General features: G+C 40.0%; 7 protein-coding genes across 13 annotated transcripts; 3 read left to right on the top strand and 4 right to left on the bottom strand.

Moving 5' to 3' along the window:
• Positions 1-4,037: 4,037 nt before the first annotated feature.
• LOC135476593 (voltage-gated hydrogen channel 1-like) lies at positions 4,038-10,754 on the bottom strand. 2 transcript variants are annotated; one of them, XM_064756670.1, is made up of 4 exons: positions 10,715-10,754; positions 10,360-10,572; positions 8,832-9,330; positions 4,038-6,221 (listed from the first exon to the last, which is right to left on the bottom strand). In XM_064756670.1, the coding sequence occupies exons 2-4, from the start codon at positions 10,363-10,365 to the stop codon at positions 5,932-5,934; spliced, it is 795 nt and encodes a 264-aa protein (XP_064612740.1). In that variant the 5' UTR covers positions 10,366-10,572; positions 10,715-10,754; the 3' UTR covers positions 4,038-5,931. The 2 variants fall into 2 exon arrangements, with proteins under 2 accessions (XP_064612740.1, XP_064612741.1); XM_064756671.1 differs by lacking the exons at positions 10,360-10,572; positions 10,715-10,754 and adding an exon at positions 10,128-10,155.
• Positions 10,755-11,564: 810 nt separating this feature from the next.
• Positions 11,565-21,300, top strand: LOC135476558 (PRKR-interacting protein 1 homolog). The gene is made up of 6 exons (XM_064756615.1): positions 11,565-11,675; positions 13,838-13,916; positions 15,103-15,203; positions 16,745-16,830; positions 17,715-17,764; positions 19,521-21,300. The coding sequence occupies exons 1-6, from the start codon at positions 11,583-11,585 to the stop codon at positions 19,841-19,843; spliced, it is 732 nt and encodes a 243-aa protein (XP_064612685.1). The 5' UTR covers positions 11,565-11,582; the 3' UTR covers positions 19,844-21,300.
• A 441-nt stretch (positions 21,301-21,741) lies between these two features.
• Positions 21,742-51,140, bottom strand: LOC135476288 (HEAT repeat-containing protein 6-like). The gene is made up of 21 exons (XM_064756274.1): positions 51,024-51,140; positions 49,024-49,138; positions 47,611-47,706; positions 45,877-46,314; positions 44,847-44,969; positions 44,090-44,166; positions 43,483-43,612; positions 42,240-42,339; positions 41,081-41,603; positions 40,512-40,593; positions 36,613-36,696; positions 35,857-35,991; positions 34,816-34,938; positions 33,747-33,871; positions 33,451-33,608; positions 30,787-30,863; positions 29,885-29,962; positions 29,275-29,496; positions 27,155-27,296; positions 22,561-22,674; positions 21,742-22,178 (listed from the first exon to the last, which is right to left on the bottom strand). Exons 1-21 carry the CDS (start codon positions 51,026-51,028, stop codon positions 22,117-22,119), a joined length of 3,009 nt encoding a protein of 1,002 aa, XP_064612344.1. The 5' UTR covers positions 51,029-51,140; the 3' UTR covers positions 21,742-22,116.
• A 3,788-nt stretch (positions 51,141-54,928) lies between these two features.
• LOC135477147 (ubiquinone/menaquinone biosynthesis C-methyltransferase UbiE-like) lies at positions 54,929-78,167 on the top strand. The gene is made up of 7 exons (XM_064757302.1): positions 54,929-55,133; positions 56,267-56,416; positions 58,386-58,679; positions 59,021-59,133; positions 60,852-60,940; positions 63,482-63,593; positions 77,227-78,167. The coding sequence occupies exons 1-7, from the start codon at positions 54,929-54,931 to the stop codon at positions 77,326-77,328; spliced, it is 1,065 nt and encodes a 354-aa protein (XP_064613372.1). The 3' UTR covers positions 77,329-78,167.
• Positions 78,168-89,257: 11,090 nt separating this feature from the next.
• Positions 89,258-94,404, top strand: LOC135476124 (serine/arginine-rich splicing factor 1B-like). 6 transcript variants are annotated; one of them, XR_010445098.1, is made up of 5 exons: positions 89,258-89,509; positions 90,118-90,302; positions 91,334-91,606; positions 92,177-92,314; positions 92,559-94,404. XR_010445098.1 is itself a non-coding variant. In XM_064756031.1 (4 exons), exons 1-4 carry the CDS (start codon positions 89,346-89,348, stop codon positions 91,990-91,992), a joined length of 672 nt encoding a protein of 223 aa, XP_064612101.1. In that variant the 5' UTR covers positions 89,258-89,345; the 3' UTR covers positions 91,993-94,404. The 6 variants fall into 6 exon arrangements, 4 of the variants coding, with proteins under 4 accessions (XP_064612101.1, XP_064612102.1, XP_064612104.1 ...); XR_010445099.1 differs by having other exon boundaries at positions 91,334-91,506; positions 92,559-94,403; XM_064756031.1 differs by having other exon boundaries at positions 91,334-91,506; positions 91,843-94,404.
• Positions 94,405-97,635: 3,231 nt separating this feature from the next.
• LOC135476843 (glutamyl-tRNA(Gln) amidotransferase subunit C, mitochondrial-like) lies at positions 97,636-101,270 on the bottom strand. Its single transcript, XM_064756984.1, has 5 exons — positions 101,175-101,270; positions 100,821-100,871; positions 99,566-99,735; positions 98,912-99,015; positions 97,636-97,966 (listed from the first exon to the last, which is right to left on the bottom strand). The coding sequence occupies exons 1-5, from the start codon at positions 101,265-101,267 to the stop codon at positions 97,914-97,916; spliced, it is 471 nt and encodes a 156-aa protein (XP_064613054.1). The 5' UTR covers positions 101,268-101,270; the 3' UTR covers positions 97,636-97,913.
• Positions 101,271-110,682: 9,412 nt separating this feature from the next.
• Positions 110,683-111,812, bottom strand: LOC135477146 (neuromedin-U receptor 2-like). The gene has a single exon (XM_064757301.1). It carries the CDS (start codon positions 111,796-111,798, stop codon positions 110,683-110,685), a length of 1,116 nt encoding a protein of 371 aa, XP_064613371.1. The 5' UTR covers positions 111,799-111,812.
• Between the last annotated feature and the right edge of the window lie 5,609 nt (positions 111,813-117,421).

Genomic DNA, 117,421 nt, shown 5'->3' with positions numbered 1-117,421 from the left:
ACTATAGCTTTCCATGCTACAGTAGTATTCACCCCTGGCGTGGAACTTGCCCAGCTGTGCACAATCTTAAATATACTTATTTATGTCTTTGCTTGTTGATTAATGTGGAAATATTGATTCTTTTATCTATTTATTTTTGTCAGAATCATCTTGGACCTCCTGAAGTTGAATGTTGATCCAACAGCGGTCTTCCAGATGTTAAGCTCAATGAGTGGTCAGCGACGAAAAAAAGGAGAAGGGAGCGAGCAGAGCAATGATTCTACTGCCACCGTTGCCAGTGCCAAACAGAAGTATCCTGTTAAGGGGAGGCAACTCCCAGGCAGACAGAGACCTGATTACAGATGACTAGGTGTACCTCCCAAGCATTAGTGTTTCTCCAGGGTGTTTTGTGGGTGTGTGCGTGCAGTACTCAGCAGGTGTCCGTAGACAAGATTTGATCTGACAAGATGCCAAAGTTAAATGTTTCAAATAGTGGATCCTTTTGGTTGAGGAAAAGATGCCTGACTGAAGTTGTTGGTTCAAAACTGGTCCAAATGGTTTCAACCCTATTTTTCAGCCTCAGGATTTGTGCTAGATCAACTTAGGATGCAACCCTGGAGGACGCTGATACTGACACAGGTATCCAGTATGCAGTGATGGTATACAGTAACACGGGCTACATGTACGTAGGTGTTCAATCTTATGTGATTGACAGATTGCCTTTTGCGTCAACTGTTACAACTACCCTATTTCGTCAGCCTTTTCACTTTACCTGTGGGTCCAATTATACACATCTTTAAAATTGATTTTGGAGACAAAACTGCATTGATTGGATTGCCCCAATTTCAAGGCTTCATAAAAGTGTTATATTACCAAAATGCCTTTAGAATATGCTTGAGTGTACACCTTGCCAACATGCAGGAAAAGGTTGAAGAATTCCAGTATATACAGGTGAAAAATATTCGTCAGGATTGCCAAAGTACAGAGCTGTGTTGTGTAGTTGTGAGAACTATGTTTATTTTGATCTTAAATCATCGTTTGACCACCATCCAGCTGTCATCTACACAGGAATTTGGAGCAGACAGTATTGTGAACGCGTGCAGCAGCTTGTCAGACAGAACATTAAATACGATGTGATCAGGATACAGTAACTAATGTAAACAGTGAAATTAATCTTCATACAATGTTGTATCCAGCTTAAATTTCATCAGTGTAGGCAGAACGGCAAAATTAGTAACAAGTATGATTTACTCTGCTTAAGAAACTTCTTGCCTTCATTTTCACATAAATGGAAAAATTCTCGGGTATGGCTTTTTGATTGAATACTGATGAATTCTTTAGACGAGTATGGCATTAAGCAGTATTTTTGAATCAAATAGATATGTTTAAAAATCAATCAAAGTTCATCAAACTGCATGGTTGACTTAGTTTCCGGTCAGTCAACCCAAGCTGAATATGCCCATTCAGCCCTCAGTTTCTATGGGCGTCTGGGCGTCAGTGACAACCCAAAATCCATTGCCACACCTTTGATTGGTAATTATCCAAAGCCTGATGAATTTAAGATGAAGCTTACATTTATGTGCAATTTAACATGACTGTATGCTAGATCTAAATGTCCCGCGAGCCTATAAAACGGTCGCCGTGACACATATGTAAGCCACTAAGCCAGCTGTGCATGTGGCCAGCTGACTCCCAACAAACTGGCAACAAAGCCCATGACAGCTGTGTTTATGCGCTTCCACCGGACACCGGCTGCAAGTTTTGTATATCTTTCAAGTCCTTCCTTTGAAACGTCGCAATTAGTTTGAGATAAGAGGAAAACAATCTGCAAAATTAATTACCTATCACTTCTGTAAAAACCTAACGAAATCGGGATTTCTCGCAACTGTCAATCTCACTGGCTACACGAGGAGGTACTTGTGCAATGATACAGCTTTGCCTCCTTTGTGCATCTGCTGCGCGCACAAAACTAGTTTTGAGAGTTTGAACGACATTTCGGGATTCGAACAAATTCTGACACAGCTTATTCTACCCAACACAAATTCCATCAAACATGTGGCGATGTCTCAATAACGTCAAAGAGCCGGCAAAAAAGAAACAAAAGACCAATGTCAAGCAGCAAGAAAAGTTTCTAGCAAAGGTGGCTCAGTGTTTAAGCCTTGGCTTTGGTATGACAGGAAGAGAAAGATGCGCTTTGGAGGACAACCAAAAGTCTTGAGGGGCAACCTGAATCTAGGGTCATGGTTGCCCTGCGGACAACCTCAAAAAATGGCTAAAATTGAGGGCTGCCATTTAAACCTTTAGTTTCACTCGTTTTGAACACAGACGCTCAAATCCAGTCCATATGCTTTTTTATATGCTACATATTAACCTCCTTCATATATATGTATAAAGGCTAAAGAGCTAAAGGTAATAAAGCACACTTTGACTGGCAACACACAATATTTCGTAAATTCCACATAAAGCCTTTGAACTCAAACTTTCATTCCTTTCCCTACCCGGGGCTTTTATCTGCTCAAATCCAATGTTACCTGCTTCGATGACTCAGTTGGTAGAGTGTCCAATTCGAGGGCGGGAGATCCAGGGTCAATCCTGGGTCGGGTCACGCCTAAGACTTTAAAAGAGGAAGTTGTAGCTTCCTCGCTTGGCGTTCAGCATTAACGGGAAGTGCAGCAACTGGTTGTCCTGTATCAGTATAATGGCTAGGGTAGTGCAGCCAACTTGACTTCAGTAAGTGGTCTCAGTGAAGCAGCACTAGATAAAAGACAGGTTTGCACAGGTCTTTGAAAACCTGGAAAGTACTTGAATTTTTTTTCAGAAATTCCAGGCCTTGAAAGCACTTCAATTTGGCTGTTTTTTAGTAAAGGTCTTTGAAAGTGCTTGAATTTCAGGAGGCTCGGTGAGTAAATGTCAAAGTGTAAAATCTTTCACGTTTTATCGTATTTGTGCCTGGTTTACTTTCCAAACCATCTTCAGTGTCCACTCCAGGCTGCAACTAGGTTGACTCCTATCTTACAGCATATTAGCTACATACATAACACAAGTTTGTGGCCCTGGATCATGGATACTTACTGTATAGCTGCATGTGTTGCCATCATGACTGATACTTTCTCTAACTCGGCTGCGAACAATACGGGATTATCTTGACCATTGTTAAATGTAAAGTTTTTCGATTTAAAAATTGGTGGAAGTGGGACATAGATAGACACACTGCATGCACTAAAAACTAGAGGTTACCCCGTTCAATATATGTCATGGGGGGGGGGGGGGGGGTTACTCTTGACAAACAGGCCAAGTCGCCAGGGCCAAAACTGCGCGACTGCAGGTGATTTTTCATTGTGGGAAGTGAGGGGATGAAGGTGAACAACAGCCAAACTGCTAAGTTACTATTGTACACAAACTGAGTGTAGATCTGCCACTATGGAAAGGGTTTACGACCTTTGTGCGAGTGTAACATAAACCGTATATCTCTTCGATTTGAAATTCTGCTGGGTGCTTGAATTTCATCTTATATGTCCTGGCAAGTCTTGGAATTCATTTTCTTATAACCTGTACGAACCCTGAAAACAGCGGTGGAAATCCGTCCTGCAACAAGAAGGCACATTACACGTACTCTAAGGACTCTGTCGTCCTATGACTGAAAAATTGTTATGTACAATGTTAAACGTCAAGCACAAACGCCAAGTGTCGGCCTCGAAGTCGGGAGACTTGGCATCGTACCTGGTTGGGGTCATACAATGCCAAAGCCTTCAAAAATGGTACTTGTGCCACCTCGTTTGGCATTTGGCACTGGGAAGTTAGAGCATGGAAACAGGACTGGTTGGCCCGGTGCCAGTATAATGTGAATGGATGGGGTGTCAGGTGTGGTGTCCTTGGCATGATACTTAAGTGGCGGTAGCACTATGGCTGCATGGACTCGCCCTGCCACAAGAAGACAGTGTAAATCTTCATCATATGACTCTTAAAACTGTTAAGCACAATGTAAAACCCTGCTTATGTAAGTACACATACTCACTACAATGATCCACACTGATCCTTTACATGTTTCATTGTAATGATTCACATAGAAAGACTACAAGACAGTGTACATTCATGAAAATGGCAAGTTTTATGAGTATAGGCACAAAGGGTAAAAAGAATACCAGTAGATAGCATGTAAGGTACTTGTACATAAAATAAAAAGGGAAGAAAACTAAAATCTCGTATGGTTCCATGGATGCAAAAATCATTTCGTGAAGGTCAAAAAGACAACACATAAGTATTGTTACACATGTATGTGTATATTAGAAACAAATAAGTAAAGTGGAGATTAGAGTACAGGCTGAGAACATCGTTAAAAACACGCTCATTGAGCATAACCTGACTGACCCTTGAAGAAACAACCCTACTCTTATGTTTTTTTAAACTTTTTCTCAACTTTTCATTCTTTACTATCTTTTTCATCAATACTCAGGAAGAAAGTTCCCTGCCACCAGTCCAATTTTCAGATGGGGTTAGGTTATGCCCAATGAAGAATTCTTCAAGGATGGCCTGAATGTGAGTGTAAAGAAACAGTTTACATGGAGTGCTTAGTTTATAATGAGTGCACTCGACAGAGCACCATCAGTTCTTGTTTATATGTACATGTATACATACATAAAACATAACACATTTTACGTTATATATACCCATAAATAAATGTATACCTACAAAATATATAAATGTCTCCAATTGGAATCTACAAATACTACAATTACTGGTGCGAAAGGACAACCTAGTCATGCCTGCTACAACATTACAGGCTTTGGTTATAGCCCAATATTCAGCTTTTTTCTCTCCAAAACTTTATTTCAGGTAAAGATTCTAAATAAGATTCTATTGTTGTAAGATTCTATTAGTTAAATGGTGACTCAGAGATAGGATACCCAAATAATCCTCGTATTGCCGCGCCCAATATGAGGGTTACTGACACTATATATTTGCATATCCTATCTCTGAGTCACCATGTAACGAATTAACCCCGCAAAGACCCCATCAATTCAGTGCAAAAGCCCAATGTATAGGTGAATCGCTTCGGCGATGTGACCATCGTTGGACCCCAGCAAACGGAGATAATCTGCTCAGCAGACACATTTGACATCTGCAGGATTCGAGAATATAATTGTACCCTACATGACCATTGTTTTCTAATGAAAAGCAGAGTATCTTGTCTGACGCAGGATAAAATATAAAATGCACAAAATTTGTTGAATTGTGCGCATCTGAGAGTCACAATGCTTGAACATTAATACAGACCAGCTGTTTGGGTCTGTTTTGCAGCAAAATGAACCATGTCATGCAAACCTTAAGCAGCAATGTCAGAACTTCAGGGGGCCTCCATGGCCGAGGTGGTTAACATGCCAGCAATGACCCAGGGGCCTCACCAGTGCAGTCGCTGTGAGTTCAAGTCCAGCTCATGCTGGCTTACTCTCCAGCCTTACGAGGCAGATCTGCCAACAACCTGCAGATGGTTGTGGGTTTCCCAAGGGCTCTGCCCTGTTTCCTTCCACCATAATGCTGGACACTGTCTTATAAGTGAAATATTCTTGGGTACAGCGTAAAACAATAGTCAAATAAATCTCAGAACTTCACATCCTCTACTTACAAAATTCTGCCTGAAAAACTGATGCAGCTATACATGAACGTCGATCACCAGGAGTTGACAGTTATGCCAACACCAACATGATAGGACACAGAAAACATTTCTGAGTATAATGTAGCGAGGGTGAACAAAGTTTCTGCTGTATATGTATATTTAGCACAATAATGCCATCAGACTCCCAGGTGAAGGTCACTTGCCAGGTCAAGGGTGTGAGGTCAAGGCTGATATAGGCCTAGTTCCATATACATGATGAGCTGCGATGAGGTAAAGGTCAGTCAGGTGAATGACTGCATAAGGCACATGTAATAACGAGGTCCTGGGTCAAGGTCAGGTCAAGTACTGACACTGTCCCTCTTCTCTTTGATCTCTGGTGAACTGCTCTTGTCAATAATTTCATTCACCTCCGCCACCACATTAATAGTCTGCACCGGGGCGGGTTTTGGGACCCTTTCAGCGACCTCTATTCCATGTTTACGGAGGAGTCCCCGCAGATATTCAATTTCTCTCTCCTGATTAGCGCAGTAATCCCTGAACTTGCTGAGCTCCTGCTCACATGCCTCGCGCAATCGATGCTCCTTTTCCACCTTCTTTTCCGACTGCTTCTTAACAGACATGACTATACCTGAAATCAAACAGGAACATCTAATTACTACTTTGTAACGTTAACAGCAGATCACTGAACTTCACCAGCACCTGGAGTTATTCCCCTTAGATAGCTGACCAAAAAGCCTCAGGTGGCTTTTTGACTCCTCTCTTTATAATGTACTGGCGGAGTATCACAGCCACAGGAAGAAGTAAACTGTAGACTATCTCCAGTTCCACTATAATCAGCTTATTCAATAATCAGACATTACAATGATGACCGAATTACTCAGCAAGATGATGTGTGAAAACTGAAATGGCTGATTATAGTGGAACTCTCTCAACATGTATGTGTGCATACTCCTTGTACCACATGCGCCACTCTCTTCATTCACTTGATATAACTGACAATTCTTTACAGAAATCTTGAACAATAGCAATAATCTGGCCATAACCTCACTGTGTAAATGCAGGTGAGATTCTAAACTTGGCACTACTGAAACACGATGACAGATTGCAAAGAGATATGTTTAAGTTTCTTTAACAGAAACTTTGACTGTCAAAGTCAGATAATTTAATAAGAGACATACAACACCACCAGAATGTGACAGCTGACAAGTTAAAGCAAACGGCCCACTTTCACAAACCTTTGTCAACTTTTCCTTCCTTATGGCACTATATCCTGTCATTTAAGACATTTTAACAGTTTTGACAAATTTGATACAGGGAGTTTGGTGAAAGTGGCTCCTTTCCTTACAGCTTGAGACCTGGGTTCAACTGTGAGTTGTACCATATTAAAAACTTTTTAAAAAGTCGAACTTTCTTCTGAGATATGTCAAGTAAATCATCAGCCTCCTGTAACTTCATAGGGACGGTGTATATATGTGTATAAAATTTTTTTTTTTTATTTACACCATACTTAACAATCAGAGAGTGTACATGCATATATTGTGATAGAGGGAGTCCATTCTGTCAAAATGCTGATGCCACTGAAGCATCATGCCGAAGACACCAGACATGACACCTCTTCCAGTCACATTACATTGCTTCCTGGCTCTAACCTCTCAGTGCCTTGTGCCAAGTGTGGCAGCAACAAGTACCATTTTTAAAATATCTCGTAAGAATTTAACCGGGTTTGATCCCAGGTCTAAAGCTTAGATGCTCTGAACACAAGGCCACCAAAGCAGTTGGGGACAAAGCGTTGTTTTGTGTCTTGAGCATGTTATTACAGTGAAGCAGCACTGAATATACATTTTTATAATCAGTAAACCTGCTATAGACATGCCCTGAGCAGGTGCCACTGTGATAGGACTGAAATAATGCTTACAGCAATGTAAAACCCAACTGAAACAAGCACCGCTAAATCAGGGGGAATGACAAATCGTCTTATGTTTTGGCTTAGTCTCTCTAAGATTGTTTTCTCTCATACAAAGGCTCCACCACTGTACCACTGTGCGTTCATATGATATAAATGTATGGGCTTTTCTAAAATGAACACAGCCATAGCCTTTTGATTATCACTGCTGTAAATCTATACATTTTTTGACCTCTCTGCAGTGAAGTACTGCAGTGAAATTTATGCATACAACAGACATGTAGTTTCTAGGTTATGTAACGACAGTCACAAATATTTTCTGGTCAATAGAATATATAAGAAAAAAGTTTGAGACTACAAACGAAGGCAACATTTTTCAGCTCAGGTAGAATAAACATATTCACAGCAGTTTGCCGAAGCTGTATATTGTATTTACTTAGAACCAGGATTTTTAATTTATCAGAATGGATGAAAAAATACAAACTGTTTATCCTGGGTTTTCCAAAGCAAAATTGACATCTGTCTTAAAGTAAGGTCTTCAACAAGCATTCAGGACTATGTCACTTCCACCCTGAAACCTGCCAATACTCATTTACCCATCAAACCACAGCTTAATTCTAGAAAAGCACCTTTTTAACCGGAAGAGTGAAATCGAGGAAAGTAATTCAGTGCAGCCCTATTATTATGAAAATGATGCCAAAATTTTGGATTTGTTTGTAACATTAACATTGAAAGCTTTATAAAACTGTTCAAATTATTTCTCTACACCTCACAGTTCTCTTAGAATGTTTCAAAACATTGGTCGCAGTGGTGGTTGAAAAGGTTGAAGAATTGGGTATTTAACTCTGTTTATGAACCTGCAACAAGCTGCAACACGTTATTACGGTAAATGACTTTAAATTTCACCTATGACTAAGTCACACATTTTGCATCAATTTGAGTATTCTGTTGATCTTAGACAAATGTTCTGAGGTTTTCAGCAGTAGAAGAAATATTTTATGTCATTTATTTGCCTCCAAAAACACAGTTTTTGGGCAAAATTATGTGTGACTTACCATATTATTATTATTTTTTTTCATTTTTTTGACTGATGATTTAGGCCATACTCAAGAATAATTCATTTATATGACAGCAGCCAGCATAATGGTGGGAAACCCACGATAATCCGGAGGTTGCATTCCTGCACGCAGCTGGAGAGAAAACCAAGATTAGCTGGACTTGAACTCCCAATGACTGCATTGGTGAGAAGCTCCCGGGTCATTGGGCCACGCTGGCACGCTAGCCACCTCTGCCACGGAGGCCCCTCTTGTTATTATTATTATTATTATTAATTACCATTTAATATGCGTGTCACCCTCCAGAGTCGCAACACCACCAGTAATCCAACCCCGCTCTCTGGGCCTTGGCTATTGCGGAACACAATGTCCAAAATAAACGACACAACAACAACAATAGCGTCAAATACTTCCAGTTTGTGCTTCAAGAATTCCAGTCTCAGCACGTAGAGTCTTACGGCAATTTCTACCATGAAAATTGCCAAGATTGAGAGAGAGAAGTAATGAAAGACTTCTGGTGCCACATGGCCTTCCTCAAGGGTGAACACCCTCAAGTCTAACAGCAGTTCACAGATCACAAACAAGCAGTCCAGTATGACCAGTAAGATGACAGCGATCTGGAACTTGGTGGTCTGGAGGATGTAGCGCGTTTTCTCTCGACAGGTGCGTCGGGTCGTCTTCAATTCTTCTGAGTCTGTTGTCACCGAGCTGTTGGAATCATCCTTCTCAATAACCTTCTCAAGGTCCTCTTGCAGTTTCTGGAAGCCCTCCATTTTGACCTCATAAACAGATTTTAAAAAAAGGATAAATCACCAGACTGTCTATACACACCCAATTTTAAGTCCAAACTAGATTCAAGGTGTCAATGGTTGAGAAATAGTCCTTCTATTTGACAAGGATAAAATTAATGGTCACTTTGTGGCATATTCACAATTTTTCGCTTGCAGTCATTTTCACATGTGGAGTGCCTAATATAATATTTTGTCTGACTAGATATCGGCTAGAAATCGATCAAGAACAGCCAGCTACTGTAGCAGTTACAATGAAAAGTCTACCTTGTCCTTAATAAAGCAGACAGTCTTGTCAGAGGTAAAGTTTGAACCGTAAATGTCTTTAAGCAAACCAGCTGCAGACTAAGCATAAATGCTGATTGCCATTTCCAACGTTTTCTTTTTGCTTGAAAGCTTGCTTCAAAAAGTCGGGCTGTTCAAGGCCTTGTATTTTTGGGGAAGCACTCTGACCCATCAAGTGTGTATGTGAGCAGTGATTCATTCTTTTCTTTCGGCAAGAATTTTCACATTTTGAAGTGAAATTTCAGATTCAAAGTCAAAAATTAATCATTGCTGTTACACTTTGCAGAAGATGAATTCAAACTAATGATTAAACAATATACAACTGTATCAATAAAAAAGTTGTTGGCATTGTGTGGTGAAGTTGTGCATTATGTACAGTATATATACAGCCTACATAAGGCTAATCTTAATGGAAACATTCTATAATCTCTCATTAAATTATCAAAATAACAATTTGGCAGCATCTTCAAAATTTTATCTCGCATATGCCTTAAAGAACAAACCTCAACTTTGGGCTCAGCACTGCTATTATCAGTCTGATTGAACTGAGCAACGACTTTCCCCAGATCAGCCATTTCTTCTGAAGACAAGGCACCAAAGCTCTCTGTCAACTGTCACATATATACACTAAACCACATCAGCTATTAGAGCCAGTTAGCCTACATGTACGTCTGTGACAGTTCAGGTTATTTTACATATATGCAGACAGCTTGACCGAGCTACGCCCACATGTACCTTCATTATGACGGCTAGGAAGTGTCCCACTGCTCACTACACACGTAAACGGAGACGTTGTCTCTAAGCTCTCCCCAGACTTTGATCCTGTCACATCAACTCGGCCAAATCTCAGACAAAGGTCACAGACGGCTCAAGATCACAGTAGCACGAATCCACGACGCAACATCAACAACGCTCTTCGTCCTCTACTCGAGTAAAGGATTTTTTAACCTAAACAACAATGAAGAAAAGACGCCAGCAATCAATAATTTGATTTCTTCATAGTTTAGCCTCTCCGAAGAGTGGTGAGGAGTAATGGGGACATGAAGAAGGTCTTAAGTAACAAACCGTTTGATGCAAAAGCAAATATGACCTGATTTTTTTCTTCTCGAAGTCAATTGCCATTGTTTACGTTCTCCGCGCAGTGGTTCGGTAGGTGAGAGAATTAAAAAGTACAACTTAACGGTAGCTTTGAACACGGAGTATTAAAAGGAATATATACATCACAAAGCATGTACGACTCTTTCCCCATTTAGGATAAATATTGGCAAAATTCATCTCAGATGCGAGCCGAATTTGGCGAAGAGAAAGATCGGATTAGCCCGGGATTTAGATCTTAATCACAGGTTAAACAAACTGCTTAGACATGGATATACTTTGACATAATTATACAGATCTGTAGTTGCATCGACTGCATTCATTTCAAGAATGCTTGCAACATAAATTATAGACTATGTTGGATCATTTAAAAAAAGGAATGGAAACCAAACAAAAACAAGAAAATAATAATAATAAAACAACGTATTAATGTTTTCCGTACACAGAACTTGGCATAAGTATGGAGGTAAAATAGCTATATTCTAGAATAATATCTATATTCTGCCTCCATGGCATAGCTTATAAGTGTGGTACATGTAGATAATGAATGCTGTGCCTTGTGTCTTCGGTCTGATGTTTTAGTGAGGCAGCTCCATATATATTTACTTACTTGTAAATTGCATCACCTTACAAAAAATGTAACCAGCCAAAGAAGAAAACATATACATGCTTTTTGGCTTTTGATGGCTTAATAAAAAACTTAACTGACAATAAGTTCAGTCTATTTATTTATTTCATTGGCATTTTACAAGCAAGTCTTGGGATGGGTTTGGAAAATCCATTTTCGTTCTTCTACGACCAGGTTTGACATTTAGCTTGCACCAATACCTCTGAGTGGAGAAAAGAAGATAACAACAACGCAAATGGCTTCGAAGAAAGCAGAGAAAACCGTGGTCGTGCCGAAAACTACGGCAGATTTGCAGAGGATAAAGCTTGAAAAATTAATGAAAAACCCGGTATGTGTCTTTCAAATGTTACAATTTCATATTGGTTTTCATTATAACTTGGCAAATCTTATAGTACGAAAATTGATCACCCTTTAATCGCGGTTACCCATGATTGTCAAACCTGGTAAAAAGAAAAGGTAAATTATGAGATGCTAGACTGTTCGACTCTCACATACATGTATTAGTCAGGAGCATATTGGAGGTTGTGTGAAAAGTGAAACAAGGAGCCTGCTTAAAATTATTTCTGTTGTAGACGTGGATAACTGTTCCATTTTTTATTTTCGGACTACATTTGTACATGGAGGTATGTGCCTCGGGAATTTTAAACTTGATGGTGGTGTCACATTGTAAAATGACGCGAATTCGTTGAAGCAGCAGCTATTCACAATGAACACCTGAGAAGAAGCTCATTGACTAACAATAGGGTCACCTTAGTCTTTACACCTGCCTATAAATGTACCTCCATGATTTATACAAGTATTGTAGTTTTTTCAATTAAATTACGCAGTCCTGGATGACCACGCTACGATGAGGCTCGCATAGTCATGGGTTGCTCCCACTGACTTCCAAAGGAAGCACAGTAAAATTTTGGAAAGCAGTGGATTACTAACCTCCCTGGCCTGTCCAGTTAATCCTTTACAATACTTAGTGTCCCAGGGCACCTGTCTCTTAAATTCTCAAGCTGTTGTTCATCCCAAAGGTAAATATCCAGCCATGTTTCAGCAAGTTCAACTTCTCCGCTCGCTTGAACTTCACAAAGATGGCCACCCATCACATATGCCATCCGGGTTCCTGGACACACATGTCCATCATTTGCAATTGTGCAGCACGGCATACGGCTGTCGTTTTGGAAACTTGAAATTGGCAGAGAAGTTGAGCTTGCTCAAATATGGCTGGAGAATTACAGCCTTTGGGTTGTGGTCAGCAGATGAGGATTTTAACAGTCAGGTGCCCTGGGACGTTAAGCATTGTAAAGGAATAACTGGACAGGTCAGGGAGCTTGATAATAAACTGTTTTCCGAAATTTTACGATGCAACCTTTAGAAGTCAGTGGGAGCAAGCTAATGACGATGCCAGCCCCAGCGAAGTGTAGTCATCCAGGGCTAGCTATCCAGTAAACTTTATCTTCCATCTCCATGTAGGAAAATAACCAAGGATCAAAAGATTTGAATGGTCTGCTTCTCAGTTGTCTGCGGTATCTCTTTGTACCATCCTCTGTCATCATCATATGACTGAAAAATGGTTAAGTACGATGTTGTCAGGAAAAGCATCAAGCATATACCTTCCTTGGCTGACTGTTGGTTAAGTACGATGTTGTCAGGAAAAACATCAAGCATATACATTCCTTGGCTGACTGTTTGCGGGGTCATGGTGACATTAAGTGATGTACAGTGTTTGTATGAACGTCCAGCATTCCAAGACCACTTCTCTACCACAATAACTGTGTGTCACACATTAGAAAGACTGTGAGTAACTTTCCAGAGGTCATTCGTTTAAGCTGGGCACTCTGGTTCCCTCCATCCATAAGACTGATCCCCACTGTATAAATGATATATTCTTGATAGTGGTGTCAAAGAGCAATAAAATAAATTTTAAGAAAAACCAATGGGGAGGTGGCATATTTTTCAGTCCCCTGAGGTGGACCCTGTGAAGCATGACCTTTAGCAATTGTTACATCAAAAATGGATTGTAATGCAATGTCTGCAGTGTTACAGTGTATCATATTTTATTGTGACATTGTACTGTCTTTAATGTGATGTCATCATGATCAGTTGGGAATGGAACATGCTGCCCAGGATTTGACAGGTCCCCATTGACGAGGTCACGTGTTCAAATCCAGCTCCTGCAGATTTGGCTATGCTCTAATATGTCAAAAGATTTGTTGTGTCATCAGTGAGTACATCAATGTATATTGAAATAAAAAAGGGGCCCTAATATTAGTAAAGTAGTTATGTATCAATTTTCTGGCTACCACTTTGATTTTTATCTCTCTTTTCATAATGCTTCTTGTACTTGCATGCAGTTGACATAGAAAATTGATCTATACTTTTGTGTCTACTTTACAGCCCAATAATAAACGTAATGTTTTATGAACAAGTTCAACACATGTAAATGCAGATCATACTGGTTTCTATTTTTTATTTTTTTTTTTTTTTCATTTGACATTTTAGACAAAAGAGGCGATTATCCCAGAGAGGCCTAAGGATTGGCAACCCAAAGGTCCCCAGGAGTTCATACGCAATGTGTGGGGTAAGCCATCACCATAGCTTGAACACTCTGAGGCATCCATATACATATACATACTGTAGTTGTGCCATTGTCATGACAACGTAAAGAGGCATAAATCCACATTCGCTAATGCGGATGAATTTTCTGTATTAACCAAGAATAGCTGAAATAGTTGTCTTTCAGTAAACACCAGAATCATACCAATATTTTTAATGTTGAAAAAGTTGTATTTTAATACTGATATTGCATGGTAACGTACTGCTGATAATTTGTGAAAGGCAGTTATTTGGATTATTCTAAAATACAAGCAAAACTGAGATTAGATTTAGAGCTGATCAATTCTTTGCCACAAATGCCCAGTATAGTCTGTTAATTTAATTCATTCTATTATGAGCAAAAATAGCCAGTGGTGTGACTTCTCAGGCTTCATCTGGACCACTTTCCACATGTCTCTGCCAATCAGAGAGCAGGTTATATGTATTATGAACATGCTATGCAGAGAAAAATAGCCAGTGGTGTGACTTCTCAGGCTTCATCTGGACCACTTTCCACATGTCTCTGCCAATCAAAGAGCAGGTTATATGTATTATCAATATTTTCTCAAAACCAAACAGGTGAACAAAAACCATCCTGTAAGACGCCCATGTCCAGCCACTGCAGTCACAGCTGTATGTGTAGATTTATGTTAAGGAGCTTGTCACGTACACAGCCACTTGTGTTCTATTTATCTGAGAAAGGTATTTTGAGGTTTGTTTGCAAGGTAGATCCTACTGGAAATGTTTAAATGTCATCACCAAAGGTAATATTTTATGACCTCAAATGATATTTTGGGGGGCATATTTGTAAATTAAAGAATTATGCCAGCCATTATGCAAGAAGTGCATTACTGTATTGTCTCAACAAAATAGGTCTCAATGTTTCTAAGAATGTTTTCCTGTTTCTTGACAAAAAGATAAAATACACCCAAAACATATTGCTAAAAACTCAATCTGTAGTTATTATATATATATATATATATATATATATATATATATATATATATATATATATATATACATGCCCAGCTTTTGATGCTACATGTAACTTGCCATAAAGTATTGCATTTCATGTATATTTACTTGTACAATGTATATACATGTGGTAACATATCAATATGAAGACTGAATGTGATGGCAGAGGTTAACTTATGTCACTCCGTTGCATGCAGGATCCAGTGCAGGTGCAGGCAGCGGGGATTTCCATGTATACAGGGGAATTCGTAGGAGAGAATATGCCAGACAGAAATTCCTCACTGAGAAAACTTTAAAGGTCAGTAAAAATCCACCCTAAAGTTTAACCTATGGCCACCTGGTTATCGTGACACTGTTGGTAGAGCGGCTGCTTCGGGAGGCGGTAAATCCAGGGTCAATCCTGGGTCAGGTCACACCTAAGACCTTAAAAGAGGAAGTTGTAACTCCCTGGCTTTGCATTCAGCATGACGGGGATAGTGTAATGAATGCTTGACCCGTATCAATTATAACAGCTCGGGCGGGGTAGCTTACTTACCTTCAGTAAGGTGTCTCAGTAAAGCAGGATTAGATAAAAGAGCAATGGAAATCTGTCCTGCAACAAGAAGGCACATTACATGCACTCTCAGAACTCTTTTGTCGTTATATGACTGAAACGGTTGACCCGTATCAGTATAATGGCTTGGGTGGGCGACTTACTTGCCTTCGGTAAGCCGTCTCAGTGAAGCAGCACTAGATAAAAGAGTGGTGGAAATCCGTCCTGCAACAAGGAGGCACGTTACATGTACTCTAAGGACTCCTTTGTCGTCATATGACTGAAACGGTTGACCCGTATCAGTATAATGGTTCGGGTGGGCGACTCACTTGCCTTCGGTAAGTCTTCTCAGTGAAGCAGCACTAGATAAAAGAGTAGTGGAAATCTGTCCTGCAACAAGGAAGCACATTACATGCTTTCTAAGGATTCCATTGTCGTCATATGATCACACAACTTTTATAAACGAAAAATTCTAAATAACAAATGCTAAATAACAATCACAACAGAGGTCAGAATATACGACAACGTTAAACCCCAAGCACTCACTCACTCACTCACTCACGATACTGCAGCACAATGATTCAGGATCATCTCACAAACGATTTCAAGTCCAGCTCTTGCCGGCATCCTTTCTGGCTGTACATGAAAGTGGAAAGGTATGCCAGCAACCTGGTTGTGCGTTCTCTCCGGACACTGCTCGCTTTCACAGTTCCCATCATAATGCTGGCAGTAGTAAAAGTGAAATATTCTTGAGTTTTGGTATATAATTACAGCATTTAAATAGTGAAATCCAGCTTAAAGTTGTTGTTGACTAAGTCAGCTGCATATAAATGTGGGTGAGGTACAGTAATACCTTAAAGGCAAAGAAAATGCTAAAATGAAGTACATATCAGGAAACTAGTTTTTCGATGTACTTTTTAGCATTTTGCCTAGTACATTGAAAATGGTTTCTAAACCTGAAATTCTACAGTGTTCTTTAGTGATCCAGATGGTATTGTTGACGTCAAGTGTGTATTTTTTCCTTGAAATAGTTTGTAGAATCTAAAGTTTCAAATTCAGTTCATTAGGTCATTAAAAATAAAGTACATTAAAACTAGAGTTATTTAGTATATCTGTATATATCATATCCTAGCTTCCAAACAACTCTGACAGTACCTTTCTAAGGTCAACAGAACTCTCTGAATCAGGAAAAATGTGCAGTTTAATAAGGGGCAAAATTTTTGGTTATTTACCGCACCAAGCAGACAAATATGTCTTAGTTCTGTTAGTCTGATATTGTTGTGGTCATTGAGTATGTTGCTTCACAGGATGCTGCTGAGAGTGAATACGAGAAGAGGGTGGAAGAGAATCGCAAAGCTGCAGAGGAGAGAACTGCCAAGAAACGTGCCAAGAGGTAAGCAGGACTCGGCAGTGACACTTTATCTCTCAGACAACGCACAGATGTTTGTCTATTCTCATACTGACTTGGACCGCTTTGGTGGCCTAATGGTTAGAGCGTCCATCTTGAAGTGAAGAGACATGAGGTCTAACCAAAGACTTCACAAATGGTACTTGCTGTTGCCTGGCTTGGTGCTCAGCACTGAGGACTGGTTAGCTTGGCGCTCAGCACAAAGAGGCTAGAGCAAGGAAACAGGACTGGTTGACTTGGCGCTCAGCACAAAGAGGCTAGAGCAAGGAAACAGGACTGGTTGGCTTGGCGCTCAGCACAAAGAGGCTAGAGCAAGGAAACAGGACTGGTTGACTTGGCGCTCAGCACAAAGAGGCTAGAGCAAGGAAACAGGACTGGTTGGCTTGGCGCTCAGCACAAAGAGGCTAGAGCAAGGAAACAGGACTGGTTGGCCCGGTGTCAATATAATGTGACTGGGCGTGGTGTCATGTTGTGTTTTCAGCATAATACGTCAGTGGTGTCAGTACTTTGGCAGCATGGACTGGCCCTGTCATCGTCACATGGCTGAAAAATGGCTAAGTATGACGTTAAGCCCCAAGCATTCATTCATTCATTCATACTGACTTGTGTTATATGTTGTGCGACAGTCTGGTAGCTACTAGGTATGTGACCAATGGGAAAGCATTAATTATTAAACTCCAAGCAAACAGAGAAAGAAAGTAATAATAAATGTGGTACATGTGAATGGCGATAATGTCAGATAATGACAGGTTTTCAGATAAATTGACTTTTTTTTAACATAATTGTCTTGTCATGTTTTCTTTGACCAAATGCATGGTAAACCTCTAATCCCCTGGCTTATCATTTGAATTTTTGTTACCATTTTCAAGGTTGAAGAAGAAGCAGAGAATGAAACTGGCAAAGAAGCAGAAAGTCCCAGGTATTTGTACAGGCTCAGACACCTTACAGCTAATGTGCTGCTGGGACACCTGACAGCTAATGTGCTGCTGGGACACCCAACAGCTAATGTGCTGCTCAGACACCTGACAGCTAATGTGCTGCTCTACACCCGCTTTGCATCATTGCCACCACAAGAAAAAGTTTTACAGAAATTGTGAACAACACTGAGGTCACTGAGGCAGGAATTGATGTCAGAGAACACACTAACTTTGTTTCTATTAATACTTTATGCCCATGCATTCTCTTTATCTGAAAGTATGTGGGAAGGTCTGCAGCAACCTGCAGATGGTTGTGGGTTTCCCCCGGGTTTCCTCCCACTATAATGCTGGCCACCATCGTAAGAGTGAAATATTCTTGTGTATGGTATAAAACACCTTCATAAGAGTGAAATATTCTTGTGTACGGTATAAAACACCATCATAAGAGTGAAATATTCTTGTGTACGGTATAAAACACCTTCATAAGAGTGAAATATTCTTGTGTACGGTATAAAACACCATCATAAGAGTGAAATATTCTTGTGTACGGTATAAAACACCATTATAAGAGTGAAATATTCTTGTGTACGATGTAAAACACCAATCAAATAAATCAATAAAGCCTTGTCTAAAATACCAGTATGCACAAATTGATTCCAACCAACACCTGAAAACAATTTTATATCTGAATACGACAATAACGGTCGAGAAGCTAAGTCTAAAAAAGCCTGTGTACGTTTGAAAGGCTCCAAAGGTCAAACTTTTCCAGTGGTGGCAGTGAAATAAAGTGGGTGTAGAAGGTGGCGCATGCGTTGTAAGGAGTATAGTACAAGATATTCACGTGCACTCTAATTTCTAAACATTTTCACAAGTGACAGACCATCTTTCACTGGAATTTATGCGACTTTGTAATTTGACTTTGGGAGACCAAACCACATGGATGGTTTGGTCAGTTTCATGGTTTCATAAAATACATAATTTAATATGTTTACAGATGTACATGTATGCTGGGGCCTCCGTGGCTCAGTTGGTTAGCACTCTAGTGCAGCATAATGACCCAGGAGCCTCTCACCAATGCGGTCGCTGTGAGTTCAATCCAGCTCATGCTGGCTTCCTCTCCGGTCATATGTGGGAAGGTCATCAGCAACCTGCGGATGGTTGTGGGTTTCCCCCGTGCTCTGCCCGGTTTCCACCCACTATAATGCTGGCTGTCGTATAAGTGAAATATTCTCAAGTATGGTGTAAAACACCAATCAAATAAATAAATAAATACATGTATGCTTAAGTAAACATTTTAGAAATGTAAAATTTGAAGAATGGGAGACTCGAAGGTCCAAATGACAGTAGAGCGCATCGTTTTCTTCAGTGATGTTGCAGTGCGTGTGTACATCATATAGGTTTTATGAGCACACGTACACTGACAATTGTAACATAATAAAGGAAAGAACAAATGAGTTCGCAGCTTTGAACTGTCTTAAAATAGGTGGCAAGGAGTTTTACAAGTTCCCTGTTAAAGTAAGTTAAGTTTCAGAAAGAGATTGACTTAGCAGGGAAAGTGTCACAGGTATTATGGTTCAAATATATGCTTACAAGTATTAAAACCTGGATAATACTGTCCAGACTGCCATGTACATTAACTATCAGCCAGTGCATACGATTAATTTGTTAATGAAGTGAGACTTGCATAAGAAGTGCACGGATACAATTCTGGCATTTTCTGGGCTAGATGTGTAAAGCACTTGTTTGTTACTTCCACAGCTGGCAAAAAAGATGACTCGGATGAATCTGAGGAAGAGGAAAGCGATGAAGGAGAAGATGTAACAGAGAACACAGCAGAAAGTGATGTCACAGACAGAAAACCTGATCTCATGGACAACAAATCTGATGATGTCACAGATAACAAATCTGACGATGTCACAGATAACAAATCTGACGATGTCACAGATAACAAATCTGACGATGTCACAGATAACAAATCTGATGCCACCAGCATTTCACCTGAAAGTGACGATGTCGCAGAGAAACATTCTGATAATGAAACAGAACGGAAAAAAGACTTGGATGTTCAAAGTGATAGCTGATATCAGTCAAGAAATTTAGACAGATTTATTTGAGATGCTGACTTGTCATCAGACTTGTGTGAAGTATCTGGCTTCTAAACTGGACTGCTATCTTAAAAACAAGATCTGGTGTCTAAGTTGCTTACATGTACACGTATGCTGTGTGACTGACAGGGTTATTCCCCCCTGGACAGTACTAATGGCTTCATCAATTTTTAACATGTTCAACAAATATCCATGATTTTTCATCCCACAACTTGTTGATTGTTGACCCTGAAGCAGTAAGCTGTAGGCTTGAGATAGACTTGACCACCACCCAGGAGCAAACTTAAGCATTCACACCATTGATTGATCAGTTCTTGTCAATTTTCATCTTAATTTTGTCAAAGCATGTGGTCAAAGTATAGACAAACATAGGTCAAAATAGTAATTACTGCATATAACAATTTGACCTTGAGTTTTAAGTAATCAAAAACAATTTTGTGTGTGAAGACAGTTGAAGATTTTTCTCATGGGAAAGGTTTTATGGGACAAATAAGCCTATAAGCAGCTAAAGCCATTGATATTTAGACCTGTATACAATTACTTGTGGAAAATAACCATACAAGTACATATGTGATTTTTGTTTTTTTACAGGATTTATTTTCTTTTTGCTCACAAAATCATTTAGAATAAAATAAAGACTATTACAGTAGCTTTTGTAAGTTGTACAATCGGAGTAAGAAATGTTAATTTTTTGCAATTATTAACAGTAATGAACGTACTGTGATTGATTAGAGCATAGATTGAACACAAGGCCATGTACAATATTCATGTTCCCATCATATGTACAAATTTTAAACATTATGCTTGTTAGTACAACAATATAAACTCATTACACGTTCATATCAACATGTGGTATTATGTTTGACACATATTTTACATATGTAAATAGCTTGTTTGGACGGTTTGTGGACAGAGATGCTATTATGTACAAATGACATTTTATACAGGGGTTTGAATAAGAGACCATCAAAGCATGTACAAAACCTCGACATAAGAAATACATAAATATTGACTATAGGCTGACAAATTGATCATTTTTCATTATCACTTTACAACGACGAACTGAAATTGTTGTACAACCCCTGGCAAATTACTCTTCAACAGTTACCTGTACATATACTAGTACCTAACAAAGAAAACCTTTATAGCATTTGATGCTAAAATATACAATCACACAGTTGTACTTAAAAAAGTTTTTCTTTTCTCTTTTATCAAGACACGCTTCAGTGAAATGATCAGTTTGTTAGTGTACCACTGTTCTGCAAGAGACCTGGGCACACTTTCACAAAGATGTTGAACATGTATGGAAATCGCACATGTAGAGCAATGATATAGTAATAGCTGTAAAAAATATCGTACGACAAATGTACGATCAAAAATGTGAAAGTGGGCCCTGAGCACACTTTCACAACGATGTTGAACATGTATGGAAATCACACATGTAGGGCAATGATATAGTAATAGCTGTAAAAAATATCGTACGACAAATGTACGATCAAAAATGTGAAAGTGGGCCCTGAGCACACTTTCACAAAGATGTTGAACATGTATGGAAATCGCACATGCAGGGCAATGATACAGTAATAGCTGTAAAAAATATCGTACGACAAATGTACGATCAAAAATGTGAAAGTGGGCCCTGAGCGCACTTTCACAAAACTTCGTAAAGCCTTGTAATTTTATTTATTTATTTATTTCATTGGTGTTTTATGCCGTACTCAAGAATATTTCACTTATACGACAACGGCCAGCATTACGGTGGGAGGAAACCGGACAGAGCCCAGGGGATACCCATGACCATCTGCAGGTTGCTGGCAGATCTTCCCATGTACGGCGTAAAGCCTTATAAAGTTGTGGCACTACAAACCTTTTCAGCCAAAGTTTATAAAAAAGTTTTGTGAAAGCCGGCCCTATATTATAAATGTGACCATAAGTACAACAACTTTGCTTATCTAGTTTTTTCCCCTCCTCATTAAATATTCAATAGGCCAAAAGAACCTGGTTACAAAAATTGTCCAGTAAAACAACACAAATGACTTCTGAATTAGAGTTATATTGTTACCCACGCCAAAACTGTGGGTTTTATGACTGATCCCAGGGCAGGAATGGAGTATTCAATGATCGGTACAGACTCATTATGCTGGTATGGTGGTGTGCTGATCCCAACATTGTCTTGTTGAACAATACAACTAGATTACAAAGTGTTTCTGCTTGTACTAGCTCGTGTAAAAATACTCTTTCTTTCTGTGTTAATCATAGGTCTGAAGAAAAGACGATTTCTCATGTGTGCCTTCTTTTGAGTCTCTGGACTCTGTGAAAAGAAAACAGAACATTTATGACAAATGTTTTTTATTCCCCAGAAAGATACTGTATTTCGCCTAAATATTAGCATTTTTCATGTGATACATTTTGGCTGATTATAAACGCTTGAGAATTTTTTGTGAAGTTTATTTAATTTCTGATGAGAAAACTTTAAGTGTTGTATTCAAAAGAGTTATTTTAGGGCTGTTATGCACTTCTGACAGTGCATTTTTTACATATCAAACTTCAGGTGAATTTAATGTCAAGCAATATCGCCTGTGGTTTCAAAATGCTTCAGTGATAAAATAGACAGTTTTCCTGGCACAGATGTTTTAAGTTTGAATATAACTCAACAAAAACTAATCAGAGAAAAAAAGAAACATCCCACATACCTGACAATACTGATGACAGAATGTCTAGTTGTTCTACACAAGCTGACTGACTGGTTGTCAGACTGAGCATTCCCAGGGAGCCCAAGGTTGTCTGCAGGGCAGAGGTCAAATCACCTACATGGCAAATACAAATGTAACAAATAAAATTGAAGACAGGCGTGAAGACGACTTTTCATGTTAATATTTATTTTATTTGATTGGTGTTTTACGCCGTATCAAGAATATTTCACTTATACGACAGCTGCCAGCGTTATAGTGGAAAGAAACCAGGCAGAGCCCGGAGGAAACCCACAACCTGCAGTTTGCTGGCAGACCTTCCCATGTACTGCCGGAGAGGAAGCCATCACGAGCTGGACTTGAACACACAGCCACCGAATTGGGGAGAGGCTAATGGGTTTATCGCGCCATGGAGGTCCCCTTCATGTTAATATGCAATGCACATAAAATACAAGCATCTTGTATGAGCTTGCTAATAGTCAAGTTTCGTAAAAACAAAAGAGCAAGGTCATTTATCTGATTGCTGCTTAACGTGCCATCAAACACTTGGTGTCTCGAATGCCTCACAAGCAGTGATAGTGTGATCAGATATTAAAATTAAAGTCAGAAAGTGATAAATAGAACTATAACTGTGTCACATGTAGGCCTATGGCCTCTAATATTACATATAACACATTTACATCTGGTTTGTCAACTGCATGTACATGATATGACCTACCCATTCACATACTCTGTTTAATCAACTGTTACTTAGACTATTCATGTTAGCATATGCTTTTGTAGTACATCTTCTTTCTTTTCTGTAACCTACCGCAATCGGACATAAGTAACAGTAATAATATCTTTATTTATCAAAAGTAGAGCTAGTCAATTTACTATCAAACTGTTGTTCATACGTGTACAGAGTATAATATGCAGAAAACTAGATACAGTGTATTTCAATACTTGGTGTGTCATATCAAAACACATGCATACAGCAAATATAACTGAAAACTGAACACAGCATGGTGTAAACAGTGCAACAAAAGTAAGTTCCCCCCAAAACATTGTTTGATATCTCCCGTGGTATGTACCAGATGGCAATGAAATAGTGCACATACTATCCCAGTAATCAGGCAGACGCTGTACATCAAGGATTAACGGGCAGGTGCAGTTGTGCGCCAATGGGAATGCGCAAACTGATTTTTCATAAAAGGAATCAAGCAGATTTTCGACAGCAATTCTTTATTTTATCACAGAATTCAGTATATATATCTTTGTTTTCTGAAGGTGACAAATGATGAACATTTACTCTGTCAGTTACAAAAACTGTTCTTTCCAGAAAGGGTCCCAAAACAAACACGACATTTACAAGTAAATATTAACAGTAATCAGACAAATAGTTTGCACACATAACTGTATCAAAAGTAGCCATAGATGCAGTAATTAGGCTACACAAAGCAATAAGATCACAATCAGCAAGGGACAGATTACAATCAAGATATTAACATAAGCATTTACATTTAGTTTTTCAAGCATGGTCAAATGAAACTTTTTACAGAAGGCTTTTGGGGATTTTGACTCTTTTAAGTCCCTTTCTAATGAGTTCCACAGTTTGGGACCGTTGTGTGAAAGGCTTTGTTTGACGTACTTTTGAGGAGGGGAATGGCACTTGGAGATTACCATTCATGGTTGATCGGAGATGTTTTGTAGTTGCGGAGTTGACAGGTTTGAATAGTGTATTCAGGTATGTTGGGCACTTTCCCTTAAGTATCTTATACATGTAGACTCTTTGTTTGCTGGCAAATTTTGTCTTGGATACAGAGTCACTTAAGTTGCTTGAAAATGTTGGAAGTTAGTGTTAAATAAGGGGCATTTAATATTAGTCTAGCTGCTCTTTTTTGAAGTTTTGAGATTCTTTCTATCTGGTACTTGCTGGGATATCCCCAGATCATCAACATTAGTTGATATGTGGCAGAATGAAGGCATTATAATAATAATTTGTTCCTGTATAATACACCAAGTTTGACCAATGTGGGAATTCCAGTGAAGGCTTTGATTAATATGAAGACCAAGAATTTTGTCAGATTGTACATGTACGCATTTAAGATTTGAGTTGCTCGCTGTAATGTTTATACGAGTGTCTGGTTTATGTAATTCATGTTCAGTGCCTAATAATAGAGTTGTTGACTTGTCAGTATTAACAAACATTTCATTGTAGTGATGCTGCCTCTCGATTTGTTTTATGTCCTGATTCATAGCAGCCTCTAACTCTGTTAGATTTGTGCCATGGTTATATACAGTGGTGTCATCAGCATACAAATCAACTGTACTCATGGTTGGGCATAACAACAGCTCATTTACATAAATTCTAAATAGTAGGGGGCCTAGAATGGATCCCTGGGGCACACCAGATTCTACAGGCAGAGGATCAGACATGTGACCATCAAGGCAAACGAACTGTTTGTGGTCAAGAAGGTATGATTTCACGAGTTTTAGTGCAGTATTCTCAAGTTTGTAAAGTTTAAGTTCTGTAAGATGATATCATGATTAATCGTATCAAAGGCTTTTTGAAAATCAAGCTTGGCACAAGCCACAAAATGTCCTTGGTCGATTTAAGCTAGCCACGATTCCACCGTTTCTGTCAATGCATTTCGGCAGGAGTGCTGTGCTCAGAATCCTGACTGTCCATCGCAAAGTGGGTTAAAATTGGTCTGATAACTGCACAGGTGATCATGAATGTGTCTTTCGATAATTTTAGATAAGGTAGATAGGATAGAAATTGGACGATAGTTTTTGCACTGTTCGGTCTCTCCTGTTCTGTATAGGGCATCACCTTAACTACTTTCCATGCTTGAGGGAACTCCCCTGTTTCTAGACATTTATTTATTATAATTGTAACAGGTTCTGCAATTACAGCAGCACTCATCTGAAGAAAGGAAGGGCCAATCAGGTCAGGGCCTGTTCTTTTTTTTTTGACTTCAAGTTCATATGTCTATCTTTAGTAGAGTGAATTTTGTGCCCTGTGGGATTTTTCCATCTATAAACAGTTTCAATATTTCATGAGGGTCCGTAACTGGTTTAATGTTGTTTGGAATTTTTGGTTTGGTTAGTTTTGACGGAATGTTAGTAAAGAAGCTGTCCATTTCATCTGACATAAGTTTCTTGTCGGTGATGAAGTGATCATAGTTTGGATTAGAAAATATTTTAAGCTTTTCTGGGACTTGATTGTTGTTTTTAGGATCCATTTCTCTTAACACTTTCCATATATCCTCCTGATGTTTGTTGTTTTCTTTGATCAGTTCTTCTAAGACATTTTTCTTCGCTTTATCAAGCAAACAGTTGTCTTTGTTACGCCACTTGTGGGCATTCTCAAAATGTTTTTCGGCGTGATATTGATCCCGTAACTTTCTAGCACTGACCGTTTCTTAATCTTTTAACCATTTTGGCAGTTCTTTACTTTTTACTCTCTTTTTCACTTGATGACCAGTAATTATCGATATCGTGTTTAGCCGCCACGAGATTGTTTCACATTTCAACAACGCGCTCGCATTGTGTTGATGAGGCATGCGATCCGACGTTACAGGATGGCTAACCACTCTTCCTAAAGGAGGCGTCTCACATCATCAGGAGTGGACTTTATCCCAACTCGACGATAGACTGATTGTTTCAACTGATCCCAAAGATGTTCAATTTTGTGGAGATCCGGAGAACACACGAGCCAATGCTTTTTTTTTTGTGGCACACTCATACCCAATTACCTGAGGCTGTTCTGTCCCTTAGTGTGACGTTCAGGATTCGCCGATCTTGTCTTTGTGCAGTTGCCCTGGGCCTTCCATTTCTTGACACCTCCTGATGGAAGACACTTCGCCGACAATTTCCGAATGGTGTTTGGTGTCTCCCCATTCGACGTACTACCTGATTTACAGGGTTGTTAGCCTTCCAAAGGCCAATTGCAATCGCTCTGTCCGTATGGCATAATCGAGGCATGGTATACCACAGTCACAGAACGTGCAACATTGAATGTCCAAGACTCGTGGACTAATGTGGGCGATTCAGGTCCGAGAACCTTTTATAAACCATCTCAGTTCCAGATGCAGGTCATGTTTAACCGCATGAATTTCTTGTGGTGTGTGTCATGTCCTTAATGCAGGCCCGCACGAATATTTCAGGACTGGTAACATGAATTCTGTGATGAAATCAAAATTTGGCGGTGAAAAATCTGTTCAACTCTTTTATTAACTTCTTAAAATCGACCAATTTTCAGATAGCGCATGTCTATTAGCGCACTACAGCACCTGCTCGTTAATCCTTGATAATCCTGCATCCGCCTGATTACTGGGATAGTGTGTGCACAATTTCATTGCGATCTGGTACATATCACGGGAGATATCAAACAAAGTTTTGGGGGGAACTTACTTGTGTTGCACTGTTTAGTTTGAAAAGTTCCCCCAAATATACCAACCAGCAACAGGGTAGTGGGAAAATGGCATGCATTATTCACATGAACATGTAGCTGGATTTATATTTTAATTTGCATTCAAAATTACTTCACTCGTTCATCTCCAGGGTCAAACTAGACCACCACACAAAAGTTAACAGCCAACTCTTCTCTTACCTTGACTCTCATTAGCAGATGAGCTCTTCCACTGGTCCAGGTGGGGTATTAACTTCTCTAATTTCTCAGTGAGGACAGGTAAGAGAGAGTCTAGATCATCCTGACTCACCAAACTAGCAGCGTGAACAATCGTGGTACAGATCTGAAAATCACAATCAGAAATTCGGATATGACCATAACCGCTGTAAATTCACAGAAAGTAATATTTCTTTTCCATAATTTCGTAAGAAATAAATCAAAAATGGTAGACTGCTTTCATAGCACTGTAAAATCTTTTTTTGTATCGGACACTGTAGAGTGGAGAAAATCACTGCACCACAAATGTAACTTTCTGAAAAATCAATGAACATGCAATTATGCACCCATTAATTAAATACATATAGAACAAATGTTCAGCCTTATACTTCACATGTTAAAGTTCATGACAGCTAGAGGATCACATGTGCTCTTAACAAGGATTCATGTGTGAGTTCGCTATAGCTGACTCACGTTACGTAATACCATAACTCAACCAGTATCCATTCTAATGCATGTTAACTTAACCAGTATCCATTCTAGTGCATGTTAACTTAACCAGTATCCATTCTAGTGCATGTTAACTTAACCAGTATCCATTCTAATGCATGTTAACTTAACCAGTATCCATTCTAGTGCATGTTAACTTAACCAGTATCCATTCTAATGCATGTTAACTTAACCAGTATCCATTCTAGTGCATGGTAACATAACCAGTATCCATTCTAATACATGTCAACTTTACCAGTATCCATTCTAATGCATGGTAACTTAACCAGTATCCATTCTAGTGCATGGTAACTTAACCAGTATCCATTCTAATGCATGATAACTTAACCAGTATCCATTCTAATGCATGGTAACTTAACCAGTATCCATTCTAATGCATGTTAACTTAACCAGTATCCATTCTAGTGCATGGTAACATAACCAGTATCCATTCTAATACATGTCAACTTTACCAGTATCCATTCTAATGCATGGTAACTTAACCAGTATCCATTTTAGTGCATGGTAACTTAACCAGTATCCATTCTAATGCATGATAACTTAACCAGTATCCATTCTAATGCATGGTAACTTAACCAGTATCCATTCTAATGCATGATAACTTAACCAGTATCCATTCTAATGCATGGTAACTTAACCAGTATCCATTCTAATGCATGATAACTTAACCAGTATCCATTCTAATGCATGATAACTTAACCAGTATCCATTCTAATGCATGGTAACATAACCAGTATCCATTCTAATGCATGTTAACTTAACCAGTATCCATTCTAATGCATGGTAACTTAACCAGTATCCATTCTAATGCATGATAACTTAACCAGTATTCATTCTAATGCACGATAACTTAACCAGTATCCATTCAAATGCATGATAACTTAACCAGTATCCATTCTAATGCCTGATATGACTTATTTAATGCATGATAGCCTATACCTTATCTCACACAAGAAGTATGTTGCCAAAAAAAAAAAAAAAGAAAAAAGAGAACAACAAAGATTTCAACCCTTGCACGCAATGCAACCTGCTCTCCATAGTGACTTTGTGAGTTCACTGTACTATGAAGGATGCCTGACAGATTACAGCCAAAAAACATATTTTCAACTTGCCAAAATATGACAAATCTGATCACATTATTAAGTTTATTTTTTACACATGAAGACAAACGTTAACCAGAACAAAACTGACAGCACGTAGAAATACACACATGACGATTTCAGTAAAGATAATTTTCTGATTAACATTGATCTTCATGTTGTAAATCAAAGACACAGTGAGATTGGCAATTTTGACCGAGTGTGCATTTTGGCGGCTTAATACTAAGCAACCATCTCTTTTATGGCCAAATAACTTTTATAAGTGATTCAACAAAGTTTTATACTTCTTATCTGGAAATTTACTAAATTGTGATGGGATTTTGAAATTTGTACTTTCTTATCATATCTCTCTGGGGCCGATTCTCCATCTTACCGAGTTATTTTTTTCTGACGTCCTTGTTAACTCTGTTACTCTTTAATTCAACGTTTTCTCTGGAATTCTTACAGAAACTGGAAACTAATTTAATGCCCAATTGTTGCTGTCCTCCAACTCACCTGGCCATTGAGACTATCTCTGTACTTGTACTCAGCAAAGTCCATCGCTGTCTCCGCCGTCTCGAGTGCTGCCAGCAGGCTTCTCCACACCGTGCAGAACTGCCTTGTCGTCCCGTAGTGTTGGCGCTGTGAAGGCGTCCCCAGAGCCAGCGCAGCGTTGATTCGCACTTTGAAGTTCTTACACTCCTTAACCACTGTGCACAGAACTGTCACAAGCTCCTCCTGAAATGATTGATTGCTTAATGAAATACCCACAAATTTTACAGCTGGACGATGATGATCAGATTCATGGGAGGAGGAACCCAGACTACTTGGTGGAAACCATCGGTCTTTCGTAAGTTCTTTCCCACATGTGATGTACCAATGTACATATATGTCGAACAGGTTAAAGACAAAAATCGTCCTATAAGACCACTTGAACAGCGGAACGAACATCATAAATCACATATTGCCCACAAGATTCTGCACTCAACACTGGGATTGAACCCAAACCTTGTGTGCCCCTTAGTTTTTGGAAGAAAAGCATTTTAACCATGCAGTCACAACCCCCATGTACTCAACGGTATGTTCCCTTACCCGCTCCTACAGTCCTAACTATTGGCTGACTCACCGTCCAATCAGCTTGCCCGTGAGGTAACAGCGGATTCCTGAAGAGATTTCTTATGGCGTAACATGCGTTCCAGCGCACCTGAGGACAGAAAGTGACCTTTACATTAAAACACCGATATGTATGATTTGATTCATAAGCAAAGAGATCTGCACCTTTTTACATGCATATCAACTGTATCTGAATTTTTCACAAATAAAGCATAGACATAACAGATCCGATATTACACTAAACTTTACACACTGACCATCCCCAAATTACCAGCAACTACAGTTCAGCTAGGATCAAAAGTTTGCACAGAAGTCACCTTCATACTCTAACCGGTCTTTGTACACAATACACTTTCACACACCACACTCTCATATACCACCCTACATTACACACTTTCACACAATGCACAGTTTCTCACACTAGACTTGCATACACCTTCAAACATTATACACTTTACACACTTTCATACGCCTTCTCCGACTACACTTACATACACCTCTATACATTGTACACTTTGCAAATTTCATACACTACACACTTTCAAATATTACACTTTCATATGCTACAATTAAACAATACACTCTCATACACTACATATCTTAATACACTACACATTTTCATACGCCTTCTCACACTACACATACATACACTTTACACACTTTCATACACTACACACTTTCAAATATTCCACTTTCACACACTACATATCTCAATGCACTACACATTTTCATACACGTAAACTTCACACATAATTCACGTCAACACACAACATACATGTACATTGGGGATCTTCCAGCAACCTGGGGATGGCTCGGTTTCCTCCCACCATAATGCTGGCCACCTTTGTAGAAACGAAATATTCTTCAGCACAACATAAAATACCAATGCAATAAACAAATCAATACACAACTCGCCTTCATTGTTCCAGCGCTGATGTTCTTGAGAACATTTCTCACAGCTTCAGAAATTGCTGAGGTGAAAGCCCTCTTGGCTGAAACACAAATCAAAGGTGAACAAAACTATTTCTCTTTGTCAGACATCAACAAAACATAAACATCTCCACTAGGATTAAAATTAAGAAGATAAAGCTTTGTTTACACCACATTGTGGCTGTAGCCTGCCTGATATACATGTATGCTTGTGGTGAGTGCATGGTATGGCTGTGGATTGGTGGCAGAACAATACAGCTGGCTTATCCCCATATCTACAAACAGCTGGCTTATCCCCATATCTACATACAGCTGGCTTATCCCCATATCTACATACAGCTGGCTTATCTCCATATCTAAATACAGCTGGCTTATCACCATATCTACATACAGCTGGCTTATCACCATATCTACATACAGCTGGCTTATCACCATATCTAGTACAGCTGGCTTATCCCCATATCTACATACAGTTGGCTTATCACCATATCTATGTACAGCTGGCTTATCCCCATATATATTTACAGCTGGTTTATCACCATATCTACATACAGCTGGCTTATCACCATATCTAGTACAGCTGGCTTATCACCATATCTACATACAGTTGGCTTATCACCATATCTATGTACAGCTGGCTTATCCCCATATCTATTTACAGCTGGTTTATCACCATATCTACATACAGCTGGCTTATCACCACATCTACGTACGGCTTGCTTATCACCATATCTAGTACAGCTGGCTTATCCCCATATCTATGTACAGCTGGCTTATCACCATAACTACATACAGCTGGTTTATCACCACATCTATGTACGGCTAGCTTATCACCATATATACATACAGCTGGCTTATCACCATATCTACATACAGCTAGCTTATCACCATATCTATGTACGGCTGGCTTATCCCCATATCTACGTACAGCTGGATTATCACCACATCTACGTACGGCTTGCTTATCACCATATCTAGTACAGCTGGCTTATCATCATATCTAGTACAGCTGGCTTACCACCATATATACATACAGCTAGCTTATCACCATATCTATGTACGGCTGGCTTATCACCATATCTCCATACAGCTGGATTATCACCACATCTACGTACGGCTTGCTTATCACCATATCTAGTACAGCTGGCTTATCATCATATCTAGTACAGCTGGCTTACCACCATATCTACATACAGCTAGCTTATCACCATATCTATGTACGGCTGGCTTATCACCATATCTACATACAGCTGGATTATCACCACATCTACGTACGGCTTGCTTATCACCATATATACATACAGCTGGCTTATCACCATATCTAGTACAGCTGGCTTATCCCCATATCTATGTACAGCTGGCTTATCACCATATCTACACACAGCTGGATTATCACCACATCTACGTACAGCTTGCTTCTCACCATATATACATACAGCTGGCTTCTCACCATATCTATGTACAGCTGGCTTATCCCCATATCTATGTACAGCTGGTTTATCACCATATCTACATACAGCTGGCTTATCACCATATCTACATACAGCTGGCTTATCACCATATCTAGTACAGCTGGCTTATCACCATATATACATACAGCTGGCTTATCACCATATCTAGTACAGCTGGCTTATCCCCATATCTATGTACAGCTGGCTTATCACCATATCTACATACAGCTGGATTATCACCACATCTACGTACGGCTTGCTTATCACCATATCTAGTACAGCTGGCTTATCATCATATCTAGTACAGCTGGCTTATCCCCATATCTATGTACAGCTGGCTTATCACCATAACTACATACAGTTGAAGGTTACACGAATGATAAAGGAATATTACAATCCTGAAGGGTAGACAAATGACAGATCCTGAAGGTTAGAAAAATGACAGAGGAATATTACAGGCCTGAAGGTCAGACAAATGACAGAGGAATATTAAAATCCTGAAGCTCAGACAAATGACAGAGGAATATTACTATCCTGAAGGTCAGACAAATGACACAGAAATATTACATTCCTGAAGCTCAGACAAATGACAGAGGAATATTACATTCCTGAAGGTCAGACAAATGATAGAGGGATATTACATTCCTGAAGGTCAGACAAATGATAGAGGAATATTACATTCCTGAAGGTCAGACAAATGATAGAGGAATATTACATTCCTGAAGGTCAGACAAATGACAGAGGAATATTACTATCCTGAAGGTCAGACAAATGACACAGAAATATTACATTCCTGAAAGTTAGACAAATGACAGAGGAATATTACAATCCTGAAGCTCAGGCAAACGACAGGAATATTACAATCCTGAAGCTCAGACAAATGACAGGGGAATATAAAATCCTGCAACAGGTGTACCAATTACTGCAGGGACTTTCACACAGGTACACATTGTACTTCAGTTAAGCATGTAAAATACTCATAAAAACCATTAAATTATACATTTGATGCATCTAAGTTTTTTCTGATAAAAAAATTAATCAACCTCCAAAAGAAACGAAAAGCAGCCACACCATTACATGGATAAATCTATGAGGTAAAATAATAAAGTAAAATGTCTCACTTGGAAAATTCTAAACCTCAGCTGAATAACAGTATTTCATAATTATCTGACAATTCCGCTTATGTACATGGACATACCTAGGCATCGAGAGGGGAGGTAATGCAGGAGGTTGCCGACAGCCCGCACAGAGCTTGCTCGCACTTTGTCGTTGTCCTGCGTAGCTTTAGCTGCCGTCGTCAGCAGCTTGAGAAGTAACATGTCTGAGAAATCCTCCACAAAATCTTCACTCGTTTTTCTATAACAGAATTATCAACAGCAAATTAGTACATAAATGAAAGTCACAATTCCACAGCCCTTTGAATTGCATTTTTTTCTTTGAATATTCATCATTCAATTTGTAAAAAGTTGTAAAGTACATTAGATTTCTGCTTACTTGTTTAACACCAGGGCATCAGTCAAGTTTCCCAGTGACCAGGCAGCCTTGGCTCTAACATTGAGGTTACCATCTGACAAACAGTTGAGGACAGCATTGGCACTGTCTGCTATGAAAGACACATCCTGCAAAACAAAAACCAGTTATAATGATTGCTTTTGATGTTTCAGACTAACAGTTCCACTGACTAAACATTAAAGGAACAAAACACATTTCACAAGAATTGGTTTGAATGAGGAAACTTTGACTGCGATTCCAGTATTTATTGATTATTTGATTGGAATTTCAAGTCATATGCAATGATATTTCACTGATAGCATGCAGTAAGGTTTATGAATGAAGTAAGCTGTGCGGAACCCGGAGAAAACCACTGACCCTGGGTCCTTAACCTGACTTAAAATGTGCATACAGAGATTCCAAAATTAAGTTTGAATCAAATAAAAGCCAAGAACTGCATCGAGAAATAATTTAAACTACATATCTTTTTTTTTTTTACATTTTTTTTCATTGCCAAGAAATTCCACAAATGCAACCATTTTGTATTTGTGGATTTTTGAGACTCTATTTTCCAAAAGTTTTCACATTTTGAGCACCTAAAAATAAATCAAACCATAACAGATTGGTAACAAGATAGTTCATAGCTTAAACATTTGTTTTTAAAATCTTCCATGCACAGATATGGGAAAATCTTACAGAAGAATTGGATGTGACGTCACTAAGATGTGATCCAAAAAGGTTACTATATGTTATCGTAATTCAAATATTTCTGATGGTACTACAAAAAAAACAAAAAACAAATAAGTACACAAAAAGAGTTTACGGGAGTGTTTTGCCCAATCGCTTTGAATGGCAATGATTTTGTCAGACTGTTAATGTTTACTTTAAAGCTACTGATAAGTCATGCCAGATGTTCACAAGATGTTGTAAACAAATGAAAACATGTCATTTCGTATTTTTGAAATTCCTGATGACTGACAGCGCATGATTTGTGGCCAAGTATCATTTGTTAACAACCAGACTGAGTTCTTCCGCTCCACACACATATCTTTCAAGCACCATCTTGACTTACCTCCCTTAGAACGGCGTAGAGGCTGTAGACACCGAGTGACCTGACAGAAGCGGCTCTGACGTGACAGTCATCATCATTCACCAGCCCCAGGGCAAGGGTCACACACAACATGCGATTAGGGACCTGGGGGATGGGAGAAAAGGTAAAGTCAGGCACTGGGAATATACATACTTGTGAACATCACCATAAATGACTTACATGTGAGAAGGCTATATTTTAAATTTTTCAAAAATCACTGATCTGAATTCACAACAGACAACACTGAATTAACAACAGACAACACTGAATCCACAAAAGACAACACTGAATATTCTTCAATTAGAATGCATTTCAAACAACATCATTCTATTCTGACAGCTGTTATTCTACATGTACAGGTATCTTCTGTGTTGCTGTTCAAGGCATCCAAATAATAATTTAACTGGAATTTGTTTTTCACTTTTATAAGTACTTCAATTTATACTTGATAACTTATACACATGCAGGTGACTGTCACAACTTATAGGTGACTGTCACAAACTTACTGGTGAATGTCATAACTTACAGGTGACCCGTCACAACTAACAGGTAACTGTCACAACATACAGGTGACTGTGACAACTTACAGGTGTCTGTCACATGTTATAGGTAATTGTCACAATTTACAGGTGACTGTTACAAACTTCAGGTGATTTGTTACAACTTACAGGTGACTTACAAATTATTGGTGGCTGTCCCAACTTACAGGTGATGGTTACAACTTACAGGTGACTCACAACTTATAGGCGACTGTCACAACTTACAGGTGACTGTCACAACTTGCAGGTGACTATTACAATTTACAGGTGACTGTCACATGTTATAGGTAATTGTCACAACTTACAGGTGACTGTTACAACCTTCAGGTGATTTGTTACAACTTACAGGTGACTTACAAATTATCGATGACTGTCCCAACTTACTGGTGATGGTTACAACTTACAGGTAACTGCCACAACTTACAGGTAACTGCTATCACTTACAGGTAACTGTCGCAACTTACAGGTAACTGCCACAACTTACAGGTAACAATTCAAAGATGTCCGGCCCCAGGTCTGCTAGACAGTCACAGAGAGCGGCCTTGACCGGAGGGTGGGCATGGCACTGGAGTAGGGCGGGCAGTGGTCCATTCAACAGCCCTAGCCAAAAGTCCAGAGCCTGAAATAGTACACGTCAATCACATAATACAATAAAACTTCAGGAATTGCCAGTGTCTTCTTTACCAGGAAAATTTCTAAAAATCAGCATATAGCTCCATAACCTCTCTCCTCCAGACATATCTGTTCAAATTTGTGTTTTCCTAGCTCAATTATGTTCACAGTGAAGAATCAAGTGGATGTACACTGGCATGGCAAGCACGGGAATCTACATGTACACTCCCGTAATTCTTCAAACTTCTCAACTGTTTGCGAGAAGCTTATTCAAAATATTCTGAGCGCATTCATTAATTGGTGAAAATTGCCCTGAAATTGGCCAGCCAAGCAAATGTATTTTTGTCTTTAAAAATCAAATTAAACAGGATCATAAAAGCTCTTAATGTTGTACTTTCACATCCTTGGAGAAAGGTAGAATACTTAACAGAGCACATGTACCTCAATGTAACATACTCTTGCTTCTTCACTGCACATGTAAATATCATATTGACAAATATTACACACAGCATTAATAATAATAATACCAGTTTTGCTCTGGCTACATAAATTTTACCATGTTACTAGCCCTATATCTATGGTTAACAGAGTAAATAAGGGCCGTCTATTATATAATATGGTAAGTTACCTGTGGTAGTTGTAGCTGCTGGCCACTGCTAGAGTTATCTCCCTGGACGTCAATCAATATTGCCTTACCCAGTTCATTCAGTAACTAAAACAAAAGAAGTTGAATTTACACTTGAGCTCCACATGTACATGTATATATCTGTCAGTAAGTGCATCTAGAATCAGTCTCAGGTAAGTCATTTAGATTATGCACCACTTTGAAAACATGTATATATACTGCTGATAATTTTTGCACAAACTGTATTGCATGTACTTTATTAGTGAGAAAGAATTTTCGCATCAAAGTTAACATGCCTTGCCTTGTTTTGCAAATATCTTTCCTTTTTGGTTTACAAAATTTATTGCATTTCTAGAAACATGTAAGATGGGCTGATATGCACAGTCAAACCCAAGAGTGTGGACCCACATCAAGATAAACTGATGTACATTTCAAACAATATATGTAATAACCACTATTGTGATCAATATCTGATGACACTTGGCATTATCAGATTTTTAAGTGTACAAGATGTAGAAAAACTAGGACAACATTTGGACACTCATGGTTCCACAAGGAAATCATGGGATCCATTGTTTTTCTTCAATATTGGAACCTTCACCATGCAGAAAAAATCATTTCATAAATCATGCATAAAACTCTTTGGACCATCAGCAAACTCTGTTATAAAATATTCCTCCTCCTGAAATGCCGTGACCAGGACAGTCAAAGTCAGTCTTCATCATAAATGTATCCAAACCATGATGTTCAACATTTGGTAGAATGTTAGACGGTACAGGCAGTGGTATGGACCTATTTACACACCACAGGTTTTTCAACATTTGGCAGAATGTTAGACGGTACAGACAGTGGTATGGACCTATTTACACACCACAGGTTTTTCAACATTTGGCAGAATGTTAAGACGGTACAGGCAGTGGTATGGACCTATTTACACACCACAGGTTTTTCAACATTTGGCAGAATGTTAGACGGTACAGACAGTGGTATGGACCTATTTACACACCACAGGTTTTTCAACATTTGGCAGAATGTTAGACGGTACAGACAGTGGTATGGACCTATTTACACACCACAGTTTTTTCAACATTTGGCAGAATGTTAGACGGTACAGACAGTGATATGGACCTATTTACACACCACAGGTTTTTCAACATTTGGCAGAATGTTAGACGGTACAGGCAGTGGTATGGACCTATTTACACACCACAGGTTTTTCAACATTTGGCAGAATGTTAGGCGGTACAGGCAGTGGTATAGGCCTATTTACACACCACAGGCTTTTCAACATTTGGCAGAATGTTAGATGGTACAGGCAGTGGTATGGACCTATTTACACACCACAGGTTTTTCAACATTTGGCAGAATGTTAGATGGTACAGGCAGTGGTATGGACCTATTTACACACCACAGGTTTTTCCACATTTGGCAGAATGTTAGGCGGTACAGGCAGTGGTATAGGCCTATTTACACACCACAGGTTTTTCAACATTTGGCAGAATGTTAGACGGTACAGACAGTGGTATGGACCTATTTACACACCACGGTTTTTTCAACATTTGGCAGAATGTTAGGCGGTACAGGCAGTGGTATAGGCCTATTTACACACCACAGGTTTTTCAACATTTGGCAGAATGTTAGACGGTACAGACAGTGGTATGGACCTTTTTACACACCACAGGTTTTTCAACATTTGGCAGAATGTTAGACGGTACAGGCAGTGGTATGGACCTATTTACACACCACAGGTTTTTCAACATTTGGCAGAATGTTAGACGGTACAGACAGTGGTATGGACCTATTTACACACCACAGGTTTTTCAACATTTGGCAGAATGTTAGACGGTACAGGCAGTGGTATGGACCCATTTACACACCACAGGTTTTTCAACATTTGGCAGAATGTTAGACGGTACAGGCAGTGGTATGGACCCATTTACACACCACAGGTTTTTCAACATTTGGCAGAATGTTAGACGGTACAGACAGTGGTATGGACCTATTTACACACCACAGGTTTTTCAACATTTGGCAGAATGTTAGACGGTACAGGCAGTGGTATGGACCTATTTACACACCACAGGTTTTTCAACATTTGGCAGAATGTTAGACGGTACAGACAGTGGTATGGACCTATTTACACACCACAGGTTTTTCAACATTTGGCAGAATGTTAGACGGTACAGGCAGTGGTATGGACCTATTTACACACCACAGGTTTTTCAACATTTGGCAGAAGGTTAGACGGTACAGGCAGTGGTATGGACCTATTTACACACCACAGGTTTTTCAACATTTGGCAGAATGTTAGACGGTACAGGCAGTGGTATGGACCTATTTACACACCACAGGTTTTTCAACATTTGGCAGAATGTTAGACGGTACAGGCAGTGGTATGGACCCATTTACACACCACAGGTTTTTCAACATTTGGCAGAATGTTAGACGGTACAGGCAGTGGTATGGACCCATTTACACACCACAGGTTTTTCAACATTTGGCAGAATGTTAGACGGTACAGACAGTGGTATGGACCTATTTACACACCACAGGTTTTTCAACATTTGGCAGAATGTGAGACGGTACAGGCAGTGGTATGGACCTATTTACACACCACAGGTTTTTCAACATTTGGCAGAATGTTAGACGGTACAGGCAGTGGTATGGACCTATTTACACACCACAGGTTTTTCAACATTTGGCAGAATGTTAGACGGTACAGGCAGTGGTATGGACCTATTTACACACCACAGGTTTTTCAACATTTGGCAGAATGTTAGACGGTACAGACAGTGGTATGGACCTATTTACACACCACAGGTTTTTCAACATTTGGCAGAATGTTAGACGGTACAGACAGTGGTATGGACCTATTTACACACCACAGGTTTTTCAACATTTGGCAGAATGTTAGACGGTACAGACAGTGGTATGGACCTATTTACACACCACAGTTTTTTCAACATTTGGCAGAATGTTAGGCGGTACAGGCAGTGGTATAGGCCTATTTACACACCACAGGCTTTTCAACATTTGGCAGAATGTTAGATGGTACAGGCAGTGGTATAGGCCTATTTACACACCACAGGTTTTTCAACATTTGGCAGAATGTTAGACGGTACAGACAGTGGTATGGACCTATTTACACACCACAGGTTTTTCAACATTTGGCAGAATGTTAGACGGTCCAGACAGTGGTATGGACCTATTTACACACCACAGGTTTTTCAACATTTGGCAGAATGTTAGACGGTACAGGCAGTGGTATGGACCTATTTACACACCACAGGTTTTTCAACATTTGGCAGAATGTTAGACGGTACAGGCAGTGGTATGGACCTATTTACACACCACAGGTTTTTCAACATTTGGCAGAATGTTAGACGGTACAGGCAGTGGTATGGACCTATTTACACACCACAGGTTTTTCAACATTTGGCAGAATGTTAGACGGTACAGGCAGTGGTATAGGCCTATTTACACACCACAGGCTTTTCAACATTTGGCAGAATGTTAGACGGTACAGGCAGTGGTATGGACCTATTTACACACCACAGGTTTTTCAACATTTGGCAGAATGTTAGACGGTACAGGCAGTGGTATGGACCCATTTACACACCACAGGTTTTTCAACATTTGGCAGAATGTTAGACGGTACAGGCAGTGGTATGGACCCATTTACACACCACAGGTTTTTCAACATTTGGCAGAATGTTAGACGGTACAGGCTGTGGTATGGACCTATTTACACACCACAGGTTTTTCAACATTTGGCAGAATGTTAGGCGATACAGGCAGTGGTATAGGCCTATTTACACACCACAGGCTTTTCAACATTTGGCAGAATGTTAGACGGTACAGGCAGTGGTATGGACCTATTTACACACCACAGGTTTTCTTACCTTAGAGCCGTGAAGTCTGACTGTAGGTTCTGAATCGTCCAGACATTTGTAGATGAGATCCTTTAACAGAGGTAGGCTGTTTCTGTAACAAGACCAACAAGACACCCACTTACACAAATCTTGACTGCAAAAATGCGATTTAGGTACGGAATAAATTAATGTACTTATTACCATACACGAAAATGTACAGTTACAAACCTAGTTTGTGTTTCTTAATTTTCCTTTGTTCACATAAAGCCAACATGGTTATGGGGCTGCCTCACCAGAACACCATGCCAAAGACACCAAACAAGGGACCTTATTAATACCCAATCATACTTATACTTACACAGGGTTGATCACTGTAAACAATAAATATGCATGGATTCAGGTATGTTTACACGCAACCATAAATTTAGTTAGGTAAATTTGTAAATTTACAAATCATACAAGATAGCAGAAAATTTATACATGGTACATTAATGACAAACTTCTGACAAACAAAACTGTAAACTTTCCATTTTGATGGGGACACCTGGACTACAGCCTACACAGATGTGTCACAAATAATCACCTGCACTTTCACTTACCTGATAACGGGAAAGTAACCTTTACACAGGTTTGCCAGTACCTGTAATGACTCAAGTCTCACAGGTAATGGTTCCACAAACACGGAGTTGTCTCCCTCTGATAGACTTCTATCTGGCTGAGGGAGAATATTCTTGATACACAGTTTGATGACCCATGATGTCTCCTTGGTGTGTGCCTGAAGGCTCTGCTCAGAGAAAACAGGTGTTATGGTTCCCGACGTACCTCTTGGCGTGTTACCACCGGAGTGAGACACTGCCCCATTCTGCTTTTGGTTTTGAATGGACAATGATCCAACACCGTTCTCTATTCCGCTACCCTCCCCACTCTGGAACCCCGAGTCCCCGTCTCTTTGACTGTCAGCAGAGGTGGATGAGTGGGCGTCGCCTGGCTCGGGGGTGGAGTAAGGCCTTCCTGTGACAGGGGGTTTGGCAGGGATGATGATGTGACACACCTCCAGTAATGGAGGCTGGAGGGCAGCCATGGAGCCCAGGCAGGTAAGACAGGCCACGCGGATATTAGGATCTGCGGACAGACAGAAATCAATTACACATACCTAATTTCCGAACAATATCCAGTACAAAATATTATTTATTATGTCTTCGAGCTGGAAACTCATTTTTCTTGCTCTGATTATTCTTCTCACAATTTAATGCTCATGATTTTTCCACGAGACTGCAATTCACAGCTGTTATTCACTCTACTATAGTGTTTATACTTCTATACAGAACTTTTACCCCCTGTTGACCTACTTACCTGCCATATTGTACATATACTGACATCTTCTAAAAGAACCACCAATCTGATTGCATGTGAAATCCTACTGGCGCTATAAAGTTTGAAACATTTATTCAAATCGGCTGAAATTGAATTCTGAAATTTTCCGCTGACCAATTACATCAGGTGGTGACCTATTTTTCAGTTCTGAAGTAAAATGAAGCCAGTTAAATGTAGTTTGGTTTGCTGAAGGCAAATCTGGTTTCTATGTTTGCAAAGTATTTACATATAGCCAAAAAAACTAATTTTAGAGGTGTAAATTGATGTAATCTCTGAGAATCAGGAAAATTGACAAGTTATTCATGAACAAAAGTCATGGTCATTTAGGGTAGGTGATTTTACGGTGATGTGAACACGTACACAGGTACGTGTACAAAACCTTACCTCTGTGATGGATAAAATGGCGGATCTGCTTGATGACTCGACTGAGCAATCCCGGGTTCAAGCGATGATACGAGACATTAGCTACCAGAGTAGCGATACACTGAAACACAGGCACAACAGTAACCTACAGCTATCACACGTGAGCATTTAGAGGGCATGTCAACACAGCGCACAGCGCAATAACCCAGGAGCCTCTCACCAATGCGGTCACAGTGAGTTGAAGTCCAGCTCAAGCTGGCTTCCTCTGGCCATACGTGGGAAGGTCTGTCAGCAACCTGCAGTTGGTCATGGGTTTTCTCCAGGCTCTACCTGGTCTCTTCCCACCATAATGCTGGCCACCATCATATAGGCGAAATATTCTTGAGTACAGTGTAAAACACCAATCAAATAAATAAGTAAATTAAAAAATAAATATATACATGGGCAATCAGAGATCCATGTACATCAGATATGACATTTCCCGACAAACACCCACAGCTCACATGCTCAAAGATGAGCATGAAAAGTTGGCCTAATTGACCTCAAATTTTGCCAAAAAAAGCATATTTAGAGGCAGATACATTATTACAAAATATTCTTTTGGGTGCTGAAACTTGTTGTAGCAGGCAGGTCTTGATGTCAGCAAATTATTACTGCTGCCTCACTGGTACTCTAGGCTGAAGACACCAGTCACAACTCTCCCTTATGCACATTACACAGACTCTGATTTACCCCGTATTTTTGTGCCAGCAGATTCTCCAACTCAGCGTGGGAAGGTCTGTCAGCAAACCTGTGGATGGTCGTGGGTTTGCCCCGGTTCTGCCCCGTTTCCTCACACCATAATGCTGGCTGCCGTTGCAATACTCTTGAGTACGGTGTAAAACACCAATCAAATAAATAAATAAATCTCCAACTGAGCACCCACCAAACTCAAGTCATAGCCCAGCTCTGATTAAACTTGTTTTTCCCTCTGAGAAAGCCCTCCATTTATTTAAGGGTTGACTGTGATATCTTTTAGGTTTATTAGGGGTATAAAGGAATAAAAAACTGTGCAAATTGTATGAATATGAAAAAAGAAAATGAATCTCAAAACCGCCAAGCGCAGTAATTACTGGCAATTTATTTATTTACTACAAAAAAACTGAATTTCAAGAAAAATTCATTTTGAAAGGGCAATCTTGAATGCATTTTAATAATTTTCTCTCGAAATTTAGCTGCACACGAAACGAATACGTAATTATGAGTGAGCTAAGATGGCTCCTACCTTGATGAGTTGTGTAATGGTCAGGGGGAAGTTCTCGGCCACCAGGGACAGTAACAGAGAGCGATGAAGCTCCTTTACCATGGAGCCTAACACCACAGAGTAAGGGGTGAAAGCCGATGAGAGCTGGACACTGTAACAAACACGGAAAGTCAGAAAATACGACACATTTACTTTTGTTTTTAATGACATGATTCTTGATAATGGTCACAGAGAAGGCATGAGTTGTCAGTCCAATAATTCTTGTGTATTACGTGAAATTGATCAGTGGAATTACAGGTTATACAAATGTACAGTTTCACGTAGCTCAAGAAACATATCACAAAGCTTCCTGCGAACTGTTCTTTCTGTACATCATTCAAAGATCTAGACTTGTGAAATGTCCTATTAGATAGAATTTTGTCTGCTAGACAACTCTTCCTGTTAAAAATGTATTTAGTACATGATCTGACAGCCTTGAAAACAAGGAAAGTCATAAAAAACATTAAGATTGTGTAAAAAAAACAGGGCAGATTTTCAGCCTTGCTATTTATTCCATTTTTGAATTTCAGCTCCCCCCCCCCAAAAAAAAATGAAATTGGAGTAGCCAAAAACTACTACGTCTCCTCACCTGTCCTCTGCTGCTGCCAGGTAAGGTTTAGTCCCGTCAAATAGCGCTGTGAGCGCAGAGAGGGCGCCCATTCGGCACTGAAACATACACAGGGGATAGGAGACAAAAAGTTCAGGTGAACCTTGAATATGCTTTCACAAATGTAGTTATAGGTTATTACATGAATACAGGAGTTCTATTTTTGTGTGGTGCCGAAGTGTTAACGAGCTTGCCAATTTACAAGTTCCCCCATGAAAAATAAAACCAGTCCACATCAGCAGGTATTTATTCAATAACCTATGTATTATATATTATATTAACCCACATGTACCTTACACAATTCAACTAAGGAGCCTAATTTTGTAAACTTAATTCTCCCAAAATGAACATTCAATATGAAAAGGAAAGGCTGCAAAAATTCCTAAATATTTCAATGATTGACAAAAAGGTAGGATGTGTCAATGGATGATGTTATGGTACATCAAGTTTTACAACGTTTATCAACCATGAGACAACATGAACCGCTTACTGCTTTAATATACACCCTATTACCCTTAGTCCAGTGAGATTAAGAACCTATCTCTGATGCATTACACAACGTATAACACTGTAATTTTACATGTACGTCCCACTGATGTGCACACACACACAAATCTTTTGAAGGAATACATGAATTACCATGGCTTTGCGCAACTTACGCCATACTACGGTCATATCATTAATTTGTAAACGTGAGAAACTTTCCCTTGATATCCATATCCACGATCTACCTGCTTACCTTCGGGGAGGGATCCTTTAAAGCCGATGTGATGAGGGTTTGACTTGGGCCGGATCCTCCCGTATTTGGTGAATCAGGTAAAAATGACGACCAGTAACTGAAGAGAAGCTTCTTCTCTGTAACCTGACAGACATAATTGCACGTCAAAGACTATTGCTGTTTGATTGGTTGGTGTTATTTTCAATCAGATTGTGGACATATATGTACATATACCAGTACTGTAATTCTTCAACTTTTTCACATGTTTGCAAGGTGTTTATTCAAGCATATTCTGAAGGCATCATCCTGTGCTGACTGATAAAATTGTACTTTTTGTGAAGCCCTGAAACTGGCCAATCCAACCAATGTGGTTTTGATCAATCAATTTAAAAACGTACAAAAATTGCACCGAACGTTGATCTTTCCTATGCAAAGAGGTTGAGGAATTAGGGTAGCTGGATCATGATCTCATCACTCAACACTGGACATTGTGCATACAAGTAGTCTAAGAGAAATTTGAGACATGCAAAATAGAAGGGTCGGTCTTTTTTTTTTTTTTTTTTTTCTCTCCTCACAATCTACATATACATGTACCTGTGACCTTTCTCTGATGTGTAGTTGAGTTTTGTTTGATGAACAACAGCCTAATGATTAATTGTGTGCTCAGTCTAATTATGTTTACATTTAGTTATTTATTTGATTTGATTGATGTTTTGCGCCGTACTCAAGAATATTTCAATTATATGATGGCGGCCAACATTATGGTGGGAGGAAACAGGGCAGAAGCCTGGAGGAAATCCATGACTATCTGCAGTTTGCTGGGAGACCTTCCCACGTACGGCCGAAGAGGAAGCCAGCAAGAGCTGGACTTGAACTCATAGTGACCGCGCTGGTGATATGCTCCTGGTCACTGAGCCACACTGGCATACTAACCACCTCGGCCATGGAGGCCCCTAATTAAGTTTACAGGCGTTCTGTAAAAATGAGCACAGAAGTTTTGTTAGGCAAAGTTCTTGAAACCAAGCGAGCTTCTAACCTTTATTATGCTTACCTTGATAACAACATGTAGACATCCAAACGTCCATTGCCGTAGACGAGTGTGTAAAGACCTGGTTTTTGACACCTGACCGCCTTCCGTGTCTGAGAACTCTGACTCTGACGTGCTGAGGAACGGCCAGGTGAGATTCAACGGTGGAGTCACTCCCTCCCCATCAGGGCACGCCCCTTCACTCTGACTGGCTGATGGCTTTCCATGTGACCCTCCCCCAGATACATCCTCATCTTTTGTTTTCCCTTTTTTGTTTGGGCGTTTTTTTCGTGGTTTCTTTCCTTCACCTTTCCCTGTGGTGTCCTCTTTTGAGTTTGACCCCTCTTTCCCCTTGGGCTCTGCCACTTTGCTGGGCGCAGGATCATTCTGTGGTAGTGAGGTTGGGTACAGACTAGCGGGGATAGACACTGGCTGACTTAGTATACCATGCAACATGAATGCCTGAAAATGACAAAGTTACTGTGCTTACTTATATAGGAATATAATAATATCTTCATTTATTCTACACTGTCCAAGTCCACATAAAATAGTCCACATCAGCCCTTATTCATTCAAAAACCTATAATTATTGAAAGTACATGTAACTGGGTTAATTTGTAATGGAAGTTGTCTTCTTCGAAACCTTCACACCCACAACATTACATAGGAAACATGTACTTCAGTGCCATAAGACAAAATAAAAAGAATATATAATACAACATTAAAAAACACCATCATGTATGCTTTGAGAGGTAAAGGGTAAATACATACAAAAAAAAAAAAAAGAAAAAGTTACAGTGCTGTCCCTCCAACTGTCCTAGCTCGTAGGTGAAACAGGGTAGAGGGAGACAGGACTATTACAAACAGGGTTATGAATCTGACCACTGATTGTACCACGCATACAGATGAGGTAATTCTTTGTCTGAAATACTTTTGACTTTTCTCATGTGTGATTGGGTTTTGAAGGAGAATGCATATGAGTGAATACGTGAGCAGCATAAGAATTATTTCTCACAGTAATTTGACAGAATTCTTTGCCAAACTGCCAAGATACACACACATGTATCACATTGTTTCGCAGGAAGATACACTGTATACTACATAATCCATATTTCATGTAAACTTGGGTATGTTAAATTACACTTGCAAAGGCACAGAAGGCCTTAAAAGGATGCTTTTGATGCTAAACAATTAAGTTTTTGCAATACGAAATAATTCAAACTTCACAATGTCCCCCCCCCCCACCACCCGAAAAATGCTAAATTTGTGTGAAATACAGTTATCTACATGTTAAGTACGAAATTAAACCCCAAGCACTCATTCATTTATTTAATTATTTATTTATTTGATTGGTGTTTTATGCCATACTCAAGAATATTTCACTTATATGATGGCAGCCAGCATTATGGTGGGAGGAAACCAGGCAGAGCCAGGGAGAAACCCACAACCACCCGCAGGTTGCTGGAGGACCTTCACCAGAGAGGAAGTCAGCATGAGCTGGACTTGAACTCATAGCGACCGCATTGATGAGAGGCTCCTGGTTCATTACGCTGTGCTAGCGCACTAACCAACTGAACCACGGAGGCCCCAGCACTCACTAAGTAATCCACACTGCGACTTTATGCAAACATCGAAAAACAAAAACTACTGAATATATACATTAAATTAATGATTGACTGATTTTTTTTTTATTTATGTAAGTATATTTTACAGAAGAAGAGTAACCAGTAGATCCTTCAAAATCAGATGACTCCTTACCCTAAGGGCAGCTAGCAGAGGCCCCAAGTGAGGGGTGGGCATAGACTTGGTGACCAGAAGGATGTTCTGTATGCCCCGGATAGCTGATATCACAGTCTGTAACACAAACAAGTCATAGCTCTGAGGGACACTGCAAAATGACCATGATTATCTAACTCTGTTGTTCCAGCCACCCATCTTACAAAGCCGTGGCATTACTGTGCCTGGCCCATTTGACATACATATAGTGACAAATCTCTTAACTATACACTGTCACAAAAACTCCACCAGGTGGGTGTTGTACCTGCGTCGTAAAATGGGTTCCAATTCGCAGAGATGAAAACACAGGAAAATCATTCTTCTTAATGACAAACAAACATAATTAATTTATATGAATGGTGCTTTATGCCATACTCAAGAATATTTCGCTTCTACGACGATGGCCAGCATTATGATGAGAGGAAAATGTGCAGAACTCAGGGAAAGCCCCGATCATCCACAGGTTGCTGTCACACCTTCCCATAGGTTACGCAAAAGGGTTACGATATTCGTTTTGTGAACGTAAGAAATTCCGTTAACATAGTTCTGAATAGACAGCAAAATTACATCTTTCAACGAACGCCGTCGGGCCTTGCGTGTTATTTCGGCCAGGAGTTGGGCGCACACTTTACATGTTAACAAAGTTATTTCGCCCTCGTCTTTCACTTCAATTGAGAAATCGTCTCTAAACCACCACTTTTTTAAAGTTTTTACAGAGATGGTACATTTCAACGACATGCTACCACTTGCAAAGCACTTTCTGCGCGTTATCGATAATAAACTTTATTCTCATAACCCCGCAATTCCATGCTGTCTTTACATGCACATGGTCTGCTCATCTGATGATACAGTTGAGATTGCACATGGGCCGGCCAGGGTGAATTATTGCCCTTGAATTTTTACATTAACTCCCTTGTTTAGAACTCTTCTGGCAGTGGGATTTGGGTGAAGCCCCCTCTGCGGCCGGAGTAGTCCGTTGACATGATTATGTTTTTAAGGTAATGGGTATTTTTTCGCGCGAACGAAAAAAAGTTCACACGATTTTAATCTTGCGTAACCTTTAAGAAGCTCCTGGTTCATCATATTCCTCTAACCACTAGGCCACAGAGGCACACAAAAACAATCATGACAATGCCATAATGTTGACACAGTCCCCCAATAGTTTCCCCACTGGAAAAAGATCCACACCATATTGAACTGAAACAAATATGTGTCAAATATCTCAATGTAACTTTACAGATACATGTATTTGATTTTTAAGACCTTTGTGCTTCTCTGAGAAACGTTCGCCTTGATGTACTACAGCACATTATTTGTATGAAAACATGTGTAGTTCCATGAAATTATATCTCCCAAATTTGATTACACAAAAATTACACGTGCAAGGGCGCTTACCTTACAGTAGGCCACTTCATTAGAACTAGGACTGGGAGGTGTATGTAAGACTTTAAGGAATATCCCAAAACATCTTTCCACATATTTCTCTTCCATGTACTGATAGCCTGGAGTTCTGAAATAAAGATGTGCGGCACAGAGGCATAAGATGTAAATAAACAACTGTCACAAAGTAATTATATGGTGTAAAAAGGTACACTTTTCAGTTTATTTATATTCTGTATTTAGTTGTTTTTTTCCATTAATTTTTACCACATCTGTTACAAGTTTTTTCTCATTTATATTTCAAACTGTCATGGTATTTTCCCTCAATGTTATCAAATTTTTTTATGACCAAAACTCAGCAACTTGTACGTAGATTTTTTCGACACATAGGGGCTGCCTGAGCTGTAACTGTATCAGGTGGGCATAAAAAAATGGGCCGTACTTATCAATATCAATATCTCTGAAACCCTCTTACGTAAACTTCTAAACATCTACACACTCAAAAGCCATTATGTCCTAAGTGTGCACACCAAATTTCATTTTCATCCTTTTAACATTTCTGTTCATGAGACCAAAATCAAAATAGAGTCAAAAGTGCATGCTCAGGACATTTCAAAATGATTGTTTTATTTGAAAAGGTGATCAACTGGTCCTCCGTCTTCTCGGCAGACGGCGCACAAACATTTCCTCCATAAACTGATTGAGTCCCGAATCTCCTTAAGAGTAATTATTTTTCCAGCAGTCCTTGATGCGTGCCTTTAGTTCATCCTCAGTGAGTTTTTCCAGGCTACTCTCATGACACCTGACAGGTGATGCAACGTGGGTCACCGGAACGTGTGTTTTTGAGGCTATGTTTTCATTTTAACCCTGGGTAGGGACTACTCAAGCTATGACCATGAAAATTGGTAAATATATTAACAAAATCCTGCCATTTCAATGTCTAAAGTTTGAAAGGGTTCGAACACAGGATAATGGAGCAATGCAGCATCAACGTACGGCTCATTTTTTTTATGCCCACCCAATACATACATGCAACAGTGATGTTATTTATTTGGGGTCTGTATAAAGTTGACAATATTTATGTAGGCTCTGTATAAAGGTGACAACTTTCATGTGGGCTCTGCATAAAGTTGACAACATTTATGGGGGCTCTGTATAAAGGTGGTATTATAAAACGTGGGCTCTGTATAAAGGTGGTACAATTCAAGGAGGCTCTGTATAAAGGGATATTTTTCTTGGGGGCTCTGTATAAAGGTGGCATTATTCATGTGGGCTCTGTATAAAGACGGTATTATTCATGGAGGCTCTGTATAAAGGTGACATCATTTATGAGGGTCCTGTATAAAGGTGGTATTCTTGGGGGCTCTGTATAAAGGTGGCATTATTCATGGGGGCTCGGTATAAAGATGGTATTATTCATGGAGGCTCTGTATAAAGGTGACATCATTTATAAGGGTCCTGTATAAAGGTGGTATTCTTGGGGAATCTGTATAAAGGTGGCGTTATTCATGGGAGCTCAGTATAAATGTGATATCATTTATGAGGGCTCTGTATGAAAGTGACATTATTTATGAGGACTCCATATAAAGGTGACAATATTTATGGGGGCTCTGTATAAAGGTGACATCATTTATGGGGGCTCTGTATAAAGGTGACGTTATTTATGGGGTATCTGTATAAAGGTGACAATACTTTCTAATATGGAGGCTAGCCTCTGTGTTTATTTATTTATTTATTTGATTGGTGTTTTATGCCGTATTCAAGAACATTTCACCCACGCAACGGCGGCCAGCATTATGGTGGGAGGAAACCAGACAGAGCCTGAGGGAAACTCACGACCATCCACAGGCTGCTGGCAGACCTTCTTACATAAGGCCGGAGAGGATGCCAGCATGAGCTGGATAGGAATGTACAAATTCCCTCTCTGAGACTTGTACTGAACCCATGTCTTGTGTGTCTTAACCATTCACCACTCGCCCAATACTCGCTCCGTGTGATGTACCGGATAATCTCACCTCATGCAGATGTTTTCTAGACACTGTAGCGTCCCCCGCAGCACATCTTCCTGTTCTGGGGTGGAGGACTGCTCCGCTAACTGGATCAGGGCCCCTGAATCTCCAAGCAATGATTCGTGTAACTGAAGTCAGAGAGAGAGACAGAGACATGTTACTGATTTCCCACCGACTCGGCTTGTCTTCTGTACATGTGTGTTAGGGGATTCCAGCAAGCGGGGGTGGGGGAGGGGGGTGGGGTGAGGGGGAGGGGGAGGGGTCGTTCATGGGTCATCTTCCACTATCCTATTCCTCCTGCTGGCTGGACAGGGACAGCACTATTAGTTGCTTTGTTGTTGTTGTTATGTATGTATGAATGTATGTAAGTTTACCTTTTCGAATTTCATGATGTTTTTATATCTTCTTTTATATATATTGATGTGTTTTTTTCATAGGACTCTGAAGTACAAGTTTCTTATATATTGTCTTCTTTGTGAAGGCCTTGGGACTTTCATTGTAAATTGACTGAGCTACCCACAATAAATAAAGATCTTAATTATCTATATGTCCTATTAAAGATTTCAGCTGGGGCTAAGCAGTCACTTTCTGTCTGACTGTATGTTGATTGGTTGCACAAATTTTGGTCAACCTATTTTTTAACATGTACCTCCATCTTCTAAAATGAGCATTCAATTGATCACAATGGGAATTCACTTTATCACAATAGGCATTCACTTTATCACAATAGGCATTCACTTTATCACAATAGGCATTCACTTCATCACAATGGGCAATCACTTTATCACAATAGGCAATCACCTATCACAATCGGCCTGACTCCAAAACAATGCAAAATCATATATATGGTCAATGTCACAGCTATTCCGCGCTTGCACTTGTTTACTTACAAAGGAACGAGGACCAAAGTGCCTGGAGCAAACCATGGGCCTCTGGCAAGCAGCTGACAAACTTTTCCAGGCATAGCACACAGGTTTTCACCAATTGAGCAAGCTCAATATGCATGCTACATTTGTGGGAGGCCAATGATAATAAATCAATTCACTAATATATAATTCAATTTATAATATATATAGTATACATGTATACTGTGAATTTTCAACCATTTCAACCTACAGAGCACTTTTTCCAGTGGAATTTATGCACACAATTACCATGAAAATTAGGCTAAGAATGATTTTATGTCACTGAAGATGCCAGCTTCTTAAAACTGCAAACTGTTTCTCCACACTTCGTAGTTCTCAGAATGTTTCAAAATATTGGTTGCAGGGATGGATGAAAAGGTTGAAGAAGGTATTGTGCACTAATATTGCCATCGATCTATCAATTTGTATAAATGAATTAACAAATCATCAATACAGTTAAATATTTATGATAGATATCAGTAATTTCACACAAACTGTTAATCTGGCCCCCTTCCGTGACTCAGACAGCTCACCCTTGTAATTCTGCCCACATTTTCATAGACGAGAGCAGCGAGGGCCTGAAGACAGTCTGGGATTGTCCATGGACGACATCTCTGCAGGGCGCTGAGCACAAAGTCCAGGGACAACAGCAGGCTCTGATCTGTTACCTTTAACTGTCAATAAATTACATGTATTTAGGTAAATTTTCAAAACAGCATTTATACATCTTAAAACTATGAAAAATAAAATTAAAAATACAATACAACTAAATTCAACATTGCATGTACAAAAATTTTTATCAAATATGTTTAAAATTACAGCTATTTATTGCTACACACAAATTCAACTGAACATTCAGGGGAGAGAATCTTTTCTACAAAAATCAGCTGGAACAGCTCCTACTACATGCAGCTACCAAAACATGCAGCTGGTAAAACAATAACTTTTGGCCATTTTGGTCAATTCTGATTTCACTAACATTTGGCTGAAAATTCTCATACCTGACCATTACACGTAAAAACAAGTTTTACCAAACATTATTTTATTTCACTTTTTTACTTGTTTTTTTTTTTTTTTAATTCTGTCTATGACATTGATAATCCACACAGATGGAAGGAAGCCACTGTACGGCAAGAACAGTGGAGGAAGATGAAACTCCAAATTCCCTGCCAAGTGCTGGGATTGAACCATTATCTTATGTGCTGAAATTCCACTGTTCAGACGTCCTAAAATTAGTTGGTCGGAGGATAGTGCAAGCTATTGCTATTAAACAACCATCTCACATTCAGGCTCAGAAAAGCTCAAAAGCTTTAAAAATTCAAGTAAGACAAAAACAGTGTATGTATACTCAATATTCATAGTCACAAAGTTTTACCTGTTGCCTGGCAACAATGTTGACCAGGAGATGGCAGATTTTGGTGACCAGAAGTTCTTGATGAAACGGAACCAAAGACCCTAGCTTCTCCAGCAATGCATTGCCGTCCTGAAAACCAGAATAACTGCACTTGAAGGGTATGACACAGAGTAAGACGAAAGTCTGATATTACATGTATACATATTTATTTATTTAATTTATTTATCTGATTTATGTTTTAGCAACACCAATTTTATTTTGTGTTTTACGGGTGAACCAGCTTTGAAAAATCCAAAAATAGAATAAAAATAGAACTTAAAATTCATCTTTTTTTTGGTCTGATTTTCCTGTATTAAAAGGTTTTCCAACTAACAAAATCACTGTAAGTAGGTTTATGTCTTTAACAGGAAAAGTTGCTGGCACACTGACAGTCCGCCCTAACCTACAAATTAGATGATTTTCAGCTTTGCTTTTATTTTTATACCCGACTAAAGCACTGAAAAAAAGATTCTCACATTCATAACACAAAAAGTGAAATTGGTGTCGCCTTAGAACCATTTTTGAGAATCATTCCCTCAAAAACAAGGAGACAGTTAAGTGGAAGAAACTATACCATAACCACATGCCTAACAAACAGATTTACTTCATTAAATTGGCTCTTATGATATGTCAGAATGATAAAAACAATACTCTTGCCATTTCTGTCACCGGATTGGATTCCCATGAAAACATTGTGTGTGGCGATTATTATTCTTGCTACGTTCTGTTCTTCACGACTTTGGCAAATGGTGAGGTCACTGACTACAGATTATGACGCGTGATTATGGGGCATCCAAATATTGCTCAACCTACTAGCAACCTACTAGCAACCTACTGAAAGACTACTTTGGCTAACCAGTGGTCTGGGAAAATATTTCACTTCCATTTACCAAATCCATCAGACGATCAAATACTATAAATATCAATGAAATAAAAAATAATATTGGATAATAATGGAAGTGTTGGATGGTAAAAACAGAAATCATGCAAGTAGATATGCACTGACATGCCAATCAAAATTTCAAGATCAAAAATGTATAAACCTCTCTCAATAACATACGCCAATTTCTACTTCAATTTTAAAACTGCATTTTCGTTCAAGGGGTTAGGCCAGTAGACTGAGTGATACAGTCAAACAGGTGACAAGATTCAACATGCCTTAGGCCCCTATTCATTCTCGGGCTGGGCGAACGCAACTTTTTGAAATACTTACATCAATGGAGACAAATTTAGACGAGTAATTCAATGAATTGAGCTCATCCAGTAGCAAGTTAAGATTCGTCTTGCTAGTGTCATCGTCTTTGTAGCATGTCTTCAAAAGTTTTGGGCATATTTCATGGAATGTATCACCGTCAGAAACATACAGCGTGTCTTGCTCTGCCATTTTCGGAACTCTTTAATGTGAAGGAAAGTATAGACTGCTGGGGGAGCAGTCATTGCCAAGCTAGCATGGCGTTGCTTTTCTTGTAAATGGGACTGCAATAGTCGTCTTGTTCTGTGTTTTTGTGAAATATTTAGAACAAAAACTTTAGTTGAAAAAAAAAATACACTTTGGTGTTTGGTGCTGAAAAATTTGACCGTGATATAGTGTGGTTAATTAGTCCTCCCTGAAAATGGCGGCGCCCTGTAACCACGCTTTTCGAGTTGTTAAACAAACTTTGTGGAAATCAAGGCTGTTGTCTACCTGTAACTCGACGGCTTCTCAGAACATAACGACATTTTTTGTTTCTAAGAAATACCAAAGCACAGATTCACAAGCAAGGAAGGAAACCCACTTTGGTTTTGAAAATGTCCTTGAAGAAGAGAAAGAAGGAAAAGGTGAAATGTCATTAAGTAGGGCCTAGCTTATAACAGTAACAACACTGTTCTGGTGACCATCCATGCATTAAGGATATACTGATGTGACATTTGTCAGAAAATGTGCACATCTGTATTTGACCGTGTCTTTGTCCCAGCTTTATACAAGACAACAACCAATCCATCAAAATAATCCCCTGAACACAGAGTATACGGACCATATGATTATCAAAACTACACACTGATTAAATCCTTTCTTATAACCCAGCATGAGTCGGCATTTCAGGAGTCCTTTGAGGTTACCCAGATATGGATGAGACAGGTTGGAGGCTTTTGCAAACTAGCGCAGCTAAGAGGCGAGATTTTAGAGTACATGTTAGACTGAATACAGATCCCGCATAGCCGGGTTTGACGGCCCAATAATGCCGTTAGCAGCTGCCGTAACATCATGACTTCTAGCCACATTAGTTAGTGAGAACTCCCTGGAAATTTGTGACCATATCTGTCATATTAATCATCCAAAGTTTACAATTTATGTTAGTTACATTTCTTTAGCTGTTTAATAACATAAAAAATGGATATTCTCAAAAAGCACAGGTGGAATGCCCTACGTTACTGCATAAGGGTTGTTTTACATGATAGTTTATACATGTATAGGAGAAATACAAAGAGATATGCCTGTTTTAGTCCATGCCATTGTCTTTTAACATAATTAGAATAATTTTAATTACTGGTTCTGCTACGGTACTTTTGTATGTGTTTTACATATTCATTGTTTAATAATGATTATTTTTAGCCTTTTGTGGTTGGACTATGTTAAAAATAAACCAAGATATGGTTGAAAACAAACTCACAGATATCTGACATGAGGAGACCCTTACTTTATGAAAGAAACCTGGTTCGAAACCCACTGTGGTCTCAGCCAATTTCCAGCACTAGAATCTGTGCTATATTCAGAAAGTGCAATCCCTATTAATGATAATACTGTTACCTAATGCACTTTTCAAAATGCCGTCTAAACCTGTCCATTAATAACGTTATTTGTTCACACCAGCCTCTGTTCTTGTGATGCCAAGGGTAGACAGATATTAGACTTAACATATGTCATCCAGACCATTCATTTAGTCTTTTTTTCTTTTTCTTTCTTGCCTCAGTTTATGAAGTCTTTGAAAATGTGGCAGAGAAGTATGACCTGATGAACGATGCTATGAGCGGAGGGATTCACCGACTGTGGAAGGACTGTTTTGTGAGGAGACTTGGGCCAGTGCCTGGGTCAAAGCTGATAGACGTGGCTGGAGGGACAGGTATAAATAAACACTCAGCTATTTTGTCCAGGTGCTCCATGCCCAAGTGGTTAGTCTGCCAGGATGGTAAAAGGACTCAGTAGCCTCTCACCAATGCCATCGCTGTGAGCTCAAGCCCAGCTCAGGCTGGCCTTCTCTCTGGTTACACTTTGGAAGGTCTTTAAGCAACCTTTGGATGGTTGTGGGCTTGTCGGGTTTTCTCCCATCAAAAGATGTGCGCCGTCAAATGTTCTTGAGCTCAATTCTTTCTATTTTGTCCTCAAGCCTATCCTGTAATAATTAAGCAGTGGACCACCAGATCACAAAGACAGATTTAAGTATGATGATTGTGACTCAATCATGTGACTCAATCATGTGACTCAATCATGATAGCTGAATGGTTGATGCCAATGTGTATTTGACCGATGACGTTACCTTCTCACATCTAGTTCTCACTGGTTCACCAACAGCCTAAAGTCAGAAGGCCAGGTGCCTGGTAAAAGAGAATGGTATTTTTCTAACAACCAAGCTGAGCACTGTTGTATATGTGAAATACGGCATTCTTTTTTAAACCCAAGACAAATAAGGGGTGAGAGGTGGGTGGGGGAAGTGGGGACTGGGCGAGGGGGAATCCTCAAAGGGCTAGAGGTTAGCATGTCAAAAGGGTGCAATGTGCCTCCCACCACTGCAGTCACTGTGAGTTCAAGTAGAGCTGATACTGGCTTTCTCTCTGAGCATTTATGGGAAAGTCTTCAGCAACTTACAAATGGTCCTGGATTTCCCAAGGTACTGCCCGGTTTCCTCCCTTCATAATGCTGGCCACCATTATATGATATAAGTGAAATATTCTTGAGTACAGCGTAAAACATTAGTCAAATAAACAAATAATTTGTCAGGTGTTTGGTGGTATTTCTCTAGCTATGAAGGACCGGCCCCAATAGCACGGTTGGTACAGCATCTGTTTCGGGAACGGTAGATCCTGGGTTGGGTCACACCTAAGGCTTTAAAAGAGGAAGTTGTGGCTTCCTCGCTTGCCATTCAGCATCAAGGGGATAGTGCAGTGACTAGTTGACCCCTATCAGTATAATGGCTAATGACATGCACCCTAAGGACTCCTTTGTTGTCATATGACTGAAAAATTGTTAAGTACTACGTTAAACCCCCAAGCACTCACTCACTCTAACCCTGCAGGCGAGCACCGTTGTAGATGTGAAACTGTTTTAAACCCAAATCAAATAAGGGGGTGTTGCATGAACATTAACATGTATGTATGTATGTATTTATTTATTTATTTATTTATTTATTTATTTGATTGATGTTTTACGCCGTACACAAGAATATTTCACTTATACTACAGCGGCCAGCATTATGGTGGGAGGAAACTGGGTAGAGCCCAGGGGAAACCCACGACCATCTGCAAGTTCCTGGCAGACCTTCTCACATACCATTTACATCTAACTTAGTGAGTAAGGTGCTTGACTTCTAATCATGTTGTACAAAAAGCATTGGTTCAATCCCAGCCTTGGACATGGACTTTGTAGATTCACATGCACATGCCAAAGTGGACTATCGATACATGTATAGATTCCATTGATTTATTGGCCCATGTACATCGTATTGCAAGGCAGGTAATTCCTTAGGTGCTTGGTTCGGACAGATAGGAAATAGTTTTGAGAGGATTGTGGGAGGAGGTTAGGAAGCCTGAGGGATTGGTCGAATGAGGTGGCCACATGTCTTTGTCACAATTTGTAACTTGTGTTGAGTGAATGTTTATGTGAACATAACATACAGGACTGTTGAGATGTGAGTGATGGAGTCGTTTTATTCATTTCATTAACAAGTCGTGATTTTGTCAGTAATTTATCTAAGGTCAGTGATTTTACAATAATCTATCAGTTAATTCAAATTTCACTCGGAACAGGTCATATTAAACAGCGTATTTCTACATTTAATCTGCGTTTAGTGCAATTCAAAATTTTTCTGTTGTCAGGTGATATTGCTTTTCGATGCTTGGATTATAGTAAATCTGAGAGTGAATCAGAACAAGAGACATCTGACGAGTTAGACTTTGATATACACATACCCAGGGAAATTCAAGCTAAGGTGTACGTGGACTCTGCTGAGAGGTTAAATTCTTCTGATGAAAGGGCAGACAATACAGAGGATACACCCTCATGGCAGTCCGCAAAACAAGGACGGCACACCCATGTAACGATCTGTGATATCAACCAGGCTATGTTAGAAGTCGGAAAGAAGAAAGCTATGGAGCGGGGATTTCAAGAAGGTGGGTGATGTGGTGTGGAAAGTGATAAGAAAAGTGTAAATGAGGTAAAAAACATGTATATCACCCGAGTGATTTGGCTGTGCTCTTTTCACATTTTATTGTATTATGCATTTTATTAAATGAATAAAATTGGAAGAGGGGTATATATATGGGAGATTTCCCGAGTTGTGTACATCGTTTGGGCGGAATAGTACGCTCCACTAATGTACATGTATGTGCACACCTAATTTATGTGAGTGGCATGTTGATTTCAGACTCCCATACATGGCTTTTGCCCGATGCAGATACTGACACACATGGCCACTGGTTAGTACTAAATGCTGTGTTTTCATTGGTTACAGGGAGAGATGTTTCTTGGTTGCGTGGGAATGCGGAATGTTTGCCTCTGGAGGATAACACATTTGATGGATATACCATAGCATTTGGTATCCGCAATGTCACGCATATTGATAAGGTTGGTATCCGCAATGTCACGCATATTGATAAGGTACGTGGTAACTTCACGCCTCCAAAAGTACTCTTCGATGCATTCCATCTGGCAATTTATTTTTTAAATAAGCATAGGTAAAAGTGAAGTTTATGTCAAAAGAAAGGCCATCAAAAACTGTCCCATAAAATAGATATTTTCCTTTTTTAAGAATTTGCTTTACATGAATTGCGAATTTTTTCCATTATCTTAACCTTTTATCATTTATTGAGGACAGCTGTACCTCTGATCAGACATTTGTCCTCCACAAAGCCTATGTCAGCACAATGTTCCCTTTAAGCCCAACAACATGTCTCCTGTTTGTTCTCCAATTCCTGGCCTATCCTTAAATCTACCAACTTAAGGAATTCGTCTCGGTCCCCTAAATGTGTGCCACATTATACCCAAACTCGATCAAATTAAGTTTGGCTATCTAAACCAAAAAGAGAAATAAAAATAATAGGACTCACTGAGACTTTCCTTAAAGGAGATATTTTGGATGCTGAAATAAGCATCGGTGGATATAACTGTGGATGTAAAGATAGGAACAATAAAGGGGGCGGTGGAAGAGCAGTATGTGTATTAGACTGTCTGCCTTATAACCGTCGGAATGATCTTGAAAACAGTAATTTAGAAGTACAATGGCTTTAATATGGAGTTGAGTAAAATCACTCCTAATGATAGGTGGACTATCATTACTCAAATGACTCAAATTGTGAAGTCTCTCACCAGAATCACTTCATCCACTTCAACACTTCAAATTCAAACAGAATTTGGGTGACAGCCGGATGCTATCACTGATGAGGATGGCAATGTGATAAATGATCCAGCTAAAATTAGCCATATTTTCAATACCTTTTTTCTCAAATGTAGCCCAACATTTGATGGATATTAATAATATAAACAAGGGGACAGTTTTGTTCGAAGTCTTGAAAAGCTCAGGGAACAAGTTGAGGAAAAAGTTCCTCATGGTACCTTCTTTTCCATACCAAATGTCACATGTTTCTGTTTTACAGTACCTTTGAGACCTTGATAAAAATAAGGCCAGTGGTCTAGACAATAGCAATGCTAAATTTCTCTCATCAGCTGCCCCTGTTGTTGCAAAATCTTTGACAATACTGATAAGCCAATGTCTTATGAGCAGTTCTTTTCCGGACGTGTGGAAAGTTGCTGAAGTTATCCCTCTTTACAAAGGCGTTCAGACGATAAAGTTGAAAACTATGGTCCAATATCTGACCTGCCCATTGTTGCAAAAATCATTCAGTGACATGGTTATAACTGTTTATATGAGTATCTCACAAATTTTAAATTATTACATGAAAATAAATCTGAATTTCGCTCCTTACACTCTCGTTAAATTGTATTGCCGAAAATGGATGAATATTGGCGTAGGGTGATAATGAGGAAGTTATTGGAACCCTACTTGTAGACTTCAAGAAAGCATTCCATACTGTTAATCATCATATATTACTTAAAAAACTTAAAGTATATAAATCTCACTCAACTGCTCTTACTTTCTTCCAATCCTGCCTATCTAGCAGACAACAGAAGGTTGTTGTTCGAGGAGAAATGTCTGATACTATGGATATAAAGACCAGTGTCCCGCAAGGCTCCGTATCGGGACCTTTACTGTTTATTCTATATATAAATGACCCTATATGTTCGGAACCAAACTGCACTTCTGTCACCTCTGTGTTGTCTTACAGGTGCTTGACGAAGCCTACCGTGTCCTGAAACCAGGGGGAAGGTTTATGTGTCTGGAATTCAGTCATGTGGAAAACCCAATTTTAAGAAGGTAAGTAGTAAAGTAGTTCACTCAGCAGTGCCCACACCAAATTACCTCCCTTTAGAGCACTCTCTTATTTAACTGGCTTGTTTCTGAGCATGCTGTGATGAACTTGTCGCCTGATTTATTGGCAGATTGTAAGTTTTTAAAGGGTTTTTTTGTAAAGACCCACCTTCAAGACAGATTTTGAGTTTGTAAACTGGTTTGTAAATCCCATGATAAAAATGTAAATTTTTAAGGCATTCAGAAGGAAATTTGAAAGTTCCATTTGGAAATATGCCTACATGTATTTGTACACCTGACCGATAAGTATAATCTACAGTGTATCTTAACTGAAAAACATTGACATCATATAATATAAGACCCCTCAATATTTCTGTGACCCCCTACCAGTTGTCGCTGGAATTCTGTTCTTACGGACAATTTTAATGTAAATCATGCCACAAACTTTCCCGTACCCAAATTTAGTATACATTGTTAGAATAGCTTTTTCTAGAACATGAACATGCTTGTTTTATGATGGCAAATCAGTAGGCCTAGATATTATGAGATTATGGGTGGAAAACACCCAAATACCTGCTCTGGCTAGTTTTATGATGACAGCCAGTAGGCCTAGATATTATGAGATTATGGGTGGAAAACACCCAAATACCTGCTCTGGCTAGTTTTATGATAGCAGTCAGTAGGCCTAAATACTATGAGATTATGGTTGGAAAACACAAAAATACCTGCTCTGGCTAGTTTTATGATGGCAGCCAGTAGGCCTAGATACTATGCGATTATGGGTGGAAAACACCCAAATACCTGCTCTGGCTAGTTTTATGATGACAGCCAGTAGGCCTAGATACTATGCGATTATGGTTGGAAAACATCAAAATACCTGCTCTGGCTAGTTTTATGATGGCAGCCAGTAGGCCTAGATACTATGCGATTATGGGTGGAAAACACCCAAATACCTGCTCTGGCTAGTTTTATGATGACAGCCAGTAGGCCTAGATACTATGCGATTATGGTTGGAAAACATCAAAATACCTGCTCTGGCTAGTTTTATGATGACAGCCAGTAGGCCTAGATACTATGCGATTATGGGTGGAAAACACCCAAATACCTGCTTGGGCTAGTTTTAGGATGGCAGCCAGTAGGCCTAGATATTATTGGTGGAAAACACTACAGCACCTGCTGTGGCAACTTCTATGAGCCAATTTTTCCACATGTTAAATATGTCATACTTACGGTAATTGATCTTTGTAGAACGCCATGTAAGACTACACGAAAAAGCACCACTCATCACTTCACATGCATACTGTTACCAAGGTCTTGAAGAACACAATGGAAGCATACATGTCAAAGCTTCAACCAGCATTCTGTTGATGTTCACCGATTCAACACGTGTGCTTCAAGCTATGTTTTAGCTGTTTACAACTACACGTACAAAGTAACATTTACTGCCATGCTGAAAAATTGTTGGGTAACACAGTGGTGGTCAGTTTTACGAGTTGGGAGCAAAGTCAGGATAAACCACCAACCTTTAACTGTTTACTGATGAACTTTCTCCATGTGATGCCATAGCGGTTAAAAACAACCATTTATCAGTGAACATAAGTTTCTCAAAATGGTCTCACAAATAATTAGATTGGAGGAATGTACAGATTTTGTGTTGAAAGTGTGAGTGTGACTGAGAGTGGGCCCTTGTATGCCTTGTGATCAGGAGCCCTGTACCTTACTCACTGGGCCATGTCTTATGTTCCCACAATGCCATTTCAGTGCAGACGAAAAGGATTTTACTGGAGTTTATTTTGTTTATTTTTACCTTGCCTGCTCAATGATCAAGTAAAGCTAATGTGATACCCCAAGCGTCTGCATGGGTGTACAATCGCAGTGAAAGCAATGCTATGGTAAATGTTAGGGTGATATCTCAAAAAATACTGTATGGTTTGAGCTCTGGCATGTCAGATTTTGTTTACATGTGAAGACAGTAAGTTGAGGAGTATGTTCTATCATTGATTCACTGCAATTGCGTCAGTTACGGTGAATTACCAAATTCATGACCTTCACATCTCTGTTACCCAGTAGTAAGCATTGGAATCCATGATAGGGCAAATATTCAATTCCTTTATGTGTTTAGCTGAAGTTTTGCATTAATGTTTCTCCAACAAGAGAGTTCTAAGCTTGTGGTTTACAGGTATACTCGAGCTTTAGCAATCAAGCCAAAGCTAATGTCTGAAAATTGCAGTTGGAGTTAGATATATATATGTACATGTAATGTGAAGTTCAAAGTTGTTGAAGAGCATTCAGAGAGAAAAGAAAGAAAGGGAAAAACAGATGATACAAATTGGACTAGCTGACCTCAGTTATACTGGCAGGCATGATTATCTGGTTCTGCTGTCAGAGTTAAGTCCCTTGGTTCAGAATACATGTATCTGTCAACTCACTGACTGAGTCTGCTAGAAAAGATCTGGCTGTCTCCGTGTCTCTCTCCTCACTATCTTTTCTCTTTCATTCACCTGCCATTGTTGTGCAATGAAATAAACATTTGCTTTTATCTTTCAGCTTGTATGACAGTTACTCATTTCAAGTGATCCCAGTGATGGGACAGGTGATAGCGCGGGACTGGAACTCTTATCAGTACCTGGTGGAGAGTATACGCAAATTTCCAGACCAGGTGGGTACAGTTTACTTCATGTGACAGTTCACAGAAAAAAGGAATAGTTTGTGTGATAGTTTAATGACAAGGTGAATTGTTTGTGTGATAGTTCACAGACAAAGTGGATGGTTTGTGTGATAGTTCACAGACAAAGTGGATGGTATGTGTGATAGTTCATTGACAGGGTGGATGGTATGTGTGATAGTTCATTGACAGGGTGGATGGTATGTGTGATAGTTCACAGACAAAGTGGATGGTTTGTGTGATAGTTCACAGACAAAGTGGATGGTATGTGTGATAGTTCATTGACAGGGTGGATGGTATGTGTGATAGTTCACAGACAAAGTGGATGGTATGTGTGATAGTTCATTGACAGGGTGGATGGTATGTGTGATAGTTCATTGACAGGGTGGATGGTATGTGTGATAGTTCATTGACAGGGTGGATGGTATGTGTGATAGTTCACAGACAAAGTGGATGGTATGTGTGATAGTTCATTGACAGGGTGGATGGTATGTGTGATAGTTCATTGACAGGGTGGATGGTATGTGTGATAGTTCACAGACAAAGTGGATGGTGTGTGTGATAGTTCACAGACAAAGTGGATGGTATGTGTGATAGTTCATTGACAGGGTGGATGGTATGTGTGATAGTTCACAAACAAAGTGGATGGTATGTGTGATAGTTCATTGACAGGGTGGATGGTATGTGTGATAGTTCATTGACAGGGTGGATGGTATGTGTGATAGTTCACAAAGTGGATGGTTTGTGTGATAGTTCACAGACAAAGTGGATGGTATGTGTGATAGTTCATTGACAGGGTGGATGGTATGTGTGATAGTTCATTGACAGGGTGGATGGTTTGTGTGATAGTTCACAGACAAAGTGGATGGTATGTGTGATAGTTCATGACAGGGTGGATGGTATGCGTGATAGTTCACAGACAAAGTGGATGGTATGTGTGATAGTTCATTGACAGGGTGGATGGTATGTGTGATAGTTCATTGACAGGGTGGATGGTATGTGTGATAGTTCATTGACAGGGTGGATGGTATGTGTGATAGTTCACAGACAAAGTGGATGGTATGTGTGATAGTTCACAGACAAAGTGGATGGTATGTGTGATAGTTCACAGACAAAGTGGATGGTATGTGTGATAGTTCATTGACAGGGTGGATGGTTTGTGTGATAGTTCATTGACAGGGTGGATGGTATGTGTGATAGTTCATTGACAGGGTGGATGGTATGTGTGATAGTTCACAGACAAAGTGGATGGTATGTGTGATAGTTCACAGACAAGGGGGATAGTTTGTGTGACAATTCACAGACATCGTGAATAGTTTCTGTGACAGTTCACAGACAAAGTGAATAGTTTTTGTGATAGCTCACAGACAAAATGTATACTTTGTGTGATAGTTCACAGACAAGGTTGATAGTTTGTGTGACTGTTCACAGACAAAGTGAATAGTTTGTGTAACAGTTCACAGACAAGTTGGATTATTTGTGTCTAACAGAGTCTGGACAGGTAGGTAGCCTGTGTAACACTACATAGACATGTGGGTACCAGTAATTTATTTAACAGTACCTAGACATGTGGGGGTAGCAGTAGTTTATGTAACAGTACCTAGACAGGTGGGTAGGTTATATAACAGCACCTAAACAAGTGGGTAGTTTATTTAACAATATCTGGACATGTGGGTACCGGTAGTTCAATCAACAGTACATAGACATGTGGATACTGCTTGTTCATGGGACTGTTCGGAGACAGGTGGGTAGTTTATGTGATGGTAACCAGACAGGTGGGTAGATTATGTGAGTATTCCTCGACAGATGGGTAGTTTATGTGACAGTACCTAGACAGATGGGTAGATTATGTGACAGTCCCTAGACAGGTGGGTAGATTATGTGACAGTACCTAGACAGGTTGGTAGATTATGTGAGTATTCCTAGACAGGTGGGTAGATTATGTGAGTATTCCTAGACAGGTGGGTAGATTATGTGACAGTACCTAGACAGGTGGGTAGATTATGTGACAGTACCTAGGCAGGTGGGTAGATCATGTGACAGTACCTAGACAGGTGGGTAGATTATGTGAGTATTCCTAGACAGGTGGGTATTTTATGCGACAGTACCTAGACAGGTGGCTAGATTGTGTGACAGTACTTAGACAGGTGGCTAGATTATGTGAGTATTCATAGACAGGTGGGTAGATCATATGAGTATTCCGGGACAGGTGGATAGTTTATGTGACAGTACCTAGACAGGTGGGTAGTTTATGTGACAGTACCTAAACAGGTGGGTAGTTTATGTGACAGTACCTAAACAGGTGGGTAGATTATGTGACAGTACCTAAACAGGTGGGTAGATTATGTGAGTATTCCTGGACAGGTGCAGGTGGGGAGATTATGTGAGTATTTCTAGACAGGGTAGTTTATGTGACATTACCTAGACAGGTAGCTAGATTATGTGACAGTACCTAGACAGGATGGGCAGATTATGTGACAGTACCTAAACAGGTGGGTAGTTCATGTGACAGTACCTGGACAGGTGGGTAGTTCATGTGACAGTACATAGACAGGTGGGTAGTTCATGTGACAGTACCTAGACAGATGGGTAGATTATGTGACAGTACCTAGACAGGTGGGTAGTTTATGTGACAGTCCCTAGACAGGTGGGTAGTTTATGTGACAGTCCCTAGACAGGTGGGTAGTTTATGTGACAGTACATAGACAGGTGGACAGATTATGTGACAGTACCTAGACAGGTGGGTAATTCATGTGACAGTACCTAGACAGGTGGACAGATTATGTGACAGTACCTAGACAGGATGGGTAGTTTATGTGACAGTACCTAAACAGGTGGGTAGATTATGTGACAGTACCTAAACAGGTGGGTAGATTATGTGACAGTACCCAAACAGGTGGGTAGTTCATGTGACAGTACCTAGACAGGTGGGTAGTTCATGTGACAGTACATAGACAGGTGGGTAGTTCAATTGACAGTATCTGGACAGGTGGGTAGTTCAATTGACAGTATCTGGACAGGTGGGTAATTCATGTGACAGTACATAGACAGGTGGGTAGTTCAATTGACAGTATCTGGACAGGTGGGTAGTTCATGTGACAGTACATAGACAGGTGGGTAGTTCATGTGACAGTATCTGGACAGGTGGGTAGTTCATGTGACAGTACATAGACAGGTGGGTAGTTCATGTGACAGTACCTAGACAGGTGGGTAGTTCATGTGACAGTACATAGACAGGTGGGTAGTTCATGTGACAGTATCTGGACAGGTGGGTAGTTCATGTGACAGTACATAGACAGGTGGGTAGTTCATGTGACAGTACCTAGACAGGTGGGTAGATTATGTCACAGAACCCAGAAAGGTGGGTAGTTCATGTGACAGTACATAGACAGGTGGGTAGTTCATGTGACAGTACATAGACAGGTGGACAGATTATGTGACAGTACCTAGACAGGTGGGTAATTCATGTGACAGTACCTAGACAGGTGGACAGATTATGTGGACAGTCCCTAGACAGGTGGGTAGTTCATGTGACAGTACCTAGACAGGTGGGTAGTTCATGTGACAGTACCTAAACAGGTGGGTAGTTCATGTGACAGTACATAGACAGGTGGGTAGTTTCAATTGACAGTATCTGACAGGTGGGTAGATTATGTCACAGAACCCAGAAAGGTGGGTGGTTCATGTGACAGTACCTAGACAGGTGGACAGATTATGTGACAGTACCTAGACAGGTGGGTAGCTTATGTGACAGTCCCTAGACAGGTGGGTAGTTCATGTGACAGTACCTAGACAGGTGGGTAGTTTATGTGACAGTCCCTAGACAGGTGGGTAGTTCATGTGACAGTATCTGGACAGGTGGGTAGTTCATGTGACAGTACATAGACAGGTGGGTAGTTCATGTGACAGTACCTAGAACAGGTGGGTAGTTTATGTGACAGTCCCTAGACAGGTGGGTAGTTCATGTGACAGTACCTAGACAGGTGGGTAGTTCATGTGACAGTACCTAGACAGGTGGGTAGTTTATGTGACAGTCCCTAGACAGGTGGGTAGTTCATGTGACAGTATCTGGACAGGTGGGTAGCTTATGTGACAGCTGTATGTACAGCTTACTTACACTCAACTAAATCCTATCCTTTGATTAATATCCTTAGTATAATACTTTTTTTCTTGTTGCCTTTTTTTGTGCTTTATTGTTACTTTTATGGTTTTACTGGTCAGTGTAGGCTTACATGGACTGAGTATTAATGAGAAATCTGAAAACCTGTCTGTACTACCTGAAGGGTCAGTGTAATATGATCTGCCGGATGTAATCTGGTTGTACCAGTTTGTCATGGTCACTCATCCTGCACAACTATGTCAGGAACTCCCAGAACAGTAAAGGGTGTGCTTAAAATACAAAGCACCCAGCTCAGTCATAGGAAAAGGCCAGACATTTTTTACTGTTTTGCGTGAAAAGAACACCAGATACCACACAAATTTGGCGAGTTTAAAATTTGGCATGTAGTGATCTTAAAACGATTGAAAATGCTTTTGGATTTTGAATACGCCCAAATTAAGACAAAACACAAAGGAATGTAATATGAAGCCTTGAAACCTGTGTGATACATGTAGACCTGCATGCATATCGGCAGTTGTAACCATAGTGATATGATTGAAATAAGGTCAAATGTAACATTTAACGCGAAGCAATGAAACCACCTGCCATCAAAACCACCCTGCCATCAAAACCACCCTGCCATCAAAACCACCTGCCATCAAAACCACCTTGCCATCAAAATCACCCTGCCATCAAAACCACCTGCCATCAAAACCACCTGCCATCAAAACCACCCTGCCATCAAAACCACCTTGCCATCAAATCCACCCTGCCATCAAAACCACCTGCCATCAAAACCACCCTGCCATCAAAACCACCTTGCCATCAAATCCACCCTGCCATCAAAACCACCTGCCATCAAACCACCCTGCCATCAAAACCACCTCGCCATCAAATCCACCCTGCCATCAAAACCACGCTGCCATCAAAACCACCTGCCATCAAAACCACCCTGCCATTAAACGCTGCCATCAAAACCACCTGCCATCAAAACCACCCTGCCATCAAAACCACCTTGCCATCAAATCCACCCTGCATCAAAACCACCTGCCATCAAAACACGCTGCCATCAAAACCACCTGCCATAAAAACCACCTGCCATCAAAACCACCCTGCCATCAAAACACCTTGCCATCAAAACCAATGAATCACTCTACTATAATTTTTGTATCTTTACCTTGTGTATATCTTAGGCTAGCGTAATATTTTTACAAAATCTGATTCACAAAGAAAAATAAGATATATTATTTGTTGTTTTTCTTTTAAGGGCCGTCTTGTTTTCTCTCCTACCCACAAGTGATGCCCTATGTATTCCTTATGTACATAACAACAGTTGTGTTGCTCAGGTATTATTTAGCTGGACAGAACTTCTGTCAGAATGAAAACTAAAAAGACAAACACAGTCTCCATGCCAACTACTGATCCTAAACTACTGAATTTCTGTATATTTCCTGTGGAGGACACCGCCGTTCACAGCCTTGACCACTGAAACGGTTGGTAAATAAATCTAACCAAGAAGCTAGCTTTCATCGTATTGTGAATTTATAGGTAGCATAAAAATGACATCAAAGTGACCACTCCTTGACCAAACCTCATCTGAGATAGGCAAGCCCTAATAGTGATGGCAGCTAGGTTGAGTCCAGGCTGCACCCAGTCACTGTGGCAAGTGTCACTACCAAATGTCACAAGAAAACATTGTCTAGAGTAGGTAAACATTGAAAGCACTTCATAATTCGAGTTGAAACTCTTTTTATCAGAGGTAAAAACAGTCCCTGCTGTGTCATATGAAAAATGTTAGGCAACCTTTGTTGACGTTAATATACTGATCACATGTCTCCCCATGTTCCAGAGGCACAAATGACACCTCTTTCCTGAGGAGCTTCACAAATGTTCAGATTCTCAATTTTCTACATCATTCGTTTCCTGTAAATTACTTTTTGTGACACTTTTTGAGGACCCTCATGTTATGGTGAATGTGATCAGAAATAGAGCCTGATATTTTTGACCGGTCACATGATGCAATTGGACTTTTTCTACATTCATCAATAAAAGAGTCTGAGCTTGCAATTCTCCTGTTGCATTAAAACATGTGTGTGTGTATGAAACAAGAACCAACTGAACACTCAAGAACTGAAGTGATTGTGAAGTTTATAACATTTAGTATTTTTATCTTGACATGACATTCTGATGTGACTGGTCATAATGAGGAGGATACATAGACACTGTTGATCACAAGTGACAAACATGTTTTGCAGGCAACTTGTGCACTTATTTTTTCCTTTCTTTTGTGCTGAAAGTGTGAGAATCTCAACATAAAAACACATGATCATAACACTCAGGTTCTAAACATGCTGGTGTCAATATAGGAGTGCCAAATTACGTATAAGTTTTGCTATGAAAAGTTGAAAAAATGATTAGGTTTTGACAAAACAATTTTTTTCAGCTGCCCAACTTCTTATCTTGAAAACATAAAGCAGATTACTAGATAATCCTGTTTTGTAGATTTTTCTTTCTTCTGGGTTTGTCAAAATATACAAAATAACGTCAAATAAAGACGTAGAGAAATTAGGGTAATTAGATGAGATGAATTTTTGTAATTAAGATCAAAAGTCTTGAGGTAAATCTTCCTTTAGACAGATGTCCTGACCAGATGTTTGATTTTTTCTTGATGTGGTTACAAATGGTTGGCTTAATTAGATAAAAGTGAGCTCAAGGAAGAGAAATTAAAAAACCTGAAGAGTGGCAAATTGCTGTGTTATGAGAACAAGTAGATCAAAAACAAGAGGTCAAGAACCTCATGATGCCCATCTGTGAATACGCCTCATCTGTATGTCGTGACGGCGCCTCATCTGTATGTCGTGACGGCGCCTCATCTGTATGTCGTGACGGCGCCTCATCTGTATGTCGTGACGTCGCCTCATCTGTATGTCGTGACGTCGCCTCATCTGTATGTCGTGACGGCGCCTCATCTGTATGTCGTGACGGCGCCTCATCTGTATGTCGTGACAAACTGAATAAAACACCAGACACAACAGGCTTTTAGTGTTGATGCTCGACTTACACTGATAAGTCTTGTTTCAAATAATAATAATAATATCTTTATTTATCAAAGGTAGCTCGGTCAATTTGCAATGAAACTGTTCTTCCCTAAGGCGCAGAGAAAACAATATATAGCAAACATACTTCAGAGTCCATTAAAAAAACATACATCCATATATATTAAACAGCATAAAGAATCATGTGGTTGGAAAAGTGAAGCTACATACATTCATACATACAGACGGAAGAAAAACAGCACAGCCAATAGCGCTATCCCCACAACTGTACCCACACTGCCCCACGACTGTCCCCACAACTGTCCCCACACCAGCCCACACAACTGTCCCCACAGCTGCCCCCACACTGCCCCCACAACTGTCCCCACACTGCCGCCACAACTGTCCCCAGAACTCTCCCCACACTGCCCCACAACTGTCCCCACACTGCCCCACAACTGACCCACACTGCCCCACAACTGTCCCCACACTGCCCCACAAATGTCCCCACACTGCAACACAACTGTTCCCACAACTGTCCCCACAACAGCCCCCACAACTGTCCCCACAGCTGCCCCCACAACTGTCCCCACACTGCCCCATAACTGGCCTCACAACTGTCCCCACAACAGCCCCCACAACTGTCCCTACAACTGCCCCTACAACTGTCCCCACACTACCCCACAACTGTCCCCACAACAGCCCCCACAACTGTCCCCACACGGCCCCACAACTGTCCCCACACTGCCCCACAACTGTCCCCACAACAGCCCCCACAACAGCTCCCACAACTGTCCCCACACTGCCCCACAACTGTCCCCACACTACCCCACAACTGTCCCACAACTGTCCTTACAACTGTCCCCACAACTGTCCCGACACTGCCCCACAACTGTCCCCACATTGCCCCCACAACTGTCCCCCACACTGCCCCACAACAGCCCCCAAAACTGTCCCACACTGCCCCACAACTGTCCCCACAAATGTCCCCACAACTGTCCCCACAACTGTCCTCACAACTGTCCCGACACTGCCCCACAACTGTCCCCACAGCAGCCCCCACAACTGTCCCCACAACAGCCCCCACAGCTGTCCCCACACTGCCCCACAACTGTCCCCACACTGCCCCACAACTGTCCCCACAGCTGTCCCCACAACAGCCCCCTCAACTGTCCCCACAACAGCCCCCTCAACTGTCCCCACATTGCCCCCACAACTGTCCCCACAACTGCCCCCACAACAGTCCCCACAACTGTCCCCACACTGCCCCACAACTGGCCTCACAACAGCCCCCACAACTGTCCCTACAACTGCCCTCACACTGCCCCCACAACTTACCCCACAACTGTCCCCACAAGCAAGATAAGTTGGGTAAGCAGGTTTTCAAATGTACAGTTCACATGAAAAACCATTAAGTCACTTAAACAGGGGCAGAACTTTTAAAGGGATATGAATTATTTTCAATAGGCTGCTCTGCTCTGGTGATAAAGACACAAAGTGCACAAAGTTTGTTACTTGTATTACAGTGGCTCTACTGATACAGTTGTAGCACCAAAACTTTTATGAACTGATGACTGATGGATGTACAGATAGACAGATGGATGAACTGATGACTGATGGATGTACAGATAGACAGATGGATGGACTGATGACTAAAAGATGTACAGATAGACACATGGATGTACAGATTGACTGACGGATGTACAGATAGACGCATGGATGGACAGATAGACAGATGGATGTACAGATAGACGCATGGATGGACAGATAGACAGATGGATGTACAGATAAACAGATGGATGAACTGATGACTGACAGATGTACAGATAGACAGGATTGATGTACAGATTGACACATATATGAACTGATGACTGACGGATGTACAGATAGACAGATGGATCTACAGATTGACAAATAGATGAACTGATGACTGACAGATGTACAGATAGACAGATTGATGTACAGATTGACACATGGATGAATTGATGACTGACAGATGTACAGATAGACACATGGATGAACTGATGACTGACAGATGTACAGATAGACAGATGGATGTGCAGATTGACAGATGAATGATCTGATGACTGACGGATGTACAGATATGCACATGGATGTACAGATTGACAAATGGAAGAACTGATGACTGACAGATGCACAGATAGACACATGGATGTATAGATAGACAGATGGATGAACTGATGACTGATGGATGTACAGATAGACAGATGGATGGACTGATGACTGACAGATGTACAGATAGACACATGGATGTACAGATTGACTGACGGATGTACAGATAGACGCATGGATGGACAGATAGACAGATGGATGTACAGATAGACGCATGGATGGACAGATAGACAGATGGATGTACAGATAAACAGATGGATGAACTGATGACTGACAGATGTACAGATAGACAGGATTGATGTACAGATTGACACATATATGAACTGATGACTGACGGATGTACAGATAGACAGATGGATCTACAGATTGACAAATAGATGAACTGATGACTGACAGATGTACAGATAGACAGATTGATGTACAGATTGACACATGGATGAATTGATGACTGACAGATGTACAGATAGACACATGGATGAACTGATGACTGACAGATGTACAGATAGACAGATGGATGTGCAGATTGACAGATGAATGATCTGATGACTGACGGATGTACAGATATGCACATGGATGTACAGATTGACAAATGGAAGAACTGATGACTGACAGATGCACAGATAGACACATGGATGTATAGATAGACAGATGGATGAACTGATGACTGACGGATGTACAAATAGACAGATGGATGTACAGATAGACACATGGATGTACAGATATACAGATGGATGAACTGATGACTGACTGATGTACAGATAGGCACATGGATGTACAGATAGACAGATGGATGTACAGATCAACACATGGATGTACAGATAGACAGATGGATGTACAGCTATACACATGGATGTACAGATAGTCACATGGGTGTACAGATAGACACATGGATGTACAGATAGACACATGGATGTACAGATAGACACATGGATGTACAGATACACATGGATGTACAGATACACATGGATGAACTGATGACTGACTGATGTACAGATAGACAGATGGATGTAGAGGTCGACAGATGGATGAACTGATGACTGACGGATGTACAGATAGGCACATGGATGTACAGATAGACAGATGGATGTACAGATAGACACATGGATGTACAGATAGACACATGGATGTACAGATATGCACATGGATGTACAGATTGACAGATGGATGAACTGATGACTGACGGATGTACAGATAGACAGATGGGTGTACAGATAGACAGACGGATGTACAGATAGACACATGGATGTACAGATACACATAGATGTACAGATAGACAGATGGATGAACTGATGACTGACTGATGTACAGATAGACAGATGGATGTACAGATAGACAGATGGATGTACAGATAGACAGATGGATGGACAGATGGATGTACAGATGGACAGATGAGCAACACAGTGCCATACTCGTAATCGACATACAGAGAAGGAGGTAAATGAAAACCTGGTCATGATATTTCCTCAGTGAGATTTCAAAAAAGTTAAATTATTTGTGTAAAACTAGTCATACATGCCTTTGTTGGACAGTTAAGAAGGTGTTCGTGCTTGTAGTTATAGGAACTTGTATGACCTTCAGTGGCCCCCACCCAGTCTAATCACCTAGGGAGATGATCTAGGGACCCAGCTGTATTCATGACAGCCATGACTATGCAGGCTTCCCCAACATACCATCAGGCAGTGTAGGCCTTGCTCCCTATGGAGGTATTTTTAGACTACTAGGTGATGTAGATTTCACTGTGTTTGGTTTGGAGTCATTGACACCCCTGTCAAGTGTTCACAGCTCTGTACATAGCTGCCGACACTACTGGGGTGATAAGCGTGAAAAATAGCTTCAAAATTTTAAAAATAGCCAAGAAATGCTTCAACAGCTGGCTTAGAAGATGAAGTGGTTGGGCAGCTAGACTAGCTCAGCCAGGGAACATAGTCCACTGTCTTATTATGTGTAAGGTGGCTAGGAGGATACCATTAATTATTCACTGACATGACCCTTTGTATAACAGAGGAATTTGAATGTAGCAGAAATGAAATCAGGCTGTAGAAGACGGATGTTTCAAGGGCTAGTTTCACAGGCAGTTTTGTTTAGAATTTGGTGTACGGATCAGCAGTAATGGTTGTAGGAAATTTTATAATGAAAAATTATGACAATAAATTGAAAATTACCATGATTTAAACATTCAAATTTATTGGAAAAAGGAAAACTGGCAGATTGGTGATGTGTAAGATACTATCCAGGTTACATCAGGCACTGTAATAATGGATTTTTGGTTTTAAACAAAGAACTGAAATTTGCAAATTACAAAATTGGTATTTTTCTCTTTCTTTCCCTTTTATGTTAACATTACACAAAAACATGAGGTCTGCCATTCACACACGCTTGCCACAAATAGTAAACATCACCTCTAGTTACAGCCCAGGTTGACTCTTTTAATGTCTGAAATCATCATTTGATTTTGTAATTGGCCCTCTGAGTTAATCTCAACTCATTTGCTATGAACAAGATTTACACTGAAAACCTACTCTGTACACTGCCTACACTGCGGATGGTCGTGTGTTTCCCTCACGCTCTGTCCAGTTTTCTACCGCCTAGATTTACACTGAAAACCTACACTGTACACTGCCTACACTGCGGATGGTCATGTGTTTGCCTCACGCTCTGCCCAGTTTCCTACCACCTAGATCTACACTGAAAACCTACACTGTACACTGCCTACACTGCAGATGGTCATGTGTTTTTCTTAGTTTCCTAACACCATAATGCTGGTTGCCGTATTACAGGTGAAAGATTCTTGAGTACGGCATAAAACATCAGTCGAATAAATAGAATACATTGTACATCAACAAGATCTGATGGAATTTTTCTCGTGCAGAATTGAGCCATGGTGTTGGTATTCATCAGAGCAAAAAACAGGAACGGAGATACTACAGAGATTATCCAACTCACCGTTTGTCTCCAGTAAGAAACAAGATTTCATCCGGATTCCTTTACCAAAGGAATGTCATGACGATTTGACTGATTGAGTTTGCTCTGAAACTACATACCAAGGTGCTGTTAGTTTATTACTGTAACTCTAGTCTTTAATGTACTACATAATTAGCATGAACTTGGACATGCTCCAACCTAAGAATACGTACTTCTGAATGTTCAACTAGTTTTATGCAAAGAGATTATTACCACACCTATCCTGCAGACAGGAAATATTCCCCTTCACTGTCTGTGTTATATCGCCATTAGAGACAATAATTACAGACAAGAATGTCTATTCCGGTGTGTTTTCATTTGAAAAGAACTCCAGATACAACAAATGTTGTTTTGTTTTTTGCAAAGGAGATTTGGGTTAAGCTATCTCCATGCATTAATTTATGTAAGCTGTGTGGCTTTTTCTGAAGTTTATTTCTCTAGTACAGTATTGTGTAAAATGTCTGAAAAGTGTTTATTCTCATGTCAGCCAAAATGAGCTACCTGCACTTTTAAAAACATTGTCCACAACACAGCACATGTTAAAATACATGCTGATAAGTAAAGGGGAATTTGAACAGTAAATCAAGTGTTATGATGGTGGTACAGATATGGTAATTCATTCTTTGGTTTACCTCTGTAACTCTGCTGTTGTACTTGAACTGTTTGTATTATATTTAGGTTTCTTTGTGGGCAGGTTAGGTTAGTGTTGCCTTAGGGCTCTGTTCCATACTCACTAAATTAGTACAGGCAGTAATGGGCAAGCAGAAGAATTTCAACATGCAATATATTTGTGTATTATCTACTTCAGTACTAGATTTTATACAATACAGCTCATTAAGTACTGCCTACTGGTACTGTTTATCGACATGGGCGTTGCCGACAGGTGAATAACTGGTCAAACTAGTACCTGTGCTACTTCTTTACCATCTCTTTGTTGACTTGGTTTTGTAAGGGTATACCGAGAGAAGAACAAGAACTAATTATCTGGTATCAGTTCCTTCTGTTTTTTGTTTTTTTTTTTTTGTTGCTGAAGATTATATTTAGTATACCCCCTACCTATATGTTATAGTATGTAGGTAGGGGGTATGTTGAAGCGTTGAAGGTGAACAGCAATGCTGTTAATGTTTAACAAGAATTGAAAACAGGCTTCCGGATTTGTTTTAAAGATTGGATGCAATTTTTCACATAGAAAACTTCGACGTTATAACATCATGTGGAAAACGTCTGTTGATTATTGCCCTTTGTTTAAAATTAAAATTGTAATGCCATGTTACAAAAATGTAAGGGTTGAATTCAAGGGACCTGTTATTCCTACCTTTAAAGAATATTATTCTTGGTTGTCTGAGATCTGATGATTTGAACAGATTGTAGAATGACTGTTTGTCTATTGTCTTTGCAGGGAACATTTGCTTCTATGATCAGGCAAGCTGGCTTCAGTATGGTGACATTTGAGAATCTGACCTTTGGGGTGGCCGCAATCCATTCAGGATTCAAGATGTGAAACATTTAGTAGTACACTAGACAATGAATGAGGAAAAGAGAAACCTGTGGCAGGTCAGGATGCCAAAAGTCTTGGAGGAAAGCGACAATAGCACGAGCATTGCTTTGACCAAAGGCACTGACATACTTTACCTTGGCCTTTCATGAAAACCAGGTGTTGGTTACTGATATATTTATTTCATTATTGTTAAACGCCATACTTGACATTCTGCCCCATAAGATGGCCATCAAGTTTTACCGATGAAGTTGACTGGAGTAAACGACCAAACTTTCTTGCAAGATGTATCGATATGCACACCATACATGTATCTGTAGGATTTAAGTGGTTTTCTGCGAGTGTCAAGTCAAGGTCTCGCATACAATATAAGCATGGTAGTCTGCTGTCTCAGGCTGGGTTTGAACCCACACGTCGGATATCCTAGCCCTTGGAAGGCAAGCACCTTAATCACTCACCCACGAGCAGCTGTTGAAGTAAATAATTAAAAACATTTTCAAGTTCCAAGCTGACAAATGTAGTGGAGTCCATTTGCTCCATAGGTTGCCCCACAATGGGCTAAGACAATTGATGTGCATGTTCAAATGTAGCTTGTTGAGGTTTGGCTTTGTCAGGTTGGTCACTGTACAAGTGAAATATACTCTAATACAGTGCTCAACAGAAGCCAGATTAATATACTCGAACCGGTCACACGTGCGAAGGTCTGCCAGTAATGTGCAGATGGTCGTGGGTTTCTGCTGGGCTCTGCCCAGTTTTCTTTCACTATAATGCCGGCCATCATTGTATAAGTGAAATATTCTTGAGTACGGAGTAAAACACCAATGAAATAAATAAATATACTTGAATCACTTTCAGTTTCTTTTCATATCCTTCGAAGAAAAACTGATGGCAGGAATCACTAATCTTCTTATTTTTTGACTTGGCATATATGAATACACATTTTGTGTATCACACAATCAATTAGTGAAGAAATAGATTTAATAAGTTCTATGAAAAAGACACCTGTTTGAACAAGTTAGCTCTGATATCCAAAAACACATGCTTGGGACCAGAAGAAGAGTTCACAACAAAATTTCAACTGTAACAATATCATGTACAATATTTATTTATAAATAAAACAAGAAAATAGAATCGGACCACAAAATTGTGTACAAGAAACCTTAATGAACAGGTGTACAAACTACATCTGAAAAATAAAATGCTCTTGTGCTTCCCTTTGGACTCCCCCCTTCTGTGTCAATTCACCATGGCTGTCAGAGCTATAAATGTGGAGATACATTTTTAGAAAATTGTGTTTTACTTGCGAGATTGAATGGGACTAAGAAAAACACAACCACTGGATTTCACAACACATTGAGTTTTCAGTCAAGTAATTTGGCACGAACTGGTTGTGACCTAACAAGAAGCTGAACTCAGCATACAATTCACTGATTAGAAGCAATAGTCTGTTTGGTACAACTTGAAAATGGTCCAGGTCAACTAGGTAGTGGTCAGTTCAAGAGTTATTTTAGGGAATAAGTTATCCAGACTTGAAGAGCAGAATGGCAACTTGTCCAAGGTAGAAGTAGATGAAATGCTTCGTTTCGTGTGTAACATAGCTGCCAAAGTTTCGTCCAACAATACAGTGCCATGTGGGGTTGTACTTTTTGTCGAATTCCTTCTTGATGTAAGCAGCAATGTCTTTTTCGATGTTGTATTTCTCCATGGCTTGGGTGGCACAGTCTACAGCATCCTGCTGCATGTCTTCTGCCATGTCGGCATTTTTGATCACTGCCTTGCGGTCAGACATCTTTGATTTCTGGAAAAGCAGCAGGAAGGCAACGAAGAACTATTAGCTTGAGGAATAAATTATTTCATTATTGTGTAACAGGATAGTCAAAAATTTTGCACGCAGTTTTATGGTCAAGAATATAGTAGTGCCTGAGGTAAACCACTGACCTTTGGCACGTTAAAGGCCAACTTTTCCACGTGTTATTTACTGATATACACATCCTACGGGTGCAAAACAAATTGCTTTCAACAAATGTCACAGGAGTGTGAAAGGCTGCTTTTTGTGATGATGGCCCTGTAAACAGTGACAGAATTGTTTTAGATTTACAGGTCTTAACACACTTGACTACTTTCACAGCTGAAATAAGTTAAGCAAATACTTGCCCTAACTGTTCTGGGTTGCAAATTAACCAAACAGGCAAATCAGAAACGATCTGATTTACAAACATACAGTACCAAAACGGTGATTGAAAGGTTTGACATAAATCAAAAACAACTCCGTCCAAGCCTGGCTGAGATATGCTCCATTTGCATGCTTTAATCTCGTATCTACAAAGCCACTCAGTGTCGATTCTCTATAATGCATTCAACACTTTGCTCCATCACATTTGTTGCTTTGTTTAATCAAGCACTTAAAGTATGTGTCTGATCCTATTCATTCGCATATCGTTATGATGTCATGTTGTCAGTTCTCCAAGTTTTGCGCGAGGTCGACGTTAAGATTTGGCGAAATAAAAGCTTTACAGTATGGGTTAACGATAGCTTCATGCAAACTCACCTGTTCAAATGCCTCGTTGAAAACCCAGCTAGTTCGTTGGTCTGAAAACCGCGAATGTTGTAACCCAAGTTCCGAAACGATGTGGTGTGATTTATACCGTAACTGCAGCCACCCAGCTTAGCGACACGCACTTGACACAACAGCCGGACGCTGATCCGCTAGCAACGACTGGTTCCATCGCCCTAGCTGATTGGTCAATAACGAGCGTCTCTCAGCGGCGTTTTTCAGTGACCTCAGCTCCGATTGTAACTAAGGTCACAAGAGCCATTTATCAAATCGCCCAGTGAACTAATCTCCTTATAATAACTCCTTTTAAGCAATTATTTGACGAACAGCGTTTCCATTTCCAGATTTCAACGTAAGCATAAGTGTATACACCCTGTAAGTCATTTTAAGAATGGGTTTGTAGCTCAGCAACTCTTCTGCCGGAACTACCCGAAGAGTTCCGAGTGACCAAATAGCAACAAAAAGTTACCCCCCTTTCGTAGTTGATTTCACAGTGACTGTCCAGCAACTACCATTAGAATCAAACGTCGATATTATTTCAGTAGGCCCTACTACGCCTACCTAAATCACATTGGAAGTACTACCATTAGAATCAAACGTCGATATTATTTCAGTAGGCCCTACTACGCCTACCTAAATCACATGTATTGGAAGTATTGTAATACATGCAGCTATGTTTAATAAGCTAGTCATAGCCTTCAAGAGCTATTCCATTTCTAAAGTCCATGACGTGAGCTGTGAAAGAAAGAAAAACAACAAAAGTAAATAAATAAATGACAAGATGATCGATAGTTGATTGAGATAACGTGGATTGTAGACATTTTACAAAATTCTAACTAATTTACACGATAACAATACCTCCCTTGTAAATTTGGGAACAGAATATGGAAATAAAACTATTCTGTCGCTTACAAGATTATAGGTAAGAAATGAAAGATAATAAGTAGGCCCTTTCAAAGGTAAACTTCAAATCCAAGTCAGAAACTTCAAATCATGAAAAGAATTACTAGGAACTCCAGATTAATTTTGTTTGGATGGGAGCTGGTCGTGGTTGGTTGAAGACTTCTTATCTAACTTCCTGCGAATAGTCGGGCTATGGGGTGCAAAACTATTTTTCACACGTTAGGTATAGCTTGCGGTCATTCCGGTTTTTAAATTCGTGAACTATCCACCATCGTACAAGCTGGCCTAAAAAGTCCTGAGCAAGGCGTTAAACAGCGATGAAAGAAATAAATGCAACTCATAACGTCATATCCATGTACGGTACGGTAGGCCCCCAAAGATACACTAGTGTAAAGGTGAAGTTTCTATATATACGACCTTCAAGAATACATGGCGATGCTTGTGCTACATTTATCTATCATTTAGTATAAGTTTGAGCTATTTGTAGCTTATATTTGGTCTCAAACTTCACAATACTGGGCAGTATAATCTGCTGAAAACGCCTTGCATGACCTGGCTGTTTCCCTTGAATTGTAGAACCGCGGGCGCGACGTCAATTTTAGCGCCCCTGTTCATTTTGACTGCCAATGACGTCATGCACAACTAAAACAGCAGTATAGGTTTTAGTTAACCTTATTCACGGATATATCCAATGACAAGTTCTTGATGAATTATCTTCAAAAGGAAACTTCCACTATTTTTTATAGAAATAGGCATATAGGCATAACTGGAGAAACATGTTGACATCAATTCCAGCCAAAATTGAAAGTTGCAATTCATCTCTAATTAACAAAACATCATGTTAACAAACGGTACATGCAAACGGTTTCAGAAGACATTTATCGGATGTGAGTAGGCCTACAGAGAAAGGCCTTCGAAGTTTTGTGACAGTTGTCACCTCCCCGCCATGTGAAGTCCCCAACACCTATATCCACGCAGCGCCATTTGATTGGCTTCGATCGCCTTTAAGTCATGGTTAGATCGAACTTCCGCCTCGAAGTTGGGACACTTGGGATCAAATCTGGGGCGGGTCGTACGGAAAACGTTAAAGATGGTACTTGCTGCTTCGTGGCTTGAATACACTGAGAGGTTGTGTAGAGAACAAGGAAATAGGGCTGGTTGGCCCTGTGTCACTCTAATGTGCCTGCATGGGTCGGGTCCTATGTCTGGTTTCTTCGGCATGATGCTTCAGTGGCGGTAGCACTTTTGCGGTAGGCCTATGTCACAAGGAGACAAAGCATATGTGAACACACCTAATGACTCCTTTGTCGTCATATAGAAACAATTATCTCTACGAGGTAGGAACCCACGCATGCATACGTGTACAAGAAAAAAAAAAACAAGCATATACACATACATCAGTTTCATAACTGTTGAGTAAACGAGATTACACTGGCCTCCCCAGGGTAAACTATACAAGATGTTTGATCTTATGATGACTTTGCTCATAAAAATATGTACATCATAAAACGTATGATGATAGAGTTATGACAGACTAGTGTACACGTAACTGGTAAAATCATAGATATGTAGACATGTCATACATGTATATATATATATGGTGGGAAACAAGTGGTTTTCCACGAATGTTAAACAGCGCACACAGCCACGCGAGGGTCGTCAACCGTTTTCACTGTTACGCAACTGTAATTCTTCAACGTTTTCGCATGGTCCCAAGGTATTTATTCTAGCATGTTCTCAAGGCCTTATTCTGTGTATACTGATAAAATTATACCTTTTTTGAAGCACAGATATGTAATCCAAAATTACATTAGAAATGTCAATAAAATGCACTGAAAATTTGCACTTTAATATACAAGCGAAAAAGTTGAGGAATTCGGTTAATTTAATTGCGTTCGCTCTATATACAGGCCGCTCGTATACGATATTTCTTGAAATTTGTGGCCAAGGTTAAAATTATGCATGTGGCATGTAAGCCTACATATGAACATACATGTAAAAATATAGTACACACCCGATTTAATTTCAGTTTTCCACGACCATCCTTAGTCGTTAGTTCTTCTGCATTTTCTCTTGCAGTTTAGCCCAAGTTCACCAAATTTACAACACACTTACATCTGTCACGAGATAGAGAACCATATGGATTTCCACCGACCTTGACGTAATTTTCAAGGTCATTGAGGTCTTCAAAGTTAAATTTCATCAACTTCAAGCATGTAAAGACGCTGCCTTGGAATCTGTGTCCAAAGATGTCTATACAAACTCACGTATACATCTGTAGACATCTAGATTAACCCGAAATTTCTATGTTCCGCGAGAAGCTGTTGGTCCATCTATCCGTCTGTCCATAAGCCTTGAAGAGTTCAAGCCAAATTCTTCCAACTTACACCTTGTCACACGTATGCAGGGATGAACCTTATTTTGATTTTAAGCTTGTACGTGTAATGAATTCTTATCTTGCTGCCAGAAATGTTGATCATTCGAACCCTTGGCTTCATAATCTCTTTGAGGCTGTTGGATGTTTGTAACTTAATTAAATGAGCACATGGAATTCGTGGTTCTCATTGATTTGCGCGCAATATACTGCACAAAATGTTGCCTGATTTTTATGGAATGGATTTTTTTTAAAATTGAGATCAAGTTTGGAAACCAACCGGATCCACCATGAATACGGTCCCGATTTTGATCAGATTTGGTGAGCAAATTTATTTTCCGTACTTCAGATCAAGTTCTAAAACCAGCCTGGCCCGCTGGTGCATAGATATGTTTGCATACTCGTTTTGGATATGAATCATCTGAACTTGTTTGTTTGACTGGGGCTTAAAATTGTCTTTATTTATTTCTTTTATTAGCCATACTGCACTGAAGAATATTTCACTTATGGTGGGAGGAACTTGGGCAGGGCCTAGTCCCAATCGCGGACTCCAAGAAAAACATATATTTCGTGTCGGGGTTGTCATTGGCGTCAGGTATTCGGACTAGATAGAGCCCGGGGAGAACCAATTACCATCCGCAGGTCGCTGTCAGACCTCCCTGGCTACCACCAGAGAGGAGAATACTTCACCTTTACCACAAGAGTCAGTGTAATTGTTGGAGGAAGGAAACTAGACAGAATCTGCACAAAACCACCAAGTTTGCATTCGTGTAGACTATATCAAGTACAACAAAAACAGTTAAATGCAAACTAGCTAAACTATGCTTATTCGAATAGTGATCAGTCCCGATCCACGACGAAAACTTCACTGACCTTAACAACTCTAACCCGGAAGGTTACTTTCCGTGTGAACAAACCTATGTCACCATAGGTGATGAGATGGCAAAACCGGCAACGGTAAAGCATCTATTAACTTTGACCTTTGAATTTCCTGGGTCAGCAATCCATCTTTCCATGTCCAAATTCAAAACATAGCGGACATTGCTTTGACCTCTTCAAACGGCTAGATATTACTGTTAAAACATGGTTTGGCGACGCATGGCAGGCTTTGACATGTTAACACATTGAATGACCAATATGTACCAAATATATTACTGGACTTACATATAGGACCCAGGGCTGAGATCCAGGCAAGATTTAAACTTAATTTTTAAACCAACAAGCACGTTACCCATGCAGTTTTTAACATAATGGACTAACTTTTCTCATGGACGTTAAAAAGTAAGAAAAATGACAGATATCAAGATTTGTATTTTTTTATTTTTTAATAAACCATATTTGTAGACGATGAGAGTATGTGAACATGAGTGCACAATAGAAAAATAGTTATACATGTATATTTGTAACAAAAAAGAATGAGAATAAAATAAAATAAAACAAAAACAGTAAGATAATGACATGAAACTAGATATGTATGCATGATCTTGCAGATCAATATATGTTAACTTGGACCAGCCAATTTCAGAAAGAACACTGAAAACTCTGAAGTCCCCATTGTCGTCCAAAGTTCCTCCTCGGTCTGTAATCCATGATGAATCGATTATCAGATGATAAATGCTGAAAATTAAAAAGACTGAGATTTATCCAGACTTGAAGAGCAGAATGGCAACCTGTCCAAGGTAGAAGTAGATGAAATGCTTCGTTTCGTGTGTAACATAACTGCCAAAGTTTCGTCCAACAATACAATGCCATGTGGGGTTGTACTTTTTGTCGAATTCCTTCTTGATGTATGCAGCAATGTCCTTTTCGATGTTGTATTTTTCCATGGCTTGGATGGCACAGTCTATAACATCCTGCTGCATGTCTTCTGCCATGTCGGCATTCTTGATCACTGCCTTGCGCTCAGACATCTTTGCAGGTTTTTCTGAAAAGGTATCATATAATGTCAAAGTGAAACACTGATAAATGATAAGCGAGAATACTGTCCTGTCATGGTTTGCATTGGATAACGTGCATTTCAGCAACATACTTTTTAATTGCGTGAGGTGGTGCTAGTCTGAAGCAGAACCTCGCGCCATTGTTACGTCAAAAGTGGATTGTTATGCAACGTCCACAATGTTACAATATCGGCCCTGTCTTTTATGTGACGTCATCATGATGAGCTGGGAAAAGAACATTTAACGTCAACAAAATGACGTCAAGGTTCTGCTGCCGAACATTTGACAGGTCCCCGCTGTACTGCACAAAACTCACAATATATTTATGTCAGATCAATGTTCAACATCAGTACTGCTGTTTAAAATACACGTACCACAGCAACACTCCGCTGTAAAGCAGAGGAAACAAGTCATGAAATTTGTGCCCTTCCCTGAAAAGGTCCCTGAATGCAACCAGTTTTATGAAGTAATTTCCATGACTTCAAAACCAAAACACTAACTAAAGAGACCTAAAGCTCTAATAGAATCAAACAAACAGTCAACAGAAATTTTTAAAACCTGTAATAATATAAAACTCCAAAATGTACTAAATACTCGTAACCCTGTTTTACACCTAATCCCTGGAAGACCAGCTTTTTAACCACTGTGCCGAATAACAGCAGGTTGTTATTCCAGAATATCAGTATGGTTTGTAGTCCGGGTTAGTTGTGCAACACGATGTGGAAATCATTTAGAAAGGGTGTACAGCTAAAATTGTACATTGATGATCCTTGTGTTAGTTAGTAGGTCAGGCGACAGACGGTCTACATCTTCTGCTACATCACGGATGATCTAGTTGATGTGAGATCTGCAACTCGAGTCTGATTCATACGTCTAAGTGCTCATGTATGGTTTTACATTGGCTGCATGAAAAGATATATTTAGAAACCAGGGTGTTTCATTTCAAATTTATCTCCTAGCTTCCCTATTATCTCTCTCGTGGTGGATGTTAAATTTAGCAGAACAGTTTGTCTCAAAGACACACATCCCCACTTAACTTATACATGGAAGTCTTGTCAGTACACACCAACTCCAGTGATATTCAGGAGCACTGATCACAGGTGCTCGTGATCCCCTCCTTTGTGTGCTAATTCTCACTAGTCTGACAGGTATAGCGTAGTGCATTATCTATCTATATATATATATATATATATATATATATATATATATATATATATATATATATATATATATATATAAATACGTCCACACTTTGTTTCTGTTAAATATTGGATAGGGTAAGTGTATATCGCATTTACGGTTGACTGACTGCGTCCAGAAACTAGTCTGGGTGTAAATACATGTATAGGCTGCCTCATCTGGATCACACACCTGTTTGATTAACAGGAATTTCAAAATGTTACTTTTAAACAAAAGTGAGGTTGGTTAAGGGATTTTAATATATCCACAGACAACAATCGTTGTGCGCCAAACATATAGACCTAATACATAACATAGAGTCCAGGGTGATTAAGTTATGAAAACTGGCTAGGGCAGTTCATCTAGGGCAATGTAACACATCAGCCCTGGCCTGGTGGTGTTTTTGAAGAGTCAAAGATGCTTTGAGGGTTCTTCACATATAAATATATAATATATAATAACGGATCTTTTATATTAGCCTACCATTAGTCCAACAATAACATACTCATAACTCTTTGAACTTGCAGATTGCAGGACCTTCCAAGCACACCTCGATGAATTTTGATCACCATTTGGTCACAATATGCAGATTTCTCACCGTGTTTTTCACAACTACATTGTTCAGGAAACATAGGGAAGAACACACTTTTATACTGTAGATCTATATATAAAAGTCAATGCACTAAATATTACAGCGCAGGTGGGCACTGTTCCCTAGGATACTTACAATGATTTCTGATTCTTCTGTTCCTAGGTTCTTCTGGGGCTTCTATCAACGCTGATCGTGACAAACTTCTCTTATTTTTCACTTAGCATATCCCTCCGGATTTATATGACCGCCTGCTTAACAACCACGCACTTCCTAGCAGACGCTAAATGCTCCATATCGCTTGGCCAAAACACTTACGCTGATTGGCTGATTTCGCGGGGAATTTCAGCGGCGTCCAACACGGTTTGGTTCATAGTTGATTAATGTACGAGTCCACTACCTTTAACAACTAGACTACAACGCAGTAATTCGTTGATGGAATACTGTGGCCATGATATGCCTCCATTATGGCTCAGCAAACTTTAAAAAAAAGAGTCAGTTCATGGGTTGAATGACTGCGCGTAGGTCCTGTATTCAGCCTTGTACACGTCAAACCAAAAAAAAAAAAGGATTAGATTAACCGTTTTATGCTTGGATTCTATGCCTACATTGTGGTACAGGGAAGTGTTTTTACCGCAGTTATGCGCAGACCGAGCTCCTTTATTGTTAACGATACCATGCGATAAACATGTATCGTGTAGGCCTACTTGATGTCAGAAAGTCGTGAACGATTGTGAATCAATGACTGCATAGTCAAGTGGACTCGTATGTTGGCTATCAGCATCAGTAGTTCGCAATATAATAATTTGCGCTGTCTGTACATGCTCTGTCCGTCTACATGTCGGGATGTCATCAAAGCTTTTTTATTTTTTATTTTATTTTATTTATTTTTTTTGACTATTAAGAGCTAGTTTATATTCGGAGATGTAATGAAACCCGAAAAGTGTTAGAAGTAGTCTGAATGTATAATATGCACGTGTTTTCATGCTGGTTGAGCATTCCATGAATTCTTTTCCAAGTTATCGCCGTTTGCAGACGGAATGTGGACTTCATAACAGCAACAAAGAGTGTAGGAATGCTATGCTTTCTGAATCCACTTTCAGAATTTTGGAGATAATTTGTTTCATTCATATTTGAGTTCCACGGGCGTGGGCCGCTCTGCTCATCTTGAGAAACGTTCGACTATAGCTCACTGACATGTGACATTTTAAATGCAGATAGAATAACTGTATAGGCCTATACCGCTAATTAACAATGAAATTCGGACGGAATCATGCAAAAAGAGAAGCAGTAACCAGTTTTCAATGATGTTGGAAAGGCGCATTCAGGAGCGTAGAATGCGGGGGGGGGGGGGGCAAAGAGGACGTCGTAACCCCCCCCCCCCCCCCCAATTTTCGAAAGGTGGGGGGGGCAGCATATCTTTTGGCTCTCATCGGTATTGAGTTATTTATTTCATTATGGTTTATCGTTATTTCAAAATCACTTCACTTAGGACGGGTTGCAAGATTCATCAGTGAAGGAAAGATAAGTAACCGTTGTAACCACCGACTTTGGCGCGTTACTAACGATTTCCCTAAATCAGACGCACGCCTTTTTATGAGCCAAAGGCCTGATCAAAAAGTGTATGTAGGCCTATACGTGTGAATGACATTGATTTCAATCGAAAGCAAGCCAGCGCGAATAGGCCGGCAAGTTTACCACCAGGGCCCAGTAAAAACATGGATGTTTCTTTCCACCGATTCTCCTGCATACGAGTTAAATGCTTATATTAGTTTATCTATACCAACCTTTCTCCGACGTGCATAAATTTATTGTTGAATTCTGGAAAAATTGTTACAGTGTTCTTTGTTGACCCGTGGTTCTCCAGGTAAAATTGTTAACAATTGAGCTAAACGTCTATTTCAATATTTCTGGCAGGCTTAAATAGCCAGTAACACCTCAGTTGGCATATCTAAAATACGGTAAATCGTCTCTAAGGCCATATAGCTCCTTCAAAGCTTCCGGGGCAACGCCATTTTTGCTGGGACTCTCCCCCCTCCTCCCCCTCCACTTTGAAATTGCTTCCTAATCCCCTAGCAATGTATGTTCTGCGACCTTGTAGAAAAACAAATCACGCTTGCTTTTTTACCGCAGTTATAACAACGTATATGCAGTCAATGAACCCCATCTTTCTTAAATGACATTTCGGCGAATCATGTAAATGTGGTAATAGAAGTTATAAATACTGGTAGGCCTAGGTCTTCAAGAGAGAAAGGTCCATGTTTCCCATACTCCCAGTCCGTCCAGTTTGACTGAGGGCCATACGTGTTAGGCTAAACCGGAGGAGAGGTACGAGTGTACATATCCACCGTCGATTGGCCAGTAAAATACCACGTGACTTCAGCGTTTAGTGTCGTCCGTGACTAGTAGAAGCCATTTTGTTGTCTGTAGTTGTTGAGGTGTAGTACAGGAATCTTTGTTGTGACAGAATTCCCGATCAGCTTTAAAATGGCATACCGTGGAGACAACCGAATATATGTTGGAAACTTACCCCCAGATATCAGGACAAGAGATATTGAGGACCTCTTCTACAAATACGGAAGGATCTCTTTCATAGATCTGAAAAACAGACGAGGGCCGCCATTTGCTTTTGTCGAGTTCGAAGATCCTAGGTATCTTTTTTTTCTTTCCTTTACGTTGGTTTAAATTGTTTTTACTGCAGTTTGCACTTTTCGGTTGCATGATGCATTTTTACGTTTATACCCAGGTAAGGGAGCCCAGTATTGGTAATTTACGCATGAAGGCAAGCTCTAATAGTCGAAGCCATGTATTGTCACCAGCGATAGAGTTACCGCCCTTGGGGCTGTTTGGAGGATCGTTTTTTTCGACCATTTTAACTGCAAATAATTTGTTAGTCCATACTCTTGTTTATTTAAAGATATACATATATAAATAAGGAGCGTTTGTGCTCTGCCGCATTGGTGTCTTGGGAAGCAGGTAATGGAATTTTCCAGTCCTCTGCAAAGTGAAGCAATTCATAATACTCATAAAACAGTAGTGTCCTTTACCTGCTAGAATAACAATGCCATTTATGATTATTCATGATTACTTGTGTTGATATAAGCCCAATGGACATTCCAGTCTCGCAGAGTCCCGATTTTTCATAAACTTGGATGATACAATTTTTGCTTGCCTTTGTAGAACGCCATTGAACCCCATTGTAAAGTTTCACCAAGGCATTCCATGCATTGTGTTTTACTATATATTTTAAATCTTTCAGGGATGCTACAGATGCAGTGCGAGAAAGGGATGGTTATGACTATGATGGCTACACACTGCGAGTGGAGTTCCCACGAGGTACAGGACCTGGTAGCCGGGGGAGAGGTCGAGGAGGTGGCAGTGGAATGGGCGGTGGGCGGGGAGGACCACCGTCAAGACGTTCGGAGTACAGAGTTCTTGTGTCAGGTATCTACATCAGTCAACCTGCTGTATCTAATTCAGAGCAGTCAAAGAAGATGACATTAAATATTTTCTAGACTGCTTTAGTGGCCTTATGGGTAGAGTGTCTGCCTTAAAGTCAAACCCGGGTCAGGTCATACCTAAGACTTTAAAAATGGTAATTGCTGCTTCCTGTCTTGGCGTCCACCACTGAGCGGTAAGAGCAAGGAAACAGGACTGGTTGGGCCAGTGTTGGTATAATGTGACTGGGTGGGGTGTCATTTCTGGTGTCTTCGGCATGATACTACAGTAGCGGCAGCATGGATGCGCCCTGCCAGAGGAGTGAGCGCTTGGGGCTTAACATCGTACTTGATAATTTTTCAGTCGTATGACGACAAAGGAATCCTTAGTGTATATGTAATGTTGCAGGACGGATTGTACCTAGTGCTGCTTCACTGAGACAACTACCGAAGGCAAGTAAGCCGCCCCGACCGAGCCAGTCGTTGCACTGTTCCCTTCATGCTGAACGCCAAGCAAAGAAGTTACAACTTCTTTTAAGGTCTTAGGTGTGACTTGACCCAGGATTGACCCTGGATCTACTGCTCCCGAAGCGGCAGCTCTACCAACTGTGCTATCAGGGCCGGTTCCCTGCATATAACAGTATATGCACACACACACACCCCTAATGTCTCCTCACCGTCATATGACTGAACAATTGTTAAGTACTATGTTTAACCCCATGCATACATACGTACATACTTACATGTTAAATATTTTCTGCAGACGGATGGCTAGAATGTCACATGTAATATTCCTCATTGAAATGGCAGTGAAAGCTGCCATCCCCTATTTACATTCCCCAAGCCAACATAAATTGTCTTGTAACTCGCATTGTCAAGCCCTGATTGAAGTCACTCCAGTCCTGTGCATCAGATGTGGCTTATTTACAGACTTTAGCAGTTTTCTTATTCAGTCGTGTAAAGATGTCATTTTTGGTGATCTTGTGTTATTTCATAGACATATTTGCACAAGTTAACTAAATGAATTATTTTCCATAGGTTTGCCACCAACTGGCAGCTGGCAGGATTTGAAAGACCACATGAGAGAAGCTGGAGATGTGTGCTATGCTGATGTGTACAAAGATGGAACTGGGGTTGTGGAATTCCTGAGGAAAGAAGATATGAAATATGCAGTCCGCAAATTGGATGATTCCAAGTTTCGCTCCCACGAGGTAAAAATGATAGTGCTATCCCTGCAGGTACAGAGGATGATGTCATTCATAAGGACGAGGAATGGATATCATTTGGATGAACTGCTTTACAAGGATCATGGTAATTTGTACAATCCAATAGGTGGGGTGGAGTTAGTGGGGGGAGACTGTTGGTTTTAATTGTGTTGTTTGTAACATTTGTGTGCTTCATTCGTCTTTCAGATTTTTCCAGTCAGCTCTTGGAACTTGAGACAGATTTTCATTTTTCTCCACCATTATTATCACCTGAGCTCAGTGGTTTCAGAGCTCGATGGTTTCAGATGGTGCGTTAATGCTGCGCTTGGCCTTCTGTTTTAGGGTGAAGTAGCTTACATTCGAGTGAAAGATGACTTCCGGTCCAGAGGAACACGCTCACGAAGCGGCTCTCCACAGCGACGAACGAGGGGTTCACCGAGATACTCGCCCATGAGATCTCGATCAAGATCATTTTCACGTTCTTCATACTGATTTCATGATAAATACTAATCAAAGAGAGTTTTTAGCGTTCAATTGATTGCATACTAATGCGACCACCCTATCATGTTTTTAGCTTCTCATGATATGTGGGAATTTTTCCTGGGGTTTTTAATCACTGATTGTGGGCATGTCTTTACCTGTGGCACTATAACTGACCTTCTTGTCATTTCCCTAGGTCCTGTCTCACAATGGTAAATGGTTCAGGATGTACAAGGGATAGAAGCAGCATTCCCGGATTTGGGGAAACATTTATTCTTTTGCACTACAAGCTTGGTGTTGATGAACAGGGGATGTTCAGTTTTTGGATCCTTGCGTAAGGAAAATGTGTTCTGACAGTTAGTGCTCAGTCTGAAAATATACAGGTTTTAATTCTAAACAATTGCACATAAAATTAGTTCTGATAATTGGATAACATAAAGTTTAAAAACTAAAAGCCAAGAAGGTACCACCAGTTCAAACCATTAGCCCCCAATCATTTTGAACTTGACAAATTATTTGTTGAAATTATCACTCTTAACCCCTACTCTATTTTTTCATTTTTCTTTGAATTCTGTTAGCCTCCATGGTGTAACACTGGAGGGTGACATCCACCAAAGTGGACATTGGATCTAAGCTCTCGATAAAGTCTTGGAAATGGATTCACCTGTCATGGGATTTCATTATATCACTCTACATTTGTAACAAAAACCTGGAGTTTGCCAAAAGCACAAATGGAAATCTAGCAACCTGGAATAATCTTGCTCTCAAATATAATTCTGGAAAAGTTAGATTGTAAGAGCTGCTCCAGATCATGGATCTTGTGGATTTATTCTTTGGAGGAAGCTACAATACCTTTCATAAGGAAGTGAGGAATACGCGTTTGAGGAGTTCTCTAAAAGCCTTGGTTTGAAAAGGAATCCACGGATTAATATGGTTGCATTTTTTATCATTTCTCACACATTAATCGCAGGATCACTAGAATCATGTACAATAAAGTATTGGTGGGTAAATCCTTTCCAGGATTATTGCAGCTATACCTTAAAAGTGTTTGAAGGACTTTCTCATCGTAGGATCATAGGACACGTAGAGAGGAAACTGAATGGAGAAAATCTAACGGGACGGAGTGCTTTCTGTCGGGTCATCCAGTCGAACACTCGCGTGGGAAACAACCTGATAATAATAGCCCTCCAAAGAGTAATCCAGTACCGATTCCACGCCAAGCTGTGCATCTGGTCCCAAGGCTCTGAATGATAATTGCGCTGAAAGATTGCCAGAGTCAGGCGCAGAGCAGGATGGAATTGGAGCAGCAAAATGGAGTAGGATATTAAGTGTGAAATGGAATCCGATCTGCATCACTGTTTGTCGATTAGAGGATCTTATATTGGTTTGGACACGTAACAAGGTTCCACTGGAGCCCAACATTTGTACCCTGGAGGACTTCTTCCTGGGGAGCCTAGCAATCAATTCAGTAGGATCATATCTGGGCTAGGAACAAAATTGTATTGGTTGGGTATTTATGGTTGAATGGATATCAGAAGGATCCAGTCGTACAGTCTCTGGAAGGATCGTATCTTTAGGATAAGGATCCGAACATCCAGTGGCACCATTTTAGGGATCTGGAATGGATTGTTAGTGCTGGGATATTGGATCTAGGAAGCTAGGAACACACCTGGGAAGGATTGCTATGCTAGGATGGAAGGATCATTTCTTGAGGATCCAACATAGGTTTAAGTTGCATCGTTATGGATCTGGAAAAGATGGTTAGTGCTGGGATATTGCATCTAGGAATCCAGGAACACACCTGGGAAGGATTGCTATGCTAGGATGGAAGGATCATTTCTTAAGGATAAGGATCCGACATAGGGTTAAGTTGCATCGTTATGGATCTGGAGAGGATGGTTAGTGCTGGGATAATGGATCTAGGATGGATTAGGATGCTAGGACCTGCACATGGTGGGATAAGAACACCTGGGAAGGATTGCAATGCTAGGATAACAGGGATCCATGTTTGGATATGCTTAGTATGCGTTCGGATAAGGCTGTGCTCAACATTCTGTTGGATGAGGGTACATAGGGGAACATAGGATGGATTAAAAGGCTAGGATCTGCACTGTAGGATTACCCTCTGTGAAGAATTAGACACGGGGTTCCAGTTTGCTTGGATAACAGGTTAAGTATTGCCCATTTTTATCCAATCCAATGCCCAGTTTTCGGTTATGCGTACGGTAAATATGTTCATGTATTTCTGCGTTTGTATTTTTTTTTCTTCTAAGTATTCTACCCTCAATGTGCTTTTCACTTGACAATCTCAACCATCGGTAAATTCTTACTACCATGAATGAGTCCAAACAGATTTGTCCGTCAAACCATTTTGTCATTTCCAATAAAGGATTTATTCCAAAACCAAGTTTTCTTGTATTCTTTAAACATAAAGGCAGGGCAAGCGGGGGTTCTGGAGAGTTTTGCAATGATGTGGTGAGAACAAACCACAAAGAAATTAAATGAGGGTCATGAAAAAACTGTAGCCATTGTCATTGTTCCAAGTTTTGGACAAAAATTTTGAACAATGCTAATGCTTGTGTGACGAGGCAGGATGGGATGTCTGAGAAAGCGCTCTGTCTGTGCATTTCGAACAGTTGGCAGAATTCCAACGGGCTGTAGACGTTCCACTCCACCGCAAAGAAACCAAGATATAAAAAGGAGGGTAAAAATTTGAAGTTGCCATTGACAACCAACTGTGCATGGTTCTGTCAATTATTGTCAGATTTTAATTGCATAGAATTCAGCTGCCTTCTTTTCAGTTTTACCGAATTTGATTGTCTTGGAATAGCCTGCCTGGCTGGCTTGGCATCGTTTGGGTTGAAAATCAACTGTGCACTGCCGTTTCTCTCACCCACATATTAACCTGTCTGCATTTGTATTGATGAAAAATCTGGGGCACGGTGATTATTACCAGTTAATGAATTTTTGGTTACTGAAAAGCAGGCGGCAGAACCGGGGTATATGTACTTCATACTGGGGCCTAAAGCATCTATAGCCAGGTCTTTCGAGTGAAGCCACATGACCAAAACTGTCCGGATAAACATTACATTGTGTTCTACCTCGAACTAATGTTTCCTTCAGCCTTTTAATCGAGCTATAGTATGCGTTTGTAAAAATACCAATGAACTTTAGGCCCGAAATTGAACAGGCCTAATCGAAGGGTTCATTTTCTGGGTGTCTGTGAAGTCTTTAATGAACAGGAAAAGTTTTCAGTGTCATATTATTTGCAGAGATATATTTGTGTGACTGGGGAGAGGATCGTTGTGTAGTGCTTGACGGCACTGCTTTTCAATCGATAGAACGTAAGAAGTGTGGGTTCAAATCCGGCCTTGGAGAGGAAATGTCTAGATTCTCTCGCAATCATTGCTTGTAAGGCCTCGGTGATACGAAGCGGTTGTCCACCCTTGTCTGGCCATTTGCACAGTTTAATGCTCATTGACGACCTCTTGTCTTCCACTAATAGGGTGCATATTTACATAAACGTCACATGGAAACTTGGTCGTAAACTAGCCGGAGGTGTGTGGTATACCGTGGGTACTCAAGGTTCCCTCACCCATAACACTGACCGCCATGGTAAAATGAATTTATTTTTCAGTGACCATTCCTCTATAGCCTATTATTTGGGTCTGAAATAATATTTGGGTCGTGATCGACCCAGTATTTTGTTTTGGGTGGTTTACGCCGTGGTAAAGAATTTTTTGCTTAATTGGCGCAGTAATTGACGATATGCACTTACACCATTTTAGTTATTGAAACTATTAACTTGAACAAAGCGATTGTCTCTCAATAATGCCGAAAATTTCATAATTTAGAGCGAGTTTCTCTCTGGATAATTATCGGTTTTACTCAAACCCATGCAAATCTCGTCAAACCGAAGACTTTTTCTGTGGGGTGTCACGGTCCCTTTCTACGAAGCAGTCACAAACTGCGCCTGGCGTGATTTCCATGGCAACATACAGCTAGTGAAGAGATAGTTTCCCATGGTAAATGCGCTGGACGCAGTGTTCCGACAGGATTGTAGAATGGGTCCCAGGTGGGGTGTCTTCAACAAGATGCTTCATTGGCGGCATGGACCCGCCCTGTTACTGGACAACATTGTATATGTACACATAAATACATCGGTATTAAAAATTGGGCGGTCATCCATTTTTGCAAAGTTTACAACGTTAAAACCGCGCTTTGCCGAATGCCCTAAGAGTCGCAAATGGCGCAAGTTTTTGTTTCAAAAAAGCCTTGTCTTTGCAATAGCACTAATGAATCCAACAGCTGGCATTGTTGGAATAATTATACTGTTCCCGTGCACTTACATCTAATAGGTGGGCGGAAGAAGTAGCCCAGTGAAATAGATGTATGCTAACAATATATCGTTCATAGGCCTATTTCTGATTCATCTGGCTACAGAAACAGTCGTGTCAAACGAAATCCCGCTTTGGAGACATATTCACATTTCATCAGATAAGGTCGTAGACTGGCGTTCATCATTCCTATCATTTTGAAAACAAATCCACGTATAGAGAGGTGAGATTTCTCATTACGTGAAGTGTAAGCCTACCTCCTCAGCCAGCTGTGACCGTTTTTGTTTTGTTTTGGGGGAAGGAGTTTGGGGAGGTTAGTCGTACATAATGCAGTACGATTGAACAAAAAATGTCATCATAATTCCAGTGCTGCCTCACTGTAATATGAAAATGTTTTGCCGAAGACACATCACGCTGCAAACGGCTGGTCATATATACGTGTAATACAATGAAATGCTGGCCGCCGGCATATATTTGTGAAATATTCTTGAGTGCGGCGTAAAACACCAATCAAATCAATAAATAAATTTAACGAGATAAAACACACACAGCTATATATATAATAAGATACTCTCAGCCAACAGCACTGATATCCGTCTTAAAAAGTATTATGGTACGGAGTTCATCAGTCAGATCTTAGTTTATCGCCATTCCACGGTAACGTGCTAATAAATGTCTTACTTTTTGTGATGCGTGAAACAGCGTCTAAAGATTCGTACCCAGTAGACGACGTTGCTGTATCTGTAGTTTTCTACTCCACAAAATATTTCCTGCATAATATGTTCACCACGTTAATGTAATTATGTACCTGGTTTTTCGGCACAGCAGGATTCGTGGAGAACTACCCACTGCTTCTTAGTCCAGGATTCACTCTAATCATCGGCTGGATAGGTGGCCGTGGTAACACAACCCCCAGTGGCAAAGCCGAAGATATGCTTTCTTTTGATCAGCCTCCTCATACAACTAGGTATTTTAACGTAGTATGCAAGCCCGCGTCCATGCTAAAGGTTTGACAGATACTGGCGTGTTTAAAATATCATATTGATCAAAATAAATTATAACTGACTTACGCAACCAGCCCAAGCAAACGTATATAATTTTGCTACTTTTCTCCCTAAATTGCATTGCCTTCATTATCCATACGTGGGAAGAATGTATGAAAGATTTGATAACGGACATAGCAACGTAACACAGCCACAGCATTCTGGACGAACAGAGTTATCTCCCTGTATACACAAATCGGACTACACCACCTCACGAGTTACTTGGAGATGTGATTACTCAGTGTATGAAGGGAAATCAGGACATCATGTGCGAATAATAACTTCTTGGTTTTCATTACAAAACTGAAACCCATTTATCTGCATGAAGAATACATGTACATACTGAAAATGGGAAGTGATAAAAAATATTCTCTGGTTTCTATGCTTAAAACAGTGTTAATACTCCCACAACACAATCGCCGTTTTTTGTTATATTTTATCTTTTTCAGGCACAGGCGTCCCTGTCCATTATAACTGATATAGTTCTCTGGGCACTGGTCTTCGCACTTGTTAGCTGTACATTAGGGTCCCGGTATTTGCCTTCCCTCCAGCATTAAGCTGTTTTCACACCATATCCAGACTTCTTCTGTTTCAGAGGTATGTTTCCTACAAGAGATGGACATGGATTAAAAGCATTCGCTAAAATATAATCTTAATTCCTGATAGAACCCACACTGCCCATTGTCCTGAGCTGTCCTTGTTTACTGGCTGAGGGATTCTTCACTTAACATCATACTCACAATAACACTGTCAAAAAGTTATAATCACTTTATAATCAGCATTCCATATGTATTCAGAGGAATTTTATTTTACCACCATTTGGAAAAGTGACGAAATGGACTCAAGATGGAGCAAATCAGCCTTAAGATGTGGCAAAATGGTCTCAAGATGGGGCAAGGTGGACTCAAGATACAGCAAAAGTGGTCTCACAGTAGGGCATAGTCATCTCAAAGATGGAGCAAAGTGATCTCAGGATGGAGCAAAGTGGTCTCAAGGTGGGCAAAGTGGTTTCACAGTGGGGCATAGTCATCTCAAGGTTGGGCAAAGTGATCTCAGGATGGAACAAAGTGGTCTCAAGGTAAGCAAAGTGGTTTCACAATGGGGCAAAGTGATCTCACAATGGAGCAAAGTGGTCTTAATATGGACAAAGTGGTTTCACTCTGAGCAAAGTGGTCTCACGACGGAGCAAGGTGATCTCAGGGTAGGATAAAGTGGTCTCAAGTTTGGGCAAAGTGGGATGGGTAGAGTCACTGTGGCCTCAAGGTACATGATCACTGTAACATGTACATGGTAAAGTCTGCCCATGCTTGATAGAGCTGTCTCTAGATGTGTCAAACTGGTCAAAGGATGTGTCAAACTCTGTCCATGTTAGAAGAAGTCACAGCTGAAAAGGATGCGTTGTTTGGAACCATGTTGTGGAAGATTTGAGTTCCTCTTCAATTGCAATTGAATGCAATTTCTGATGCTGACATTATTTCACTAAATATACCACATCTGAACAAGTATTTTGATGTCAACGAGTATTCTACAGGGAAAGACGAACCACTTTACCTGGTGGAGCCACAAAATAGTCCTCTTCTGTTTTTGATGCATTTTCCAAAACTTCTTTCCTACAGTTGCCTTCTACTATGTCATCGCTTCTTAAATACAAATGTCTGAAGAAAACAGAAAAAAAAAGGATTCTGATATTCACCGTAAGTGAACTGACAACTGAAATAACTCTTGCCGCACAGATCTCAACATAAGGATTGATGACGTGGGAGGCTATTACTTCAGATGTAGTAAGAGACAAGTCAGGCTAAGGATTTATTTAGGTATATTTGATTGGTGTTTTATGCCGTGCTCAAGAATTTTTCACTTATACAAGGGTGGCTAGCATTATGGCGGGAGGAAACCTTGCTCTACACTAGAAAACTGCATTGCAGAACCATGTCCCAGACCAAGCAGAGATTTCAAACTGAAATATTAGTACCCTAATTCACAGTAAAATCGTCTCACGAACAGCAGGGCAACTTTGGTTACAAATTGTGCACATGACAAAATTGAGCTTGGCTTTGCCCGAAGGGTACAAGGGTATGACTTTATCAGTCCTCACACTGTAACGACTCAGATGGGAAAGATCAAATATTACAATACCAAACTGTTGTACTAATAACAGGTGCAGGTTTTCTAATACTTGTGCATGATTAAGTCATAGTTCAGTACCTGTTCTCCAGCACTGAGTCCATTGGCTCTACCCCGTCAACATTGACCATGAACAGCTGATTGGCAGCTCGTATGGCTTTGGACAGTCTCTCGACACCTGCCTGATTATTAAAGTTCACCAAAGACAGCCTCTCCAGGTGATTGATCAATTCCATGTCAATCTCCGGAACCTGAAAGGACAGAACTTTATCAAACTGGATATAATCACATAAGATTTATTTCTGCTGTACTGAGAATGTTTCACAAATATGAAGGTGGTTGGAAACACAAAACCATTCGTTTGTTGCTCTCAGACCTTCCCAAATATGGCCAGAGAGGAAAAGCCAGCATGAACCGCACTTGAACTCACAGTGACCGCACTGGTGAGAGATTCCAAGGTCTTCGTTCTTCGCTAGCACACTAACCACTAGGCCACGGTGGCCCCTTGATCATAAAGAATACCCATGTAGTCTGTAAACAGGCACCATACTAGATGATGCTAATATACGTGTACACTACCTGCACAAGCTTATGTTAAACTATTTCCAACGTTAGTCTCTAAGACGCTAATGGTTTATTACTTTTGTAAGATAAATACAGACTAGTAGTGTTTACTTATTCATTTGATTGGTGTTTTACACCATACTCAAGAAAATATCACTTATGCAGCTAGCATACTGGTAGGAGGAAACCGGGCAGATTCAAGGGAAAACCAATGACCATTCGCAAGTTGCTGTCAGATCATCCCATTTACGACTGGAGAGGAAGCCCGCATGAGATGGAGTTGAACTCACAGCGGCCGTATCAGTATGTATAAACTAACACAGCTAATTGAGACTGAGTATTCATTAACATGCCCTTAATTTCTGGTGAATTTATTTGCTTAGTTTCCTTGTATCTCATAGCTATTACATTCTTGTGAATGTAATTTCACTTACATGTATATGATGGATTTGCAGAGGAAAACAAGCAGCCTAGACCAAAGACTGTACCTCCTCAGGTACTGTTCTGTGACAAACATCCTGACTTAAATCCACAAGTATATAAGCAAGGGCTGGATTTTTGCAACCTCACTGCATATTAATGAGCTGGCAGGCTTACACCAGAAGTCAACAGTTCATAGTAAGAGTCATTTAGAAGGTAACACTGAAGTTGCTACAGGGTGAAAAAGTTCATGTACAGTTATAATATCAGAGGCCTGTCTCGTCGATATAAGGAGTGGGGGGTGAAAACGGGGCTCTTTTCATGTTTAGGTTTGACCAATGATTAAGATCACCTTTGGTAATTCCTCATCTCTAATTTCTTTCCAGCAACTTGTCCTGGGAACCTGAAATGTTATAAAAGTCACGTTTCATAAAATCTATAGCAAATTCAAATATATCTTTGAATCAGAAAAATGGAATTTTCACTGTAGTACTGTCCACTTCAATCAAAAGGAAACATTACGTCATAAATCTACATTATGATACAGATCACATTTTATTACCAATTTACCGCAACACATAACACTGCGTGTACATATCGATCTTAAATATCAAAGAACATTACATTTTAAAAATGATCAGTGTTTTGGATTCTGTAATATGTTGTAACAGTTGAACGTTCTCAACTTGTTTTAAACCTTTAATACCTTCACACTACTTGAGTATCTTAGGTTAGAACACTTAGCACACAGATCTAAAACAGGCTTTGAAAATCGTCTGCTGGCTTGCATCATGCTCATCCCGTCATCACATCAAGAACGACAACTCTGACGTGCGCGCCACAACAGCCGCCTCACATTATGCGCAAGGATTTTTATAAGACTAAAGAAAGTAAAATGACAAGTTAAATGCCCCTTATTTTATAAATATCATACAAAAATGTGTTGTAAAATGATAATTTGTGATATTACAAGCATATTTATAATTACGATTAGTTTTAAAAATCACGATATTGTAGATCTATTTTTTTGCGTTATAGTTTCCTTGTTTGTGAGTCAAAAGTCCTTCCTTCCGAATTACGATCGCACGTGTGAAATCATAACAGATCCACAGGTTGACAGTTGTTGGATGGTGTGGAAATTTTATACTAGATTTTTTACGTAGCTCTCGTTGATTTGTAGTCTGAATTATTTGTCAAACTACGTGGAAAACAATGAACAGCATAGGAAAAGACTGCCAAGAGCTAAAAGATGTGTATGACACTTGTTTCAATCATTGGTTTTCCGAAAAATTTCTGAAAGGTCACAAGGAAGACACGTGTGCCCCGCTGTTCAAAAGCTACCAGGAATGTGTTAAGGTAATGTGGAACAAGGAACCATATTGTCTGAAAATATGTGATTTACATTGGTTATGGAGATTTTTGTCATGGAGTCGTAGTACCATTGCCCTAGGTGACTAAGTTCGGTTTTCTATATTTGTACTTGCACGAGACTTTTTAATAACAAAGACAATCGGCCTGGACCTTCATTTAGTAAGGAATTAACATTGTAAGCATCAGGACTCCAACGACGCTATGCCAGTATAAGAAAACTAATTGGAGTCTTTCGGGTTTAGGCAGGGCCCCATTCACCCGAGTAGGAAGCTTTGTAAAGTGTCAGAAAACAGCCAGTTAATAACCTCTGCGGCCTGTCTAGGTACTCCTTTACAATGCTTAGGGTCCTACACCGCTAGCCAAGGATGGTGGGGTTAGGCATAGTTCACAGCCGAGGAGTCTTCCAGGTTAAAATATTGGTATTACAAACAACCTGGCATGGAGAAACAAATTAACCTGTGCTCCTCTGCCAATTTTCCCCCATTCTCTAGCCTTTATGACCAGTAAATCTAAGATAATTCACTGTTGTGACTTACTTGACAGGCTGTGTTGACATTGTGACATAATAACAGAGTTGTAGCTCCCCACGCATGCGTGGTTGACCTTTCAGACGTCCATCGACAACTCTCAAATCAATCGCCGCACATCTGCACACCCCAACTCGATGGGGCTGACCTGAATGAGGTCTGTGCTCACGGCACCCAAACTTACCTGCACCAAAGTATACAAGTTCTTTTTTTATGCCTTTTTGGATTGAATTAAGAATGTTGACATTGTTCTTGCAGATGGCAAGTGAAATGTAATAGTTTTCTTGAGGATTTCAATACCAAAACTCAGTTGCCTTTCAAACCCGAAAGACTGATAAAACCCTGAGCAGTTGATCAGTCTTAAGGTAAATATCCATCAATACTTCAGTAAGTTCAGCCTCGCTCACTTGAACTTCACAAATATGGCCGTCCATCATATACAAGACCATCTGGGTTCTTAGGACGTACATGTCCACCGTTTGCAATCGTGAGGCCCAGGAACCAGGAAAATGGCAGTCTGGTAGCCATGATAACTGTGAAAATGGACAAATGTGAGCTGTGACAGGTCGTCATCTGTGTATGTATGTATGTATCCACATAAAATTAAAACTCTGCAGAAAACAGTTGGGAGTTATAGCCCGGACAATCTGACAAGCATTACAACTGCGGAAATTGACAAATGTGAGTTGTGGGACATCGTTATCTGTGTATCAGCCAAATCATAAAACTCTCCATGGAATCCAATAGGAGATATAGCCCGGACACAAATACAGACAGACAGATGGACCAAATCGATATAACATGATACGTTCCGCCTAGTGACAGGCACGTAAAAAGCAAACTTCTTCATCCTGCACTATCTGGAAAGATCACTATAGTAAAGAATTAATTGCCATCACATGGTGCCTTGTAGAGTGAAGAGTATTTACAGTGAATATCAGAGAGTGAAAATGGGTCACCAACAAGCACAGACAACGCCTGGTTCTTCATCTTTACACAAACAAAATAAATTCATACATGTGGTAGACTAACAAAATGATTATACATGATTCACACAGGTGGTAGTGTTTCTCTTGTGTGATTTTGTTTGTTTGAATTAAACATTAATATCAGTTTAGTTTTCTCTTTTTTTGTTTCAGAAAGCCATTAAAGAAAAGCAAATTGATCTTTGGGAAATCGAGAAGGATGTATTGGGTACAGAACAGGACAAATTCAGCAGTCATGAACAAAAGCAGGGATGAATCAGTAATTTGCAGTTATCTGATGAGTTTGTCATGTGACAGGAATTGGCCATAATGAGTCTGGATTTAGCAATGCCTCAGGACGTGTCCATCAAATATATAATCAGGCAGCTGGAATGCGATTTTAAGGAGACTGTGAATGGTAATCTGACATAATCGTGAAGTTTCAAGTTTAACATATAGTGATGGTGACAAAATGTTGATGTTGAAAAGTATGTGTTTTGTACTTATAGAGGAATTTTATTTATACACATTTGTACATAATTAATAATGAGGAATATATTTTAATTTTAGTCAGCATACTGATGTGTATTAATGTTTCTCTACAGATCTCTGATAATTAGTGTCGTGTATATGTTACTCTATTCTTTACACTAAAGGCACCCTGTTCATCAAACTGAAGGTATTACCATGATCATATGAAGTTAAAGTCACAATACTCTTCGGCCGTTCATAGGAAGGTCTGCCAGCAACCTGCAGATGGTTCTGCAGATTTCCCCCAGGGTCTGCCTGATTTCCTCCCACCATAATGCTGGCAGGTGTAGTACAAGTGAAATATTCATGCATGCGGCATAAAACAGCAATCAAATAAATAAAATTAATAAATAAATCACAGTGCCTGTCTACAGTGTTTGTGGTAAGGTGATGCTGGCGTATGCAGTATGTTATAGTTATTTATATATGTATACATTTATGTGTATATATTCATTTTAAGAAGCAGGAAGTGCTGACACGGATATATTGATAATTCTTGGAGGAAGGTGTCTATTGTAGTAAGCAGCTACATAAGTAGTCTTTTGTAATAAAACATGTTGTACTTCAACAAAAAAACAACAACAACAAAAATTTTTGAACCTGTTGACAATTGTGAACTGTCATTAACATGTGTAAAGAATCGTTTATCCAATAAAACCTTGTGTTCAGGCCATATTTTAGTTGAACATAAATGATATGATTAAGTTAGTTTACATTTTCATGGCCTTGTTGTAGTTGTCTGACATCATGTATCGTTTGTGTCAGTATTATGTTTCATTCTTGTGGAAAATTCTGCTGAAAGTAGCCTCCAGTCATATCTGAAAGAGACATTATTACAGGTAGAAAACCGTTGGGAACAGATCGACCGATACGTGCGAGGTGAAAATAGATGCAAAATTGCGATGTTTTGCCTTTGAAAATCCTCTATAGTTTCTATTTTCGTATTTCGTAAGTGACAGAAATTAAATGTAATATCGTAATTCGTATATATCGTCTGCGTTTGGTGATATCATGTGTATTTGCGTGACATATTGGTGATTTGTGTTTGTCGTCTGCGTTTGGTGATACCATGTGTTTGCATGACCTATTGGTAACTCGTGTATATCGTCTTCGTTTGGTGATACCATGTGTATTTGCGTGACGTAATGTTGAACAAACATGTAATAGTGACGGAAATATTGTGTTTACATTAAATGCTCCCAGACTTGGGAAGGAGACTGTCATTTCACTATCGTTTAACCCTTGTACTAGCTGAACGCTTTGCAACTCGACGAGTTGTCCTCTCTAATTACGTTACACGGTACCATGAAATAAAATGTTAAGTCCATTTCATGCTAGCTTTCTGTCTGGCCGAACTTGGGAGGGTCTTCCAGCATCCTGTGCATTAGTCACGTTAGGTTTCGCGCTTTGGCTTCGGTTTGGGAACGTCCTTGGCCGAACAAAATTTTGCCAAAGCTAATGTCAGAGCAGTGTCGAACTGACATGTGGGTGGTCGTTGGCCGCCTCAGTAGACCTAGCAGTGAAATTTTCTTGACTACGGGGTAAAACACCATTCAGATAGGTCAATAAATGAAAGTGCAAAATGTAGTCCTAATGTAAAAAGCGTGAAGCCTGTATGGTGGTTAAAAATGCTAACTTTTTTCTGACTCTGGTAAGGCAAAAGTATTTCTGGAGACTTTCTAATTACTTATCATGTAAATAGAAGCTGCCCTTAAATGAGATTTTATGAACAACTGGAAGGATACAGGTAGCCTGGTAGGTTTGGGAAAATGCACTTCGTATTATTACACTATAATACATATATAATGTGATGGTAGGTAGTTCACCTCAAAACGGACAGAACGATAGCATTTCCTTTCTTTTCATCCGTCTAATGATCTTTGAATCGTCAAGCATGTATATTTGAAGGGTGGAGAGGCCTTTGACAACATTTACTGTAATTCAACGTGTCGAAAATTCTTTGAGAATAACCCAGCACTTGTATAAGAAGTGATAGAGTGATACCGTTGATATGATTAGTGTGATCAAATGTGGTTGAAACTGATGGCCAGACTCATTAAGCTTGGTTTTCAGGTTTTTGGTTTTACTGGAGGATATATAGAATGAAATCGGGATTGTGTTGGTACCATTTATAAATTAGATTTTAGTGCAAAGCGAGAACAATGATGTATTTGTAGATATAAGTAAGATAAATAAAGATACCTGGTTATATACAGTGCGTAAATTAATTGTACTTCTATTTAAGGTGGTTCTCGTGGCTTTGGAGTAGAAGAGGCTAACGGCGCTTCTGTGTGGTCTTCTGTGATGTTGGCTGGAGGTTCACATCAATATCGCCTTTATTACACCGGGAAAAGGTCTCCAGTAACTTGCCGAAGGTCGATGGTTTACTCTGAGCACTCCAGTTAAATACATCCACCTATAAAATATACTGATTGCCATTGTACATTTATAAAGTGAACAAACATTGAGTACGACGTTAAACACCGATCCTAAAAATTTAAATGAGAAGCACAACGTTAATTTTTTCGTTAGAACATGTAACATACCTGAATTTGACTTTATTACCAGGTGAGGCACATCCGGCTACTCTGATCCCTGATAGTTTATCTGCTGAAAGTGTTATTGGCAACATGATTGATTATACTTCCGTTTTTATAGGTTATTGTATCTCTGCTGTTAAAGAAGGTTAGGTTTTTGGAAGCGTTTATTAATCTGCCTGCATTACCCTGTGTCGGCAACACTGCGGTGGAGTTTCAATCTCGAGAGTGCATGCCGTCCAGTGAATTTAACTTTCAATTTGATTGGTGCTTGATCTGTAAGGCATACGCAGCGCGGGTTCAAACCCGGCCTTGGACAGAAAATTTGTAGATTACCTCGCTTCCAGATCTTGTGTGACCTTGGTGACAATAATCGGTCGATGACGCTTGTGTGGCCGTCTAACGTCCATTAGCCAATATGGTGTGCACATCTGTAAGTCACATGTAAGAATGTTTGTCACTAACTTACCAAAGGTCGGTGGTATACACCTAGTACACAGTATCCTCCACCCGTAAAATTGATCGCCATCGGGTAAGCGAAATAGCCGTGAATATGGTATTATGAAGCAGCCAAATAATTCAATAAATCATTGCATTTATTTTTACCTAGTTCTGCTTGGGCAGTATTGCTACGATTTTTTGCCAGCTCACACATCTTTTTGAATTTTTTGAACATTCTGAAGTAGCTGTCGGATACAAATTACATTTCCAGAAATATATTTTCTTGAAAGATGAAAGAAACTCATCAATATAAATGGATGCCATAGGTTTTTTGGCATTTTATGTCACACAACACAGTGATTTCGGCTGCGTTTGACCCAAGTGCAAAACGCCTTATACGCCACTAAGAGTCATTTTTTTCACATTCCATGAATATATCAAGTTTCGTCCGTTATTAGTGAATTGTCATTAATGGTAGGCCTATTTTCACTAACGAATCACTTTAAGATTACACTTTAGAGCGTTAGTTCACATCCATTTTTGGGGGTTTTTTGTAGGCCTAGGCTCACTGTTCGTAAGGTCTTTGGTGATGATAAGCCGGGGACAGTGCTCGATTGTATGGCAGTTTGAACAATCTTACATTCGTTGAGGGCCACTGGATTATCTTTCACCAAGAACGAATATGGGCTGCAAGTCTTTGTGGAACAATGTCACATGGTCAATATAACTTGACAAAGGCCCATTATAATAGTGGAAACACTCCATATTCCTCCGTCCATAAGAGAACAAAGGACCTGATACGGCAAGGTGGAGAATCGACTCCAGACAGGTACGATAAGAAAGTGCAAATTTGAAATCCCAGCACAATTCTGTAAATTTCCGAATCCGATCTATAAAACTTGGTGGAAGCGCCCATAAAAGATATATGGCCATAAAATAGATGGTTATTTAGTAATAACCCACCAAAAATGCAGTCTCGATCGAAAACGCCATTTTTCAGTTTTTTATATACTCTATGAAGATCGACGTTAACCAGAAATATATTTTTACTGAAACTACCACGTATGTATTTCTGTGTGCTGTCAAAGTTTCGTTTTGGCTAACGTTTGTTTTCATATATAAAACATAAACATTATAAAGCGATCACTTTTGTCATTTTAGTATTTAGCATGTTTAAATTCCGTATTTCTGCAGAAGCGTTTATGACTTCCTTCATCGTACAGTGAACGAATGATGTCACTTTGTAGAGCAGGTAGCACCTTTGAGAGAGAGTTCGAGTCTTAGTGGTTATCATTTCCATTCTTTTTGAAACATACCTTCGTGTAAGTAAAGACATAGGCCAACTCGTGTTGAATAAATGTTATCATGAATTACAATCGATAATGTAATATGTGCCAACCACAGCGAAATCATACGTGAATCTCGCCAGTGGTCGTCTACCATTAACCTGCCATGCCATGTGTAATATGTACCGGAATTATAAGGCTGGAAGATACATTTGTTACATATTTATTTCATTGGTGTTTGACGGAGTGCTCGAGAATTTTTCAGAAATTTGTATTTGTAATACAGTTATTTTCCCTACCATGCCCACTCTACAGTGTCTATTACAGAAAAAAAGATATTTCAGTGTGACTCGAGCTGGCTACGATTTTCCGATTTTATGACGTATACATCTCAAATGTGTACGGGTATAGATTCTCTTCGGTGCTTGTTTGAGCTTTATAGCTACACGCTTGCCGTATAACAACGAGGAATAAAACAGAGCTGAGACAAGAAGTGACTTTACGAACGCGTCACCAGCTGTCACAGCTACTGTCTGTTTCGCTCCTTGACTTGCACTAAAGTAAATAATCCTTTAATCTTGTAAGGTAATCAAGTGTAACAAAATGTATCTTATCACACTAAACTGGTGAAGGACGCCCATTTAATGTTAATTTTAGTTCAGTAAGCTTTTTATTATCATTGTAACCTGTTCTCGGCTGAGGTATATTGCCATGATTACGCACCATGGGACTTACCATGATTAATTGGTTCAAAACGTGGCAGTTCAGTTATTTCATGATCGCTATGAAGCTGGTAGATGTTTGCAGAGGAATTCAAAAATAATATGTATGTACGGCCGTACATGGGAAGGTGTTATAGCAACCTGCGGATGGTCGTGGGTTTCCCCCGGGCTCTATCTGGTTTCCTCCCACCATAATGCTGGCAGCGGTCGTATAAGTGAAATATTCTTGAGTACGGCGTAAAACGCAAATCTAATAAAAAACTAAATGTATGTATATACAAAGCATAAGGTATCAGTATAAGGAATTACTTTGACAATATTTATTGTCAGAAACACTCTGGTGTTGGCGTTTCTGCGACAATAACAAAACCAGATATCTGAAAGAGGAACATTCTGATTTTGAATAGTTTAAATTTTAATGAGTTTATATTTGAGAACTTTTTAAAGTGATCAATTAAAATTTCATGTGTACAGAAGATTCTGAGCGATGATGACACGGCACCACTTCAACACGTCGGTGGCCTGGAGGTGTTGCAATAATATAACAATTTCAGAGAATATTCCTCCCTCCAATGTCTCTACATAGTTTGGTTACTTGATGTCTAAAATATGCCTTCCACTTTTTTATCATAAAGATGTTTATTGGACAGTTCTATGTCCGGCTGCGGTAGACCCGGGGTTCAATCCCGAATCGACTCATATACCTATAAGACTTTAACATCGATAAACTTGGTGCTACCTCTCTTGGCGCTCAGCGTAAGAGAAATAGGCCAAGTGCTGGTCAGCCTGATGTCAGTATAATTTGACTAGTTGGGAGCGAGACAAGTGTCTTCGGAACAGCGTTCCATTGAGGCCGCACAATAAATATGTCAGCCTTGTGTCCGACTTGCAACAAGCAAACACCACCCAGACATCACGAGCGAGATAATGATGGGAAAATGCAACGTTAAATCCCAAGAAAACATGCAAACATTCTGAATTTCAAACACCGAAATGACTATCTAGAGACTAGTGAAAATACTGGCTCGAGTGAAAGTCGAACTCACACCTCAGGATGTCCAGCCCCTGGCTACCAAGCCAGATGGGAATGGTTATATTCCTTAAGTGAAATAGTTATTTCGGTGTATGTATATACATAGTGATGTATTCTCTAATGGTGAGGACAGAACATGCTAAATATTACCCAGAAATATTCCGGCGATAAACAGGCCTAAGTAGAGCATATCCATATACCCGTTGTGACAAATGTATGTCCAGGGTTGCTCTAGTGCTTCAGACCAAAGATCGTTGTGTTTAAGGTCTAGCTACCAACGTGTTACCGACGTGTAACAATCTTTGTGCTCCACATCCGTTCAGAGACAAAGTCTGTACCCTTGGCAGCTCAGACACGCGTATTGTTACCACGGATGTGATTTGCATGAGGTTGACTGTTTATGGGAAATAATGACGTGGACAACATTCCTTAGTATTGTGAAGACTATAGTGCAACGCCCACTGGAAAGATTCCTCTCTTACCCAAAGCTCACACAATGTGAGCTGTCGTATTTGCGATATCCAACTATAGACGCTTCGCTTTAGTCAGAAACAAACACAGAATTTGACAAGTGGGATGACAAATGGACAAGTTTACTTCATAGCCCACGTTCAGAAGGCGAATGTTACAGTCGCATGTCGAATCCGACCAGTGGATCTGGCTACCATACCTTATGAGCGCGGCATTACGAAAATATAGTCAGCGGTATGTGTAAGATGAAATATACTCAAACACCATGAGCCATGCATTTTAAACCATGAAGTAACAACTTAACACAAATGTTAAATGTACATACTACAACTATCTATATTTATTGCATCCTAGAGTGCAGCTGAGCAAGACATTCCGGCTTCTCAGTCGGAACTGTCTGTTCATCAGAGCGTATATGATGGGGTTGACTGAACTGTTAATGAAGTATGAGCGTAGACAGAAGTTAACTATCAGCTGTTCAGAAGGGGATCGCGTGAACTCAAAGTCTGGAATTGTATGCCTGAGAACCATAACGATCAGATAAGGCAGGAAACTGAGCACGAAAACTAAGGTGATGACGAACAACATCCACGTTGTCTTGGTGGTGTGGCGCAAAGCCTTAGAGAACCGTCTGGTGAGCGTCGGCTTTCGGACGGCCACAGTCTTTACAGTCACCGCTCCGCTGGTGACGGACAGGGAGCTGATGGCCGGCGTCAGTGCCCCCTGGGTGGGCTTCCGCTTCTTGAGGTGGTAAAGCCGGGTGCCAATGAGAGTGTAGAGTACAATGAGGATGACAAGACCGACGACAAACAGAGAGAGCAGGAAACCGTAATAGATAATCGGGTAGAACGTGTTCGAGACATTGTCACTGGTAGAGCAATCCGTGCCAACAACATCTAAATGTTTCGTCTGGACTGCCCGGATTCCGAAAAGCAAGACGGCCGGCCAAGAGCAAAAGGCTCCAAGGCAAGTCGCTCCAATGCACATACGGCGTATGACTCTACCGCTCAGCTGTCTCCTGATGGGGCGACACACCTTGAAGAAGCGATCGAAGGCGACGCAGACCAGCACGGTTCCGGACGCGATGGAAGTAGCAAAGGTGGTGAATCGAAGAAGGCGACATGCGACGATATCGTCGAAGGTGTAAGGAAAGCGCAAGTCGACGATTTCCACAACCATTCCAACGACACAGCAGGTAAGGTCTAGCACCGCCAGCGTCAGGATGAAAATTCGTGATGTGCTTCGGTAAGGTTTGTTGTAAAATACGTAGCACACCAGCAGGTTGCCTGTCGTCCCCACCACCATTAACAGTGCCATGTACACAATGACGGGCAGGTACAGCAATGCCTGTTCTTCGTTCAACTCCATCAGCAAAGCATCACGGGAAGGGCTCGTGCGCAGGGTAACGCGCGTTATGTTCCCCATGATCCACAGGTCTGGATCCATGGTTAATACTTCAAGATTTCTGAAATGCGAAACAAACATACCAGTATAGGATAGGTTTTGCGAAACAAACATACGAGTATAGGACAGATTTGGGAACCAAACGATTTTGGTTTATGTGGCTCCATTCAAGTATTTAATATGACCTGTTACTGGTCAGAGCACATGATCAACAAAGCGAATACCATGATGCTAAAATATTGTCCTGAAAGATTTTATTTTGTACCATTTATTTGATCTTTATTCCCATTGTCCCTCTGTTTTCTCGGGGCATTTGTGTCAATAAATAGTTCACTCTTCTTTCGTCTTTCATGAAGTTCACCATTTTCCTTACACCAGTATAACCTATATCAAATGTGGGAGAGTTTACCACTACGGCTAGTCTTGGACACTCCAGTTCCTTCCATGCGCCCATGAAACTTCCCTCTATGCTATAAGTGATAAGGTTAACACTAATCAAATAAATATTCGATTGGAGTACCCGAAGTAAACCACCCACCTTAGTATGTAACAGGCGAACTTCCCTGTGTCATCTGGTTCGCGGAGAGTTTATTTATTTATTTTTTTTATTCATTTTTTATTTCCTTTTTTATTCATTTCTTTATTTGATTGGCGTTTTACGCCATACACAAGAACACATATACGACGCCGTCCAGCTTTATGGTGGGAGGAAGGCTGCAACTTTAAGGGTGGAGAAAACATAAAAATGACGTAAAGTTCAGATTAAAACGTGCGAAAAGTTATCACAAAGCTAAATGTGATCTTCAATATTTTTTCCAATGTATCCTTAAGGAGAAAAAGACACTTGAAAATAATTTTTGTATGGTGGGTATTTGGGACCACCTTTTGGCATTTATAGTCTTTGTTTAATGTCATAAAGGAGGATGTAACACAGGTTTAATAAATATTTTGCACTAGAATTTGTACTTTTCAGCTAATAAATGTATTAAACCTCAACTTCGATCATATTTATATTTTTAATATGTTCATAAATATTATCATAATTAGGTTAAATGCATATGTTTCAATATAAACAACAAATTTACATTCAAATAAATTTATTACACAAGCATCACATCCTTATTTAGAACATTATTATGCAACAAAGGTAAATACCAAAAGTTGGCCCCAAATACCCACCATACAAAAATATTTTCAAATAACCTTTTCTCTTGAAAAAAAAATCCAAAAAAATATTAAAGGTCATATATGCAAATAAGTTTTGACGTTCTTTCATCTGGTTTTGACATCATTTTTATGTTTTCTTCTCCTTTAAGTCTTCTAGCTTCCCTACCCACAAACCTGACTGCCGTAATACAAGTGAATATTCTTAAGAATATGTCTGTATACTTGAGGTTTACCGCCGTACCTTAGAATTTTTCATTTAATCTGTCATTAAGACGAGGAGTCATTAAGTATGTATATATACCATGTCTCCTTGTTGCAGGTGGAGTCCATACTGCCAAACTGCTGCCGCCACTAAAAGTACCATGCCGAAGACACAAGACGTAACACCCACCCAGTCACATAATATTGACACCTGGACAACCAGTCCTGACTTCCTTGCTCGATCCTCTTAGTGCTGAGCGCCAAGCGAGGCAGCAGCAAGTGTCATTTTTAAAGTCCGCACCATAGTAATGTGACAGCTTGTAATGTCAAACGTAATAATACGCTACAGGCGTATACTTCTCAATAACTATAGCTCGATATGGGAAAGATGCTGAGCGGACATGTGTCCAATGTTTTTAGTCCCATTTCTCAATCATTTTCACCTGTAACTTTAGTTACATGTATGTAAGACTGACAACTCCAAAAAAAAGTAGTCAACCTCACCAAAAATCTTTGAGATTTGAACTCTAGACACTCCAGTTTATTGTTTCCGAATGATGCACGCCTAAATTTCACATGGATAGTTCGGTAAACTGGTATAACCTCGGAATGGTACATTGTATGTATATGCATAATCAAATGCGACCCCTGTGAGTTCAAATCTAACTCACACTGGCTTTCTTCCCAATCTTGCGAGGGAAGGTCTTGCAGCAAAGAGGCTCTGCCCACTTTCCTACCCACCATAATATATATATATATATATATATATATATATATATATATATATATATATATATATATATATATATATATATATATATGTCTCCCACAAAACAATGCAGATTTCATGCCATTCCACATTCCAATTGCAGGAATTTGTTTCGATATCATTATATAACATTAGCAATTGAAACAGTTACAGTAACAATGGATATTTAATATTTTGCGGTGAATATTTTGAAACACAGATGTCATTTCCACGCCATGTGGGTGTCACGATGATCAGCTTAGTGTATAAAAGTTTGTCGGAAAAGTTAGTAAAAGTTAGTTCCGGCCGCACGTGGCAAAAAATCTTGCAGCAACCTGCGGGTGGTCGCGAGTTTCTCTCCATCTGTGCCCGGTTTCCTCTCATCATAATGCTGGCTGCCGTCGTATGAGTGAAATATTTTTTTGAGTATGGCGTAAAACGCCGATCAAATAAATATACAGTACTCACAATTTTAGTCAAGATATAGTGCATGTCAACACAGTATGTATACCCTGAATGCACGTACATGTATTAAGACCATATTGGCCTTGCAACAATCTGCAGATGGTGGCGTGTTTCCTCCCACCATAATGCTGACCGCCGACATATAAGTGAAATATTCTGGACTAAGACGTAAAACACCAGTCAAATAAATAAATAAAAGTCATACCGTGCATCATCTGAGGTCTGATTTTCGTGCATGGGCAATCAATAATATGAGTCAATAAGTTTTACAAGTGGTACATACATATACCCAAGACGGCAGGTCCGATCCGGTCGACATAAACTTCATGTAAGACGAAACTATGCTTATTGTGCAGAATAATTTTCTTACGATACTCACCAATAAAATGGGTACATCTCAAAAAATGGGTACACCTCAAAAATACCATGATTTCTATCATTTCGTTTTCCTGCAAGTCATGCACTGTTCTGTATAGGCCACATGTTACAGCTCATGTACCGCAAGGATATACTGTGCCTGGATAGCCTACACTGGAGTCGTAAATCTGACCAATCTTAAGGCAAGAAGGGACTTGAGTAAAAGATGATTTATTGCCTACTGTTCGATAAATGCCCTCAGTATACATGTACACTTACTTGAGCAACTAAATAGTCTCAATTAGATCTGTTATTATACAACTTCTGTTGTGAAAACCAAACAAACACTAGCTACCCTCCACGTGAACTTTTGTGGCTGATTTTTAAGCTTCATTTAAACCCTAATTACACATCTGGAGACTGTATATGAGGATTATGTGTCATAGCGTTTAGCCTAATGGGGCAAAGGTTGGTAAATGCGGGTGCTCCTAATGGGCGCAGGCACTTCCTGTAATTGTTGACGCCCGGTTCATTCATATATGGGCATGAGGACTGTGGTTAAAATAATCACTGCGCTGCCCCTGTAAAAACACATACCGGTATGCCCATAGGGAACTATAGCCACTGTAGTAAAACATGTTTATATAAGCAATTATAATAGAGCCTATTACGGTGATAAACGTTTCCTTATTAAGAACAGTGTAGGCTTATGCATGATAATTACGAATTCCAAATTGTAAATACGTATTTCCATTTCTACAGATAAGTTTCTTGTAGAAGAGGTAGTACTAGCTGTGCATGTGATAAGCTTCACGTGCCATATAACTCTAAAAGACACAAGGCGATACGCACATGATTCAGTATGTCAGGTTTTCTAAAATCATTTGAAGATTCTTGAAAGTGGTTTAAATAAAACGAAGTTCTGAATAATGTGTCTCCGTGCGTTGTTTGTTGGAGTAGCCACAGTACACTTAGACAAAATACACATAAATACATACATGTTGTTGTTGGCCTGGCCAGAAATGAGGTCCGCATGGGATGTTCGTCCACAAAAATTTCCCAAGCTAAACTGCGATAAATTCCACTCAAGGAAATATTTACTACACGCTGGATATGTCTCGGCTCATATTCACGCAGTGTGCTACACTGTACAGTGTGATTACAACGGGCCCAGAACGTAACGGCTTAGATAGCGTTATCTGTATATCGCACATGTTGTCATATACTTGGTGTCAAATATATGAAAACACTTGTAACACTCACCGGCCTTTTCCGCGCCGTTACTTAGGCATGCACGTAACTGACGATATGTGGATTGTGATGCTATATATAAATACATACATACAAATATATACATATAATGACTTTGTTCTCACAAGCAGCCCTGCCCTGGGGGGGGGAGGGGGGGGGGGGGGGAGAGTGGGGATAAAACGGCAAACCATAACGCCTACGTTAGTTCGCTCCTGGTTATATATATGGAATGAGTCCTCTTCCCAATCATCATTGATCAACACCTCACCCACCCATCGCCCACCCCGATTACCCGAGGGTTACAGCAGAACAAACGTCAGATATCTATTGGGTCTGAAAATGCAGATCGACGTCAACAAACTAAGCGGATATATAGCTTAGTCCCAGTTCATGTACACAACGCATGCAGTCATGGACTATCAGCGTTTGCGTCCCTATAGCTTTACGCATGTAGTCATGAATTATCCAGCGTTTGTGTCCCTATAGCTTTATGCATGTAGTCATGGACTATCCAGCGTTTGCGTCCCTATAGCTTTACGCATGCAGTCATGGACTATCCACCGTTTACGTCCCTATAGCTTTACGCATGCAGTCATGGACTATCCAGCGTTTGCGTCCCTATAGCTTTACGCATGCAGTCATGGACTATCAGCGTTTGCGTCCCTATATCTTTACGCATGCAGTCATGGACTATCCAGCGTTTACGTCCCTATAGCTTTACACATGCAGTCATGGACTATCCAGCGTTTGTGTCCCTATAACTTTACGTATGCAGTCATGGACTATCCAGCGTTTGCGTCCCTATAGCTTTACGCATGCAGTCATGGACTATCCAGCGTTTGTGTCCCTATAGCTTTGCGCATGCAGGAAATAAAATCCAAGACACATGATATGATATGATAACCCCCGGATTAAAGTCGAACTGATAGTGGGGGTTTGGTGACAATAGGTGGTCGTCGACATTAGTGGAGCCGATCTCCTCCATGCACCCATGCTACTGACCACCATCGTTCATGGGAAAAAATCATATATAGGGTTTTAAAAATGAAGAATATATTTCTAATATTTTCTAATTCGATACAGACACTTAACGAATTGAGGTCGCTCTGTCATAGCAGGTTGTACAGGTAACGTTTCAGTTTCAAAAACTGAGTGCATGAAATGTGCCTCCTTGTTGCAGGGCGTATTTCCACCGCTCTTTTATCTAGTACTGCTTCACTGAGACGCCTTACCGAAGGTAAGTAAGCCTCCCCACGCGAGCCATTATACTGATACGGCACAACCAGTTGTTACACTATCCCCTTCATGCTGAACGATAAGTGAGGAAGTTACAACTTCCTCTTTTAAAGTCTTAGGTGTGACTCGACCCAGGATTGACCCTGGATCTACCGCCCCCCGAAGCGGACAGTTTCAAAAACTGCAATACATGTATAATATTGCGGAAGTAGCGGTACCCTGGGTTTTTACTGGGTTTCT

This window comes from Liolophura sinensis, chromosome 10 (assembly GCF_032854445.1).
Source record: "Liolophura sinensis isolate JHLJ2023 chromosome 10, CUHK_Ljap_v2, whole genome shotgun sequence".
In the NCBI taxonomy this organism is placed as follows: domain Eukaryota; kingdom Metazoa; phylum Mollusca; class Polyplacophora; order Chitonida; family Chitonidae; genus Liolophura; species Liolophura sinensis.
This window is presented reverse-complemented; position numbering and strand designations above follow the sequence as displayed.

What these genes read in the sequence shown, in the direction of transcription:
- LOC135476124 (XM_064756031.1), top strand. Translation starts at nt 89,346, where the DNA reads ATGGCATACCGTGGAGACAACCGAATATATGTTGGAAACTTACCCCCA. An exon ending in GTCGAGTTCGAAGATCCTAG is followed by an intron (nt 89,510 to 90,117) that starts GTATCTTTTTTT and finishes TAAATCTTTCAG; the next exon opens with GGATGCTACAGATGCAGTGC. An exon ending in GTACAGAGTTCTTGTGTCAG is followed by an intron (nt 90,303 to 91,333) that starts GTATCTACATCA and finishes TATTTTCCATAG; the next exon opens with GTTTGCCACCAACTGGCAGC.
- LOC135477147 (XM_064757302.1), top strand. Translation starts at nt 54,929, where the DNA reads ATGGCGGCGCCCTGTAACCACGCTTTTCGAGTTGTTAAACAAACTTTG. An exon ending in AGACGTGGCTGGAGGGACAG is followed by an intron (nt 56,417 to 58,385) that starts GTATAAATAAAC and finishes TTCTGTTGTCAG; the next exon opens with GTGATATTGCTTTTCGATGC. An exon ending in GAAAACCCAATTTTAAGAAG is followed by an intron (nt 60,941 to 63,481) that starts GTAAGTAGTAAA and finishes TTTATCTTTCAG; the next exon opens with CTTGTATGACAGTTACTCAT.
- LOC135476843 (XM_064756984.1), bottom strand. Translation starts at nt 101,267, where the DNA reads ATGAGCATGATGCAAGCCAGCAGACGATTTTCAAAGCCTGTTTTAGAT. An exon ending in GACTCAGTGCTGGAGAACAG is followed by an intron (nt 99,016 to 99,565) that starts GTACTGAACTAT and finishes TGTTTTCTTCAG; the next exon opens with ACATTTGTATTTAAGAAGCG. An exon ending in CTATTTTGTGGCTCCACCAG is followed by an intron (nt 97,967 to 98,911) that starts GTAAAGTGGTTC and finishes CATCTCTTGTAG; the next exon opens with GAAACATACCTCTGAAACAG.
- LOC135476288 (XM_064756274.1), bottom strand. An exon ending in GTCTACATGTTGTTATCAAG is followed by an intron (nt 44,970 to 45,876) that starts GTAAGCATAATA and finishes TATGTCTGTCAG; the next exon opens with GTTACAGAGAAGAAGCTTCT. An exon ending in TCAGACTTCACGGCTCTAAG is followed by an intron (nt 36,697 to 40,511) that starts GTAAGAAAACCT and finishes CTTTTGTTTTAG; the next exon opens with TTACTGAATGAACTGGGTAA.
- LOC135477146 (XM_064757301.1), bottom strand. Translation starts at nt 111,798, where the DNA reads ATGGATCCAGACCTGTGGATCATGGGGAACATAACGCGCGTTACCCTG.
- LOC135476593 (XM_064756670.1), bottom strand. An exon ending in GGTGACACGCATATTAAATG is followed by an intron (nt 6,222 to 8,831) that starts GTAATTAATAAT and finishes GTTTGATTTCAG; the next exon opens with GTATAGTCATGTCTGTTAAG.
- LOC135476558 (XM_064756615.1), top strand. Translation starts at nt 11,583, where the DNA reads ATGGCTTCGAAGAAAGCAGAGAAAACCGTGGTCGTGCCGAAAACTACG. An exon ending in AAAAATTAATGAAAAACCCG is followed by an intron (nt 11,676 to 13,837) that starts GTATGTGTCTTT and finishes TTGACATTTTAG; the next exon opens with ACAAAAGAGGCGATTATCCC. An exon ending in GCCAAGAAACGTGCCAAGAG is followed by an intron (nt 16,831 to 17,714) that starts GTAAGCAGGACT and finishes ACCATTTTCAAG; the next exon opens with GTTGAAGAAGAAGCAGAGAA.